We start from the raw sequence: 144,179 nt of genomic DNA, 5'->3' as shown, positions 1-144,179 counted from the left end.
TTCACTACATACTACAGTTGAAGTTGGAAGTTTACATACACTTAGGTTGGAGTCATTAAAACTCGATTTTCAACCACTCCACAAATGACTTGTTCACAAACTATAGTTTTGGCAAGTCGGTTAGGACATCTACTTTGTACATGATACAATTCATTTTTCCAACAATTGTTTACAGACAGATTATTTCACTTATAATTCACTGTATTACAATTCCAGTGGGTCAGAAGTTTACATACACTAATTTGACTGTGCCTTTAAACAGCTTGGAAAATTCCAGAAAAGGATGTCATGGCTTTAGAAGCTTCTGATAGGCTAATTGACATCAATTGAGTAAATTGAGGTGTACCTGTGGATGTATTTCAAGGCCTACCTTCAAACTCAGTGCATCTTTGCTTGACATCATGGGAAAATCAAAACAAATCAGCCGAGACCTCAGAAAATAAATTGTAGACCTCCACAAGTCTGGTTCAACCCTGGGAGCAATTTCCAAACATCTGAAGGTACAACGTTCATCTGTACAAACAATTGTATGCAAGTATAAACACCATGGGACCATGCAGCCATCATACTGCTCACGAAGGAGACGCATTCTGTCTCCTAGAGATGAACGTACTTTGGTGCGAAAAGTGCAAATCAATCCCAGAACAACAGCAAAGGACCTTGTGAAGATGCTGGAGGAAACACGTACAAAAGTATCTATATCGACAGTAAAACGAGTCCTATATTGACATAACCTGAAATGCTGCTCAGTAAGGAAGATGCCACTGCTCCTAAACCGTCATAAATAGCCAGATTGCGGTTTGCAACTGGACATGTGGACAAAGATTGTACTTTTTGGAGAAATATCCTCTGGTCTGATGAAACAAAAATATAACTGTTTGGCCAGAATGACCATCATTATGTTTGCGGGAAAAAGGGGGAGGCTTGCAAGCCGAAGAACACCATCCCGGCCGTGAGGCACGGGGGTGGCAGCATCATGTTGTGGGGGTGCTTTGCTGCAGGAGGGACTGGTGCACTTCACAAAATACATGGCATCACAAGGAAGGAGAATTATGTGGATATATTGAAGCAACATTTCAATTTCAAAAGTTAAATCTTGGTCGTAAATGTGTCTTCCAAATGGACAATGACCCCAAGCATACTTCCAAAGTTGTGGCAAAATGGCTTAAGGACAACAAAGTCAAGGTATTGGAGTGGCCAACACAAAGTCCGGACCTCAACCTCATAGAAAATGTGTTGTCAGAACTGAAAAAGCATGTGCGAGCAAGGAGGCCTACAAACATGACTCAATTACACAAGCTCTGTCAGGAGGAATGGGCCAAAATTCACCCAAGTTGTTATGGGAAGCTTTTAGAAGGCTACCTGAAACGTTTGACCCAAGTTAAACAATTTAAAAGCAATGTTACCAAATACTCATTGGGTCTATGTAAACTTCTGACCCACTGGGAATGGGATGAAGGAAATAAAAGCTGAAATAAATCATTCTCTCTACTATTATTCTGACATTTCACATTCTTAAAATAAAGTGGTGATCCTAACTGACCTAAGACAGGGCATTTTTACTAGGATTAAATGTCAGGAATTGTGAAACACTGAGTTTAAATGTATTTGGCTAAGGTGTATGTAAACGTCCGACTTCAACTGTAAATCTACAGTACCAGTCAGAAGTTTGGTCAAACCTACTCAATAAAGGGTATTTATTTATTTTACTATTTTCTACATTGTTAAATAGTAGTGAAGACATCTAAAATGTGAAATAACACATAAGGAATCATGTGGTAACCAAAAAAGTGTCACACAAATCAAAATATATTTTATAGTTTAGATTCTTCAAAGTAGCCACCATTTGCCTTGATGAATGCTATGTACACTCTTGGCATTTTCTCAACCAGCTTCAACTGGAATAATTTTCCAACAGTCTTGAAGGAGTTCCCACATATGTTGAGCACTTCTTGGCTGCTTTTCCTTCACTCTGCGGTCCAACTCATCCCCCCACAAAGCACAAATCAGATGGGATGGCTGGTTGAGTATCCCTTGAATTCTAAATAAATCATAGACAGTGTCCCCAGCAAAGCACCCCCACACCATCACACCTCCTCCTCCATGCTTCATGGTGGGAACTACACAAGCAGAGATCATCCGTTCACCTACTCTGCGTCTCACAAAGACGTGGCGATTGGAACCAAAAATCTCAAATTTGGACTCATCAGACCAAAGGACAGATTTCCAACGACTAATGTCCATTGCTCTTGTTTCTTGGCACAAGCAAGTCTCTTATTCTGTTGGTGTCCTTCAGTAGTGATTTATTTACAGACATTTGACCATGAAGGCCGGATTCACTCAGTCTCTTCTGAACAGTTGATATTGAGATGTGTCTGCTACTTTAACTCTGTGAAGCATTTTTGGGGGGCTGCAATTTCTGAGGATGGTAACACTAATGAACTTCTGCTTTGCAGCAGAGGTAACTCTGGGTCTTCATTTCTTGTGGCGATCCACATGTGAGCCAGATTCATCATTGTGCTTCATGGTTTTTGTGACTGCACTTGAAGAAACGTTCAAAGTTCTTGACATTTTCTGCATTGACAGACCTTCATGTCTTAAAGTAATGATGGACTGTCATTAATCTTTGCTTATTTGAGCTGTTCTTGCCATAATATGGTCATGGTATTTTACCAAATAAGGCTGTCTTCTGTGTACCACCCCTACCTTGTCACAACACAACTGATTGGCTCAAAGAAATTCCACAAATTAACTTTAACAAGGTACACCTGTTATTTGAAACACATTCCTGGTGACTACCTAATGAAGATGGTTGAGAGAATGCCAAGAATGTGCAAAGCTGTCATCAAGGCAAAGGGTGGCTACTTTGAAGAATCTCAAATATTAAATTTAAAAAAAAAATGTAACACTTTTTTGGTTACTACATGATTCCATATGTGTTATTTCATAGTTTTGGTGTCTTCACTATTATTCTACAATGAAATTAAGAAAAACCCTTGAACGAGTAGCTGTGTCAATTTTTGACTGGTACTGTATGTATAGATAGATAGATATTATATTACCAAGTCTATATATACATACATACATACAGTTGAAGTCGGAAGTTGACATACACCGTAGCCAAATACATTTAAACATCAGTTTATCACCACATTATTTTAGGAACGTGAAATGTCAGAATAATAGTAAAGAGAATTATTTATTTCAGCTATTATTTCTCCTCTGAACAGTTGATGTTCAGATGTGTCTGTTATTTGAACTCTGTGAATAATTTATTTGGGCTGCAATCTGAGGCTGGTAACTCTAATAAAGTTATCCTCTGCAGCAGAGGTATGTCAGGGTCTGTAGAAAGCTCCACACTGATCTGGTCCTGGTACTTCCTGTATATAGCTACACATTGATCTGGTACTAACTGTATATAGCTCCTCACTGATCTGGTACTGGTACTCCCTGTATATAGCTACACATTGATCTGGTACTAACTGTATATAGCTCCTCACTGATCTGGTACTGGTACTTCCTGTATATAGCTCCACACTGATCTGGTACTTCCTGTATATAGATCCACACTGATCTGGTACTTCCTGTATATAGCTCCACACTGATCTGGTACTGGTACTTCCTGTATATAGATCCACACTGATCTGGTTCTTCCTGTATATAGCTCCACACTGATCTGGTACTGGTACTTCCTGTATATAGCTCAACACTGATCTGGTACTCCCTGTATATAGCTCCACATTGATCTGGTACTGGTACTTGCTGTATATAGCTCCACACTGATCTGGTACTGGTACTCCCTGTATATAGCTCCACACTGATCTGGTACTTCCTGTATATAGCTCCACACTGATCTGGTACTGGTACTTCCTGTATATAGCTCCACATTGATCTGGTACTCCCGGTATATAGCTCCACACTGATCTGGTACTGGTACTTCCTGTATATAGCTCCACACTGATCTTGTAACGGCTTTCTTCCTGGGGTGAAAGAGAGGACCAAAATGCAGCGTAGCCAGTGCTCAACATGTTTAATATAATAACAAGTGAACACTACAAACAACAAACAAAATAACAAACCGTGAAAACCGAGACAGTCCTATCTGGTGCAGAACAAACACAGAGACAGGAAACAAACACCCACAAAATCCCAACACAAAACAAGCCTCCTATATATGAGTCTCAATCAGAGACAACGACTACCATCTGTCTCTGATTGAGAACCCACACTAGGCTGACATAGAAACAGACAAACTAGACACACAACATAGAATTCCCACCCAGCTCACGTCCTGACCAACTAAACACATACAAAACAACAGAAAACAGGTCAGGAACGTGACAGAACCCCCCCCTCAAGGTGCGAACTCCGGGCGCACCCCTAAAACTCAAGGGGAGGGTCTGGGTGGGCATCTGTCCGCGGTGGCGGCTCCGGCGGTGGACGAGGGCACCACTCCACCATTGTCTTTGTCCACCTCCTTAGTGTCCCTTGAGTGGCGACCCTCGCCCCCGACCATGGTCCAGGAACCTTCACCAACTCCCCTCTACAATAGAGGAGACAACTCAGGACAGAGAGGTAGTTCAGGACAAAGAGGTAGCCCAGGACAGAGAGGTAGCTCAGGCCAGAGGGACAACTCCGGACTAGTGGCAGCTCCGGACTGAGTGGCAGCTCCGGACTGAGTGGCAGCTCATGACTGAGTGGCAGCTCATGACTTGAGGGCAGCTCATGACTGGAGGGCAGCTCATGACTGGAGGGCAGCTCATGACTGGAGGGCAGCTCATGACTGAAGGGCAGCTCATGACTGAAGGGCAGCTCATGACTGAAGGGCGTCTCTGGCAGCTCCTGACTGGCTGGCGTCTCTGGCAGCTCCTGACTGGCTGGCGTCTCTGGCAGCTCCTGACTGGCTGGCGTCTCTGGCAGCTCCTGACTGGCTGGCGTCTCTGGCAGCTCCTGACTGGCTGGCGTCTCTGGCAGCTCCTGACTGGCTGGCGTCTCTGGCAGCTCCTGACTGACGGACGGCTCTAATGGCTCGGGACAGACGGGCGGCTCAGATGGCGCTGGGCAGACAGATGGCTCAGACGGCGCTGGGCAGACGGATGGCTCAGACGGCGCTGGGCAGACGGATGGCTCAGACGGCGCTGGGCAGACGGACGGCTCAGACGGCGCTGGGCAGACGGACGGCTCAGACGGCGCTGGGCAGACGGACAGTTCAGACGGCGTTGGGCAGACGGACAGTTCAGGCGCCACTGGGCAGACGGGCAGTTCAGGCACCGCTGGGCAGACGGCAGACTCTGGCCGGCTGAGACGCACTATAGGCCTGATGCGTGGTGCCGGAACTGGAGGTACCGGGCTGAGGGCACGCACCTCAGGGCGAGTGCGGGGAGGAGGAACAGGGCTCTGGCGATGCACTGGAAGCCTGGTGTGTGGTATAGGCACTGGTGGTACTGGGCTGGGGCGGGAAGGTGGCGCCGGATATACCGGACCGTGAAGGAGGACACGCGCTCTTGAGCACCGAGCCTCTCCAACCTTACCAGGTTGAATGGTCCCCGTAGCCCTGCCAGTGCGGCGAGGTGGAACAACCCGCACTGGGCTATGCAGGCGAACCGGGGACACCACCTGTAAGGCTGGTGCCATGTACGCCGGCCCGAGGAGACGTACTGGAGGCCAGATACGTTGGGCCGGCTTCATGACATCCAGCTCGATGCCCAACCTAGCCCTCCCAGTGCGGCAAGGTGGAATAGCCTGCACTGGGCTAAGCACGCGTACTGGGGACACCGTGCGCTTTACCGCATAACACGGTGTCTGACCAGTACGACGCCCTCTCACTCCACGGTAAGCCCGGGGAGTTGGCTCAGGTATCCAACCCGGCTTCGCCAAACGCCCCTTTAGCCCCCCCCCCCCAATACATTTTTGGGTGAGCCTCTCGGGCTTCCAGCCTCTCTTACGTGCTGCCTCCTCAATCCACCGCTCCTGGGCTGTGGCTGCCTCCTTCTCCTCCCAAGAGTGGCGATTCTCTCCCACCTTTGCCCAGGGTCCTTTTCCGTTTATGATTTCCTCCCATGACCATTCCTCCTGGCACCGCTGCTGCTGTTGCTGCTGCCCGTTGCCACGCTGCTTGGTCCGGGATTGGTGGGTGTTTCTGTAACGGCTTTCTTCCTGGGGTGAAAGAGAGGACCAAAATGCAGCGTAGCCAGTGCTCAACATGTTTAATATAATAACAAGTGAACACTACAAACAACAAACAAAATAACAAACCGTGAAAACCGAGACAGTCCTATCTGGTGCAGAACAAACACAGAGACAGGAAACAAACACCCACAAAATCCCAACACAAAACAAGCCTCCTATATATGAGTCTCAATCAGAGACAACGACTACCATATGTCTCTGATTGAGAACCCACACTAGGCTGACATAGAAACAGACAAACTAGACACACAACATAGAATTCCCACCCAGCTCATGTCCTGACCAACTAAACACATACAAAACAACAGAAAACAGGTCAGGAACGTGACAGATCTGGTACTGGTACTTCCTGTATATAGCTCCACACTGATCTGGTACTGGTACTTCCTGTATATAGCTCCACACTGATCTGGTACTAACTGTATATAGCTCCACACTGATCTGGTACTGGTACTCCCTGTATATAGCTCCACATTGATCTGGTACTTCCTGTATATAGATCCATTCTTGTGTATTGTATTTTAATCCTCCTGTTTTATTTGTTTTATTATGTTTTAACTGTGGATCATTGGGAAGGGCTCGTAAGCATAAAGTCAACACCTGTTGAATTCAGAATATGTGACAAATAAAATGTAAATTAGATTTTGCTTCTCCTTTTACTCCTCCTCCTCTTCCATATCCTCCTCCTCCTCATTCCTCTCCTCTACCTCCATCTCCTCCTCCTCTTCCTCCTCCTCCATATCCTCCTTCTCTACCTCCATATCCTCCTCCTCTTCCTCCTCCTCCATATCCTCCTTCTCTACCTCCATCTCCTCCTCCTCATCCATATCCTCCTCCTCATTCTTCTCCTCTACCTCCATCTCCTCTTCCTCCTCCTCCTCCTCCTGGCTCCATATCCTCCTCCTCATTCTTCTCCTCTATCTCCATCTCCTCTTCCTCCTCCTCCTCCTCCTCCATATCCTCCTCCATATTCTTCTCTTCTACCTCCAACTCCTCATCCTCCTCCTCCTCCTCCATATCCTCCTCCTCATTCTTCTCCTCTACCTCCATCACCTCCTCCTCTTCCTTCTCCTCCTCCTCCTCCTGCCTACAGAACCTGTCCTCCATCCAGCCCTCTGCAGCCGTGCGTCAGTACCTCCAGAGCTTCCATGACATTGTGAATGAGGAGCCCATCTACTGGCTGGTGTCTCTGCTGCCCAGAGCCCTGCTCAGACCTTACCTGGCAAAGAACCTGCCCCTGGATGAGAGGACCAGACCAGGCCCCAGCCCCTGCCTCTACCCCTGGCTAAACCTCTTCCCCTGCCCCTGCTACCAGTGGGGGGGAGAGGACATGCAGTCAGACCAGAGGAACCAGAAGGATGAGTCAGGGACATCTTACAGGTATATTGATGATATTGATTGCCTATGGAGGTTTATAGTGTCTCAAGTCCAAATTGTTGTGTTTAATCCTGTCAAGTGTGGTGATATTGTGGAGTGACTCTTTTCTAACCTGTCTCTCTCTCCAGGCATCTACTGGAGAAGTACCAGGATGTGATAGACGTCTATAAGGCTATCAACATCTTCAGAGTCCAGATGATCAACGAGAAGGCTCTCTTCACCTCCAGGTGCAGTTAGGTCTACAATTAGCCTGACTTAGGTCCACAGTTAGCCTGACTTAGGTCTACAGTTAGCCTGACTTAGGTCTACAGTTAGCCTGGTCCTGCTATCTAATTCTACAGTTAGCCTGGTCCTGCTATCTAATTCTACAGTTAGCCTGGTCCTGCTATCTAATTCTACAGTTAGCCTGGTCCTGCTATCTAATTATACAGTTAGCCTGGTCCTGCTATCTAATTATACAGTTAGCCTGGTCCTGCTATCTAATTATACAGTTAGCCTGGTCCTGCTATCTAATTATACAGTTAGCCAGGTCCTGCTATCTAATTATACAGTTAGCCTGGTCCTGCTATATAATTCTACAGTTAGCCTGGCCCTGTTATCTAATTCTACAGTTAGCCTGGTCCTGCTATCTAATTATACAGTTAGCCTGGCCCTGTTATCTAATTCTACAGTTAGCCTGGTCCTGCTATCTAATTCTACAGTTAGCCTGGCCCTGCCATCTAATTCTACAGTTAGCCTGGCCCTGCATTCTAATTCTACAATTAGCCTGGTCCTGCTATCTAATTCTACAGTTAGCCTGGTCCTGCTATCTAATTCTACAGTTAGCCTGGCCCTGCTATCTAATGCTACAGTTAGCCTGGTCCTGCTATCTAATTCTACAGTTAGCCTGGTCCTGCTATCTAATTCTACAGTTAGCCTGCTCCTGCTATCTAATTCTACAGTTAGCCAGGTCTTGCTATCTAATTATACAGTTAGCCTGGTCCTGCTATCTAATTCTACAGTTAGCCTGGTCCTGTTATCTAATTCTACAGTTAGCCAGGTCCTGCTTTCTAATTCTACAGTTAGCCTGGTCCTGCTATCTAATTCTACAGTTACTCTGGTCCTGCAAACTAAGTTTACTGTTAGTCTGGGGTTGCTAACTAAGTTTACTGTTAGCCTGGTCCTGCTAACTAAGTTTACTGTTAGCCTGGTCCTGCTAACTAAGTCTACAGTTAGCCTGGTCCTGCTATCTAAGTTTACTGTTAGCCTGGTCCTGCTAACTAAGTCTACAGTTAGCCTGGTCCTGCTAAACAAGTCTTGCCAGTTATCCCTCGCAAAACAGGCTCTCAACCCTATGGATCTCCATAGCCTGGGTAACAGTCTATTTTGTGATAACATTCTACTCCTTGTCAACATAATTTGGCATATGACATGGAGTACAGGAAGTGGAATCCCAACTAGCAAATTTGGTTTGTTGAAAGTTGTGGGAACGTACATTTTTGGTTTACCATTGGTTCTGGGAAAACTTAGCCTTATCTGGGAACCTTAAGTTTAAGGTAGCAGGGAGGTTCTGAGAACGTCTTACTATGGTTCCAGGGAGGTTCTGAGAACGTCTTACTATGGTTCCAGGGAGGTTCTGAGAACGTCTAACTATGGTTCCAGGGAGGTTCTGAGAACGTCTTACTATGGTTCCAGGAGGTTATGAGAACGCCTTACTATGGTTCCCTGAAAGTTTTCCTGGGAGGTTTTATTAACGCTGAGAGAAACGGAATTATAGGTGATTTTTTTTTACTTCTTTAAAACGTTCACTGAATGTTTCAATGATTATATTATTGAAATTGTTCGTTTTTTTGGGCTTAACTCTGATCTCTGTATTAATGTTTAATGTCTCTGTGATATTCATCTCTGGCAGCATATTATCACTGTGGTCATATGGGGCGGCAGGGTAACCTAGTGGTTAGAGCGTTGGACTAGTAACCGAAAGGTTGCAAGTTCGAATCCCCGAGCTGACAAGGTCCAAATCTGTCGTTCTGCCCCTGAACAAGGCAGTTAACCCACTTTTCCTAGGATTTGTTCTTAACTGACTTGCCTAGTTAAATAAAGGTAAAAAAAAATGTAATGTTGTCTCCGGCTGGAGATAATAGTTGAAATATCAAATACATATCAAATAAATTCATTAAATCAATGAATATCTGATGTAATCCAATCCGCCTGTGTAATATTATCCTAGTTGGTTTCCCACTGGTGATGAGGAGGAAGTGGAGGACCAACTCAACCTGTGGTCTGTGGAGTCTGGACCTGATGTTAGGGTGAGTGATGTGTATTTATGACATGTTTATCTTGTATTGAAATCAGTCGAGAATTGTGCACATTTAGTAATTTTTTATTTCATCTTTCACCTATTTCACCTTTGTTTAACCTGGTAGGCTAGCTGAGAACAAGTTCTCATTTACAACTGTGACCTGGCCAAGATAAAGCAAAGCAGTTCGACACATACAACAACACAGAGTTACACATGGAATAAACAAACATACAGTCAATAATGCAGTAGAAAAGTCTATATACAGTGTGTGCAAATGAGGTAGGATAAGAGAGGTAAGGCAATAAATAGGCCATGGTGGCGAAGTAATTACAATATAGCAATTAAACACTGGAGTGATAGATTGGCAAAAGATGAATGTGCAAGTGGAGATACTGGGGTTGAAGGATCAAGATAAATACATAAATACAGTATGGGGATGAGGTAGTTGGATGGGCTATTTACAGAGGGGCTATGTACAGGTGCAGTGATCTGTGATGATTGATAATGTGACTGTTTTTCTTTTTAACAATTACATGTATTTTCTAACACACTGCCCCCCCCCCTCCCCAAACAGTTATTCTTTGCAAAACTCCCAATTTAGACCAGACCACTGGGCTTAAAGATGGACCGGCCCATCTGGCCCCAAACTGTCTTATGGCCAGTCAGTTTCTGGTTTATAGTGGCTCTATTGGGACAGCTATGTCAGGAGAGTCTTACAGATAAGATGTGTTATCGTTCATTGGTCTTGTTTGTCCCTTAAATGTGTTTGTTTCTGTCGCCCCTCTCTAGGTGAAGCTGTAGCATTGCAGCTGTAGAATACAGGGAGCTGTGTGTGTTGGCTTTCACACTGGGCAGGACTGTTCCTCTTGTCAGACATATTCCAATATTCCACTTTTATGTTTGAAACTTCCTCCCCAACAACTACTGTTTAAACTGTTTTAATGCAATAACACAATGAATGTACACATCTAGTAATTGTCAACAAAGGATCTTTAGCTGCGTGTGTACTGGCTGTGTGTGTACTGGCTGTGTGTGTATGGCTGTGTGTGTATGGCTGTGTGTGTACGGCTGTGTGTGTACGGCTGTGTGTGTACGGCTGTGTGTGTACGGCTGTGTGTGTACGTCTGTGTGTGTACGGCTGTGTGTGTACGGCTGTGTGTGTACGGCTGTGTGTGTACGGCTGTGTGTGTACGGCTGTGTGTGTATGGCTGTGTGTGTACGGCTGTGTGTGTGTACGGCTGTGTGTGTACGGCTGTGTGTGTATGGCTGTGTGTGTGTGTGTGTATGGCTGTGTGTGTACGGCTGTGTGTGTATGGCTGTGTGTGTGTATGGCTGTGTGTGTATGGCTGTGTGTGTACTGGCTGTGTGTGTATGGCTGTGTGTGTGTGTGTGTATGGCTGTGTGTGTACGGCTGTGTGTGTATGGCTGTGTGTGTATGGCTGTGTGTGTATGGCTGTGTGTGTGTGTATGGCTGTGTGTGTACGGCTGTGTGTGTACGGCTGTGTGTGTATGGCTGTGTGTGTGTGTGTGTATGGCTGTGTGTGTACGGCTGTGTGTGTATGGCTGTGTGTGTATGGCTGTGTGTGTATGGCTGTGTGTGTGTACGGCTGTGTGTGTACGGCTGTGTGTGTATGGCTGTGTGTGTGTGTACTGGCTGTGTGTGTATGGCTGTGTGTGTATGGCTGTGTGTGTGGGTTTTCACACGGGGCAGGACTTTTCCTCTTGTCAGACATATTCAACTTTTATGTTGGGAACTTCTCCAAAATAACTACTATTCAGACTGTATTAATGCAATAACATAATGAATGTAAAAATCTAATAATTGTCAACAAAGGGGCTACAATAAAATAAAAACATTTAGGTAATAAAATCAAAGAATAAAACTGTAAAACTGTGTTTTCTTATTGGTGTTGCAATACGAATATTACACAGCCAATGTCACGTTCTGACCATAGTTCTTGTGTGTTTTACTTGTTTTAGTGTTGGTCAGGACGTGAGCTGGGTGGGCATTCTATGTTGTGTGTCTAGTTTGTCTGTTTCTATGTTTGGCCTAATATGGTTCTCAATCAGAGGCAGGTGTTTTGTGTCGTCTCTGATTGGGAATCATATTTAGGTGGCTTGTTTTGTGTTGGGGTTTGTGGGTGGTTGTTTCCTGTCTTTGTGTTTTCTCTGCACCAGATAGGGCTGTATCGGTTTGCCACATTTGTTATTTTTGTATTTTGTAAGTGTTCACGTTATCGTCTTTTTGTCATTAAATCATGTTGAGCACAAACTACGCTGCGTCTTGGTCCGATCCCTGCTACACCTCCTCTTCAGACGAAGAGGAGGAAGGCTGCCGTTTCAGCCAATCACATTGCTGTGCTCTACCACAATCAGAATAATTGCTCTGGCTAGCCAATAAACAGATGGTATTGCTTCCAAGAATTGACCAATCAGAAATAGTTAAGGTTGCCCCACTAGCAGTGGGCCAGTATTTAAATGCTCCATTGTATAAACTGCTGTATTTTTCCTGCATGTTTTATATTTATGTTGGATCCACTGATTTCAAACCATTAGAGAATAGTTGTCCTGATCACATCTTCCTCAAATTCTGTCTTTAATTATTTCCTGGATGTACAATCAAAACAACTTGGCTAACATTATGGTTGAGATGTAAACCTGTTGAATAGATGAAATCCTTTCTCTTTGGGAAGTACCAAACGTAACTCCTGTTAACACTTTTACTTCTGGGTGGAACGTTGTGAAGTTCCAATCCTGACGAGTGGATTGACAAAAATAGAGGACATTATATCAGAATTGACAGATGTACATGTTGAGGAGCGAGGATAGTTAGAAACCTGATGTTTCCTCCTGTCAGATTTACATGTTGAGGAGCGAGGATAGATAGAAACCTGATGTTTTCTCCTGTCAGATTTAAATGTTGAGGATAGTTAGAAACCTGATGTTTTCTCCTGTCAGATTTACATGTTGAGGATAGTTAGAAACCTGATGTTTTCTCCTGTCAGATTTACATGTTGAGGAGCGAGGATAGTTAGAAACCTGATGTTTCCTCCTGTCAGATTTACATGTTGAGGAGCGAGGATAGATAGAAACCTGATGTTTTCTCCTGTCAGATTTACATGTTGAGGAGCGAGGATAGTTAGAAACCTGATGTTTTCTCCTGTCAGATTTACATGTTGAGGAGCGAGGATAGATAGAAACCTGAGGTTTCCTCCTGTCACATTTACATGTTGAGGAGCGAGGATAGATAGAAACCTGATGTTTTCTCCTGTCAGATTTACATGTTGAGGATAGTTAGAAACCTGATGTTTCCTCCTGTCAGATTTACATGTTGAGGATAGTTAGAAACCTGATGTTTTCTCCTGTCAGATTTACATGTTGAGGATAGTTAGAAACCTGATGTTTTCTCCTGTCAGATTTACATGTTGAGGATAGTTAGAAACCTGATGTTTTCTCCTGTCAGATTTACATGTTGAGGATAGTTAGAAACCTGATGTTTTCTCCTGTCAGATTTACATGTTGAGGATAGTTAGAAACCTGATGTTTCCTCCTGTCAGATTTACATGTTGAGGATAGTTAGAAACCTGATGTTTTCTCCTGTCAGATTTACATGTTGAGGATAGTTAGAAACCTGATGTTTTCTCCTGTCAGATTTACATGTTGAGGAGCGAGGATAGTTAGAAACCTGATGTTTCCTCCTGTCAGATTTACATGTTGAGGAGCGAGGATAGTTAGAAACCTGATGTTTTCTCCTGTCAGATTTACATGTTGAGGAGCGAGGATAGATAGAAACCTGATGTTTCCTCCTGTCACATTTACATGTTGAGGAGCGAGGATAGATAGAAACCTGATGTTTCCTCCTGTCAGATTTACATGTTGAGGATAGTTAGAAACCTGATGTTTCCTCCTGTCAGATTTACATGTTGAGGAGCGAGGATAGATAGAAACCTGATGTTTTCTCCTGTCAGATTTACATGTTGAGGATAGTTAGAAACCTGATGTTTCCTCCTGTCAGATTTACATGTTGAGGAGCGAGGATAGATAGAAACCTGATGTTTTCTCCTGTCAGATTTAAATGTTGAGGATAGTTAGAAACCTGATGTTTTCTCCTGTCAGATTTACATGTTGAGGATAGTTAGAAACCTGATGTTTTCTCCTGTCAGATTTACATGTTGAGGAGCGAGGATAGTTAGAAACCTGATGTTTTCTCCTGTCAGATTTACATGTTGAGGAGCGAGGATAGTTAGAAACGTGATGTTTTCTCCTGTCAGATTTACATGTTGAGGATAGTTAGAAACCTGATGTTTTCTCCTGTCAGATTTACATGTTGAGGAGCGAGGATAGATAGAAACCTGATGTTTTCTCCTGTCAGATTTACATGTTGAGGAGCGAGGATAGTTAGAAACCTGATGTTTTCTCCTGTCAGATTTACATGTTGAGGAGCGAGGATAGTTAGAAACCTGATGTTTCCTCCTGTCAGATTTACATGTTGAGGAGCGAGGATAGTTAGAAACCTGATGTTTCCTCCTGTCAGATTTACATGTTGAGGATAGTTAGAAACCTGATGTTTCCTCCTGTCAGATTTACATGTTGAGGAGCGAGGATAGTTAGAAACCTGATGTTTCCTCCTGTCAGATTTACATGTTGAGGATAGTTAGAAACCTGATGTTTCCTCCTGTCAGATTTACATGTTGAGGATAGTTAGAAACCTGATGTTTTCTCCAGTCAGATTTACATGTTGAGGAGCGAGGATAGTTAGAAACCTGATGTTTTCTCCTGTCAGATTTACATGTTGAGGAGCGAGGATAGTTAGAAACCTGATGTTTTCTCCTGTCAGATTTACATGTTGAGGAGCGAGGATAGATAGAAACCTGATGTTTCCTCCTGTCAGATTTACATGTTGAGGATAGATAGAAACCTGATGTTTCCTCCTGTCAGATTTACATGTTGAGGATAGATAGAAACCTGATGTTTCCTCCTGTCAGATTTACATGTTGAGGATAGTTAGAAACCTGATGTTTTCTCCTGTCAGATTTACATGTTGAGGAGCGAGGATAGTTAGAAACCTGATGTTTCCTCCTGTCAGATTTACATGTTGAGGAGCGAGGATAGATAGAAACCTGATGTTTCCTCCTGTCAGATTTACATGTTGAGGAGCGAGGATAGTTAGAAACCTGATGTTTTCTCCTGACAGATTTACATGTTGAGGAGCGAGGATAGATAGAAACCTCATGTTTCCTCCTGTCAGATTTACATGTTGAGGAGCGAGGATAGATAGAAACCTGATGTTTTCTCCTGTCAGATTTACATGTTGAGGATAGTTAGAAACCTGATGTTTCCTCCTGTCAGATTTACATGTTGAGGATAAATAGAAACCTGATGTTTCCTCCTGTCAGATTTACATGTTGAGGATAGATAGAAACCTGAAGGTTCCTCCTGTCAGATTTACATGTTGAGGATAGTTAGAAACCTGATGTTTCCTCCTGTCAGATTTACATGTTGAGGATAGTTAGAAACCTGATGTTTTCTCCTGTCAGATTTACATGTTGAGGAGCGAGGATAGATAGAAACCTGATGTTTTCTCCTGTCAGATTTACATGTTGAGGAGCGAGGATAGTTAGAAACCTGATGTTTCCTCCTGTCAGATTTACATGTTGAGGAGCGAGGATAGTTAGAAACCTGATGTTTTCTCCTGTCAGATTTACATGTTGAGGAGCGAGGATAGTTAGAAACCTGATGTTTTCTCCTGTCAGATTTACATGTTGAGGAGCGAGGATAGATAGAAACCTGATGTTTCCTCCTGTCAGATTTACATGTTGAGGATAGTTAGAAACCTGATGTTTTCTCCTGTCAGATTTACATGTTGAGGAGCGAGGATAGATAGAAACCTGATGTTTTCTCCTGTCAGATTTACATGTTGAGGAGCGAGGATAGTTAGAAACCTGATGTTTTCTCCTGTCAGATTTACATGTTGAGGAGCGAGGATAGATAGAAACCTGATGTTTTCTCCTGTCAGATTTACATGTTGAGGATAGTTAGAAACCTGATGTTTTCTCCTGTCAGATTTACATGTTGAGGATAGTTAGAAACCTGATGTTTCCTCCTGTCAGATTTACATGTTGAGGATAGTTAGAAACCTGATGTTTCCTCCTGTCAGATTTACATGTTGAGGATAGTTAGAAACCTGATGTTTTCTCCTGTCAGATTTACATGTTGAGCAGCGAGGATAGATAGAAACCTGATGTTTTCTCCTGTCAGATTTACATGTTGAGGATAGTTAGAAACCTGATGTTTTCTCCTGTCAGATTTACATGTTGAGGATAGTTAGAAACCTGATGTTTTCTCCTGTCAGATTTACATGTTGAGGATAGTTAGAAACCTGATGTTTTCTCCTGTCAGATTTACATGTTGAGGATAGTTAGAAACCTGATGTTTTCTCCTGTCAGATTTACATGTTGAGGAGCGAGGATAGATAGAAACCTGATGTTTTCTCCTGTCAGATTTACATGTTGAGGAGCGAAGATAGATAGAAACCTGATGATTCCTCCTGTCAGATTTACATGTTGAGGAGCGAGGATAGTTAGAAACCTGATGTTTCCTCCTGTCAGATTTACATGTTGAGGAGCGAGGATAGTTAGAAACCTGATGTTTCCTCCTGTCAGATCTACATGTTGAGGATAGTTAGAAACCTGATGTTTTCTCCTGACAGATTTACATGTTGAGGAGCGAGGATAGATAGAAACCTGATGTTTTCTCCTGTCAGATTTACATGTTGAGGAGCGAGGATAGTTAGAAACCTGATGTTTCCTCCTGTCAGATTTACATGTTGAGGAGCGAGGATAGATAGAAACCTGATGATTCCTCCTGTCAGATTTACATGTTGAGGAGCGAGGATAGTTAGAAACCTGATGTTTCCTCCTGTCAGATTTACATGTTGAGGATAGTTAGAAACCTGATGTTTTCTCCTGTCAGATTTACATGTTGAGGAGCGAGGATAGTTAGAAACCTGATGTTTCCTCCTGTCAGATTTACATGTTGAGGAGCGAGGATAGTTAGAAACCTGATGTTTCCTCCTGTCAGATTTACATGTTGAGGATAGTTAGAAACCTGATGTTTCCTCCTGTCAGATTTACATGTTGAGGAGCTAGGATCGATAGAAACCTGATGTTTTCTCCTGTCAGATTTACATGTTGAGGAGCGAGGATAGATAGAAACCTGATGTTTCCTCCTGTCAGATTTACATGTTGAGGAGAGAGGATAGTTAGAAACCTGATGTTTCCTCCTGTCAGATTTACATGTTGAGGATAGATAGAAACCTGATGTTTCCTCCTGTCAGATTTACATGTTGAGGATAGATAGAAACCTGATGTTTCCTCCTGTCAGACTTACATGTTGAGGATAGATAGAAACCTGATGTTTCCTCCTGTCAGATTTACATGTTGAGGAGAGAGGATAGTTAGAAACCTGATGTTTCCTCCTGTCAGATTTACATGTTGAGGAGCGAGGATAGTTAGAAACCTGATGTTTCCTCCTGTCAGATTTACATGTTGAGGATAGATAGAAACCTGATGGTTCCTCCTGTCAGATTTACATGTTGAGGATAGTTAGAAACCTGATGTTTCCTCCTGTCAGATTTACATGTTGAGGATAGTTAGAAACCTGATGTTTTCTCCTGTCAGATTTACATGTTGAGGAGCGAGGATAGATAGAAACCTGATGTTTTCTCCTGTCAGATTTACATGTTGAGGAGCGAGGATAGTTAGAAACCTGATGTTTCCTCCTGTCAGATTTACATGTTGAGGATAGATAGAAACCTGATGTTTCCTCCTGTCAGATTTACATGTTGAGGAGCGAGGATAGTTAGAAACCTAATGTTTCCTCCTGTCAGATTTACATGTTGAGGAGCGAGGATAGATAGAAACCTGATGTTTCCTCCTGTCAGATTTACATGTTGAGGAGCGAGGATAGTTAGAAACCTGATGTTTTCTCCTGTCAGATTTACATGTTGAGGATAGATATAAACCTGATGTTTCCTCCTGTCAGATTTACATGTTGAGGATAGATAGAAACCTGATGTTTCCTCCTGTCAGATTTACATGTTGAGGAGCGAGGATAGATAGAAACCTGATGTTTCCTCCTGTCAGATTTACATGTTGAGGAGCGAGGATAGTTAGAAACCTGATGTTTTCTCCTGTCAGATTTACATGTTGAGGATAGTTAGAAACCTGATGTTTCCTCCTGTCAGATCTACATGTTGAGGATAGTTAGAAACCTGATGTTTTCTCCTGACAGATTTACATGTTGAGGAGCGAGGATAGATAGAAACCTGATGTTTTCTCCTGTCAGATTTACATGTTGAGGAGCGAGGATAGTTAGAAACCTGATGTTTCCTCCTGTCAGATTTACATGTTGAGGAGCGAGGATAGTTAGAAACCTGATGTCTCCTCCTGTCAGATTTACATGTTGAGGAGCGAGGATAGTTAGAAACCTGATGTTTTCTCCTGTCAGATTTACATGTTGAGGATAGTTAGAAACCTGATGTTTCCTCCTGTCAGATCTACATGTTGAGGATAGTTAGAAACCTGATGTTTTCTCCTGACAGATTTACATGTTGAGGAGCGAGGATAGATAGAAACCTGATGTTTTCTCCTGTCAGATTTACATGTTGAGGAGCGAGGATAGTTAGAAACCTGATGTTTCCTCCTGTCAGATTTACATGTTGAGGAGCGAGGATAGTTAGAAACCTGATGTCTCCTCCTGTCAGATTTACATGTTGAGGAGCGAGGATAGTTAGAAACCTGATGTTTTCTCCTGTCAGATTTACATGTTGAGGATAGTTAGAAACCCGATGTTTCCTCCTGTCAGATTTACATGTTGAGGATAGTTAGAAACCTGATGTTTCCTCCTGTCAGATTTACATGTTGAGGATAGTTAGAAACCTGATGTTTCCTCCTGTCAGATTTACATGTTGAGGAGCGAGGATAGATAGAAACCTGATGTTTCCTCCTGTCAGATTTACATGTTGAGGAGCGAGGATAGTTAGAAACCTGATGTTTTCTCCTGTCAGATTTACATGTTGAGGAGCTAGGATAGATAGAAACCTGATGTTTTCTCCTGACAGATTTACATGTTGAGGATAGATAGAAACGTGATGTTTTCTCCTGTCAGATTTACATGTTGAGGAGCGAGGATAGTTAGAAACCTGATGTTTCCTCCTGGCAGATTTACATGTTGAGGAGCGAGGATAGTTAGAAACCTGATGTTTTCTCCTGTCAGATTTACATGTTGAGGAGCGAGGATAGTTAGAAACCTGATGTTTCCTCCTGTCAGATTTACATGTTGAGGATAGTTAGAAACCTGATGTTTTCTCCTGTCAGATTTACATGTTGAGGATAGTTAGAAACCTGATGTTTTCTCCTGTCAGATTTACATGTTGAGGAGCGAGGATAGTTAGAAACCTGATGTTTTCTCCTGTCAGATTCACATGTTGAGGAGCGAGGATAGTTAGAAACCTGATGTTTTCTCCTGTCAGATTTACATGTTGAGGATAGATAGAAACCTGATGTTTCCTCCTGTCAGATTTACATGTTGAGGATAGTTAGAAACCTGATGTTTTCTCCTGTCAGATTTACATGTTGAGGAGCGAGGATAGTTAGAAACCTGATGTTTTCTCCTGTCAGATTTACATGTTGAGGAGCGAGGATAGATAGAAACCTGATGTTTCCTCCTGTCACATTTACATGTTGAGGAGCGAGGATAGATAGAAACCTGATGTTTTCTCCTGTCAGATTTACATGTTGAGGAGCGAGGATAGATAGAAACCTGATGTTTTCTCCTGTCAGATTTACATGTTGAGGAGCGAGGATAGTTAGAAACCTGATGTTTCCTCCTGTCAGATTTACATGTTGAGGAGCGAGGATAGATAGAAACCTGATGTTTCCTCCTGTCACATTTACATGTTGAGGAGCGAGGATAGATAGAAACCTGATGTTTTCTCCTGTCAGATTTAAATGTTGAGGATAGTTAGAAACCTGATGTTTTCTCCTGTCAGATTTACATGTTGAGGATAGTTAGAAACCTGATGTTTTCTCCTGTCAGATTTACATGTTGAGGAGCGAGGATAGTTAGAAACCTGATGTTTCCTCCTGTCAGATTTACATGTTGAGGAGCGAGGATAGTTAGAAACCTGATGTTTTCTCCTGTCAGATTTACATGTTGAGGAGCGAGGATAGATAGAAACCTGATGTTTTCTCCTGTCAGATTTACAAGTTGAGGAGCGAGGATAGATAGAAACCTGATGTTTCCTCCTGTCAGATTTACATGTTGAGGAGAGAGGATAGATAGAAACCTGATGTTTTCTCCTGTCAGATTTACATGTTGAGGATAGTTAGAAACCTGATGTTTCCTCCTGTCAGATTTACATGTTGAGGATAGTTAGAAACCTGATGTTTCCTCCTGTCAGATTTACATGTTGAGGAGAGAGGATAGATAGAAACCTGATGTTTTCTCCTGTCAGATTTACATGTTGAGGATAGTTAGAAACCTGATGTTTCCTCCTGTCACATTTACATGTTGAGGAGCGAGGATAGATAGAAACCTGATGTTTTCTCCTGTCAGATTTACAAGTTGAGGAGCGAGGATAGATAGAAACCTGATGTTTCCTCCTGTCAGATTTACATGTTGAGGAGAGAGGATAGATAGAAACCTGATGTTTTCTCCTGTCAGATTTACATGTTGAGGATAGTTAGAAACCTGATGTTTCCTCCTGTCAGATTTACATGTTGAGGATAGTTAGAAACCTGATGTTTCCTCCTGTCAGATTTACATGTTGAGGATAGTTAGAAACCTGATGTTTCCTCCTGTCAGATTTACATGTTGAGGAGAGAGGATAGATAGAAACCTGATGTTTTCTCCTGTCAGATTTACATGTTGAGGATAGTTAGAAACCTGATGTTTCCTCCTGTCAGATTTACATGTTGAGGAGCGAGGATAGATAGAAACCTGATGTTTTCTCCTGTCAGATTTAAATGTTGAGGATAGTTAGAAACCTGATGTTTTCTCCTGTCAGATTTACATGTTGAGGATAGTTAGAAACCTGATGTTTTCTCCTGTCAGATTTACATGTTGAGGAGCGAGGATAGTTAGAAACCTGATGTTTCCTCCTGTCAGATTTACATGTTGAGGAGCGAGGATAGTTAGAAACCTGATGTTTTCTCCTGTCAGATTTACATGTTGAGGAGCGAGGATAGATAGAAACCTGATGTTTCCTCCTGTCAGATTTACATGTTGAGGATAGTTAGAAACCTGATGTTTCCTCCTGTCAGATTTACATGTTGAGGAGCGAGGATAGTTAGAAACCTGATGTTTTCTCCTGTCAGATTTACATGTTGAGGAGCGAGGATAGTTAGAAACCTGATGTTTCCTCCTGTCAGATTTACATGTTGAGGATAGTTAGAAACCTGATGTTTCCTCCTGTCAGATTTACATGTTGAGGAGCGAGGATAGATAGAAACCTGATGTTTCCTCCTGTCAGATTTACATGTTGAGGAGCGAGGATAGATAGAAACCTGATGTTTCCTCCTGTCAGATTTACATGTTGAGGAGCGAGGATAGATAGAAACCTGATGTTTTCTCCTGTCAGATTTACATGTTGAGGATAGTTAGAAACCTGATGTTTCCTCCTGTCAGATTTACATGTTGAGGAGAGAGGATAGATAGAAACCTGATGTTTCCTCCTGTCAGATTTACATGTTGAGGAGCGAGGATAGATAGAAACCTGATGTTTCCTCCTGTCAGATTTACATGTTGAGGAGCGAGGATAGATAGAAACCTGATGTTTTCTCCTGTCAGATTTACATGTTGAGGAGCGAGGATAGTTAGAAACCTGATGTTTCCTCCTGTCAGATTTACATGTTGAGGATAGTTAGAAACCTGATGTTTTCTCCTGTCAGATTTACATGTTGAGGAGCGAGGATAGATAGAAACCTGATGTTTCCTCCTGTCAGATTTACATGTTGAGGAGCGAGGATAGATAGAAACCTGATGTTTCCTCCTGTCAGATTTACATGTTGAGGAGCGAGGATAGATAGAAACCTGATGTTTCCTCCTGTCAGATTTACATGTTGAGGAGCGAGGATAGATAGAAACCTGATGTTTTCTCCTGTCAGATTTACATGTTGAGGATAGTTAGAAACCTGATGTTTCCTCCTGTCAGATTTACATGTTGAGGATAGTTAGAAACCTGATGTTTCCTCCTGTCAGATTTACATGTTGAGGATAGATAGAAACCTGAAGGTTCCTCCTGTCAGATTTACATGTTGAGGAGCGAGGATAGTTAGAAACCTGATGTTTCCTCCTGTCAGATTTACATGTTGAGGAGCGAGGATAGTTAGAAACCTGATGTTTTCTCCTGTCAGATTTACATGTTGAGGAGCGAGGATAGATAGAAACCGGATGTTTTCTCCTGTCAGATTTACAAGTTGAGGAGCGAGGATAGATAGAAACCTGATGTTTCCTCCTGTCAGATTTACATGTTGAGGAGAGAGGATAGATAGAAACCTGATGTTTTCTCCTGTCAGATTTACATGTTGAGGATAGTTAGAAACCTGATGTTTCCTCCTGTCAGATTTACATGTTGAGGATAGTTAGAAACCTGATGTTTCCTCCTGTCAGATTTACATGTTGAGGAGAGAGGATAGATAGAAACCTGATGTTTTCTCCTGTCAGATTTACATGTTGAGGATAGTTAGAAACCTGATGTTTCCTCCTGTCACATTTACATGTTGAGGAGCGAGGATAGATAGAAACCTGATGTTTTCTCCTGTCAGATTTACAAGTTGAGGAGCGAGGATAGATAGAAACCTGATGTTTCCTCCTGTCAGATTTACATGTTGAGGAGAGAGGATAGATAGAAACCTGATGTTTTCTCCTGTCAGATTTACATGTTGAGGATAGTTAGAAACCTGATGTTTCCTCCTGTCAGATTTACATGTTGAGGATAGTTAGAAACCTGATGTTTCCTCCTGTCAGATTTACATGTTGAGGATAGTTAGAAACCTGATGTTTCCTCCTGTCAGATTTACATGTTGAGGAGAGAGGATAGATAGAAACCTGATGTTTTCTCCTGTCAGATTTACATGTTGAGGATAGTTAGAAACCTGATGTTTCCTCCTGTCAGATTTACATGTTGAGGAGCGAGGATAGATAGAAACCTGATGTTTTCTCCTGTCAGATTTAAATGTTGAGGATAGTTAGAAACCTGATGTTTTCTCCTGTCAGATTTACATGTTGAGGATAGTTAGAAACCTGATGTTTTCTCCTGTCAGATTTACATGTTGAGGAGCGAGGATAGTTAGAAACCTGATGTTTCCTCCTGTCAGATTTACATGTTGAGGAGCGAGGATAGTTAGAAACCTGATGTTTTCTCCTGTCAGATTTACATGTTGAGGAGCGAGGATAGATAGAAACCTGATGTTTCCTCCTGTCAGATTTACATGTTGAGGATAGTTAGAAACCTGATGTTTCCTCCTGTCAGATTTACATGTTGAGGAGCGAGGATAGTTAGAAACCTGATGTTTTCTCCTGTCAGATTTACATGTTGAGGAGCGAGGATAGTTAGAAACCTGATGTTTCCTCCTGTCAGATTTACATGTTGAGGATAGTTAGAAACCTGATGTTTCCTCCTGTCAGATTTACATGTTGAGGAGCGAGGATAGATAGAAACCTGATGTTTCCTCCTGTCAGATTTACATGTTGAGGAGCGAGGATAGATAGAAACCTGATGTTTCCTCCTGTCAGATTTACATGTTGAGGAGCGAGGATAGATAGAAACCTGATGTTTTCTCCTGTCAGATTTACATGTTGAGGATAGTTAGAAACCTGATGTTTCCTCCTGTCAGATTTACATGTTGAGGAGCGAGGATAGATAGAAACCTGATGTTTCCTCCTGTCAGATTTACATGTTGAGGAGCGAGGATAGATAGAAACCTGATGTTTCCTCCTGTCAGATTTACATGTTGAGGAGCGAGGATAGATAGAAACCTGATGTTTTCTCCTGTCAGATTTACATGTTGAGGAGCGAGGATAGTTAGAAACCTGATGTTTCCTCCTGTCAGATTTACATGTTGAGGATAGTTAGAAACCTGATGTTTTCTCCTGTCAGATTTACATGTTGAGGAGCGAGGATAGATAGAAACCTGATGTTTCCTCCTGTCAGATTTACATGTTGAGGAGCGAGGATAGATAGAAACCTGATGTTTCCTCCTGTCAGATTTACATGTTGAGGAGCGAGGATAGATAGAAACCTGATGTTTCCTCCTGTCAGATTTACATGTTGAGGAGCGAGGATAGATAGAAACCTGATGTTTTCTCCTGTCAGATTTACATGTTGAGGATAGTTAGAAACCTGATGTTTCCTCCTGTCAGATTTACATGTTGAGGATAGTTAGAAACCTGATGTTTCCTCCTGTCAGATTTACATGTTGAGGATAGATAGAAACCTGAAGGTTCCTCCTGTCAGATTTACATGTTGAGGATAGTTAGAAACCTGATGTTTCCTCCTGTCAGATTAGATGTTGAGGATAGTTAGAAACCTGATGTTTTCTCTTGTCAGATTTACATGTTGAGGAGCGAGGATAGATAGAAACCTGATGTTTCCTCCTGTCAGATTTACATGTTGAGGAGCGAGGATAGATAGAAACCTGATGTTTTCTCCTGTCAGATTTACATGTTGAGGATAGTTAGAAACCTGATGTTTTCTCCTGTCAGATTTACATGTTGAGGAGCGAGGATAGTTAGAAACCTGATGTTTCCTCCTGTCAGATTTACATGTTGAGGAGCGAGGATAGATAGAAACCTGATGTTTCCTCCTGTCAGATTTACATGTTGAGGAGCGAGGATAGTTAGAAACCTGATGTTTTCTCCTGACAGATTTACATGTTGAGGAGCGAGGATAGATAGAAACCTCATGTTTCCTCCTGTCAGATTTACATGTTGAGGAGCGAGGATAGATAGAAACCTGATGTTTCCTCCTGTCAGATTTACATGTTGAGGAGCGAGGATAGTTAGAAACCTGATGTTTTCTCCTGTCAGATTTACATGTTGAGGAGCGAGGATAGATAGAAACCTGATGTTTCCTCCTGTCAGATTTACATGTTGAGGATAGTTAGAAACCTGATGTTTCCTCCTGTCAGATTTACATGTTGAGGATAGTTAGAAACCTGATGTTTCCTCCTGTCAGATTTACATGTTGAGGATAGTTAGAAACCTGATGTTTCCTCCTGTCAGATTTACATGTTGAGGAGCGAGGATAGTTAGAAACCTGATGTTTTCTCCTGTCAGATTTACATGTTGAGGATAGTTAGAAACCTGATGTTTCCTCCTGTCAGATTTACATGTTGAGGAGCGAGGATAGATAGAAACCTGATGTTTTCTCCTGTCAGATTTACATGTTGAGGAGCGAGGATAGTTAGAAACCTGATGTTTTCTCCTGTCAGATTTACATGTTGAGGAGCGAGGATCGATAGAAACCTGATGTTTTCTCCTGTCAGATTTACATGTTGAGGAGCGAGGATAGATAGAAACCTGATGATTCCTCCTGTCAGATTTACATGTTGAGGAGCGAGGATAGTTAGAAACCTGATGTTTCCTCCTGTCAGATTTACATGTTGAGGAGCGAGGATAGATAGAAACCTGATGTTTTCTCCTGTCAGATTTACATGTTGAGGAGCGAGGATAGATAGAAACCTGATGTTTTCTCCTGTCAGATTTACATGTTGAGGAGCGAGGATAGATAGAAACCTGATGATTCCTCCTGTCAGATTTACATGTTGAGGAGCGAGGATAGTTAGAAACCTGATGTTTCCTCCTGTCAGATTTACATGTTGAGGAGCGAGGATAGTTAGAAACCTGATGTTTCCTCCTGTCAGATCTACATGTTGAGGATAGATAGAAACCTGATGTTTTCTCCTGTCAGATTTACATGTTTAGGAGCGAGGATAGTTAGAAACCTGATGTTTCCTCCTGTCAGATTTACATGTTGAGGAGCGAGGATAGATAGAAACCTGATGTTTCCTCCTGTCAGATTTACATGTTGAGGAGCGAGGATAGATAGAAACCTGATGATTCCTCCTGTCAGATTTACATGTTGAGGAGCGAGGATAGATAGAAACCTGATGTTTTCTCCTGTCAGATTTACATGTTGAGGATAGTTAGAAACCTGATGTTTCCTCCTGTCAGATTTACATGTTGAGGATAGATAGAAACCTGATGTTTCCTCCTGTCAGATTTACATGTTGAGGAGCGAGGATAGTTAGAAACCTGATGTTTCCTCCTGTCAGATTTACATGTTGAGGAGCGAGGATAGTTAGAAACCTGATGTTTCCTCCTGTCAGATTTACATGTTGAGGAGCGAGGATAGTTAGAAACCTGATGTTTCCTCCTGTCAGATTTACATGTTGAGGATAGTTAGAAACCTGATGTTTCCTCCTGTCAGATTTACATGTTGAGGATAGATAGAAACCTGATGGTTCCTCCTGTCAGATTTACATGTTGAGGATAGTTAGAAACCTGATGTTTCCTCCTGTCAGATTTACATGTTGAGGAGCGAGGATAGTTAGAAACCTGATGTTTTCTCCTGTCAGATTTACATGTTGAGGAGCGAGGATAGTTAGAAACCTGATGTTTTCTCCTGTCAGATTTACATGTTGAGGAGCGAGGATAGATAGAAACCTGATGTTTCCTCCTGTCAGATTTACATGTTGAGGATAGTTAGAAACCTGATGTTTTCTCCTGTCAGATTTACATGTTGAGGATAGTTAGAAACCTGATGTTTTCTCCTGTCAGATTTACATGTTGAGGAGCGAGGATAGTTAGAAACCTGATGTTTCCTCCTGTCAGATTTACATGTTGAGGAGCGAGGTTAGATAGAAACCTGATGTTTCTCCTGTCAGATTTACATGTTGAGGAGCGAGGATAGTTAGAAACCTGATGTTTTCTCCTGTCAGATTTACATGTTGAGGAGCGAGGATAGATAGAAACCTGATGTTTTCTCCTGTCAGATTTACATGTTGAGGATAGTTAGAAACCTGATGTTTCCACCTGTCAGATTTACATGTTGAGGATAGTTAGAAACCTGATGTTTCCTCCTGTCAGATTTACATGTTGAGGATAGTTAGAAACCTGATGTTTCCTCCTGTCAGATTTACATGTTGAGGAGCGAGGATAGATAGAAACCTGATGTTTTCTCCTGTCAGATTTACATGTTGAGGAGCGAGGATAGTTAGAAACCTGATGTTTTCTCCTGTCAGATTTACATGTTGAGGATAGTTAGAAACCTGATGTTTCCTCCTGTCAGATTTACATGTTGAGGATAGTTAGAAACCTGATGTTTCCTCCTGTCAGATTTACATGTTGAGGATAGTTAGAAACCTGATGTTTCCTCCTGTCAGATTTACATGTTGAGGAGCGAGGATAGATAGAAACCTGATGTTTCCTCCTGTCAGATTTACATGTTGAGGATAGTTAGAAACCTGATGTTTCCTCCTGTCAGATTTACATGTTGAGGATAGTTAGAAACCTGATGTTTCCTCCTGTCAGATTTACATGTTGAGGAGCGAGGATAGTTAGAAACCTGATGTTTTCTCCTGTCAGATTTACATGTTGAGGATAGTTAGAAACCTGATGTTTCCTCCTGTCAGATTTACATGTTGAGGAGCGAGGATAGATAGAAACCTGATGTTTTCTCCTGTCAGATTTACATGTTGAGGAGCGAGGATAGTTAGAAACCTGATGTTTTCTCCTGTCAGATTTACATGTTGAGGAGCGAGGATCGATAGAAACCTGATGTTTTCTCCTGTCAGATTTACATGTTGAGGAGCGAGGATAGATAGAAACCTGATGATTCCTCCTGTCAGATTTACATGTTGAGGAGCGAGGATAGTTAGAAACCTGATGTTTCCTCCTGTCAGATTTACATGTTGAGGAGCGAGGATAGATAGAAACCTGATGTTTTCTCCTGTCAGATTTACATGTTGAGGAGCGAGGATAGATAGAAACCTGATGTTTTCTCCTGTCAGATTTACATGTTGAGGAGCGAGGATAGATAGAAACCTGATGATTCCTCCTGTCAGATTTACATGTTGAGGAGCGAGGATAGTTAGAAACCTGATGTTTCCTCCTGTCAGATTTACATGTTGAGGAGCGAGGATAGTTAGAAACCTGATGTTTCCTCCTGTCAGATCTACATGTTGAGGATAGATAGAAACCTGATGTTTTCTCCTGTCAGATTTACATGTTTAGGAGCGAGGATAGTTAGAAACCTGATGTTTCCTCCTGTCAGATTTACATGTTGAGGAGCGAGGATAGATAGAAACCTGATGTTTCCTCCTGTCAGATTTACATGTTGAGGAGCGAGGATAGATAGAAACCTGATGATTCCTCCTGTCAGATTTACATGTTGAGGAGCGAGGATAGATAGAAACCTGATGTTTTCTCCTGTCAGATTTACATGTTGAGGATAGTTAGAAACCTGATGTTTCCTCCTGTCAGATTTACATGTTGAGGATAGATAGAAACCTGATGTTTTCTCCTGTCAGATTTACATGTTGAGGAGCGAGGATAGTTAGAAACCTGATGTTTCCTCCTGTCAGATTTACATGTTGAGGAGCGAGGATAGTTAGAAACCTGATGTTTCCTCCTGTCAGATTTACATGTTGAGGATAGTTAGAAACCTGATGTTTCCTCCTGTCAGATTTACATGTTGAGGATAGATAGAAACCTGATGGTTCCTCCTGTCAGATTTACATGTTGAGGATAGTTAGAAACCTGATGTTTCCTCCTGTCAGATTTACATGTTGAGGAGCGAGGATAGTTAGAAACCTGATGTTTTCTCCTGTCAGATTTACATGTTGAGGAGCGAGGATAGTTAGAAACCTGATGTTTTCTCCTGTCAGATTTACATGTTGAGGAGCGAGGATAGATAGAAACCTGATGTTTCCTCCTGTCAGATTTACATGTTGAGGATAGTTAGAAACCTGATGTTTTCTCCTGTCAGATTTACATGTTGAGGATAGTTAGAAACCTGATGTTTTCTCCTGTCAGATTTACATGTTGAGGAGCGAGGATAGTTAGAAACCTGATGTTTCCTCCTGTCAGATTTACATGTTGAGGAGCGAGGTTAGATAGAAACCTGATGTTTCTCCTGTCAGATTTACATGTTGAGGAGCGAGGATAGTTAGAAACCTGATGTTTTCTCCTGTCAGATTTACATGTTGAGGAGCGAGGATAGATAGAAACCTGATGTTTTCTCCTGTCAGATTTACATGTTGAGGATAGTTAGAAACCTGATGTTTCCACCTGTCAGATTTACATGTTGAGGATAGTTAGAAACCTGATGTTTCCTCCTGTCAGATTTACATGTTGAGGATAGTTAGAAACCTGATGTTTCCTCCTGTCAGATTTACATGTTGAGGAGCGAGGATAGATAGAAACCTGATGTTTTCTCCTGTCAGATTTACATGTTGAGGAGCGAGGATAGTTAGAAACCTGATGTTTTCTCCTGTCAGATTTACATGTTGAGGATAGTTAGAAACCTGATGTTTCCTCCTGTCAGATTTACATGTTGAGGATAGTTAGAAACCTGATGTTTCCTCCTGTCAGATTTACATGTTGAGGATAGTTAGAAACCTGATGTTTCCTCCTGTCAGATTTACATGTTGAGGAGCGAGGATAGATAGAAACCTGATGTTTTCTCCTGTCAGATTTACATGTTGAGGAGCGAGGATAGTTAGAAACCTGATGTTTTCTCCTGTCAGATTTACATGTTGAGGATAGTTAGAAACCTGATGTTTTCTCCTGTCAGATTTACATGTTGAGGATAGTTAGAAACCTGATGTTTCCTCCTGTCAGATTTACATGTTGAGGAGCGAGGATAGATAGAAACCTGATGTTTTCTCCTGTCAGATTTACATGTTGAGGAGCGAGGATAGATAGAAACCTGATGATTCCTCCTGTCAGATTTACATGTTGAGGAGCGAGGATAGTTAGAAACCTGATGTTTCCTCCTGTCAGATTTACATGTTGAGGAGCGAGGATAGTTAGAAACCTGATGTTTCCTCCTGTCAGATCTACATGTTGAGGATAGTTAGAAACCTGATGTTTTCTCCTGACAGATTTACATGTTGAGGAGCGAGGATAGATAGAAACCTGATGTTTTCTCCTGTCAGATTTACATGTTGAGGAGCGAGGATAGATAGAAACCTGATGTTTCCTCCTGTCAGATTTACATGTTGAGGAGCGAGGATAGATAGAAACCTGATGATTCCTCCTGTCAGATTTACATGTTGAGGAGCGAGGATAGATAGAAACCTGATGTTTTCTCCTGTCAGATTTACATGTTGAGGATAGTTAGAAACCTGATGTTTCCTCCTGTCAGATTTACATGTTGAGGATAGATAGAAACCTGATGTTTTCTCCTGTCAGATTTACATGTTGAGGAGCGAGGATAGTTAGAAACCTGATGTTTCCTCCTGTCAGATTTACATGTTGAGGAGCGAGGATAGTTAGAAACCTGATGTTTCCTCCTGTCAGATTTACATGTTGAGGATAGTTAGAAACCTGATGTTTCCTCCTGTCAGATTTACATGTTGAGGATAGATAGAAACCTGATGGTTCCTCCTGTCAGATTTACATGTTGAGGATAGTTAGAAACCTGATGTTTCCTCCTGTCAGATTTACATGTTGAGGATAGTTAGAAACCTGATGTTTCCTCCTGTCAGATTTACATGTTGAGGAGCGAGGATAGATAGAAACCTGATGTTTTCTCCTGTCAGATTTACATGTTGAGGAGCGAGGATAGATAGAAACCTGATGTTTCCTCCTGTCAGATTTACATGTTGAGGAGCGAGGATAGATAGAAACCTGATGTTTCCTCCTGTCAGATTTACATGTTGAGGAGCGAGGATAGATAGAAACCTGATGTTTCCTCCTGTCAGATTTACATGTTGAGGAGCGAGGATAGTTAGAAACCTGATGTTTCCTCCTGTCAGATTTACATGTTGAGGATAGTTAGAAACCTGATGTTTCCTCCTGTCAGATTTACATGTTGAGGAGCGAGGATAGATAGAAACCTGATGTTTCCTCCTGTCAGATTTACATGTTGAGGAGCGAGGATAGATAGAAACCTGATGTTTTCTCCTGTCAGATTTACATGTTGAGGAGCGAGGATAGATAGAAACCTGATGTTTTCTCCTGTCAGATTTACATGTTGAGGAGCGAGGATAGATAGAAACCTGATGATTCCTCCTGTCAGATTTACATGTTGAGGAGCGAGGATAGTTAGAAACCTGATGTTTCCTCCTGTCAGATTTACATCTTGAGGAGCGAGGATAGTTAGAAACCTGATGTTTCCTCCTGTCAGATCTACATGTTGAGGATAGTTAGAAACCTGATGTTTTCTCCTGACAGATTTACATGTTGAGGAGCGAGGATAGTTAGAAACCTGATGTTTTCTCCTGACAGATTTACATGTTGAGGAGCGAGGATAGATAGAAACCTGATGTTTTCTCCTGTCAGATTTACATGTTGAGGAGCGAGGATAGTTAGAAACCTGATGATTCCTCCTGTCAGATTTACATGTTGAGGAGCGAGGATAGATAGAAACCTGATGTTTTCTCCTGTCAGATTTACATGTTGAGGATAGTTAGAAACCTGATGTTTCCTCCTGTCAGATTTACATGTTGAGGATAGATAGAAACCTGATGTTTTCTCCTGTCAGATTTACATGTTGAGGAGCGAGGATAGATAGAAACCTGATGTTTCCTCCTGTCAGATTTACATGTTGAGGAGCGAGGATAGATAGAAACCTGATGTTTTCTCCTGTCAGATTTACATGTTGAGGAGCGAGGATAGTTAGAAACCTGATGTTTCCTCCTGTCAGATTTACATGTTGAGGAGCGAGGATAGTTAGAAACCTGATGTTTCCTCCTGTCAGATTTACATGTTGAGGATAGTTAGAAACCTGATGTTTCCTCCTGTCAGATTTACATGTTGAGGATAGTTAGAAACCTGATGTTTCCTCCTGTCAGATTTACATGTTGAGGATAGTTAGAAACCTGATGTTTTCTCCTGTCAGATTTACATGTTGAGGAGCGAGGATAGTTAGAAACCTGAGGTTTCCTCCTGTCACATTTACATGTTGAGGAGCTAGGATCGATAGAAACCTGATGTTTTCTCCTGTCAGATTTACATGTTGAGGATAGTTAGAAACCTGATGTTTCCTCCTGTCAGATTTACATGTTGAGGATAGATAGAAACCTGATGGTTCCTCCTGTCAGATTTACATGTTGAGGATAGTTAGAAACCTGATGTTTCCTCCTGTCAGATTTACATGTTGAGGATAGTTAGAAACCTGATGTTTTCTCCTGTCAGATTTACATGTTGAGGAGCGAGGATAGTTAGAAACCTGATGTTTCCTCCTGTCAGATTTACATGTTGAGGATAGATAGAAACCTGATGTTTCCTCCTGTCAGATTTACATGTTTAGGAGCGAGGATAGTTAGAAACCTGATGTTTTCTCCTGTCAGATTTACATGTTGAGGAGCGAGGATAGTTAGAAACCTGATGTTTTCTCCTGTCAGATTTACATGTTGAGGATAGATAGAAACCTGATGTTTCCTCCTGTCAGATTTACATGTTGAGGAGCGAGGATAGATATAAACCTGATGTTTCCTCCTGTCAGATTTACATGTTGAGGATAGATAGAAACCTGATGTTTCCTCCTGTCAGATTTACATGTTGAGGATAGATAGAAACCTGATGTTTCCTCCTGTCAGATTTACATGTTGAGGAGCGAGGATAGTTAGAAACCTGATGTTTTCTCCTGTCAGATTTACATGTTGAGGATAGTTAGAAACCTGATGTTTCCTCCTGTCAGATCTACATGTTGAGGATAGTTAGAAACCTGATGTTTCCTCCTGTCAGATTTACATGTTGAGGAGCGAGGATAGTTAGAAACCTGATGTTTCCTCCTGTCAGATTTACATGTTGAGGAGCGAGGATAGTTAGAAACCTGATGTCTCCTCCTGTCAGATTTACATGTTGAGGAGAGAGGATAGTTAGAAACCTGATGTTTTCTCCTGTCAGATTTACATGTTGAGGAGCGAGGATAGTTAGAAACCTGATGTTTCCTCCTGTCAGATTTACATGTTGAGGAGCGAGGATAGTTAGAAACCTGATGTCTCCTCCTGTCAGATTTACATGTTGAGGAGCAAGGATAGTTAGAAACCTGATGTTTTCTCCTGTCAGATTTACATGTTGAGGATAGTTAGAAACCCGATGTTTCCTCCTGTCAGATTTACATGTTGAGGATAGTTAGAAACCTGATGTTTCCTCCTGTCAGATTTACATGTTGAGGATAGTTAGAAACCTGATGTTTCCTCCTGTCAGATTTACATGTTGAGGAGCGAGGATAGTTAGAAACCTGATGTTTTCTCCTGTCAGATTTACATGTTGAGGAGCGAGGATAGATAGAAACCTGATGTTTTCTCCTGACAGATTTACATGTTGAGGATAGATAGAAACGTGATGGTTCCTCCTGTCAGATTTACATGTTGAGGATAGTTAGAAACCTGATGTTTCCTCCTGTCAGATCTACATGTTGAGGATAGTTAGAAACCTGATGTTTTCTCCTGACAGATTTACATGTTGAGGAGCGAGGATAGATAGAAACCTGATGTTTTCTCCTGTCAGATTTACATGTTGAGGATAGTTAGAAACCTGATGTTTCCTCCTGTCAGATTTACATGTTGAGGAGCGAGGATAGTTAGAAACCTGATGTTTTCTCCTGTCAGATTTACATGTTGAGGAGCGAGGATAGTTAGAAACCTGATGTTTTCTCCTGTCAGATTTACATGTTGAGGATAGTTAGAAACCTGATGTTTCCTCCTGTCAGATTTACATGTTGAGGATAGTTAGAAACCTGATGTTTCCTCCTGTCAGATTTACATGTTGAGGATAGATAGAAACCTGATGGTTCCTCCTGTCAGATTTACATGTTGAGGATAGTTAGAAACCTGATGTTTCCTCCTGTCAGATTTACATGTTGAGGATAGTTAGAAACCTGATGTTTTCTCCTGTCAGATTTACATGTTGAGGAGCGAGGATAGATAGAAACCTGATGTTTCCTCCTGTCAGATTTACATGTTGAGGAGCGAGGATAGTTAGAAACCTGATGTTTTCTCCTGTCAGATTTACATGTTGAGGATAGATAGAAACCTGATGTTTCCTCCTGTCAGATTTACATGTTGAGGATAGATAGAAACCTGATGTTTTCTCCTGTCAGATTTACATGTTGAGGAGCGAGGATAGTTAGAAACCTGATGTTTTCTCCTGTCAGATTTACATGTTGAGGAGCGAGGATAGATAGAAACCTGATGTTTTCTCCTGTCAGATTTACATGTTGAGGATAGATAGAAACCTGATGTTTTCTCCTGTCAGATTTACATGTTGAGGAGAGAGGATAGTTAGAAACCTGATGTTTTCTCCTGTCAGATTTACATGTTGAGGAGCGAGGATAGTTAGAAACCTGATGTTTTCTCCTGTCAGATTTACATGTTGAGGAGCGAGGATAGATAGAAACCTGATGTCTCCTCCTGTCAGATTTACATGTTGAGGAGCGAGGATAGTTAGAAACCTGATGTTTTCTCCTGTCAGATTTACATGTTGAGGATAGTTAGAAACCTGATGTTTCCTCCTGTCAGATTTACATGTTGAGGATAGTTAGAAACCTGATGTTTCCTCCTGTCAGATTTACATGTTGAGGATAGTTAGAAACCTGATGTTTCCTCCTGTCAGATTTACATGTTGAGGAGCGAGGATAGATAGAAACCTGATGTTTTCTCCTGTCAGATTTACATGTTGAGGAGCGAGGATAGTTAGAAACCTGATGTTTCCTCCTGTCAGATTTACATGTTGAGGAGCGAGGATAGATAGAAACCTGATGTTTTCTCCTGTCAGATTTACATGTTGAGGAGCGAGGATAGATAGAAACCTGATGATTCCTCCTGTCAGATTTACATGTTGAGGAGCGAGGATAGTTAGAAACCTGATGTTTCCTCCTGTCAGATTTACATGTTGAGGAGCGAGGATAGTTAGAAACCTGATGTTTCCTCCTGTCAGATCTACATGTTGAGGATAGTTAGAAACCTGATGTTTTCTCCTGACAGATTTACATGTTGAGGAGCGAGGATAGATAGAAACCTGATGTTTTCTCCTGTCAGATTTACATGTTGAGGAGCGAGGATAGTTAGAAACCTGATGTTTCCTCCTGTCAGATTTACATGTTGAGGAGCGAGGATAGATAGAAACCTGATGTTTCCTCCTGTCAGATTTACATGTTGAGGAGCGAGGATAGATAGAAACCTGATGATTCCTCCTGTCAGATTTACATGTTGAGGAGCGAGGATAGATAGAAACCTGATGTTTTCTCCTGTCAGATTTACATGTTGAGGATAGTTAGAAACCTGATGTTTCCTCCTGTCAGATTTACATGTTGAGGATAGATAGAAACCTGATGTTTCCTCCTGTCAGATTTACATGTTGAGGAGCGAGGATAGTTAGAAACCTGATGTTTCCTCCTGTCAGATTTACATGTTGAGGATAGTTAGAAACCTGATGTTTCCTCCTGTCAGATTTACATGTTGAGGAGCTAGGATCGATAGAAACCTGATGTTTTCTCCTGTCAGATTTACATGTTGAGGATAGTTAGAAACCTGATGTTTCCTCCTGTCAGATTTACATGTTGAGGATAGATAGAAACCTGATGGTTCCTCCTGTCAGATTTACATGTTGAGGATAGTTAGAAACCTGATGTTTCCTCCTGTCAGATTTACATGTTGAGGAGCGAGGATAGTTAGAAACCTGATGTTTTCTCCTGTCAGATTTACATGTTGAGGAGCGAGGATAGTTAGAAACCTGATGTTTTCTCCTGTCAGATTTACATGTTGAGGAGCGAGGATAGTTAGAAACCTGATGTTTCCTCCTGTCAGATTTACATGTTGAGGAGCGAGGTTAGATAGAAACCTGATGTTTCTCCTGTCAGATTTACATGTTGAGGAGCGAGGATAGTTAGAAACCTGATGTTTTCTCCTGTCAGATTTACATGTTGAGGATAGTTAGAAACCTGATGTTTCCTCCTGTCAGATTTACATGTTGAGGAGCGAGGTTAGATAGAAACCTGATGTTTCTCCTGTCAGATTTACATGTTGAGGAGCGAGGTTAGATAGAAACCTGATGTTTCTCCTGTCAGATTTACATGTTGAGGAGCGAGGATAGATAGAAACCTGATGTTTTCTCCTGTCAGATTTACATGTTGAGGATAGTTAGAAACCTGATGTTTCCTCCTGTCAGATTTACATGTTGAGGATAGTTAGAAACCTGATGTTTCCTCCTGTCAGATTTACATGTTGAGGATAGTTAGAAACCTGATGTTTCCTCCTGTCAGATTTACATGTTGAGGAGCGAGGATAGATAGAAACCTGATGTTTTCTCCTGTCAGATTTACATGTTGAGGATAGTTAGAAACCTGATGTTTCCTTCTGTCAGATTTACATGTTGAGGATAGATAGAAACCTGATGTTTTCTCCTGTCAGATTTACATGTTGAGGAGCGAGGATAGTTAGAAACCTGATGTTTCCTCCTGTCAGATTTACATGTTGAGGAGCGAGGTTAGATAGAAACCTGATGTTTCTCCTGTCAGATTTACATGTTGAGGAGCGAGGATAGTTAGAAACCTGATGTTTCCTCCTGTCAGATTTACATGTTGAGGAGCGAGGTTAGATAGAAACCTGATGTTTCTCCTGTCAGATTTACATGTTGAGGAACGAGGATAGTTAGAAACCTGATGTTTTCTCCTGTCAGATTTACATGTTGAGGATAGTTAGAAACCTGATGTTTCCTCCTGTCAGATTTACATGTTGAGGAGCGAGGTTAGATAGAAACCTGATGTTTCTCCTGTCAGATTTACATGTTGAGGAGCGAGGTTAGATAGAAACCTGATGTTTCTCCTGTCAGATTTACATGTTGAGGAGCGAGGATAGATAGAAACCTGATGTTTTCTCCTGTCAGATTTACATGTTGAGGATAGTTAGAAACCTGATGTTTCCTCCTGTCAGATTTACATGTTGAGGATAGTTAGAAACCTGATGTTTCCTCCTGTCAGATTTACATGTTGAGGATAGTTAGAAACCTGATGTTTCCTCCTGTCAGATTTACATGTTGAGGAGCGAGGATAGATAGAAACCTGATGTTTTCTCCTGTCAGATTTACATGTTGAGGATAGTTAGAAACCTGATGTTTCCTCCTGTCAGATTTACATGTTGAGGATAGTTAGAAACCTGATGTTTCCTCCTGTCAGATTTACATGTTGAGGAGCGAGGATAGTTAGAAACCTGATGTTTTCTCCTGTCAGATTTACATGTTGAGGATAGTTAGAAACCTGATGTTTTCTCCTGTCAGATTTACATGTTGAGGAGCGAGGATAGATAGAAACCTGATGTTTTCTCCTGTCAGATTTACATGTTGAGGAGCGAGGATAGATAGAAACCTGATGTTTTCTCCTGTCAGATTTACATGTTGAGGAGCGAGGATAGATAGAAACCTGATGTTTCCTCCTGTCAGATTTACATGTTGAGGAGCGAGGATAGATAGAAACCTGATGTTTTCTCCTGTCAGATTTACATGTTGAGGATAGTTAGAAACCTGATGATTCCTCCTGTCAGATTTACATGTTGAGGAGCGAGGATAGTTAGAAACCTGATGTTTCCTCCTGTCAGATTTACATGTTGAGGAGCGAGGATAGTTAGAAACCTGATGTTTCCTCCTGTCAGATCTACATGTTGAGGATAGTTAGAAACCTGATGTTTTCTCCTGACAGATTTACATGTTGAGGAGCGAGGATAGATAGAAACCTGATGTTTTCTCCTGTCAGATTTACATGTTGAGGAGCGAGGATAGTTAGAAACCTGATGTTTCCTCCTGTCAGATTTACATGTTGAGGAGCGAGGATAGATAGAAACCTGATGTTTCCTCCTGTCAGATTTACATGTTGAGGAGCGAGGATAGATAGAAACCTGATGTTTTCTTCTGTCAGATTTACATGTTGAGGATAGTTAGAAACCTGATGTTTCCTCCTGTCAGATTTACATGTTGAGGATAGATAGAAACCTGATGTTTTCTCCTGTCAGATTTACATGTTGAGGAGCGAGGATAGTTAGAAACCTGATGTTTCCTCCTGTCAGATTTACATGTTGAGGAGCGAGGATAGTTAGAAACCTGATGTTTCCTCCTGTCAGATTTACATGTTGAGGATAGTTAGAAACCTGATGTTTCCTCCTGTCAGATTTACATGTTGAGGAGCTAGGATCGATAGAAACCTGATGTTTCCTCCTGTCAGATTTACATGTTGAGGAGCGAGGATAGTTAGAAACCTGATGTTTCCTCCTGTCAGATTTACATGTTGAGGAGCGAGGTTAGATAGAAACCTGATGTTTCTCCTGTCAGATTTACATGTTGAGGAGCGAGGATAGTTAGAAACCTGATGTTTCCTCCTGTCAGATTTACATGTTGAGGAGCGAGGTTAGATAGAAACCTGATGTTTCTCCTGTCAGATTTACATGTTGAGGAGCGAGGATAGTTAGAAACCTGATGTTTTCTCCTGTCAGATTTACATGTTGAGGATAGTTAGAAACCTGATGTTTCCTCCTGTCAGATTTACATGTTGAGGAGCGAGGTTAGATAGAAACCTGATGTTTCTCCTGTCAGATTTACATGTTGAGGAGCGAGGTTAGATAGAAACCTGATGTTTCTCCTGTCAGATTTACATGTTGAGGAGCGAGGATAGATAGAAACCTGATGTTTTCTCCTGTCAGATTTACATGTTGAGGATAGTTAGAAACCTGATGTTTCCTCCTGTCAGATTTACATGTTGAGGATAGTTAGAAACCTGATGTTTCCTCCTGTCAGATTTACATGTTGAGGATAGTTAGAAACCTGATGTTTCCTCCTGTCAGATTTACATGTTGAGGAGCGAGGATAGATAGAAACCTGATGTTTTCTCCTGTCAGATTTACATGTTGAGGATAGTTAGAAACCTGATGTTTCCTCCTGTCAGATTTACATGTTGAGGATAGTTAGAAACCTGATGTTTCCTCCTGTCAGATTTACATGTTGAGGATAGTTAGAAACCTGATGTTTCCTCCTGTCAGATTTACATGTTGAGGAGCGAGGATAGATAGAAACCTGATGTTTTCTCCTGTCAGATTTACATGTTGAGGAGCGAGGATAGTTAGAAACCTGATGTTTTCTCCTGTCAGATTTACATGTTGAGGATAGTTAGAAACCTGATGTTTTCTCCTGTCAGATTTACATGTTGAGGAGCGAGGATAGATAGAAACCTGATGTTTTCTCCTGTCAGATTTACATGTTGAGGAGCGAGGATAGATAGAAACCTGATGTTTTCTCCTGTCAGATTTACATGTTGAGGAGCGAGGATAGATAGAAACCTGATGTTTCCTCCTGTCAGATTTACATGTTGAGGAGCGAGGATAGATAGAAACCTGATGTTTTCTCCTGTCAGATTTACATGTTGAGGATAGTTAGAAACCTGATGATTCCTCCTGTCAGATTTACATGTTGAGGAGCGAGGATAGTTAGAAACCTGATGTTTCCTCCTGTCAGATTTACATGTTGAGGAGCGAGGATAGTTAGAAACCTGATGTTTCCTCCTGTCAGATCTACATGTTGAGGATAGTTAGAAACCTGATGTTTTCTCCTGACAGATTTACATGTTGAGGAGCGAGGATAGATAGAAACCTGATGTTTTCTCCTGTCAGATTTACATGTTGAGGAGCGAGGATAGTTAGAAACCTGATGTTTCCTCCTGTCAGATTTACATGTTGAGGAGCGAGGATAGATAGAAACCTGATGTTTCCTCCTGTCAGATTTACATGTTGAGGAGCGAGGATAGATAGAAACCTGATGATTCCTCCTGTCAGATTTACATGTTGAGGAGCGAGGATAGATAGAAACCTGATGTTTTCTTCTGTCAGATTTACATGTTGAGGATAGTTAGAAACCTGATGTTTCCTCCTGTCAGATTTACATGTTGAGGATAGATAGAAACCTGATGTTTTCTCCTGTCAGATTTACATGTTGAGGAGCGAGGATAGTTAGAAACCTGATGTTTCCTCCTGTCAGATTTACATGTTGAGGAGCGAGGATAGTTAGAAACCTGATGTTTCCTCCTGTCAGATTTACATGTTGAGGATAGTTAGAAACCTGATGTTTCCTCCTGTCAGATTTACATGTTGAGGAGCTAGGATCGATAGAAACCTGATGTTTTCTCCTGTCAGATTTACATGTTGAGGATAGTTAGAAACCTGATGTTTCCTCCTGTCAGATTTACATGTTGAGGATAGATAGAAACCTGATGGTTCCTCCTGTCAGATTTACATGTTGAGGATAGTTAGAAACCTGATGTTTCCTCCTGTCAGATTTACATGTTGAGGATAGTTAGAAACCTGATGTTTCCTCCTGTCAGATTTACATGTTGAGGAGCGAGGATAGATAGAAACCTGATGTTTTCTCCTGTCAGATTTACATGTTGAGGAGCGAGGATAGATAGAAACCTGATGTTTTCTCCTGTCAGATTTACATGTTGAGGAGCGAGGATAGATAGAAACCTGATGATTCCTCCTGTCAGATTTACATGTTGAGGAGCGAGGATAGTTAGAAACCTGATGTTTCCTCCTGTCAGATTTACATGTTGAGGAGCGAGGATAGTTAGAAACCTGATGTTTCCTCCTGTCAGATCTACATGTTGAGGATAGTTAGAAACCTGATGTTTTCTCCTGACAGATTTACATGTTGAGGAGCGAGGATAGTTAGAAACCTGATGTTTTCTCCTGACAGATTTACATGTTGAGGAGCGAGGATAGATAGAAACCTGATGTTTTCTCCTGTCAGATTTACATGTTGAGGAGCGAGGATAGTTAGAAACCTGATGTTTCCTCCTGTCAGATTTACATGTTGAGGAGCGAGGATAGATAGAAACCTGATGATTCCTCCTGTCAGATTTACATGTTGAGGAGCGAGGATAGATAGAAACCTGATGTTTTCTCCTGTCAGATTTACATGTTGAGGATAGTTAGAAACCTGATGTTTCCTCCTGTCAGATTTACATGTTGAGGATAGATAGAAACCTGATGTTTTCTCCTGTCAGATTTACATGTTGAGGAGCGAGGATAGTTAGAAACCTGATGTTTCCTCCTGTCAGATTTACATGTTGAGGAGCGAGGATAGTTAGAAACCTGATGTTTCCTCCTGTCAGATTTACATGTTGAGGATAGTTAGAAACCTGATGTTTCCTCCTGTCAGATTTACATGTTGAGGAGCTAGGATCGATAGAAACCTGATGTTTTCTCCTGTCAGATTTACATGTTGAGGATAGTTAGAAACCTGATGTTTCCTCCTGTCAGATTTACATGTTGAGGATAGATAGAAACCTGATGGTTCCTCCTGTCAGATTTACATGTTGAGGATAGTTAGAAACCTGATGTTTCCTCCTGTCAGATTTACATGTTGAGGATAGTTAGAAACCTGATGTTTTCTCCTGTCAGATTTACATGTTGAGGAGCGAGGATAGTTAGAAACCTGATGTTTCCTCCTGTCAGATTTACATGTTGAGGATAGATAGAAACCTGATGTTTCCTCCTGTCAGATTTACATGTTTAGGAGCGAGGATAGTTAGAAACCTGATGTTTTCTCCTGTCAGATTTACATGTTGAGGAGCGAGGATAGATAGAAACCTGATGTTTCCTCCTGTCAGATTTACATGTTGAGGAGCGAGGATAGTTAGAAACCTGATGTTTTCTCCTGTCAGATTTACATGTTGAGGATAGATAGAAACCTGATGATTTCTCCTGTCAGATTTACATGTTGAGGATAGATAGAAACCTGATGTTTCCTCCTGTCAGATTTACATGTTGAGGATAGATAGAAACCTGATGGTTCCTCCTGTCAGATTTACATGTTGAGGATAGTTAGAAACCTGATGTTTCCTCCTGTCAGATTTACATGTTGAGGATAGTTAGAAACCTGATGTTTCCTCCTGTCAGATTTACATGTTGAGGAGCGAGGATAGATAGAAACCTGATGTTTCCTCCTGTCAGATTTACATGTTGAGGAGCGAGGATAGATAGAAACCTGATGATTCCTCCTGTCAGATTTACATGTTGAGGAGCGAGGATAGATAGAAACCTGATGTTTTCTCCTGTCAGATTTACATGTTGAGGATAGTTAGAAACCTGATGTTTCCTCCTGTCAGATTTACATGTTGAGGATAGATAGAAACCTGATGTTTCCTCCTGTCAGATTTACATGTTGAGGAGCGAGGATAGTTAGAAACCTGATGTTTCCTCCTGTCAGATTTACATGTTGAGGATAGTTAGAAACCTGATGTTTCCTCCTGTCAGATTTACATGTTGAGGAGCTAGGATCGATAGAAACCTGATGTTTTCTCCTGTCAGATTTACATGTTGAGGATAGATAGAAACCTGATGATTTCTCCTGTCAGATTTACATGTTGAGGATAGATAGAAACCTGATGTTTCCTCCTGTCAGATTTACATGTTGAGGATAGATAGAAACCTGATGGTTCCTCCTGTCAGATTTACATGTTGAGGATAGTTAGAAACCTGATGTTTCCTCCTGTCAGATTTACATGTTGAGGATAGTTAGAAACCTGATGTTTCCTCCTGTCAGATTTACATGTTGAGGAGCGAGGATAGATAGAAACCTGATGTTTCCTCCTGTCAGATTTACATGTTGAGGAGCGAGGATAGATAGAAACCTGATGATTCCTCCTGTCAGATTTACATGTTGAGGATAGATAGAAACCTGATGTTTCCTCCTGTCAGATTTACATGTTAGGAGCGAGGATAGTTAGAAACCTGATGTTTTCTCCTGTCAGATTTACATGTTGAGGAGCGAGGATAGATAGAAACCTGATGTTTCCTCCTGTCAGATTTACATGTTGAGGAGCGAGGATAGATAGAAACCTGATGATTCCTCCTGTCAGATTTACATGTTGAGGATAGATAGAAACCTGATGTTTCCTCCTGTCAGATTTACATGTTTAGGAGCGAGGATAGTTAGAAACCTGATGTTTTCTCCTGTCAGATTTACATGTTGAGGAGCGAGGATAGATAGAAACCTGATGTTTCCTCCTGTCAGATTTACATGTTGAGGAGCGAGGATAGTTAGAAACCTGATGTTTTCTCCTGTCAGATTTACATGTTGAGGATAGATAGAAACCTGATGATTTCTCCTGTCAGATTTACATGTTGAGGATAGATAGAAACCTGATGTTTCCTCCTGTCAGATTTACATGTTGAGGATAGATAGAAACCTGATGGTTCCTCCTGTCAGATTTACATGTTGAGGATAGTTAGAAACCTGATGTTTCCTCCTGTCAGATTTACATGTTGAGGAGCGAGGATAGATAGAAACCTGATGTTTTCTCCTGTCAGATTTACATGTTGAGGATAGTTAGAAACCTGATGTTTCCTCCTGTCAGATTTACATGTTGAGGAGCGAGGATAGATAGAAACCTGATGTTTCCTCCTGTCAGATTTACATGTTGAGGAGCGAGGATAGATAGAAACCTGATGTTTTCTCCTGTCAGATTTACATGTTGAGGATAGTTAGAAACCTGATGTTTCCTCCTGTCAGATTTACATGTTGAGGAGCGAGGATAGATAGAAACCTGATGTTTCCTCCTGTCAGATTTACATGTTGAGGAGCGAGGATAGATAGAAACCTGATGTTTTCTCCTGTCAGATTTACATGTTGAGGATAGTTAGAAACCTGATGTTTCCTCCTGTCAGATTTACATGTTGAGGATAGATAGAAACCTGATGTTTCCTCCTGTCAGATTTACATGTTGAGGAGCGAGGATAGTTAGAAACCTGATGTTTCCTCCTGTCAGATTTACATGTTGAGGATAGTTAGAAACCTGATGTTTCCTCCTGTCAGATTTACATGTTGAGGAGCTAGGATCGATAGAAACCTGATGTTTTCTCCTGTCAGATTTACATGTTGAGGATAGTTAGAAACCTGATGTTTCCTCCTGTCAGATTTACATGTTGAGGATAGATAGAAACCTGATGGTTCCTCCTGTCAGATTTACATGTTGAGGATAGTTAGAAACCTGATGTTTCCTCCTGTCAGATTTACATGTTGAGGAGCGAGGATAGTTAGAAACCTGATGTTTTCTCCTGTCAGATTTACATGTTGAGGAGCGAGGATAGTTAGAAACCTGATGTTTTCTCCTGTCAGATTTACATGTTGAGGAGCGAGGATAGATAGAAACCTGATGTTTCCTCCTGTCAGATTTACATGTTGAGGATAGTTAGAAACCTGATGTTTTCTCCTGTCAGATTTACATGTTGAGGAGCGAGGATAGATAGAAACCTGATGTTTTCTCCTGTCAGATTTACATGTTGAGGAGCGAGGATAGTTAGAAACCTGATGTTTCCTCCTGTCAGATTTACATGTTGAGGAGCAAGGTTAGATAGAAACCTGATGTTTCTCCTGTCAGATTTACATGTTGAGGAGCGAGGATAGTTAGAAACCTGATGTTTTCTCCTGTCAGATTTACATGTTGAGGATAGTTAGAAACCTGATGTTTCCTCCTGTCAGATTTACATGTTGAGGAGCGAGGTTAGATAGAAACCTGATGTTTCTCCTGTCAGATTTACATGTTGAGGAGCGAGGTTAGATAGAAACCTGATGTTTCTCCTGTCAGATTTACATGTTGAGGAGCGAGGATAGATAGAAACCTGATGTTTTCTCCTGTCAGATTTACATGTTGAGGATAGTTAGAAACCTGATGTTTCCTCCTGTCAGATTTACATGTTGAGGATAGTTAGAAACCTGATGTTTCCTCCTGTCAGATTTACATGTTGAGGATAGTTAGAAACCTGATGTTTCCTCCTGTCAGATTTACATGTTGAGGAGCGAGGATAGATAGAAACCTGATGTTTTCTCCTGTCAGATTTACATGTTGAGGAGCGAGGATAGTTAGAAACCTGATGTTTTCTCCTGTCAGATTTACATGTTGAGGATAGTTAGAAACCTGATGTTTCCTCCTGTCAGATTTACATGTTGAGGATAATTAGAAACCTGATGTTTCCTCCTGTCAGATTTACATGTTGAGGATAGTTAGAAACCTGATGTTTCCTCCTGTCAGATTTACATGTTGAGGAGCGAGGATAGATAGAAACCTGATGTTTTCTCCTGTCAGATTTACATGTTGAGGAGCGAGGATAGTTAGAAACCTGATGTTTTCTCCTGTCAGATTTACATGTTGAGGATAGTTAGAAACCTGATGTTTTCTCCTGTCAGATTTACATGTTGAGGAGCGAGGATAGATAGAAACCTGATGTTTTCTCCTGTCAGATTTACATGTTGAGGAGCGAGGATAGTTAGAAACCTGATGTTTCCTCCTGTCAGATCTACATGTTGAGGATAGTTAGAAACCTGATGTTTTCTCCTGACAGATTTACATGTTGAGGAGCGAGGATAGATAGAAACCTGATGTTTTCTCCTGTCAGATTTACATGTTGAGGAGCGAGGATAGTTAGAAACCTGATGTTTCCTCCTGTCAGATTTACATGTTGAGGAGCGAGGATAGATAGAAACCTGATGTTTCCTCCTGTCAGATTTACATGTTGAGGAGCGAGGATAGATAGAAACCTGATGATTCCTCCTGTCAGATTTACATGTTGAGGAGCGAGGATAGATAGAAACCTGATGTTTTCTTCTGTCAGATTTACATGTTGAGGATAGTTAGAAACCTGATGTTTCCTCCTGTCAGATTTACATGTTGAGGATAGATAGAAACCTGATGTTTTCTCCTGTCAGATTTACATGTTGAGGAGCGAGGATAGTTAGAAACCTGATGTTTCCTCCTGTCAGATTTACATGTTGAGGAGCGAGGATAGTTAGAAACCTGATGTTTCCTCCTGTCAGATTTACATGTTTGAGGATAGTTAGAAACCTGATGTTTCCTCCTGTCAGATTTACATGTTGAGGAGCTAGGATCGATAGAAACCTGATGTTTTCTCCTGTCAGATTTACATGTTGAGGAGCGAGGATAGTTAGAAACCTGATGTTTCCTCCTGTCAGATTTACATGTTGAGGATAGATAGAAACCTGATGGTTCCTCCTGTCAGATTTACATGTTGAGGATAGTTAGAAACCTGATGTTTCCTCCTGTCAGATTTACATGTTGAGGATAGTTAGAAACCTGATGTTTCCTCCTGTCAGATTTACATGTTGAGGATAGTTAGAAACCTGATGTTTTCTCCTGTCAGATTTACATGTTGAGGAGCGAGGATAGATAGAAACCTGATGTTTTCTCCTGTCAGATTTACATGTTGAGGAGCGAGGATAGATAGAAACCTGATGATTCCTCCTGTCAGATTTACATGTTGAGGAGCGAGGATAGTTAGAAACCTGATGTTTCCTCCTGTCAGATTTACATGTTGAGGAGCGAGGATAGTTAGAAACCTGATGTTTCCTCCTGTCAGATCTACATGTTGAGGATAGTTAGAAACCTGATGTTTTCTCCTGACAGATTTACATGTTGAGGAGCGAGGATAGTTAGAAACCTGATGTTTTCTCCTGACAGATTTACATGTTGAGGAGCGAGGATAGATAGAAACCTGATGTTTTCTCCTGTCAGATTTACATGTTGAGGAGCGAGGATAGTTAGAAACCTGATGTTTCCTCCTGTCAGATTTACATGTTGAGGAGCGAGGATAGATAGAAACCTGATGATTCCTCCTGTCAGATTTACATGTTGAGGAGCGAGGATAGATAGAAACCTGATGTTTTCTCCTGTCAGATTTACATGTTGAGGATAGTTAGAAACCTGATGTTTCCTCCTGTCAGATTTACATGTTGAGGATAGATAGAAACCTGATGTTTTCTCCTGTCAGATTTACATGTTGAGGAGCGAGGATAGTTAGAAACCTGATGTTTCCTCCTGTCAGATTTATATGTTGAGGAGCGAGGATAGTTAGAAACCTGATGTTTCCTCCTGTCAGATTTACATGTTGAGGATAGTTAGAAACCTGATGTTTCCTCCTGTCAGATTTACATGTTGAGGAGCTAGGATCGATAGAAACCTGATGTTTTCTCCTGTCAGATTTACATGTTGAGGATAGTTAGACACCTGATGTTTCCTCCTGTCAGATTTACATGTTGAGGATAGATAGAAACCTGATGGTTCCTCCTGTCAGATTTACATGTTGAGGATAGTTAGAAACCTGATGTTTCCTCCTGTCAGATTTACATGTTGAGGATAGTTAGAAACCTGATGTTTTCTCCTGTCAGATTTACATGTTGAGGAGCGAGGATAGTTAGAAACCTGATGTTTCCTCTTGTCAGATTTACATGTTGAGGATAGATAGAAACCTGATGTTTCCTCCTGTCAGATTTACATGTTTAGGAGCGAGGATAGTTAGAAACCTGATGTTTTCTCCTGTCAGATTTACATGTTGAGGAACGAGGATAGATAGAAACCTGATGTTTCCTCCTGTCAGATTTACATGTTGAGGAGCGAGGATAGTTAGAAACCTGATGTTTTCTCCTGTCAGATTTACATGTTGAGGATAGATAGAAACCTGATGTTTTCTCCTGTCAGATTTACATGTTGAGGAGCGAGGATAGTTAGAAACCTGATGTTTCCTCCTGTCAGATTTACATGTTGAGGAGCGAGGATAGATAGAAACCTGATGTTTCCTCCTGTCAGATTTACATGTTGAGGAGCGAGGATAGATAGAAACCTGATGATTCCTCCTGTCAGATTTACATGTTGAGGAGCGAGGATAGATAGAAACCTGATGTTTTCTCCTGTCAGATTTACATGTTGAGGATAGTTAGAAACCTGATGTTTCCTCCTGTCAGATTTACATGTTGAGGATAGATAGAAACCTGATGTTTCCTCCTGTCAGATTTACATGTTGAGGAGCGAGGATAGTTAGAAACCTGATGTTTCCTCCTGTCAGATTTACATGTTGAGGATAGTTAGAAACCTGATGTTTCCTCCTGTCAGATTTACATGTTGAGGAGCTAGGATCGATAGAAACCTGATGTTTTCTCCTGTCAGATTTACATGTTGAGGATAGTTAGAAACCTGATGTTTCCTCCTGTCAGATTTACATGTTGAGGATAGATAGAAACCTGATGGTTCCTCCTGTCAGATTTACATGTTGAGGATAGTTAGAAACCTGATGTTTCCTCCTGTCAGATTTACATGTTGAGGAGCGAGGATAGTTAGAAACCTGATGTTTTCTCCTGTCAGATTTACATGTTGAGGAGCGAGGATAGTTAGAAACCTGATGTTTTCTCCTGTCAGATTTACATGTTGAGGAGCGAGGATAGATAGAAACCTGATGTTTCCTCCTGTCAGATTTACATGTTGAGGATAGTTAGAAACCTGATGTTTTCTCCTGTCAGATTTACATGTTGAGGAGCGAGGATAGATAGAAACCTGATGTTTTCTCCTGTCAGATTTACATGTTGAGGATAGTTAGAAACCTGATGTTTCCTCCTGTCAGATTTACATGTTGAGGAGCGAGGATAGTTAGAAACCTGATGTTTCCTCCTGTCAGATTTACATGTTGAGGAGCGAGGATAGATAGAAACCTGATGTTTCCTCCTGTCAGATTTACATGTTGAGGAGCGAGGATAGATAGAAACCTGATGTTTCCTCCTGTCAGATTTACATGTTGAGGAGCGAGGATAGTTAGAAACCCAATGTTTCTCCTGTCAGATTTACATGTTGAGGAGCGAGGATAGATAGAAACCTGATGTTTCCTCCTGTCAGATTTACAGTGGGGCAAAAACGTATTTAGTCAGCCACCAATTGTGCAATTCTTCCACCTAAAAAGATTAGAGAGGCCTGTAATTTTCATCATAGGTACACTTCAACTATGACAGACAAAATGGAGAAAAAAGATTCCAGAAAATCACAATTGCAAATTATGGTGGAAAATAAGTATTTGGTCAATAACAAAAAGTTTATCTCAATACTTTGTTATATACCCTTTGTTGGCAATGACAGAGGTCAAACGTTTTCTGTAAGTCTTCACAAGGTTTTCACACACAAACATCAGACCAGAGGACATTACTCAAAAAAGTACGATCTTTGTCTCCATGTGCTGTTGCAAACCATTGTCTGGCTTTTTTATGGCGGTTTTGGAGCAGTGGCTTCTTCCTTGCTGAGCAGCATTTCAGGTTATGTCGATATAGGACTCGTTTTACTGTGGATATAGATACTTTGTACCCGTTTCCTCCAGCATCTTCATAAGGTTGATTGATTTGCACTTTTCGCACCAAAGTACGTTCATCTCTAAGAGACAGAACGCTTCTCCTTCCTGAGCGGTATGGCGGCTGCATGGTCCCATGGTGTTTATACTTGCGTACTATCGTTCGTACAGATGAACGTGGCAACTTCAGGCATTTGGAAATTGCTCCCAGGGATGAATCAGACTTGTGGAGGTCTACAATTGTTTATCTGGGGTCTTGGCTGATTTCTTTTGATTTTCCCATGATGTCAAGCAAAGAGGCACTGAGTTTGAAGGTAGGCCTTGAAATACATCCACAGGTACACCTCCAATTGACTCAAATGATGTCAATTAGCCTATCAGATGCTTCTAAAGCCATGACATAATTTTCTGGAATTTTCCAAGCTGTTTTAATGCAGTCAACTTAGTGTATGTAAACTTCTGACCCACTGGAATTGTGATACAGTGAATTATAAGTGAAATAATCTGTCTGTAAACAATTGTTGAAAAAAAGGAATTGTGTCATGCACAAAGTAGATGTCCCAACTGACTTGCCAAAACTATAGTTTGTTGACAAGAAATTTGTGGAGTGGTTGAAAAACGAGTTTTAATGACTCCAACTTAGGTGTATGTAAACTTCCGACTTTAACTGTCTAAAAAAATGTTATGTCCTTGTCTATAACTGTTCTGTACTTTGTCATGTATTTGTGTGTTTTATGTGGACCCCAGGAAGAGTAAAGTCCCTTGTAAAAGTATCCATCCCTCTTGGCCCATTTTCCTATTTTGTTGCATTACAACCTGTAATTTAAATGGATTTTTATTTGGATTTCATGTAATGGACATACACAAAATAGTCCAACCTGCTGAGGTGAAATTACTTGTTTAAAAAAATTCTTTAAAAAAAAAAAAACGGAAAAGTGGTGATTGCATGTATTCACCCCCTTTGCTATGAAGCCCCTAAATAAGATCTGGTGCAACCAATTAGTTTCAGAAATCACATAATTAGTTAAATAAAGTCCACCTGTTTGCAATCTAAGTGTCACATGATCTCAGTATATATATATACAGACATCTTCCGAAAGGCCCCAGAGTCTGCAACACCACTAAGCAAGGGGCACCACCAAGCATGCGGCACCCTGAAGACCAAGGACAATGTTGTGGAGAGGTACAGATCAGGGTTGGGTTATAAAAAAATATTCAAAACTTTGAACATCCCACGGAACACCATTAAATCGATTATTAAAAAATGAAAAGAATATGGCACCACAACAAACCTGCCAAGAGAGGGCCGCCCACCAAAAGTCACAGACCAGGCAAGGAGGGCATTAACCAGAGAGTCAACAAAGACACCAAAGATAACCCTGAAGGAGCTGCAAAGCTCCACAGCGGAGATTGGAGTAGCTGTCCATAGGACCACTTTAAGCCGTACACTCCACAGAGCTGGGCTTTACGGAAAAGTGGACAGAAAAAAGCCATTGCTTAAAGAAAAAAATAAGCAAACACGTTTGGTATTTGCCAAAAGGCATGTGGGAGACTCCCCAAACATATGGAAGAAGGTACTCTGGTCAGATGAGACTAAAATTGAGCTTTTTGGCAATCAAGGAAAACACTCTGTCTGTCGCAAACCCAACACCTCTCATCACCCCAAGAACATCATCATGGTGAAGCATGGTGGTGGCAGCATCATGCTGTGGGGATGTTTTTCATCGCCAGGGACTGGGAAACTGGTCAGAATTGAAGGAATGATGGATGGTGCTAAATACAGAGAAATTCTTGAGGGAACCCCGTTTCAGTCTCCAGAGATTTGAGACTGTGACGGAAGTTCACCTTTCAGCAGGACAATGACCCTAAGTATACTGCTAATGTAACACTCGAGTGGTTTAAGGTGAAATATTTAAATGTCTTGGAATGGCCTAGTCAAAGCCCAGACCTCAATCCAATTGAGAATATGTGGCATGACTTAAATATTGCTGTACACCAGCGGAACCCATCCAACTTGAAGGAGCTGGAGCAGTTTTGCCTTGAAGAATGGGCAAAATCCCAGTGGCTAGACGTGCCAAGATTATAGAGACATACCCCAAGAGACTTGTATCTGTAATTGCTGCAATAGGAGGCTCTACAAAGTTTTGACTTTTTGGGGGGGGGGTTGAATAGTTATGCACGCTCAAGTTTTCAGTTTTTTTGTCTTATTTATTTTTTGTTTCACAATAAAAAATATTTTGCATCTTCAAAGTGGTAGGCATGTTGTGTAAATCAAATGATACAAACTTTTAATTCTAGGTTGTAAGGCAACAAAATAGGAGAAATGCAAAGGGGGTGAATACTTTTGCAAGCCACTACAGCTGCTGCATATGCTGTCGTTAATGGATCCCAGGAAGAGTAGCTGCTGCATGTTCAGTAGTTAATGGACCCCAGGAAGAGTAGCTGCTGCATGTTCAGTAGTTAATGGACCCCAGGAAGAGTAGCTGCTGCATGTTCAGTAGTTAATGGACCCCATGAAGAGTAGCTGCTGCATGTTCAGTAGTTAATGGACCCCAGAAAGAGTAGCTGCTGCATGTTCAGTAGTTAATGGACCCCAGGAAGAGTAGCTGCTGCATGTTCAGTAGTTAATGGACCCCAGGAAGAGTAGCTGCTGCATGTTCAGTAGTTAATGGACCCCAGGAAGAGTAGCTGCTGCATGTTCAGTAGTTAATGGACCCCAGGAGAGTAGCTGCTGCATGTTCAGTAGTTAATGGACCCCATGAAGAGTAGCTGCTGCATGTTCAGTAGTTAATGGACCCCAGGAAGAGTAGCTGCTGCCAGTTCATTAGGTAATGGACCCCATGAAGAGTAGCTGCTGCATGTTCAGTAGTTAATGGACCCCAGGAAGAGTAGCTGCTGCCAGTTCAGTAGTTAATGGACCCCATGAAGAGTAGCTGCTGCATGTTCAGTAGTTAATGGACCCCAGGAAGAGTAGCTGCTGCATGTTCAGTAGTTAATGGACCCCATGAAGAGTAGCTGCTGCATGTTCAGTAGTTAATGGACCCCATGAAGAGTAGCTGCTGCATGTTCAGTAGTTAATGGACCCCAGGAAGAGTAGCTGCTGCCAGTTCATTAGGTAATGGACCAGAGAAAGAGTAGCTGCTGCATGTTCAGTAGTTAATGGACCACAGAAAGAGTAGCTGCTGCATGTTCAGTAGTTATTGGACCCCAGGAAGAGTAGCTGCTGCATGTTCAGTAGGTAATGGACCACAGGAAGAGTAGCTGCTGCATGTTCAGTAGGTAATGGACCCCAGGAAGAGTAGCTGCTGCATGTTCAGTAGTTAATGGACCCCAGGAAGAGTAGCTGCTGCATGTTCAGTAGTTAATGGACCCCAGGAAGAGTAGCTGCTGCCAGTTCAGTAGTTAATGGACCCCATGAAGAGTAGCTGCTGCATGTTCAGTAGTTAATGGACCCCAGGAAGAGTAGCTGCTGCATGTTCAGTAGTTAATGGACCCCAGGAGAGTAGCTGCTGCATGTTCAGTAGTTAATGGACCCCATGAAGAGTAGCTGCTGCATGTTCAGTAGTTAATGGACCCCAGGAAGAGTAGCTGCTGCCAGTTCATTAGGTAATGGACCCCATGAAGAGTAGCTGCTGCATGTTCAGTAGTTAATGGACCCCAGGAAGAGTAGCTGCTGCCAGTTCAGTAGTTAATGGACCCCATGAAGAGTAGCTGCTGCATGTTCAGTAGTTAATGGACCCCAGGAAGAGTAGCTGCTGCATGTTCAGTAGTTAATGGACCCCATGAAGAGTAGCTGCTGCATGTTCAGTAGGTAATGGACCCCAGGAAGAGTAGCTGCTGCATGTTCAGTAGTTAATGGACCCCAGGAAGAGTAGCTGCTGCATGTTCAGTAGTTAATGGACCCCAGGAAGAGTAGCTGCTGCCAGTTCAGTAGTTAATGGACCCCATGAAGAGTAGCTGCTGCATGTTCAGTAGTTAATGGACCCCAGGAAGAGTAGCTGCTGCATGTTCAGTAGTTAATGGACCCCATGAAGAGTAGCTGCTGCATGTTCAGTAGTTAATGGACCCCATGAAGAGTAGCTGCTGCATGTTCAGTAGTTAATGGACCCCAGGAAGAGTAGCTGCTGCCAGTTCATTAGGTAATGGACCAGAGAAAGAGTAGCTGCTGCATGTTCAGTAGTTAATGGACCACAGAAAGAGTAGCTGCTGCATGTTCAGTAGTTATTGGACCCCAGGAAGAGTAGCTGCTGCATGTTCAGTAGGTAATGGAACACAGGAAGAGTAGCTGCTGCATGTTCAGTAGGTAATGGACCACAGGAAGAGTAGCTGCTGCATATTCAGTAGTTAATGGACCCCAGGAAGAGTAGCTGCTGCATGTTCAGTAGTTATTGGACCCCAGGAGACTAGCTGCTGCATGTTCCGTAGTTAATGGACCCCAGGAAGAGTAGCTGCTGCATGTTCAGTAGTTAATGGACCCCAGGAAGAGTAGCTGCTGCATGTTCAGTAGTTAATGGACCCCAGAAAGAGTAGCTGCTGCATGTTCAGTAGTTAATGGACCCCAGGAAGAGTAGCTGCTGCATGTTCAGTAGTTAATGGACCCCAGGAAGAGTAGCTGCTGCATGTTCAGTAGGTAATGGGCCCCAGAAAGAGTAGCTGCTGCATGTTCAGTAGGTAATGGACCACAGGAAGAGTAGCTGCTGCATGTTCAGTAGGTAATGGACCACAGGAAGAGTAGCTGCTGCATGTTCAGTAGGTAATGGACCCCAGGAAGAGTAGCAGCTGCAGTTTTCAGTAGGTAATGGACCACAAGAAGAGTAGCTGCTGCATGTTCAGTAGTTAATGGACCCCAGGAAGAGTAGCTGCTGCATGTTCAGTAGGTAATGGACCCCAGGAAGAGTAGGTGCTGCATGTTCAGTAGTTAATGGACCCCAGGAAGAGTAGCTGCTGCATGTTCAGTAGGTAATGGACCCCAGGAAGAGTAGCTGCTGCAGTTTTCAGTAGGTAATGGACCACAGGAAGAGTAGCTGCTGCACGTTCAGTAGTTAATGGACCCCAGGAAGAGTAGCTGCTGCATGTTCAGTAGTTAATGGACCCCAGGAAGAGTAGCTGCTGCATGTTCAGTAGTTAATGGACCCCAGGAAGAGTAGCTGCTGCATGTTTAGTAGGTAATGGACCCCAGGAAGAGTAGCTGCTGAATGTTCAGTAGGTAATGGACCCCAGGAAGAGTAGCTGCTGCATGTTCAGTACTTAATGAACCCCAGGAAGAGTAGCTGCTGCATGTTCAGTAGTTAATGAACCCCAGGAAGAGTAGCTGCTGCATGTTCAGTAGGTAATGGACCCCAGAAAGAGTAGCTGCTGCATGTTCAGTAGGTAATGGACCACAGGAAGAGTAGCTGCTGCATGTTCAGTAGGTAATGGACCACAGGAAGAGTAGCTGCTGCATGTTCAGTAGGTAATGGACCCCAGGAAGTGTAGCTGCTGCAGTTTTCAGTAGGTAATGGACCACAAGAAGAGTAGCTGCTGCATGTTCAGTAGTTAATGGACCCCAGGAAGAGTAGCTGCTGCATGTTCAGTAGGTAATGGACCCCAGGAAGAGTAGCTGCTGCATGTTCAGTAGTTAATGGACCCCAGGAAGAGTAGCTGCTGCATGTTCAGTAGGTAATGGACCCCAGGAAGAGTAGCTGCTGCAGTTTTCAGTAGGTAATGGACCACAGGAAGAGTAGCTGCTGCACGTTCAGTAGTTAATGGACCCCAGGAAGAGTAGCTGCTGCATGTTCAGTAGTTAATGGACCCCAGGAAGAGTAGCTGCTGCATGTCCAGTAGTTAATGGACCCCAGGAAGAGTAGCTGCTGCATGTTTAGTAGGTAATGGACCCCAGGAAGAGTAGCTGCTGAATGTTCAGTAGGTAATGGACCCCAGGAAGAGTAGCTGCTGCATGTTCAGTACTTAATGAACCCCAGGAAGAGTAGCTGCTGCATGTTCAGTAGTTAATGAACCCCAGGAAGAGTAGCTGCTGCATGTTCAGTACTTAATGGACCCCAGGAAGAGTAGCTGCTGCATGTTCAGTAGTTAATGGACCCCAGGAAGAGTAGCAGCTGCATGTTTAGTACTTAATGGACCCCAGGAAGAGTAGCTGCTGCATGTTCAGTACTTAATGGACCCCAGGAAGAGTAGCTGCTGCATTTTCATTAGTGAATGAGGATCCTAACGAACTAAACTAAACAATCCTATCAACATTAAATATTTGTTAAGTTAGTACACCAAATCAGTTTATGGGTATATATTGTACATGGCCAATTCTCTCCGTATTAATAAAACATGACTTTTTACAGTCAAAATGACTGATTTAACCACACGTAAAGGATAATGGATAATGGTAAAATCATTATCCATTAATAATGGATTGGGCGGACGTGACACCAGCATCGTCCTCCTGAATCCTCCTCACGATGGCTGCAGAAGCTGGGGTCCTTGGGATATGTTGCCTCCTCTGGATTTGAGGTCTTACCAATGCCTTGCCCAACTCCTTGAGAAAGAGTTGTCTCCTCTGGAGCTTCCCTCTGTTCCAGTCTGGGTTGAACGCCATCCAGATGACAAACGCGTTGTACGCCGAGATGTCCAAGATGTTGAAGAATATCACAAGTGGCCAGCGTAGGGTTCTTCTTTTGCAGCTGTAGCCAGTCACCAACTTGTCCAAATTTTCCACCCCTCCTTTTGTGGCATTGTAATCCATTATGATTTCTGTTTTTTGATGTTTCTGGCCACAAAATCTGTCGTTCTGCCCCTGAACAAGGCAGTTAACCCACTGTTCCCCGGTAGGCCATCATTGTAAATAAGAATTTGTTCTTAAATAAAGGTTAAATACATTTTTTTAATTTTTTATTCTCCCATCCCTATGCAGCATGCTCACGAGTACCACATTTTTGCCTTTCTTTGGCACGTAGAACACTAGGGACGTGTCGGCCGTGAACACAATCTTAGAGAAATTGATAGGCCTGTTCCATTTATTCAACAGCTGAGGTGGGAGCTCTGGCTTTTTAATCGTACTGTTCCTACCATCGTCAGCTTCCTCTTGAGGAAGCTCCTGTCCCAGCTTTTGCGAAATAAAGAAGTTATTGCATGTGATGTTGTGTCCCTGTGTCCCTGTGTCACGTCCAGGACAACCTTCATCCTGTGTCACATCCAGGACAACCTTCATCCTGTGTCACGTCCAGGACAACCTTCATCCTGTGTCACGTCCAGGACAACCTTCATCCTGTGTCACGTCCAGGACAACCTTCATCCTGTGTCACGTCCAGGACAACCTGCATCCTGTGTCACGTCCAGGACAACCTTCATCCTGTGTCACGTCCAGGACAACCTTCATCCTGTGTCACGTCCAGGACAACCTTCATCCTGTGTCACGTCCAGGACAACCTGCATCCTGTGTCACGTCCAGGACAACCTTCATCCTGTGTCACGTCCAGGACAACCTTCATCCTGTGTCACGTCCAGGACAACCTTCATCCTGTGTCACGTCCAGGACAACCTTCATCCTGTGTCACGTCCAGGACAACCTTCATCCTGTGTCACGTCCAGGACAACCTGCATCCTGTGTCACGTCCAGGACAACCTTCATCCTGTGTCACGTCCAGGACAACCTTCATCCTGTGTCACGTCCAGGACAACCTTCATCCTGTGTCACGTCCAGGACAACCTGCATCCTGTGTCACGTCCAGGACAACCTTCATCCTGTGTCACGTCCAGGACAACCTTCATCCTGTGTCACGTCCAGGACAACCTTCATCCTGTGTCACGTCCAGGACAACCTTCATCCTGTGTCACGTCCAGGACAACCTTCATCCTGTGTCACGTCCAGGACAACCTTCATCCTGTGTCACGTCCAGGACAACCTTCATCCTGTGTCACGTCCAGGACAACCTTCATCCTGTGTCACGTCCAGGACAACCTTCATCCTGTGTCACGTCCAGGACAACCTTCATCCTGTGTCACGTCCAGGACAACCTTCATCCTGTGTCACGTCCAGGACAACCTTCATCCTGTGTCACGTCCAGGACAACCTTCATCCTGTGTCACGTCCAGGACAACCTTCATCCTGTGTCACGTCCAGGACAACCTGCATCCTGTGTCACGTCCAGGACAACCTGCATCCTGTGTCACGTCCAGGACAACCTTCATCCTGTGTCACGTCCAGGACAACCTGCATCCTGTGTCACGTCCAGGACAACCTTCATCCTGTGTCACGTCCAGGACAACCTTCATCCTGTGTCACGTCCAGGACAACCTTCATCCTGTGTCACATCCAGGACAACCCGCATCCCTTGGTTCTTCTCAGGGGCTCCTCCATCTGGCTTCTCTGTATACACTTGCAAGTTCCAAGCATATGATAAAGCAGCATCACAGACAGCCCAGATCTTGATTCCATATTTTGCGCGTTTAGACGGTATGAACTGCCTGAAGGGTCAGCAGCCTCTAAATGGCATCAGCTGCTCATCAACAGTAACGTTAGGCCCAGGGTTGTAAAACAGGGGAAGGCGGTCCACCCACTTGTTCCACACTGACCTGATTGCAGCTAGCTTGTCTCTCTGCCATCGAGCTGGTCTGGTGTCTCTCTGCCATCGAGCTGGTCTGGTGTCTCTCTGCCATCGAGCTGGTCTGGTGTCTCTCTGCCGTCGAGCTGGTCTGGTGTCTCTCTGCCGTTGAGCTGGTCTGGTGTCTCTCTGCCGTCGAGCTGGTCTGGTGTCTCTCTGCCGTCGAGCTGGTCTGGTGTCTCAGTTATCGAAGGGGATAATCCTGGAAATAAAGGATAAATAATGTGGAAATGTCTCTGAAATAAAGTTTTCCAGAGACATTGTTGCACAGAAAAGTTCTCTGTCAGTTTCTGCATCCCACAGGGATTCTGTGGATTCCAAATTATATCTGAAAACACCTGCTAGTATAAGAACCCCAAAGTATGCATGTAAATGAGTTTGGTCCATCTCCTTCCATCTGTCTCCAAAAACATCGCCTTCCCTCCAAATTCATGCAGTCCAGAATGTTTTCTGGATGGTGTCTGGGTTGAACAGTTCAAAAGAAGACTGTATGTCCTGCACATGAGTAACCTCCATCCGCGTCGGCCCTGGTTGCATCCTTATCACATTGGCAACCATTCTGGGTGTCTCATGCCTTGAAGACCAATCAATTTCACAATTTTTTGACATTCATATTTCTCCTGCCGCAGGTTGCTGATGAGCTGGTTGCTGACGGGCTGGTCCTGGGCTGGCTGCTGACGGGCTGGTCCTGGGCTGGCTGCTGACGGGCTGGTCCTGGGGCTGGTTGCTGATGGGCTGGTCCTGGGGCTGGCTGCTGACGGGCTGGTCCTTGGGCTGGCTGGTGAAGGGCTGGTCCTGGGGCTGGTTGCTGACGGGCTGGTCCTGGGCTGGCTGCTGACGGGCTGGTCCTGGTGCTGGTTGCTGACGGGCTGGTCCTGAGACTGGCTGCTGACGGGCTGGTCCTGGGGCTGGCTGCTGACGGGCTGGTCCTGAGGCTGGCTGCTGAAGGGCTGGTCCTGGGGCTGGCTGCTGACGGGCTGGTCCTGAGGCTGGCTGCTGAAGGGCTGGTCCTGGGGCTGGCTGCTGACGGGCTGGTCCTGGGGCTGGCTGCTGACGGGCTGGTCCTGGGGCTGGTTGCTGATGGGCTGGTCCTGGGGCTGGCTGCTGATAGGCTGGTCCTGGGGCTGGTTGCTGATGAGCTGGTCCTGGGGCTGGTTGCTGATGAGCTGGTCCTGGGGCTGGCTGCTGACGGGCTGGTCCTGAGGCTGGCTGCTGAAGGGCTGGTCCTGGGGCTGGCTGCTGACGGGCTGGTCCTGGGGCTGACTGCTGACGGGCTGGTCCTGGGGCTGGTTGCTGATGGGCTGGTCCTGGGGCTGGCTGCTGACGGGCTGGTCCTTGGGCTGGCTGGTGAAGGGCTGGTCCTGGGGCTGGTTGCTGACGGGCTGGTCCTGGGCTGGCTGCTGACGGGCTGGTCCTGGTGCTGGTTGCTGACGGGCTGGTCCTGAGGCTGGCTGCTGACGGGCTGGTCCTGGGGCTGGCTGCTGAAGGGCTGGTCCTGAGGCTGGCTGCTGATGGGCTGGTCCTGGGGCTGGCTGCTGACGGGCTGGTCCTGAGGCTGGCTGCTGAAGGGCTGGTCCTGGGGCTGGCTGCTGACGGGCTGGTCCTGGGGCTGGCTGCTGAAGGGCTGGTCCTGGGGCTGGCTGCTGAAGGGCTGGTCCTGGGGCTGGCTGCTGAAGGGCTGGTCCTGGGGCTGGCTGCTGAAGGGCTGGTCCTGGGGCTGGCTGCTGACGGGCTGGTCCTGAGGCTGGCTGCTGAAGGGCTGGTCCTGGGGCTGGCTGCTGACGGGCTGGTCCTGGGGCTGGCTGCTGAAGGGCTGGTCCTGGGGCTGGCTGCTGAAGGGCTGGTCCTGGGGCTGGCTGCTGAAGGGCTGGTCCTGGGGCTGGCTGCTGACGAGCTGGTCCTGGGGCTGGCTGCTGACGGGCTGGTCCTGGGGCTGGCTGCTGAAGGGCTGGCTCTGGGGCTGGCTGCTGAAGGGCTGGTTCTGGGGCTGGCTGCTGAAGGGCTGGTCCTGGGCTGGCTGCTGACGGGCTGGTCCTGGGGCTGGCTGCTGAAGGGCTAGTCCTGGGGCTGGTTGCTGATGGGCTGGTCCTGGGGCTGGCTGCTGATAGGCTGGTCCTGGGGCTGGTTGCTGATGAGCTGGTCCTGGGGCTGGTTGCTGATGAGCTGGTCCTGGGGCTGGCTGCTGACGGGCTGGTCCTGAGGCTGGCTGCTGAAGGGCTGGTCCTGGGGCTGGCTGCTGACGGGCTGGTCCTGGGGCTGACTGCTGACGGGCTGGTCCTGGGGCTGGTTGCTGATGGGCTGGTCCTGGGGCTGGCTGCTGACGGGCTGGTCCTTGGGCTGGCTGGTGAAGGGCTGGTCCTGGGGCTGGTTGCTGACGGGCTGGTCCTGGGCTGGCTGCTGACGGGCTGGTCCTGGTGCTGGTTGCTGACGGGCTGGTCCTGAGGCTGGCTGCTGACGGGCTGGTCCTGGGGCTGGCTGCTGAAGGGCTGGTCCTGAGGCTGGCTGCTGATGGGCTGGTCCTGGGGCTGGCTGCTGACGGGCTGGTCCTGAGGCTGGCTGCTGAAGGGCTGGTCCTGGGGCTGGCTGCTGACGGGCTGGTCCTGGGGCTGGCTGCTGAAGGGCTGGTCCTGGGGCTGGCTGCTGAAGGGCTGGTCCTGGGGCTGGCTGCTGAAGGGCTGGTCCTGGGGCTGGCTGCTGAAGGGCTGGTCCTGGGGCTGGCTGCTGACGGGCTGGTCCTGAGGCTGGCTGCTGAAGGGCTGGTCCTGGGGCTGGCTGCTGACGGGCTGGTCCTGGGGCTGGCTGCTGAAGGGCTGGTCCTGGGGCTGGCTGCTGAAGGGCTGGTCCTGGGGCTGGCTGCTGAAGGGCTGGTCCTGGGGCTGGCTGCTGACGAGCTGGTCCTGGGGCTGGCTGCTGACGGGCTGGTCCTGGGGCTGGCTGCTGAAGGGCTGGCTCTGGGGCTGGCTGCTGAAGGGCTGGTTCTGGGGCTGGCTGCTGAAGGGCTGGTCCTGGGCTGGCTGCTGACGGGCTGGTCCTGGGGCTGGCTGCTGAAGGGCTAGTCCTGGGGCTGGCTGCTGAAGGGCTGGTCCTGGGGCTGGCTGCTGAAGGGCTGGTCCTGGAGCTAGCTGAGGGTCAATCTCATCCTCTTCTTCCACTGTCAGACTCCGAATTGACAGAGACATAATCATCATGTTCGTAAAATTGTTAATCTTGCAAAGTGGAAGACGCTCCTTCCACACTAGCTTCTCTATCTGCAAAAATTACTTCTAAGGCCTTCTGAGCAGAGATAATTTTTGCCATACTGATTGATTGTGGTAAGGAGCCACACATGCAAAGCTTATTATTTGTTGTGTCCCTCCTCCAATTTGCACCTGGCCGGGGTAGAGTGTTTTACAATGTATTGGAATAATGTATTGAAGTAATGTATTGTAATAACATTGAAAAGGTTCCTGCAAGACATTGTGTAGTTTCACACGCTACAAAGGGTAAAGAGTCTGAGAGAAACGAGAGACAGGCAGACAAGGCAGGGAGACAAATCAAATCAAAGTGTATTTGTCACGTGCGCCGAATACAACAGGTGTAGACCTTACAGTGAAATGCTTACTTACATGCTCTAACCAGTGGTGTGACAAACCGGTTGTTGGTGCTATGTTGAAACAGCAGGCCCAGGGAAGAGGAAGACAGAGTGTCACAGCAAACATTTGTTTAATTTTTTATTGTTTTCACCAACACACACACACACACACACACACACACACACACACACACACACACACACACACACACACACACACACACACACACACACACACACACACACACACACACACACACACACACACACACACACACACACACACACACACGCCTTAGCCTAGCATGGTGCAACGTACTTCTATGTCTTTTCATACGATTATAATTGAGATGTAAAGGCCTGGGAGGGGTGTTCAACTTGTCAAGAAGATAAAAGCCTGTGGGCAACACCCTATCATGCAGTGGCATGCAAATATAACACTGGCTTGCCAACTTCTACATATCAACTCCAACCTGAAGAGAAGCAGAGGATCACCGGGTTAGTTATGGTACTTTAAACACTGTTTCCTGTTATTCATGATATCATGTTACAGCGATGACATTATATTACAGAGATGTTACTAGTGGGCACCAATATTGATCCTTCTGTAACAGATGGATATTTGTTGATATCGATATGAACAAGGTACACTGGGGACCGGAATTACAGGATCCCTTGATAAAGATGAACAAAAAAAACTGTATAAAATAAATACTACCAATATTGCTCTATATTCTCTGCTCCAATTGTATTTTTATACTAATACATTTGCTCTGAGAAATATATTTTGTTCAACAAGAAATAAAGACGAATCTAATAAAGGTAGGGGTCATGATGATTGTTACCCCTTGGTTTCAATAGGTACAGGGCTATTTGCTGCGTATGAATCCTTCTTTTGAGGCCAAACCCACCACTGGTGTGTGTGGTCAAAGAGCTCTATTTTCCTCTCATCTGTCCATAGTGTAACGGATGTGAAATGGCTAGCTAGTTAGCGGTGGTGCGCGCTAATAGCCTTTCAATCGGTGACGTCACTTGCTCTGAGACCTTGAAGTAGTGGTTCCCCTTGCTCTGCAAGGGCCGCGGCCTTTGTGGAGCGATGGGTAACGATGCTTCGTGGGTGACTGTTGTTGATGTGTGCAGAGGGTCCCTGGTTCGCGCCTGGGTCGGGGTGAGGGACTAAAGTAATACTGTTACAATAGCACCTGGTTCCAATCCAAGTGCCAATGATGTTTATCAAACTCCTGGCCTTTACATGTGTTGGATAATCTCAATAAAGGCCATTTTTTCACCTGGCAACACTTCCAAATAGCCTATTGGCATGGAGGTGGCGTCCAATTGGAGATTTGTAGACTTGATAACTCTAAGATACCGTGACCTTAGGTCCTCTACCAGGCAAGTTTACCATTGTTCCAGTGGGGATTAAACTGCTTTCATTGTTGCCCTAATAGTGGTTAGTGTTTGATTCAGTAGTTTTTCTGTACTCAGTCAACAGCCATTTGTCTCCTTCCATGTGTTGTTTGTCTTTCACAGACTAAAGCTGAAGAACCTAAGCACATCCTGGTTCTTCCCGCAGGTACTGGAGTTGTAGGTGACCTCGTGGAAAACAGGAAGGAAAACGCCACACACTGCCGCTCCTGCTCCCAGGTGATATTTATTTACAACCGTTTCGACCCTGTAGGTCTTCATCAGGCATCCGTATGCCAGGTGGGGGTGGAAGGTCCTATATATAGGAGCAGTACTCAGTGACAACACTTCCTGAAACAGGAGGTAGAAATGTATAACGTAGTTTCACAATATTAACATTCAATGTATCAAAATAATATGATCATACACAGAGAATGTGATCAATATACACACAAAATAGTCGATCAGGATACAAAAACACAATTTAGAATTATTGGAACTATAAGAATGGTTTCTTTGTCTTTCCCCATGGTGATGGATCACTAATGGATTTTACATGTGTGTTACCTCATTTTTATACCCCAGTGAAACAGGAAGCCATGAAAGGCCACAATACAGTTCCTTAACCTTTACTTAACACCCATCCCAGATCCGGGAGCATCCTCATCAGTAAAAGCTGACTAGCATAGCCTAGCATAGCGCCACAAGTAAATAATAGCATATAAATATCATGAAATCACAAGTCCAATACAGCAAATGAAAGATAAACATCTTGTGAATCCAGCCATCATTTCCGATTTTTAAAATATTTTACAGCGAAAACACAATATGTATTTCTATTAGCTAACCACAATAGCCAAAGACTCAACCGCATATTTTCACCATGTTTCTACCGCATAGGTAGCTATCACAAAACCGACCAAATATAGATATAATTAGTCACTAACCAAGAAACAACTTCATCAGATGACAGTCTTATAACATGTTATACAATAAATGTATGTTTTGTTCGAAAATGTGCATATTTGAGGTATAAATCATAGTTTTACATTGCAGCTACCATAAAAAATATCACCAAAGCAGCCAGAATAATTACAGAGAGCAACGTGAAATACCTAAATACTCATCATAAAACATTTATGAAAAATACATGGTGTACAGCAAATGAAAGATAAACATCTTGTGAATCCAGCCAATATTTCCGATTTCTTAAGTGTTTTACAGCGAAAACACAATATAGCATTATATTAGCTTACCACAATAGCCAAACACACAACCGCATTTATTCACCGCGTAGATAGCATTCGCAAAATCCAGCAAAAGATATAAAATTAATCACTAACCTTGACCAACTTCATCAGATGACAGTCTTATAACATCAGGTTATACAATACACTTATGTTTTGTTCGAAAATGTGCATATTTAGAGCTGCAAACCGTGGTTATACATTGTGAATATGTAGCATCGATTCACCAGAATGTCCGGAGCTATTTTGGACACTCACCTAATCTGACCAAAGAACTCATCATAAACTTTACATAAAAATACTTGTTGTATGACAAATGAAAGATACACTGGTTCTTAATGCAACCGCCGTGTTAGATTTTTAAAAATAACTTTACCATAACAAACAGCTTGCGTTATTGCGAGACAGCGCCCGCCAAAACGGCAGAGAATAGGAATCAACATTTTCCACAGAAATACGAAATAATATCATAAATTGTTCTTACTTTTGTTGAGCTTCCATCAGAATCTTGTACAAGGAGTCCTAGGTCGAGAATAAATCGTTGTTTGGTTTTAGAATGTCCTTTTCTCCTGTCGAATTCGTGCCACAATGCTAGCCAATGTTGATGACGTTCCCAGTTTCTCTCGACGCAAAGACCGGAAAACTCCAAAAGTCCAAATAAACGTTGAATAAACTGATAGAACTCGGTTGAAAAAACCTGCTTTACGATGTTATTATCGCATGTATCAAATAAAACCAGAGCCGGAGATATTAGCCGTGTATACCGAACGCTTATCATAAGACAATATGGAGGTGCTTCCCGCGCCTTGGTAGACAAAGGAAATTCTGGACACGTCATTCCAAGAGCTCTTGTCATTCCACCTTCCACTGCCTGTTGACATCTAGTGGAAGGCGTATGAAGTGCATGCATATCGATAAATATTAGGCAATTGAATAGGCAGGCCCTGAAACAGAGCCTCGTTTTCAGATTTTTCACTTCCTGCCTGGAAGTTTGCTGCAAAATGAGTTCTGTTTTACTCACAGATATAATTCAAACAGTTTTAGAAACTTGAAAGTGTTTTCTATCCAAAAGTAATAATAATATGCATATTGTACGATCTAGAATGGAGTACGAGGCAGTTTTAATTTGGGTACGATTTTTTCCAAAGTGAAAACAGCGCCCCCCTATTGACAAGAATTAAACTGAGATTAAAAGTAAAATGTTAATGCAGATAACATTTTGTTGGATTTAACCTCTAACGAGCCTCTACCCCGGGTCCGGGATCACCCCCCACCCCCCCCACACACTGATTAGCATAGATAGCATAGCTTCACAAGTAGATAGTAGCATCTAAATATCATTAAATCACAAGTCCAAGACACCAGATGAAAGATACAGATCTTGTGAATAAAGCCACCATTTCAGATTTTTAAAATGTTTTACAGGGAAGACAAAATATGTAAATATATTAGGTAAACACGTTAGCAAAATACACCACTTTTCTAACTCCATCAGTTTCTTACTACTTCAGGTGCTATCACCAATTCGGCTAAACTAAGATATTGATAGCCACTAACCAAGAAAAAACCTCTTCAGATGACAGTCTGATAACATATTTATGGTATAGGATAGGTTTTGTTAGAAAAAAGTGCATATTTCAGGTAGAAATCACAGTTTACAATTGCACCGACCATCACAAGACGACTAGAATTACTATAGAGAGCAACGTGTATGACCAATTTACTCTTAATAAAACATTTCATAAGAATAGACAAAGCATAGCAATGGAAAGACCCAGATCTTGTGATTCCAGACAATATTTCAGATTTTCTAAGCGTTTTACAGCGAAAACACAATAAATCGATAAGTTAGCATACCACATGTGAAAACGTTACCAGAGCATCGATTCCAGCCAAAGAGCGCTATAACGTAATCACCGCCAAAATATATTAATTTTTTCACTAACCTTCTCAGAATTCTTCCGATGACACTCCTGTAACATCATTTTACAACATACATATACAGTTTGTTCGAAAATGTGCATATTTAGCCATACAAAACCGTGGTTATACAATGAAAATAGTAGCAACTCAAGCATCAAAATGAGGGACGTCAGCTTTCAGAGTGATCTAGTTTAATCGAAAGCTAATCATATACTTGACTAAAAAATACAGGGTTGACAGGAATCGAAAGACAAATTAGTTCTTAATGCAACCGCTGACTTACATTTTTTAAATTATCCTTACTTTTCAATACAGGGTTCGCCAAGTGACGCGATAACAAACAAAATGGCGAAATATGCGTTTAAAATATTTCGACAGAACAACGATTTATCATATTAAATATTGCTTACTTTGAGCTGTTCTTCCATCAGATTCTTGGGCAATGTATCCTTTCTATGTTGTAATCTTCTTTTGGTCGATAGATGTCCTCTGTCCTTCGAAATGTCCACTAACAACGACCGAGACCCCGAAACGTTCCCAAAGCTAGAAAGTGCACGACAAAGAAATTCCTCAGAATCGCACTAAACGGATATAAATTGCTATAAAACGGTTCAAATTAACTACATTATGATGTTTTTAACAACTATAACGAGTAAAAACATGACCAGAGAAATATTGCTGGCTAAACAACGATTTGGAATGAGGCAAGTCCGATGTCCTTCACGCTTCAGGCGCGCGACGAGAAAGGGAGGTACCTCCACGTTTTTTTTATTTTATAGTGGCTGTGATTGTGCAATCGACTCCATTCAAAACGTGATGACGTACAGACACCCAGAGGAAGACGTAGGCAGTGTCGGTTTCTTCATAGCATTCACTGTCACCTTAAAAACAGACTCCAGATCAGGGGTAAACATTTCTGAAATCTGACCCCTGTCATGAAAAGTGCTGTAGATATAGTTCTGTACCACTCAGAGACAAAATTCCAACGGCTATAGAAACTAGAAAGTGTTTTCTATCCAATAATAACAATAATATGCATATTGTACGATCAAGAATTTAGCACGAGGCAGTTTAATTTGGAGACCAAAATATGCTAATGCGGAACAGCACCCCCTATAGTTCCAAGAAGTTAATTTATAAGAATTGTTAGGAGTGCCAATATTTTCAGATCTGACTGTATTTTAATGAGGTCCCAGCTAGCACATTTGGTTCCGTGTAAGTTGTGGGAACGTTTGTTTTTGTTTTTATATTGGTTGTGAGAACGAAGCCATACGTTTCCTGACTGGAAAAACAGAACGTGTTTAAACGTTCTGAGAACAGAAGTGAACATTTCACCTGTTCTGGGAACGTTTATTTTTAGGATGCAGGGAGGTTCTGCAAACGTCTTACTATGGTTCCAGGGAGGTTCTGAGAATGTCTTACTATGGTTCCAGGGAGGTTCTGAGAACGTCTTACTATGGTTCCAGGGAGGTTCTGAGAATGTTTTACTATGGTTCCAGGGAGGTTCTGAGAATGTTTTACTATGTTTCCAGGGAAGGTTCTGAGAACGTCTTACTATGGTTCCAGGGAGGTTCTGAGAATGTTTTACTATGGTTCCAGGGAGGTTCTGAGAACGTCTTACTATGGTTCCAAGGAGGTTCTGAGAACGTCTTACTATGGTTCGAGGGAGGTTCGAGAAAGTCTTACTATGGTTCCAGGGAGGTTCGAGAACGTCTTACTATGGTTCCAGGGAGGTTCTGAGAACGTCTTACTATGGTTCCTTGAAAGTTTTGATGGCAGGTTTTATTAACGCTCAGAGAGTACACTTTTTTGATCATTTGGAGGTTTTTGAGTGTCCCCACAATAGCTAGTTTTTCGCGTGCTGCCAACTGGTAAGACGATTTAGGAGAGCGGTCACATGTTCTACCAAGGCAGAGGCTCTCGCCAAGCAAGCAGCGTGACATCCTTAAGGGCTGAGACACAACATTGTTGTTGGAATGCAATGGGAGTTTACCATTCCCTTGTTATTCAACATCTGTTTCCTCATTTCGTTACTATTATTACTGAGACAGAAAGGCCTGGGGGGGTGCAACTTTGCAAGAAGATAAAAGCCTGTGGGCAACACCCTCTCATGCAATGCCATGCAAATATAACACTGGCTTACCAACTTCTACATGTCAAATTCAAACTGAAGAGGAGCAGAGGACCACCAGGTTAGTTGACAAAGTCATGGTACTTTAAACACTGTTTCCTGTTATTCATGATATCATGTTACAGCGATGACATTATATTACAGAGATGTTACTAGTGAGCACCAATACAGATTCTTCTGTATGATATGAATATCGTTTGATATCGATAGGAACAAGGCATATCGTCATGTCTGCTTATCCTTGCTGTTCACCTACACTGTTATGAAAAAGAGCAAACACGACTGTTCCTGCAGGTTATATCATATGTATTCTGGCATGTACTGACAGCATGGGTAAGCGATTATTGAAAACATGATCATATTTGATTTAACCGTTGGTACTGTTCTCCATAGGCACTGGGTGGATGTAAACTTACATCATATTGGATTTAGCCGTTGGTTCTCCATAGGCGCTGGGTGGACGTAAACTTACATCATATTGGATTTAGCCGTTGGTTCTCCATAGGCGCTGGGTGGATGTAAACTTACATCATATTGGATTTAGCCGTTGGTTCTCCATAGGCACTGGGTGGATGAAAATTACATCATATTGGATTTAGCTGTTGGTTCTCCATAGGCACTGGGTGGATGTAAATTTACATCATATTGGATTTAGCCGTTGGTTCTCCATAGGCGCTGGGTGGATGTAAACTTACATCATATTGGATTTAGCCGTTGGTTCTCCATAGGCGCTGCGTGGATGTAAACTTACATCATATTGGATTTAGCCGTTGGTTCTCCATAGGCACTGGGTGGATGTAAACTTACATCATATTGGATTTAGCCGTTGGTTCTCCATAGGCACTGGGTGGATGTAAACTTACATCATATTGGATTTAGCCGTTGGTTCTCCATAGGCACTGGGTGGATGTAAACTTACATCATATTGGATTTAGCCGTTGGTTCTCCATAGGCACTGGGTGGATGTAAACTTACATCATATTGGATTTAGCCGTTGGTTCTCCATAGGCACTGGGTGGATGTAAACTTAAATCATATTGGATTTAGCCGTTGGTTCTCCATAGGCACTGGGTGGATGTAAACTTACATCATATTTGATTTAGCCGTTGGTTCTCCATAGGCGCTGGGTGGATGTAAACTTACATCATATTGGATTTAGCCGTTGGTTCTCCATAGGCACTGGGTGGACGTAAACTTACATAATATTGGATTTAGCCGTTGGTTCTCCATAGGCACTGGGTGGATGTAAACTTACATCATATTGGATTTAGCCGTTGGTTCTCCATAGGCACTGGGTGGATGTAAACTTACATCATATTGGATTTAGCCGTTGGTTCTCCATAGGCACTGGGTGGATGTAAACTAACATCATATTGGATTTAGCCGTTGGTTCTCCATAGGCACTGGGTGGATGTAAACTTACATCATATTGGATTTAGCCGTTGGTTCTCCATAGGCACTGGGTGGACGTAAACTTACATAATATTGGATTTAGCCGTTGGTTCTCCATAGGCGCTGGGTGGATGTAAACTTACATCATATTGGATTTAGCCGTTGGTTCTCCATAGGCACTGGGTGGATGTAAACTTACATCATATTGGATTTAACCGTTGGTACTGTTCTCCGTAGGCACTGCGTGGATGTAAACTTACATCATATTGGATTTAGCCGTTGGTTCTCCATAGGCGCTGCGTGGATGTAAACTTACATCATATTGGATTTAGCCGTTGGTTCTCCATAGGCACTGGGTGGATGTAAACTTACATCATATTGGATTTAGCCGTTGGTTCTCCATAGGCACTGGGTGGATGTAAACTTACATCATATTGGATTTAGCCGTTGGTTCTCCATAGGCGCTGGGTGGATGTAAACTTACATCATATTGGATTTAGCCGTTGGTTCTCCATAGGCACTGGGTGGATGTAAACTTACATCATATTGGATTTAGCCGTTGGTTCTCCATAGGCACTGGGTGGATGTAAACTTACATCATATTGGATTTAGCCGTTGGTTCTCCATAGGCACTGGGTGGACGTAAACTCACATCATATTGGATTTAGCCGTTGGTTCTCCATAGGCACTGGGTGGATGTAAACTTACATCATATTGGATTTAGCAGTTGGTTCTCCATAGGCACTGGGTGGATGTAAACTTACATCATATTGGATTTAGCTGTTGGTTCTCCATAGGCACTGGGTGGATGTAAACTAACATCATATTGGATTTAGCCGTTGGTTCTCCATAGGCACTGGGTGGATGTAAACTTACATCATATTGGATTTAACCGTTGGTACTGTTCTCCATAGGCACTGGGTGGACGTAAACTTACACCATATTTGATTTAGCAGTTGGTTTTCCATAGGCACTGGGTGGATGTAAACTTACACCATATTGGATTTAGCTGTTGGTTCTCCATAGGCACTGGGTGGATGTAAACTTACATCATATTGGATTTAGCTGTTGGTTCTCCATAGCCCCTGGGTGGATGTAAACTTACATAATATTGGATTTAGCCGTTGGTTCTCCATAGGCACTGGGTGGATGTAAACTTACATCATATTTGATGCTGATTCTTCAAGGACCTTAATAAACAACCTAATCGGAATCAGTTTAGTAAATGTAGTAACATTCATTCTCTCAAGAATGTCCCAACTGTCCTCCTTTCATTGATTCATATCTGTTCTACCAACCAGCCTAAACTGGTGCTTCATGGTGAGTCGAGGAACATTATGGGGCAGTATGTGTCCCAAATGGCACCCTATTACCTATGGACCCTGGTCAAAGGTCGTGGACTGCACTATTTAGGGAATAGGGTGCCATTTGGAACGCAGAGGGAGTCCCCTGACCACCCACTCACTGCTCTTTCTCTCAATCAGCATTTTTACCAGCTAGGAGAGAGTGTCTATGAGGAGCTGAGGCAGGCAGGGGTGAATTAATGCAGTCCAACTGCTATTATCGACGTTTCTTTATATTTGGCGCCCTCATGTGGTAGTCAGGGTGCATTTCAGGTATAAATATTAATGATAGATCTTTGTGATTTGGACAGTTCTAATCTTACCGTCATCGAGGATAGAGGAAAACACACATTATAACTTTAAATGGAGGGGATATATTGTATAACATAAATCAAATGTAACTTCAATATCCTTGTTGTAGGAAGTACATGACTTTGGGAGAGGGAATACTGCACAACAATATGTAAAGTACACCGTCGAACAGTGCATTCGGAAAGTATTCAGACCACTTGACTTTTTACACATTTTGTTACATTACAGCCTTATTCTAAAATGGATGAAATTAATGTTTTCCTCATCAATCTACACACAATACCCCATAATGACATCACTATACCCCATAATGACATCACTATACCCCATAATGACATCACTATACCCCATAATGACATCACAATACCCCATAATGACAAATGGAAAACAGGTTTTTAGAAATGTTTGCAAATGTAAAATATATATATATATGTACTTACATACAGTTCCAGTCAAAAGTGTTGGACACACATACTCATTCAAGCGTATTTCTTTATTTGTACTATTTTCTACATTGTAGAATATTAGTGAAGACGTCAAAACTATGAAATAACGCATATAGAATCATGTAGGAACCAAACAAGTGTTAAACAAATCAAAATATATTTAATATTTGAGATTATTCTAAGTAGCCACCCTTTGCCTTAATGACAGCTTTGATCAGTCTTGCTATTTTCTTAACCAGCTTCACCTGTTCACTTTTCCAACAGTCTTGAAGGAGTTCCCACATATGCTGATAACTTGTTGGCTGATTTTACTTAAATCTGCCTTTGAACTAATCCTAAACAATCTGAATTGGGTTGAGGTCAGGTGATTGTGGAGGCCAGGTCATCTGATGCAGCACTCCATCACTCTTCTTCTTGGTCAAATAGCCCTTACAGAGCCTGGAGGTGTGTTGGGTCATTGTCCTGTTGAAAAACGAATTATAGACCCACTAAGCACAAACCAGATGGGATGGCGTATCGCTGCAGAATGTTGTGATAGCCATGCTGGTTAAGTGTGCCTTGAATTCTAAATAAATCACCAACAGTGTCCCCAGCAAAGCACACACACACCATCACACCTCCTCCTCCATGCTTCACGGTGGGAACCACTCATCAGAGATCATCCGTTCACCTACTCTACGTCTCACAAAGACACGCCGTTTGCAACCAAAAGGACAGATTTCCACTGATTCCATTGATCATGTTTCTTGGCCTAGACCAAAGGACAGATTTCCACCGGTTTAATGTCCATTGCTCGTGTTTCTTGGCCCAAGCAAGTCTCTTCTTATTATTGGTGTCCTTCAGTTAAATAAAGGTTCATTAAATAAATAAAAAATGTAATTGATGTCCTTTAGTAGTGGTTTCTTTGCAGCAATTCGACCATGAAGTGGCCTGATTCACGCAGTCTCCTCTGAACAGTTAATGTTGAGATGTGTCTGTTACTAGAATGTGAAGCATTTATTTGGGCTGCAATTTCTGAGGATGGTAACTCTAATGAACTTATTCTCTGCAGCAGAGGTACCTCTGGGTCTTCCTTTCCTCTGGCGGTCCTCATGAGACAGTTTCATCATAGCGCTTGATGGTTTTTGCGACTGCACTTTCAACGTTTTTGAAATTGTCCAGATTGACTGACCTTAATTTCTTAAAGTAACAATGGACTGTCATTTCTCTTTGCTTATTTGAGCTGTTCTTGCCATAATATGGACTTGGTCTTTTACCAAATAGGGCTATCTTCTGTATACCCTCCTATCTTGTCACAATACAACTGATTGGCTAAAAAGCATTCATTATTGGTAGCACAACCTCAACCTCTAAGTGTGTGTGTGTGTGTGTGTGTGTGTGTGTGTGTGTGTGTGTGTGTGTGTGTGTGTGTGTGTGTGTGTGTGTGTGTGTGTGTGTGTGTGTGTGTGTGTGTGTGTGTGTGTGTGTGTGTGTAAGCATGTAAGGTTTATGTTTGAATTTGTGTGTGTCTATACCAGTGTCTTCTTACCTTAGCGCTGCTCTGCTCCTGTATTACTGAGTGATAGACAGTTCTCTCTGTTCCCCTCTCTCCAAGACTGGTGATAGTTTTGATATAAACAAATATACAGTTGAAGTCGGAAGTTTACATACACTTAGTTTGAAGTCATTAAAACTCGTTTTTCAACCACTCCACAAATTTCTTGTCAGCAAACTATAGTTTTGGCAAGTCGGTTAGAACATCTACTTCGTGTACGACACAAGTCATTTTTTCAACAATTGTTTACAAACAGATTATTTAATTTATAACTCACTGTATCACTTTAAACAGCTTGAAAAATCCAGAAAATTATGTCATTGCTTTAGAATCTTCTATAAGGCTAATGGACATCATTTGAGTCAAATGGAGGTGAACCTGTGGATGTATTTCAAGGACTATATTAAAATGCAGTGCCTCTTTTCTTGACATCATGGGAAAATCAAAATAAATCAGCCAAGACCTCGGAAAAACTATTGTAGACCTCCCCAATCTGGTTCATCCTTGGGAGCAATTTCCAAACGCCTGAAGTTACCACGTTCAACTGTACAAACAATAGTACGCAAGTATAAACACCATGGGACGACGCAGCCGCCATACCACTCAGGAAGGAGAAGCGTTCTGTCTCCTAGAGATGAATGTACTTTGGTGCAAAAAGTGCAAATCAATCCCAGAACAACAGCAAAGGACCTTGTGAAGATGCTGGAGGAAACAGGTACAAAAGTATCTATATCCACAGTAAAACGAGTCCTATATCGACATAACCTGAAAGGCTGCTCAGCAAGGGAGAAGCCACTGCTCCAAAACCGCCATAAGAAAGCCAGAATACGGTTTGCAACTGCACATGGGGACAAAGATCATACTTTTTTGGAGAAATGTCCTCTGGTCTGATGAAACAAAAATAGAACTGTTTGGCAATAATGACCATATTATGTTTAGAGGAAAAAGGGGGAGGCTTGCAAGCCGAAGAACATCATCCCAACCGTGAAGCACGGGGGTGGCAGCATCATGTTGTGGGGGTGCTTTGCTGCAGGAGGGACTGGTGCACTTCAGAAAATACATGGCATCATGAGAAAGGAGAATTATGTGGATATATTGAAGCAACCTCTCAAAATTTCAGTCAGGAAGTTGAAGCTTGGTCGTAAATGGGTCTTCCAAATGGACAATGACCCCAAGCATACTTCCAAAGTAGTGGCAAAATGGCTTAAGGACAACAAAGTCAAGGTATTGGAGTGGCCATCACAAAGCACTGACCTCAATCCCATAGAAAATTTGTGGGCAGAACTGAAAAAACGTGTGCGAGCAAGGAGGCCTACAAACCTGACTCAGTCACACCAGCTCTGTCCGGAGGAAGAGGCCAAAATTCACCCAACTTATTGTGTGAAGCTTGTGGAAGGCTACCTGAAATGTTTGACCCAAGTTAAAGAATTTAAAGGCAATGTTACCAAATACTAATTGAGTGTATGTAATCTTCTGACCCACTGGGAATGTGATGAAAGAAATAAAAGCTGAAATAAATCATTCTCTCTATTATTCTGACATTTCACATTCTTAAAGTGGTGATCCTAAGTGACCTTAGACAGGGAATTTTTATTAGGATTAAATGTCAGGAATTGTGAAAAACTGAGTTTAAATGTATTTGGCTAAGATGTATGTAAACTTCCGACTTCATCTGTATGTATGTATGGATGTATGTATGTATGTATGGATGTACGTATGTACTATACACATATATATACAGTGGGGAGAACAAGTATTTGATACACTGCCGATTTTGCAGATTTTCCTACTTAAAAAGCATGTAGAGGTCTGTAATTTTTATCATAGGTACACGTCAACTGTGAGAGACGGAATCTAAAACAAAAATCCCGAAAATCACATTGTATGATTTTTAAGTAATTAATTAGCATTTTATTGCATGACATAAGTATTTGATACATCAGAAAAGCAGAACTTAATATTTGGTACAGAATCGTTTGTTTGCAATTACAGAGATCATACGTTTCCTGTAGTTCTTGACCAGGTTTGCACACACTGCAGCAGGGATTTTGGCCCACTCCTCCATACAGACCTTCTCCAGATCCTTCAGGTTTCGGGGCTGTCGCTGGGCAATACGGACTTTCAGCTCCCTCCAAAGATTTTCTATTGGGTTCATGTCTGGAGACTGGCTAGGCCACTCCAGGACCTTGAGATACTTCTTACGGAGCCACTCCTTAGTTGCCCTGGCTGTGTGTTTCGGGTCGTTGTCATACTGGAAGACCCAGCCACGACCCATCATCAATGCTCTTACTGAGGGAAGGAGGTTGTTGGCTAAGATCTCGCAATACATGGCCCCATCCATCCTCCCCTCAATACGGTGCAGTCGTCCTGTCCCCTTTGCAGAAAAGCATCCCCAAAGAATGATGTTTCCACCTCCATGCTTCACGGTTGGGATGGTGTTCTTGGGGTTGTACTCATCCTTCTTCTTCCTCCAAACACGGCAAGTGGAGTTTAGACCAAAAAGCTCTATTTTTGAATCATCAGACCACATGACCTTCTCCCATTCCTCCTCTGGATCATCCAGATGGTCATTGGCAAACTTCAGACGGGCCTGGACATGCGCCTGCTTGAGCAGGGGGACCTTGTGTGCGCTGCAGGATTTTAATCCATGACGGCGTAGTGTGTTACTAATGGTTTTCTTTGAGACTGTGGTCCCAGCTCTCTTCAGGTCATTGACCAGGTCCTGCCGTGTAGTTCTGGGCTGATCCCTCACCTTCCTCATGATCATTGATGCCCCACGAGGTGAGATCTTGCATGGAGCCCCAGACCGAGGGTGATTGACCATCATCTTGAACTTCTTCTATTTTCTTCTATTTTCTAATAATTGCGCCAACAGTTGTTGCCTTCTCACCAAGCTGCTTGCCTATTGTCCTGTAGCCCATCCCAGCCTTGTGCAGGTCTACAATTTTATCCCTGATGTCCTTACACAGCTCTCTGGTCTTGGCCATTGTGGAGAGGTTGGAGTCTGTTTGATTGAGTGTGTGGACAGGTGTCTTTTATACAGGTAACGAGTTCAAACAGGTGCAGTTAATACAGGTAATGAGTGGAGAACAGGAGGGCTTCTTAAAGAAAAACTAACAGGTCTGTGAGAGCCGGAATTCTTACTGGTTGGTAGGTGATCAAATACTTATGTCATGCAATAAAATGCAAATGAATTACTTAAAAATCATACAATGTGATTTTCTGGATTTTTGTTTTAGATTACGTCTCTCACAGTTGAAGTGTACCTATGATAAAAATTACAGACCTCTACATGCTTTGTAAGTAGGAAAACCTGCAAAATCGGCAGTGTATCAAATACTTGTTCTCCCCACTGTATATATACATACAGTGCCAGTCAAAATTTGACACACCTACTCGTTCAAGGGTTTTTCTTTATTTGTACTATTTTCTACATTGTAGAATAACAGTGAAGACATCAAGACTTTGAAATAACACATATGGAATCATGTAGTAACCAAAGAAGTGTTAAACAAATCAAAATTAAAATTATATTTGAGATTCTTCCAAGTAGCCAACCTTAGCCATGATGACAGCTTGAGACAATTGAGACATGGATTGTGTATGTGTGCCATTCAGAGGGTGAATGGGCAAGACCACATTTTTAAGTGCCTTTGAACTGGGTGTGATAGAAGGTACCAGGTGCACCAGTTTGTGTCTAGAACTGCAACGCTGCTGGGTTTTTCATGCTCAACAGTTTCCCGTGTGTATCAAGAATGGTCCACGACCCAAAGAACATCCAGCCAACTTGACACAACTGTGGGAAGCACTGGACTCAACATGGGCCTGCATCCCTTTGGATCGCTTTTGATACCTTGGAGAGTCCACGCACCGACGAATGTAGGCTGTTCTGATGGCAAAAGGGGGTGCAACTCAACATTAGTAAGGTGTTCCTAATGTTTTGTACAGTCAATGTATGATGTGGTGGAAGGATGAAATAAATGAATTTACTCATTAAAACTTCTTCAGGCTAGGCGTCCCACTAGTGGACAACTTCCGGTGAAACTGGAGGGCGCGCAATTCAAATAAATAATCATAAAAATGACGAATATTAACATTTAGGAACATACAAGTGTCTTATATCGGCTGAAAGCTTAAATTCTTGTTAATCTAACTCCACTGTCCGATTTACAGTAGCTATTACAGCGAAAGCATGCCATGCGATTGTTTTGAGGACGGCGCCCAACGTCAAAATATTTTTCCACCAGCAAAGGTTTCATAAATTCACAAATAGAGATTAAATATTCACTTACTTTTTGAAAATGTTCCTCTGATTTGTCATCCAAAGGGTCCCAGCTACAACATGTAGTGTCGTTTTGTTAGATAAAATCCCTCTTTATATCCCAAAAAGTCAGTTTAGTTGGCGGCATCATTTGAGTAATCCACTATTTCAACATGCAGAGAAGGGAATCCAAAAAGCTACCGCTAAACTTTGTTAAAACAAGTCAAAATACATTTCAATTTAATCCTCCGATACCCTAAAATGTAATTAAACTATAATATTTCATACGGAAAGAAGTATGTTCAATAGGAAAGCGATATTAGCAGGTGTGCGTCCTCTTCGTCGCATGCGCATACATGATTTTCCAAGTCTGTATCCCAGTACTAAAACTCAAAATTCTTCCTCGTTTTGGAAGAAACAAGCCTGAAACCTTGAACAAAGACTGTTGACATCTAGTGGAAGCCATAGGAATTGCAATCTGGGAACTGGATTTGGATATGCCCCTATACTTTCCATTGCAAGGGCATAGGCTCTCTCAAAAAAAAATCTGGGATGGTTTTTCTTTGGATTTTCTCCTACCATATCTATTATGTTGTAGTCTCATACATTATTTAAAAATGTCTACAAACTTCAAAGTGTTTTCTATCCAATGGTTCCAATTATATGCATTTCCTGGCTTCTGGGCCTGAGTAACAGGCAGTTTACTTTGGGCACGTCAGTCAGGTGGAAATTGAGAAGAAAGGACCCTTGCCTGAAATTAACATGATTTGATTTTTTTTTAATTGTATCCAACTATCACCAGTCTTGGAGAGAGAGAGAGAGATAGGGAAACAGAGAGGAATGTCCATCTACCAATCAGTAAAACAGGAGAAGGTAAGAAGACACTGGTATAGCCACACACACGCACAAATTGAAACATACACCTTACATGCTTACGAACGTGCACACACACACGTTTGGAGGTAGTGGTTGCGGAACCAATAATTAATAATTGGAGCGAATTCGGGGCTCATGTTCTACCAACAATGACTCACAGACGCCGACCCGGTATGGAATGCTGACATCAGCTGCTGTATTCACTCTAGAATCATTGATTTTATGCTTCTTTTTTCTTACCATGTAAATCTGACAGGAGGAAACATCAGGTTTCTAACTATCCTCGCTCCTCAACATGTAAATCTGACAGGAGAAAACATCAGGTTTCTATCTATCCTCGCTCCTCAACATGTAAATCTGACAGGAGGAAACATCAGGTTTCTATCTATCCTCGCTCCTCAACATGTAAATCTGACAGGAGGAAACATCAGGTTTCTACTACTATCCTCAACATGTAAATCTGACAGGAGAAAACATCAGGTTTCTAACTATCCTCAACATGTAAATCTGACAGCAGGAAACATCAGGTTTCTATCTATCCTCGCTCCTCAACATGTAAATCTGACAGGAGAAAACATCAGGTTTCTAACTATCCTCGCTCCTCAACATGTAAATCTGACAGCAGGAAACATCAGGTTTCTATCTATCCTCGCTCCTCAACATGTAAATCTGACAGGAGGAAACATCAGGTTTCTAACTATCCTCGCTCCTCAACATGTAAATCTGACAGCAGGAAACATCAGGTTTCTATCTATCCTCGCTCCTCAACATGTAAATCTGACAGGAGAAAACATCAGGTTTCTAACTATCCTCGCTCCTCAACATGTAAATCTGACAGGAGAAAACATCAGGTTTCTATCTATCCTCAACATGTAAATCTGACAGGAGGAAACATCAGGTTTCTAACTATCCTCAACATGTACATCTGACAGGAGAAAACATCAGGTTTCTATCTATCCTCAACATGTAAATCTGACAGGAGGAAACATCAGGTTTCTAACTATCCTCAACATGTAAATCTGACAGGAGGAAACATCAGGTTTCTATCTATCCTCGCTCCTCAACCTGTAAATCTGTCAATTCTGATATAAAGTCCTCTATTTCTGTCAATCCACTCGTCAGGATTGGAACTTCACAACGTTCCACCCAGAAGGGTGAAAGTGTTAACAGGAGTTACGTTTGGTACGTCCCAAAGAGAAAGGGTTTGATCTATTCAACAGGTTTACATCTCAACCATAATGTTAGCCAAGTTGTTTTGATTGTACATCCAGGAAATAATTAAAGACAGAATTTGAGGAAGATGTGATCAGGACAACTATTCTCTAATGGTTTGAAATCAGTGGATCCAGCATGAATATAAAACACAGGAAAAATACAACAGTTTAAACAATGGAGCATTTAAATACTGGCCCACTGCTAGTGGGGCAACCTTAACTATTTCTGATTGGTCAATTCTTGGAAGCAATACCATCTGTTTATTGGCTAGCCAGAGCAATTATTCTGATTGTGGTAGAGCACAGCAATGTGATTGGCTGTAACGGCAGCCTTCGTCCTCTTCGTCTGAAGAGGTGTAGCAGGGATCGGACCAAGACGCAGCGTAGTTTGTGCTCAACATGATTTAATGACAAAAAGACGATAACGTGAACACTTACAAAATACAAAAATAACAAACGTGGCAAACTGAAACAATCCTCTCTGGTGAAATGAACACAAAGACAGGAAACAACCACCCACAAACCTCAACACAAAACAAGCCACCTATATATGATTCCCAGTCAGAGACAACACAAAACACCTGCCTCTGATTGAGAACCATATTAGGCCAAACATAGAAACAGACAAACTAGACACACAACATAGAATGCCCACCCAGCTCACGTCCTGACCAACACTAAAACAAGTAAAACACACAAGAACTATGGTCAGAACGTGACAGTACCCCCCTCCTGAGGTGCGGACTCCGAACGCACCACCTAAAACTCTAGGGGAGGGTCTGGGTGGGCATCTGTCCGCGGTGGCGGCTCCGGCGCTGGACGAGGATCCCACTCCACCATTGTCTTTGTCCCACTCCTTAGCGTCCTTTGAGTGGCGACCCTCGCCGCCGACCTTGGCCTAGGAACCTTCACCAAGGTCCCCACTATACTGAGGAAACTCCTCCGGACTGAGGGACAGCTCATGACAGAGAGGTAGCTTATGACAGAGAGGTAGCTCCGGACTGAAGGGCAGCTCCGGACAAATGGCAGCTCCGGACAAATGGCAGCTCCGGACTCAATGGCAGCTCCGGACTGAAAGGCAGCTCCGGACTGAAAGGCAGCTCCGGACTGGAGGGCAGCTCATGACTGGAGGGCAGCTCATGACTGGCGGGCGGTTCTATCAGCTCCTGACTGGCGGGCGGCTCTATCAGCTCCTGACTGGCGGGCGGCTCTATCAGCTCCTGACTGGCGGGCGGCTCTGATGGCTCCTGACTGGCGGGCGGCTCTGGCGGCTCCTGACTGACGGACGGCTCTAGCGGCTCCTGACTGACGGACGGCTCTAGCGGCTCCTGACTGACGGATGGCTCTAATGGCTCGGGACAGACGGGCGGCTCAGATGGCGCTGGGCAGGCAGGCAGCTCAGATGGCGCTGGGCAGGCAGGCAGCTCAGATGGCGCTGGGCAGGCAGGCAGCTCAGATGGCGCTGGGCAGGCAGGCAGCTCAGATGGCGCTGGGCAGGCAGGCAGCTCAGATGGCGCTGGGCAGGCAGGCAGCTCAGGTGGCGCTGGGCAGGCAGGCAGCTCAGATGGCGCTTGGCAGACGGGCAGCTCAGATGGTGCTGGGCAGACGGGCAGCTCAGACGGCGCTGGGCAGACAGGCAGCTCAGATGGCGCTGGTTAGGCAGGCAGCACAGATGGCGCTGGGCAGACAGCCGACTCTGACCTGCTGAGGCGCACAGTAGGCCTGGTGCGTGGTGCCGGAACTGGTGGTACCGGACTGGAGTCACGCACCACTAGGCTAGTGCGGGGAGCAGGAACAGGGCACACTGGACTCTCAAGGCGCACTATAGGCCTGGTGCGTGGTGCCGGAACTGGTGGTACCGGGCTGTAGCCACGTAACTCAAGGCTAGTGCGGGGAGAAACAACAATGCGTACAGGGCTCTGGATACGCACAGTAGGCTTGGTGCGTGGTGCCGGAGCTGGTGGTACCGGGCTGGAGACGCGCACCACAGGGAGTGTGTGGAGGAGTAACGGATTTCTGGAGACGCACAGGAAGCCTGGTGCGTGGTGTTGGCACTGGTGGTACTGGACTGGAGCGAGGAGGTGGCACCGGATATACCGGACCGTGAAGGCGTACTGGCTCCCTTGAGCACCGAGCCTGCCCAACCTTACCTGGTTGAATGCGTAAGGCTGGTGCCATGTACACCGGCCCGAGGAGACGCACTGGAGACCAGATGCGTTGAGCCGGCTTCATGGCACCTGGTTCAATGACCAACCTAGCCCGGCCGATATGAGGAGCTGGGATGTACCGCACCGGGCTATGCACACGTACAGGAGACACCGTGCACTCTTCCGCATAACACGGTGTCTGCCCGTACTCTCGCTCTCCACGGTAAGCACAGGAAGTGGGCGCAGGTCTCCTACCTGACTTCGCTACACTCTCCTTTAGCCCCCCCCCCCCCCCCCAAGACATTTTTGGGGTTTCTTCTCGGGCGTCATACCGCGCCGTCGTGCTAACCTCATTCGCCGGTATCCCTCCGCACATTGCTCCATAGAATCTCAGGCGGGCTCCGGCACTCTCCCTGGGTCGACCGACCACCTGTCTATTTCCTCCCAAGTGGTATAACCCAGACCCTGCTCACGCTGCCGAGCTAGCTCCTCAAAACGCCGCCTCTCCGCTTTTGCTGCCTCCAGCTCTGCTTTGGGGCGGCGATATTCCTCTGGCTCTGCCCAGGGTCCTTTACTGTCCAGCTCGTCCTCCCATGTCCATTCCTGAACTCGCTGCTGCTGCTGCCCGTAGCCCCGCTGCTTGGTCCGAGATTGGTGGGTGGTTCTGTAACGGCAGCCTTCCTCCTCTTCGTCTGAAGAGGAGGTGTAGCAGGGATCGGACCAAGACGCAGCGTAGTTTGTGCTCAACATGATTTAATGACAAAAAGACGATAACGTGAACACTTACAAAATACAAAAATAACAAATGTGGCAAACCGATACAGCCCTATCTGGTGCAGAGAAAACACAAAGACAGGAAACAACCACCCACAAACCCCAACACAAAACAAGCCACCTAAATATGATTCCCAATCAGAGACAACACAAAACACCTGCCTCTGATTGAGAACCATATTAGGCCAAACATAGAAACAGACAAACTAGACACACAACATAGAATGCCCAACCAGCTCACTTCCTGACCAACACTAAAACAAGTAAAACACACAAGAACTATGGTCAGAACGTGACATTGGCTGTGTAATATTCGTATTGCAACACCAATAAGAAAACACAGTTTTACAGTTTTATTCTTTGATTTTATTACCTAAATGTTTTTATTTTATTGTAGCCCCTTTGTTGACAATTATTAGATTTTTACATTCATTATGTTATTGCATTAATACAGTCTGAATAGTAGTTATTTTGGAGAAGTTTCCAACATAAAAGTTGAATATGTCTGACAAGAGGAAAAGTCCTGCCCCGTGTGAAAACCCACACACACAACCATACACACACACACAGCCGTACACACACAGCCGTACACACACAGCCGTACACACACAGCCAGTACACACACAGCTAAAGATCCTTTGTTGACAATTACTAGATGTGTACATTCATTGTGTTATTGCATTAAAACAGTTTAAACAGTAGTTGTTGGGGAGGAAGATTCAAACATAAAAGTGGAATATTGGAATATGTCTGACAAGAGGAACAGTCCTGCCCAGTGTGAAAGCCAACACACACAGCTCCCTGTATTCTACAGCTGCACTGCTACAGATTCACCTAGAGAGGGGCGACAGAAACAAATAGATTTAAGGGACAAACAAGACCAATGAACGATAACACATCTTATCTGTAAGACTCTCCTGACATAGCTGTCCCAATAGAGTCACTATGAACCAGAAACTGACTGGCCATAGGACAGTTTGGGGCCAGATGGGCCGGTCCATCTCTAAGCCCAGTGGGCTGGTCTAAATTGGGGGTTTTACAAAGAACAACCGTTTTGGGAGAGTTTGTAGTGTGAAAATAAATGTAAATGTTGAAAAGACAAACATTCTCATTATCAGTCGTACACAATTCTCAACTGATTTCAATACAAGATAAACATGTCATAAATAAATAATCACTCACCCTAACGTCAGGTCCAGACTCCTCAGACCACAGGTTGAGTTGGTCCTCCACTTCCTCCTCGTCACCAGTGGGAAACCAACTAGGATAATATTACACAGATGGATTAGATTACATCAGATATTCATTGATTTATTGATTTGATATTAAAAAGTATTAGGACGCTGCAGCCGGAGACAACATTACATATGACCTCAGTTATAATATGCTGCCAGCTAGTAATACAGAGATGGACATCACAGAGACATTAAACATTAATACAGAGATGAACATCACAGAGACATTAAACAGTAATACAGAGATGAACATCACAGAGACATTAAACATTAATACAGAGATGAACATCACAGAGACATTAAACATTAATACAGAGATGAACATCAGAGACATTAAACATTAATACAGAGATGAACATCACAGAGACATTAAACATTAATACAGAGATGAATATCACAGAGACATTAATACAGAGATGAACATCACAGAGACATTAACATTAATACAGAGATGGACATCAGAGACATTAAACATTAATACAGAGATGAACATCACAGAGACATTAGACATTACACATTAATACAGAGATGAACATCAGAGACATTAATACAGAGATGAACATCACAGAGACATTAAACATTAATACAGAGATGGACATCAGAGAGACATTAAACATTAATACAGAGATGAATATCACAGAGACATTAATACAGAGATGAACATCAGAGACATTAACATTAATACAGAGATGGACATCACAGAGACATTAAACATTAATACAGAGATGAACATCACAGAGACATTACACATTAATACAGAGATGAACATCACAGAGACATTAAACATTAATACAGAGATGAACATCACAGAGACATTACACATTAATACAGAGATGAACATCACAGAGACATTAAACATTAATACAGAGATGAACATCACAGAGACATTAAACATTAATACAGAGATGAACATCAGAGACATTAAACATTAATACAGAGATGAACATCACAGAGACATTAAACATTAATACAGAGATGAACATCACAGAGACATTACACATTAATACAGAGATGAACATCACAGAGACATTAATACAGAGATGAACATCACAGAGACATTACACATTAATACAGAGATGAACATCACAGAGACATTAAACATTAATACAGAGATGAACATCACAGAGACATTAAACATTAATACAGAGATGAACATCAGAGACATTAAACATTAATACAGAGATGAACATCACAGAGACATTAAACATTAATACAGAGATGAACATCAGAGACCTTACACATGAATACAGAGATGAACATCACAGAGACATTAAACATGAATACAGAGATGAACATCACAGAGACATTAAACATTAATACAGAGATGAACATCACAGAGACATTAAACATTAATACAGAGATGAACATCACAGAGACATTAAACATGAATACAGAGATGAACATCACAGAGACATTAAACATTAATACAGAGATGAACATCACAGAGACATTAAACATTAATACAGAGATGAACATCACAGAGACATTAAACAGTAATACAGAGATGAACATCACAGAGACATTAAACATTAATACAGAGATGAACATCACAGAGACATTAGTACAGAGATGAACATCACAGAGACATTAAACATGAATACAGAGATGATCAGAGACATTAAACATTAATACAGAGATGAACATCACAGAGACATTAAACATTAATACAGAGATGAACATCACAGAGACATTACACATTAATACAGAGATGAACATCACAGAGACATTACACATTAATACAGAGATGAACATCACAGAGACATTAAACATGAATACAGAGATGAACATCACAGAGACATTAAACATGAATACAGAGATGAACATCACAGAGACATTACACATTAATACAGAGATGAACATCACAGAGACATTAAACATTAATACAGAGATGAACATCACAGAGACATTAAACATTAATACAGAGATGAACATCACAGAGACATTAAACAGTAATACAGAGATGAACATCACAGAGACATTAAACATTAATACAGAGATGAACATCACAGAGACATTAAACATTAATACAGAGACATTAAACATTAATACAGAGATGAACATCACAGAGACATTAAACATTAATACAGAGATGAACATCACAGAGACATTAAACATTAATACAGAGATGAACATCAGAGAGACATTAATACAGAGATGAACATCACAGAGACATTAATACAGAGATGAACATCACAGAGACATTAAACATTAATACAGAGATGGACATCACAGAGACATTACACATTAATACAGAGATGAATATTATAGAGACATTAATACAGAGATGAACATCACAGAGACATTAAACATTAATACAGAGATGGACATCACAGAGACATTAGACATTAATACAGAGATAAACATCACAGACATTAAACATTAATACAGAGATGAACATCACAGAGACATTAAACATTAATACAGAGATGAACATCACAGAGACATTAATACAGAGATGAACATCACAGAGACATTAATACAGAGATGAACATCACAGAGACATTAAACATTAATACAGAGATGGACATCACAGAGACATTAGACATTAATACAGAGATAAACATCACAGACATTAAACATTAATACAGAGATGAACATCACAGAGACATTAAACATTAATACAGAGATGAACATCACCGAGACATTAAACATTAATACAGAGATGAACATCACAGAGACATTAAACATTAATACAGAGATGAACATCAGAGACATTAAACATTAATACAGAGATGAACATCACAGAGACATTACACATTAATACAGAGATGAACATCAGAGACATTACACATTAATACAGAGATGAACATCACAGAGACATTAGACATTAATACAGAGATGAATATCACAGAGACATTAGACATTAATACAGAGATGAACATCACAGAGACATTAAACATTAATACAGAGATGAACATCACAGAGACATTAAACATTAATACAGAGATGAACATCACAGAGACATTAAACATTAATACAGAGATGAACATCACAGAGACATTAAACATTAATACAGAGATGAACATCAGAGACATTAAACATTAATACAGAGATGAACATCACAGAGACATTAAACATTAATACAGAGATGAATATCACAGAGACATTAATACAGAGATGAACATCACAGAGACATTAACATTAATACAGAGATGGACATCAGAGACATTAAACATTAATACAGAGATGAACATCACAGAGACATTAGACATTACACATTAATACAGAGATGAACATCAGAGACATTAATACAGAGATGAACATCACAGAGACATTAAACATTAATACAGAGATGGACATCAGAGAGACATTAAACATTAATACAGAGATGAATATCACAGAGACATTAATACAGAGATGAACATCAGAGACATTAACATTAATACAGAGATGGACATCACAGAGACATTAAACATTAATACAGAGATGAACATCACAGAGACATTACACATTAATACAGAGATGGACATCACAGAGACATTAAACATTAATACAGAGATGAACATCACAGAGACATTACACATTAATACAGAGATGAACATCACAGAGACATTAAACATTAATACAGAGATGAACATCACAGAGACATTAAACATTAATACAGAGATGAACATCAGAGACATTAAACATTAATACAGAGATGAACATCACAGAGACATTAAACATTAATACAGAGATGAACATCACAGAGACATTACACATTAATACAGAGATGAACATCACAGAGACATTAATACAGAGATGAACATCACAGAGACATTACACATTAATACAGAGATGAATATCACAGAGACATTAAACATTAATACAGAGATGAACATCACAGAGACATTAAACATTAATACAGAGATGAACATCACAGAGACATTAAACATTAATACAGAGATGAACATCAGAGACATTAAACATTAATACAGAGATGAACATCACAGAGACATTAAACATTAATACAGAGATGAACATCAGAGACCTTACACATGAATACAGAGATGAACATCACAGAGACATTAAACATGAATACAGAGATGAACATCACAGAGACATTAAACATTAATACAGAGATGAACATCACAGAGACATTAAACATTAATACAGAGATGAACATCACAGAGACATTAAACATGAATACAGAGATGAACATCACAGAGACATTAAACATTAATACAGAGATGAACATCACAGAGACATTAAACATTAATACAGAGATGAACATCACAGAGACATTAAACAGTAATACAGAGATGAACATCACAGAGACATTAAACATTAATACAGAGATGAACATCACAGAGACATTAGTACAGAGATGAACATCACAGAGACATTAAACATGAATACAGAGATGATCAGAGACATTAAACATTAATACAGAGATGAACATCACAGAGACATTAAACATTAATACAGAGATGAACATCACAGAGACATTACACATTAATACAGAGATGAACATCACAGAGACATTAAACATTAGTACAGAGATGAACATCACAGAGACATTAAACATGAATACAGAGATGATCAGAGACATTAAACATTAATACAGAGATGAACATCACAGAGACATTAAACATTAATACAGAGATGAACATCACAGAGACATTACACATTAATACAGAGATGAACATCACAGAGACATTAAACATTAATACAGAGATGAACATCACAGAGACATTAAACATGAATACAGAGATGAACATCACAGAGACATTAAACATGAATACAGAGATGAACATCACAGAGACATTACACATTAATACAGAGATGAACATCACAGAGACATTAAACATTAATACAGAGATGAACATCACAGAGACATTAAACATTAATACAGAGATGAACATCACAGAGACATTAAACAGTAATACAGAGATGAACATCACAGAGACATTAAACATTAATACAGAGATGAACATCACAGAGACATTAAACATTAATACAGAGACATTAAACATTAATACAGAGATGAACATCACAGAGACATTAAACATTAATACAGAGATGAACATCACAGAGACATTAAACATTAATACAGAGATGAACATCAGAGAGACATTAATACAGAGATGAACATCACAGAGACATTAATACAGAGATGAACATCACAGAGACATTAAACATTAATACAGAGATGGACATCACAGAGACATTACACATTAATACAGAGATGAATATTATAGAGACATTAATACAGAGATGAACATCACAGAGACATTAAACATTAATACAGAGATGGACATCACAGAGACATTAGACATTAATACAGAGATAAACATCACAGACATTAAACATTAATACAGAGATGAACATCACAGAGACATTAAACATTAATACAGAGATGAACATCACAGAGACATTAATACAGAGATGAACATCACAGAGACATTAATACAGAGATGAACATCACAGAGACATTAAACATTAATACAGAGATGGACATCACAGAGACATTAGACATTAATACAGAGATAAACATCACAGACATTAAACATTAATACAGAGATGAACATCACAGAGACATTAAACATTAATACAGAGATGAACATCACCGAGACATTAAACATTAATACAGAGATGAAACTCACAGAGACATTAAACATTAATACAGAGATGAACATCAGAGACATTAAACATTAATACAGAGATGAACATCACAGAGACATTACACATTAATACAGAGATGAACATCAGAGACATTACACATTAATACAGAGATGAACATCACAGAGACATTAGACATTAATACAGAGATGAATATCACAGAGACATTAGACATTAATACAGAGATGAACATCACAGAGACATTAAACATTAATACAGAGATGAACATCACAGAGACATTAAACATTAATACAGAGATGAACATCACAGAGACATTAAACATTAATACAGAGATGAACATCACAGAGACATTAAACATTAATACAGAGATGAACATCACAGAGACATTAAACATTAATACAGAGATGAACATCACAGAGACATTACACATTAATACAGAGATGAACATCACAGAGACATTAGACATTAATACAGAGATAAACATCACAGACATTAAACATTAATACAGAGATGAACATCACAGAGACATTAAACATTAATACAGAGATGAACATCACAGAGACATTAAACATTAATACAGAGATGAACATCACAGAGACATTAAACATTAATACAGAGATGAACATCACAGAGACATTACACATTAATACAGAGATGAACATCACAGAGACATTAGACATTAATACAGAGATAAACATCACAGACATTAAACATTAATACAGAGATGAACATCACAGAGACATTAAACATTAATACAGAGATGAACATCACAGAGACATTAAACATTAATACAGAGATGAACATCACAGAGACATTAAACATTAATACAGAGATGAACATCACAGAGATTAAACATTAATATAGAGATGAACATCACAGAGACATTAATACAGAGATCACCTGGTTAATGTGATACACATGTTCTACTGTAGTGTTTCACTGAGAGCCTGAAATCCAGACCTGTTTTGTGCTAACATCCCAGCTAGAGCATAAAGTTGCGCCCCTGGTCATATTTGTCCTTGGACTTCAAAAAAGTAAACCCAAAATATGCTAACACTGTTATTAAAAGTTGTATTGAAACATTCAGTGAACGTTTTAAGGAAGTAAAAAAAAAAAAAAATCTAAATCACCTGTAATTCCGTTTCTCTGAGCGTTAATAAAACCTCCCAGAAAAACTTTCAGGGAACCATAGTAAGACGTTCTCAGAACCTCCCTGGAACCACAGTAAGACGTTCTCAGAACCTCCCTGGAACCATAGTAAGACGTTCTCAGAACCTCCCTGGAACCATAGTAAGACGTTCTCAGAACCTCCCTGGAACCATAGTAAGACGTTCTCAGAACCTCCCTGGAACCATAGTAAGACGTTCTCAGAACCTCCCTGGAACCATAGTAAGACCTTCTCAGAACCTCCCTGGAACCATAGTAAGATGTTCTCAGAACCTCCCTGGAACCATAGTAAGACGTTCTCAGAACCTCCCTGGAACCACAGTAAGACGTTCTCAGAACCTCCCTGCAACCTAAAACCTAAAAGTTCCCAGAACAGGCTAAGTTTTCACTTCCGTTTTCAGAACGTTTAAAAAACGCTCCGTTTTAACAGTCAGTAAAGTTATGGCTTCCTCCCCAGAACCAATGGTAAAGCAAACTTGTATATTCCCACAACTTTCAGCAAATCAAATGCGCTAGTTGGGATTCCACTTCCTGTACTCCATGTCATATGCCAAATTATGTTGACAAGGCGTAGAATGTTATCACAAAATAGACTGGTACCCAGGCTAAGGAGATCCGTAGGGTTGAGGGCCTGTTTTGAGAGGGAGACCTGACAAGACTTGTTTAGCAGGACCAGGCTAACTGTAAACGCAGTTAGCAGAACCAGGCTAACAGTAAACTTAGTTAGCAGAACCAGGCTAACAGTAAACTTAGTTAGCAGAACCAGGCTAACAGTAAACTTAGTTAGCAGGACCAGGCTAACTGTAAACTTAGTTAGCAGGACCAGGCTAACTGTAAACTTAGTAAGCAGGACCAGACTAACTGTATAATTATATAGCAGGCTAACTGACCATCTTACTTGGTTAGACTAACTGTAGACCTACCTGCACCTGGAGGTGAAGAGAGCCTTCTCGTTGATCATCTGGACTCTGAAGATGTTGATAGCCTTATAGACGTCCATCACATCCTGGTACTTCTCCAGTAGATGCCTGGAGAGAGAGACAGGTTAGAAGAGAGTCACTCCACAATATCAGCACACTTGACAAGATTAAACACAACAATGTGGACTTGAGACACTATAAACCTCCATAGGCAATCAATATCATCAATATACCTGTAAGATGTCCCTGACTCATCCTTCTGGGTCCTCTGGTCTGACTGCATGTCCTCTCCCCCCCACTGGTAGCAGGGGCAGGGGAAGAGGTTTAGCCAGGGGTGGAGGCAGGGGCTGGGGCCTGGTCTGGTCCTCTCTCCCAGGGGCAGGTTCTGTGCCAGGTAAGGTCTGAGCAGGGCTCTGGGCAGCAGAGACACCAGCCAGTAGATGGGCTCCTCATTCACAATGGCATGGAAGCTCTGGAGGTACTGACGCACGGCTGCAGAGGGCTGGATGGAGGACAGGTTCTGTAGGCAGGAGGAGGAGGAAGAGGAGGACATGGAGGAGGTAGAGGAGGACGAGGAGGAGATGGAGGTAGAGGAGAAGAATGAGGAGGAGGAGGAAGAGGAGGAGTAAAAATCTAATTTATATTTTATTTGTCACATACTCTGAATTCAACAGGTGTTGACTTTATGCTTACGAGCCCTTCCCAATGATCCACAGTTAAAACATAATAACACAAATAAAACAGGAGGATTAAAATACAATACACAAGAATGGATCTATATACCAGGAGTACCAGTACCAGATCAGTGTGGAGCTATATACAGGAAGTACCAGATCAGTGAGGAGCTATATACAGACCCAGATATACCTCTGCTGCAGAGCATAACTTTATTAGAGTTACCAGCCTCAGATTGCAGCCCAAATAAATTATTCACAGAGTTCAAATAACAGACACATCAGAATATCAACTGTTCAGAGGAGAAATAAAAGCTGAAATAAATCATTCTCTTGACTATTATTCTGACATTTCACATTCTTAAAATAAAGTGGTGATCCTAACTGACCTAAGACAGGGAATTGTTATTAGGATTAAATGTCAGGAATTGTGAAAAACTGAGTTTAAATGTATTTGGCTAAGGTGTATGTAAACTTCCGACTTCAACTGTATGTATGTATGTATGTATGTATGTATGTATTAATGTATGTATATATATATGTATATATATCTATACATACAGTACCAGTCAAAAGTTGACACACCTACGCGTTCAAGGGTTTTTCTTTATTTGTACTATTTTCTACATTGTAGAATAATAGTGAAGACATCAAAACTATGAAAAAACACATATGGAATCATGTAGAAACCAATAAAAGTGTAAAACAAATCAAAAAATATTTTATATTTGAGATTCTTTAAAAGTTGCCACCCTTTGCCTTGATGACAGCTTTGCACATTCTTGGCATTTTCTTTTTCAGTTTCTCCAATATCCGGTAAATTAAAATATTCCCTGTCATGTTGTCTGGCACCAAATTGTCTTAAAGGAATCTCTGAAATGGCATATTGATTATATGAAGATGTTTTAATATTCCCATGAAAATCTGTCACCAATTGGCTGGAAACCAGCTATAAACACACTAAAAACCAATATAGGGAAACATAATTGTAATGCTAAAAGACTATGAACTGAACTGAATGAACTAAAGGGAGTCAAAAAGGGAAAAGATAGAAGATATTATTGATTAACCTTTTTTGGGGGGGGTGTCTAAATACACGAAAACTTGGGTAACCGAAATTGAATTTGAATTTAACCAAAACAAAAAAAGGTTAAAAGGTTAAAGGTTAAAAAAGGTTGAAAAAGGTTGAAAAAGGTTCAAGGTTAAAAAAGGGTAATTGAAAAGGTTTATGGAAGGTTTATTGAATTGATAAATCACCTACTACGTTCCAGTTGCTTTTTCTTGCTATAAGTCCTCTTAAATTGTATATTAAGATATATAATCTTAAATTTTATTTAAATATATATTATCTTAAATTGTATATTAAGATATATTATATATATTATCTTAAATTATATAATATATATTATCTGAAATTATATATTAATATATTATTTTAAATTGTATGATTAGATATTATTTTAAATTGTATATTAAGATATATTATCTTACATTGTATATTAAGGGTGATTGTTATAACAGCTTCTTACCAGGTGTGGTGTAGTTTGGTTCTGAGCCTCCTTCAGAGACTCCTGGTAGCGTTGATGTGTTCTCTGGAGAAACAGCATGATGTCTGGAGGACCCTGGACTGTTCTGATCAGCACCTGGCTCATACACACATGTACATTGTTATACAGAGCAACTTATCTTAAGATAGCTAGGCACGACAACCACATATCACAGTCATAGTAAGTAAAACTTTACGGTATTCGTTTTATTTAATGTATTTTCTTTTCACCTGCAGCATGGTGATGACTCTGTCCAGGTACAGCACCTCCTGGTGGCAGAAGTCAGCGTAGCAGTGGCCAGGCAGACGTCTGGAATACATTCCTCTGAGGAAGGCTGAGTAGAGGATCTCATCTGCTACTCTCTTACCAGTCTCCCACAGGACGTCATAAATACTCACCTCTTCAACCAGCTCTGGGGGAGGGAGGGAGGGAGGTTTAAAAAAAATATCGCTTTGGTGCATTGTTCACAACTATGTGGTACATTTTAGCTTTGTACAAAACCCAAAACAGATCATCAAAAAATCAGTTGTTTCAACACTGAGCACATTTTCTATTGACTATTACAACACAAAATCGTATAGTCACTTTTTCACCAAACCTACTCAGTGTTTCATCTATAAATACATGTTTCACATTTCAATACGTGTTCATATAAAGTAAATGCTTTTCACAATGCAACCCTCACTTTACTTTAGCTATGATTCTCTTCTCATTTGTTAAAATACATTTTACTATCACTCTAATGTATGCCAATTATGTAGCAGGGGCTTTAATCCAAAGTTTTGGTATGTGACCCCAGTGTGAAACAAAACCCACAACTCTTGTGTTGCTAGTGCCATGCTCATACCAATTGAGCCACACAAGACACTACAATAAAATACTGTAAAATAGATGTAATGATTCCAATACAGGTGGAAGATGTAAGATGGCCATGGAGCATACCGCCGTCCCCCAGGCCAAGGATGAGACATGCACTGACATCAATCCAGAACTACAGTACCAGTACCATTTATTTTTACTCTTTTATACATTGTAGAATAATAGTGAAGACATCAAAACTAAGAAATAACGCATATTGAATCATGTAGTAACCAAAAAAAGTGTTAAACAAATCAAAATATATTTTATATTTGAGATTCTTCAAAGAACCCACCCTTTGTCTCGATGACAGTTTTGCACACTCTTGGCATTCAGCTTCATGAGGTAGTCACCGGGAATGCATTTCAATTAACAGGTGTGCCCTTTGAGCATTTGAGCCAATCAGTTGTGTTGTGACAAGGTAGGGGTGGTATACAGAAGATAGGCCTGTTTGGTAAAATACCAAGTCCATATTATGACAAGAACAGCTCAAATAAGCAAAGAGAAATGACAGTCAGTCATAACTTTCAGACATGAAGGTCAGTCAATGTGGAACATTTCAAGAACTTTGAAAGTTTCTTCAAGTGCAGTCGCAAAAACCATCAAGCGCTATGATGAAACTGGCTCTCATGAGGACCGCCACAGGAAAGGAAGACCCAGAGTTACCTCTGCTGCAGAGGATAAGTTCATTAGAGTTACCAGCCTCAGAAATTGCAGCCCAAATAAATGCTTTACAGAGTTCAAGTAACAGACACATCTCAACATCAACTGTTCAGAGGAGACTGCGTGAATCAGGCCTCCATGGTCGAATTGCTGCAAAGAAACCACTACTAAAGGACACCAATAAGAAGAGACTTGCCTGGAAACACGAGCAATGGACAATAGACCGTTGGAAATCTGTCCTTTGGTCTGATGAGTCCAAATATGAGATTTTTAGTTCCAACCGCCGTGTATCTGTGAGACGCAGAGTAGGTGAATGGATGATCTCTGCATGTGTGGTTCCCACCGTGAAGCATGGAGGAGGAGGTGTGATGTGTGGGAGTGCTTTGCTGGTAACACTGTCAGTGATTTATTTTGAATTCAAGGCTCAGTTAACCTGCATGGTTACCACATCATTCTGCAGCGATACGCCATCCCTGGTTTGCACTTAGAGGGACTATAATGACCCAACACACCTCCAGGCTGTGTGAGGGCTATTTGACCAAGAAAGAGAGTGATGGAGTGCTGCATCAGATGACCTGGCCTCCACAATCACCTGACCTCAACCCAATGGAGATGGTTTGGGATGAGTTGGACCTTGCTTCAGGGCCTGAGCTACAGGCAGTTAGATTTGTATGTCATTACAGGTGAAATTGAAAAACAGGATCCTTATTAAAGAGGATGAGGTTTTCTAGCAGGACAAAAAGCTTAATTCCAGACCGGTCAACATGTTTTAAATTTTGAAATGGCATAGCGTTCGCAAGTGCCACCAACATCAGACAGCTGTCATCTTCTAAACGTCAGAGAGACATTTAACAAGGAGTTGCACCTGTAACATTAACTTATTGTCCAGCCGAGGCAATGAGCCAAGACATTCCTACCTCTCTCGCGTGTTTGCTTCTGACTTGGCATTACTGCTAAACCAGATCTACAAGAAAATGGAAAAAAATACATGAATGTAATTAAGTGTTAATATGGTCTCTGTATAAACATGTCCAGACACAAGACAGTGTTAGCCTGCTACCTGGTCTCCATAGAACACACATAGAACCTCAGATCTCCACAAGACACGTCATTCCAGCCCTGCCCACCTGTTGTCAAGGCAACAACAAATCACACTGCAGTTATTTCAATGTCCTCAGAGTGTGTGTGAGTGTGTGAGTGTGTGTGTGTGAGTGTGTGTGAGTGTGTGTGAGTGTGTGTGAGTGTGTGAGTGTGTGTGAGTGTGTGTGAGTGTGTGTGAGTGTGTGTGAGTGTGTGTGAGTGTGTGTGAGTGTGTGTGTGAGTGTGTGTGTGAGTGAGTGTGTGTGTGAGTGTGTGTGTGAGTGTACCTCCAGTGTGTAGCTCCATACAGTTCTCCCCCTGTCCAGAGTTACTGGGCTCCTCCTCCTCCTAGTAAAAACCATCAACAGCTGACCCGTCACTCCACAGCCACATCCCCTCCTTTTCACAGAAACACATTGATTGATGGATTGAAACCACTTCATTGTTTTTAAACAGAAAGTACGTTGAGCTTTTGCCTCTGTAACCTGTAGACATTTGACAGACTGACTGACTGATGAATTATTGACCCAGTTTACCTGAGCTGCGTCGTAGCCTCCTATCCAGACCGGCTGGTCTGTGTGTCTCCTCACCAGATCCTGGACAAACACCTGTTGACCCGGGCTGTGAACCGACACCAGGTTCCCTCTGTGCTGGGAGCAGTACAACTGGAGGGACAGCCAGAGAACACTGTGTTAGCCCGCTGAGCTAAAGCCCGGGCAGTACCTCATGGAGCAAAGATCAATGCTAGCTAGAAATGGACATTTCCTGAAGTAAATGTCTGCTTGCTAGTCTTGAAGTATCAATGGTTGTGAAATAGTAGTAGTAATTAGAAATTAGTCTCTCCCAATTACAAGTGTTACCTCTGCAGTGGCCCAGGTGGCCCAGACGGGGTAGAAGGAGAAGCAGCGATGCTCATTCTGATGCCAACCGGCTGGGCATGGTGACTGGGAGTCCACCCCTTCCACCTCCTCCTCTGTAGCGTTCACCACCCCCGAGGCAGCATCCAGCCCTGGAACAACACACAGACAGTATGTACTGTTCAAGAGCTGTGCTTGACTTAGTTTACCTGGTACATTGGAAGCAATTCATGGAATAATCCCAAAAGTGGAAACGAAGCTGGATCAAGTAGCACCTCAAAAACTTTATAGCATTTTGAGTTGTGTTTGAGCAGATACAATGCAATTTTACAGTAAACAAATTAACGACAGACTTTCAGTACGCTTATAGGGAAGGACATTCAACAAGCACGGCGCTTCACAAATGGTTGATGATTGGCTGAGTGAAATTCATGATAAAAAGATTGTGGGAGCTGTTTTGTTAGACTTGACATTATCAATCAAAGTCTGATGCTGGAAAAACCTATGTGTTATGGCTTTACACCACCTGTGTAAGGACTGGGTGCCGGAGTGCGAAGTCAGGCGCAGGAAGACAGAGGATACAATGATCACGTTCATTTAATGAACCACTGACAAACGGGCACCCCACTTGACACTGGGTGCTCCCAATAAACTGCCCCAGACACGGGGAACGAAAACAGTTCAGAAAATGCACACTAACACGTAACGATCAGACTAACAAACACCAAGCTTACAATAAAACAATCCCGCACAAAGAAACGGGCGGGCCGGCTGACAGATAAAGCCCAACTAATTACGAGAAAACACAAAACAGGTGTAACCAATCAACACATAAGGAGGAGGAAAAGATCAGTGACAGCTGATAGGCCGGTGACGACGACTGCCGAGCGCCACCCGAACGGGAAGGAGAGCCTGCCTCGGTCGGAGTCGTGACAACCTGCTATATTGTGGATAAAGAGTTACCTGTCCTGCCTAGTTAAATTAAGATTACTTTATTTTATTTTATTACAGAACACAGAGGGTGTTCTTTATCATTGAATTAAACTATTTACACACACACACACACTTTAATTTCAAGTTTTATATTTACCTGTTGCGAGGTGCAGAGCAATCACTGCCCAACAAAGCAGCAGAGACATTCTGCCAACCGATCAACGGAGGAAACAATGATATTACATTACATAACTTCACATTTAATAACCTTTAATAGTGTTAAAGGGATCATGGATACCATTTTAATGTCTCTGTGCTCATTATAAAGGAAGGTAGTGGTTGTTTCACGAGCAAATGCTATCTAGCATTAGCACAATGACTGGAAGTCTACAGGTACGGTAGCATTGCTAATGTACCTGTGGACTTCCAGTCATTGTGCTAGAATCGTACATTATCCCTTTAACATAACTTAATTTAAAATGACATTGCGTAACATAACATGAAAAACATAACACAAGTTAAGTGACATAAGTTAACATGACATAACATGACATAACATGACATAACGTTACATAAGAGAGCAGCTCCATCTGTAACGTAGTACATTACCTGTACGTGAATCAGAGAATGTTGACAGTACCTGAGCTAGCTAGTAACACAGTGACAGTAGTAGCAGTAGCTTGGTCTTGGTAGAATAGCTCAGAACGTCTGCTCTTTTCTACCTGCTTCTGGATTGTAATAGTCACTGTTGAGGAGGAAGAGGAGTGAATTCAGATGATGTGAGGGGAAGAGATGAGGAAATGATAAGGTACTGCACAACAGCAACCAGGCATGTCCTCCGCTCTACACTAGTGGGTGTGTCCTAAAGGCCTCAGTCCTGCCCACTCTCATTATCAGTCAAATGAGAGTCACATCAACTACCTGCTAGTTCTAACAACACATCTGCTGTTCTGACAGACTAGAATCACATCAACAACACATCTCCTGTTCTGACAGACTAGAATCACATCAACAACACATCTCCTGTTCTGACAGACTAGAATCACATCAACAACACATCTCCTGTTCTGACAGACTAGAATCACATCAACAACACATCTCCTGTTCTGACAGACTAGAATCACATCAACAACACATCTCCTGCTCTGACAGACTAGAATCACATCAACAACACATCTCCTGTTCTGACAGACTAGAATCACATCAACAACACATCTCCTGTTCTGACAGACTAGAATCACATCAACAACACATCTCCTGCTCTGACAGACTAGAATCACATCAACAACACATCTCCTGTTCTGACAGACTAGAATCACATCAACAACACATCTCCTGGGGCCTGTTGCACAAAAGTAGAATTAAGACATCCGGGATAAATGACTCAGCTGAGCTCAATGAAGCCAAAACATGTGCGTCCAGGCTTAATTGGTTGCACAAAGACCAAGCCAGGATGAGCAGACACGGATTCATTAAGCCAGGTGAAACCAATCCTGGATAGGTGCGCGCTCACGGCTCACTCAAATAGACCCCGCCACAGATCACAGATTAACTGATTTACCATGGCAACTAGAGCCGCGTACTTTTCCCCGTCGGAAGCACAAATCCTCATGGAGGCATACGAGGAGGTAAAATATATAATTAAGAAGAAAGGCAACACCGCCACAGTGATAAAGCAAAGAGAAAAACCGTGGCAAAGTATTGCAGACCGCCTGAATGCGTAAGTAGTGCACAATTACACACTCACCGCTCCGCTGAAACATCACAATTACAATTCAAATATTTAATTCACATCTCCAAAAATGCAGTTGTACTGTAATTATGAAACGGTTAAATTTTTAATTGAAATGCACTGCAGATATGAGTGAAATTGTGTAAATTAACTCCATCACACTGTATAAAGCTATGATAAATGTTTTTATATTTTTACTGAAAACAAGACAAAAATACCAAGTAATTTTTTGCAGTGTGACTCCATTAAATGTGTGTGTGTGTGTGTGTGTGTGTAGATTAAACATGAACGGGCCAAAACGGACATGGCAGCAGGTCAAAATCAAATACAAGAACATTCTGCAGAATGGTATGGTCCCTGACTAATATTTAACAAAGCACAAGCATATATTGTACCCAGAAGGTGCCTGCTCACACATTGTCTGTACTGTTTTAGCAGTGAAAAAGAATACCCACAGACAAGGCACGGGTGGTGGGTCACCAAAGGCTGACCTTACCCCAGCAGAGGACATGGCCTTGGAGCTAAATAAAGGCAGGCCCGTCTTAGAGGGGATCCCTGGGGGGAAAGAGACGAGCATAGGTTCCTCCCAAGATGCCACCCGCTTCATTCAAGGTATGTCCTTCCATCTCTACATGGGATACAACCACATTCATATTGAATCAATTTGGACTGTCTGACTTTGGTTTACCTATTGCCTTGCAGTGTCTGGCAGCACTGTGTTCCTGTTAGAGCCACCAGCACAAGCACCAGACGATGCTGATCCAGTGAGTACTCCATCAAAGGCATACTGTAGGCCTGGCATGTCTTGTCTACTAGCTTCAATATGAATCCGATTAAATGTGATAGGGTGAAGGCCCCAGTGCAGCAGCAACAGCACATGATGGAGACGATGATGAGGAGGAGACCATCTCTCTGGATTCCAGAAGGCATGAGGTATCATGTTAAGACTGTGAAAGTACTATTTACTCTACAATGGTGAGGAGTCCTCATCAAAATCAAAAAATCTAATTTCTTTTACAGGACCCAGATGCTATACAGTGGGAAAACCAGCCTGGCAACATAGTGCGTATTAATAAAAGGACACCACATCCTGCCAAATTCCAGCTGCGCTAATTGTATTGTGTTCACAGAGCTCACAAGCTATCAGAAAGTTGTATGGCAACCACCTCCGGCGCCAAATAGAACTGGCAGACATAGACATTCAGTACAAGAAGAAAAAGATGGAAAATCTTGCACTGGAGTCCGAAATAAAAAAGAGGACAATTAGGAAACTGGACCTTGAAATAAAAAAACTTGAGAGGGAGGTGAGATATGCCTTCAATGTACACTGTATGCTAACTGTAACACAAATGTATTAATCATTATTTTTCTTTCCTCCCCCAGCTCCAAGAAGATGACACAGCTCAAAATAAAAATTAGGTATATTCTCGTAAAGTCAAGTGAGCCATGACATATGAGCTCTTATTGTGAGCACACAGGACGGTGGCATCTTTCTAAGGTTTTTTTTATTTTCCCAGCAATCAGTACAACCAAGTCATCGTTATAAGGCATCGCCCTCTTTTGCCCACCCCCCCAGCACCAGGTGTGGCCACTAGCCTATATGAAGGCCCAAAATTGTGTGTTCCTTTCTGCTCTGACAATGGCATGCCCATTCGTGCGAGATGTGGTGGATGAAGAAGCACTTGTGCTGAGGAGAGCCTTCAGGCGAGAAAGGGTCTTCAGGGACCGGTTGGACCCACTGGCCTTCCCTGATGACCATCTATATGAAAGATACAGGTTTTCTGCAGATGGCATCAGGTATCTATGCAGACTACTGGGTCCCAGGATTAAGCACCGCACTGCACGGAGCCATGCACTGAGTGTGGAGCAAATGGTTTGTGTGGCCTTGCGCTTTTTTGCTAGTGGAGCCTTCCTGTACTCAGTGGGGGATGCAGAACAGCTGAACAAGGCCACAATTTGCCGCACAATAAGGAGTGTGTGTCTGGCTATCAAAGCATTAGCAGATGTCTTCATCTCCTTCCCTGGCCACAGAAGACTCTGTGACATCAAAGAGGAGTTCTATAGGATTGCAGGTAAGAGGATCTACAAATTACAGGACAACTGTTAACACATAGTAGGATACTCATTACTTTGTGTGACAGGTTTCCCCAATGTCATTGGTGCAGTGGACTGCACACACATAAGGATAAAAGCCCCCTCAGGTGCCCACGAGGCCGATTTTGTGAATAGGAAATCCTTTCACAGCATTAATGTTCAGGTGAACATAACTTTTTGATATTGTCCATTGACGAACACTCTGCATTGCCAGTGATGTGCATTGATTGGTGTAATATTCCTCATCTTATGATTTCAGATGGTCTGCAATGCTGACTGTGTGATCAGCAATGTTGTGGCAAAATGGCCTGGCTCAGTCCATGACTCCAGAATCTTTCGGGCCTCTGAAATCTATCAGTGCCTATCACAAGGTAAGCCACACAACCCCTATTTATAACCATCATGGCTGTGTCAAGAATATCACTGTGTTTATGAGGTAGTAATGATGAGATTTTGTGTTGACAGGTGAATTCTCTGGTGTGTTGCTGGGAGACAGGGGGTATGGCTGCCAGCCTTTTCTCCTGACACCTTTCACAGACCCCCAGGAAGCACAGCAGGCCTACAACCATGCCCATGCCAGGACCAGGGCCAGAGTTGAAATGACCTTTGGCCTCCTGAAGGCACGCTTTCACTGCCTTCACAAATTAAGGGTCAGCCCTGTTAGGGCATGTGATATTACTGTGGCTTGTGCTGTCCTCCACAATGTGGCCTGCCTGAGGAAGGAGAGGGCCCCCAGAGTGCCACCAGCCATGGACTGGGACAATCCGGCAATCTTCCCTGATGACGACAGTGGTCGGCTGCTGAGGGACCAATATGTGTTGAATTATTTTAGTTAGTATGTGTGCTTTCAATTTTGGTTAAATATGTCCTGCGGTGGCAGAGGAATTTGGTTTTTTTTGGGTTCGTTTTTTGACGAATTTGGCCTCTTATGATGTTTGTGCGGTATACTGTGTGTAATACAAGGCTGCAGGGAGGCTACTGCATCCATTCATTTGTCTGTTCAGTTGATGTGTACGGATTTGTCCTGCATTTATTTTAGTGTGCAGACATGCAGGGTGTGTTATATACAGACCTTTGAATGTGTATGTATCATTTTGTATAATATGCTTGGATTCTGTGCTTTCCATCTTGTAGAGTCACTGTGACTTCAGTTTTGAAAGGAGCTGATGGTTTACCTGCTTTGTTTTGTCCTTATTCAATAAAGGAACATAATGTTACACATTGTGTTTTTATATTCATATGGAATGTGTATTTGTTTATATGACAGAGTACTAGGGCCACACTGAAGAAAAAGGATAAAGTCATAAATTTATGAGGCTGGTTCTTTCTGCAGAAAAGCTACATATTGTTTTTACAGTTTTGATACTTATGACAATGTGATACTTAATATTCTGGCACATCAGCATGTCTTTGTTTATGAAACCATACTGAAGTACAATTTCACGAAATGCCCCACATCTGTCATTTTAACAACTGTCCTCCTTTAAAACAACTGGTTACAATATTATGACTTGTGTTTTTTTCCCCTCTGTGGCCCTAATATTCTATCATTTTATATATAGCCTTATAGTCTATGGGAAACTGTAAATTATCTAATGATAGCAACATCATCTAAAAATCATTTTTTATCCAAAATCATTGAAATTAATGATCACAAACGTTTAAATAATAACAGTGGGTCTAGTTATATGTGATAACAATGTATAGTGAGCAGTGAAATAACTATTGGTTTCCATTTGTGGTGACTGCTGACTGACATTAGGGATGAGATTAAATAGATCCTGGAATTTAGCCTGGTCTGGAGCAGGCTAGCTCCACAGAATAAATCTCCATGGTAATTTATACCATAACATATCCTCCTGCCCCCTATCCATCTTTAGTGCAACCGGATTACGGATCAATTGAGCCAGGATCACCAAGATATCCTGGCTTAATCCCTTATCCTAGTTTTGTGCAACAGGCCCCTGCTCTGACAGACTAGAATCACATCAACAACACATCTCCTGCTCTGACAGACTAGAATCACATCAACAACACATCTCCTGTTCTGACAGACTAGAATCACATCAACAACACATCTCCTGCTCTGACAGACTAGAATCACATCAACAACACATCTCCTGCTCTGACAGACTAGAATCACATCAACAACACATCTCCTGCTCTGACAGAAGACACAGAGCATACCCCTCAGTTTCTTGCCAATTTCTCGCATGGAACAGCCTTCATTTCTCAGAACAAGAATAGACTGACGAGTTTCAGAAGAAAGTTCTTTGTTTCTGGCCATTTTGAGCCTGTAATCCATCCCACAAATGCTGATGCCCCAGATACTCAACTAGTCTAAAGAAGGCCAGTTTTATTTCTTCTTTAATCAAAACGACAGTTTTTCAGTTGTGCTAACATAATTGCAAAATGGTTTTCTAATGGTAATTAGCCTTTTAAAATTATAAACTTGGATTAGCTAACACAACGTGCCATCACAGGAGTGATGGTTGCAGATAATAGGCCTCAGTTCGCCTATGTAGATATTCCATTAAAAATAACATGTTTCCAGCTACAATAGTCATTTACAACATTAACAATGTCTACACTGTATTTCTGATCAATTTCATGTTATTGTAATGGACAAAACATTTGCTTTTCTTCCAAAAACAAGGACATTTTTTAAGTGACACCAAACTTTTGAATGGTAGTGTATATGAAAATAAAGGTAAATACATATTTCAATGTCCAGATGTAGAAAGTTATGATTTACCAATAATTTACCAATAATTCATTAACTTAGTAACACCATCCTCCTAATTTATACTATTAAAGATATTCAGGCACCATAAACCTATGTAAGCTGCCTATCAATAGGCTACTGATGCTCTACTGATGCTCTACTGGCAGATTTTGCATTGCAATTGTCCAGTAATGCAACAACACCAATGAATAACAGATTCCTCCAAGATTGTTGAGTGTTTTTAGCTGAAAGACAGAGCTAACAGATTCTTATTTTGTTCCAGATACTGTGTGAGGGCTTGGCTCCTCTAGTGCCTCACAGAGGTAGACCCAAATAGGGTGTAGTTCTCCCTGAGGCAGGAGAGTTTCAGGGGAGTGGTGAACCGGTTCAAGCTGCCGCAGCTGAGCTAGCATCCCGAGAATCTCCTCCCGAAATTTAGGGCAGATTATTTACCGGGTCATCGATCAATTTCACCCTTTCTCCCTCCTCTTGCGTGTAAATCATCTTGCACCTATCGTATTCAGGCCCAACTAGGAGGTGAGGACACTCAGAGTGTGGTGTCAGGAAAACAAGCTCTCACTCAACATCAACAAATCAAAGGAGATGATCGTGGACTTCGGGAAACAGCAGAGGGAGCACCCTCCTATCCAAATTGATGGGACAGCAGTGGAGAAGGTGGAAAGTTTTTAAGTTCCTCGGCGTACACATCACGGATGAACTGAAATGGTCCACCCACACGGACAGTGTGGTGAAGAAGGCGCAACTGCGCCTCTTCAACCTCAGAAGGCTGAAGAGAGGAATGGAGTTGTGTACCAAACCAAATCAAAACCGTTCCTACACTAGGGAGTTTTAAAAGCCTTTAAATGGTTTAAAATGGTTCATATACTAAATGTTTTAAACAGAACAGGCTAAGAGAAAGAGTAATATACTGAACAATAATAGAAACACAACATGTAAAGTCAAAGATCCCAGAAATGTTCCATACACACAAAAAGCTTATTTCTCTCAACATGTTGTACACATATTTGTTTACATCCCTGTTAGTGAGCATTTCCCCTTTGACAAGATAATCCATCCACCTGACAGGTGTGGCATATCAAGAAGCTGATTAAACAGCATGATCATTACACAGGTGCACCTTGTGCTGGGGGTCAATAAAAGGCCACTCTAAAATGTGCATATTTGTCACACAGCATAAAGCCACAGATGTCTTAATTTTTGAGGGAGCATGCAGTTGGCACGGTGACTGCAGGAATGTCCCCCAGAGCTGTTGCCAAATAATTGTATGTTAATTTCTCTACCATAAGCTGCCTCCAATGTCGTTTTAGAGAATTTGGCAGTACATCCACAGCCTCACAACCGTAGACCAAGTGTGACCACACCAGCACAGGAGCTCCACATCCGACTTGTTCACCTAATGGATCATCTGAGACCAGCCACCCGGACAGCTGATGAAACTGTGGGTTTGCACAACCAGAGAATTTGTGCTCAAACTGTCAGAAGCCGTCTCAGGGGAGCTCACCTGCGTGCTTGTCGTCTCCACACCCTGGAGGAGTGTGCTCTTCATGGATGAATCCCGGTTTCAACTGTACCGGGCAGACGGCAGACAGCGGGTATGGCGTCATGTGGTCAAGCGGTTTGCTGACGTCAACGTTGTGAACAGAGTTCCTCATGGTGGCGGTGGGGTTATGGTATGGGGCACAAACTACGGACAACAAGCACAATCTAATTTTATCGATGGTAATTTGAATGCACAGAGATATCGTGACGAGATCCTGAGGCCCATTGTTATGCCATTCATCCTCCTCCATCACCTCATGTTTCAGCATGATAATGCACAGCCCTGAAGGATCTGTACACAATTTCTGGAAACTAAATGTCCCAGTTCTTTCATGGCCTGCACAATCACCAGATATGTCACTCATTGAGCATTTTTTGGAAGCTCTGGATCAACAGCAAATTGCAAAATTGTAATTATTTCACCACTCTGGCCTATTTATTGCCTTACCTCCCTAATCTTACTTCATTTTCACACACTGTATTTCTATTGTGTTATAGAATGTACGTTTGTTTATGTGTAACTCTGTGTTGTTTTTTCGCACTGCTTTTCTTTATCTTGGCCAGGTCACAGTTGTAAATGAGAACTTGTTCTCAACTGGCCTACCTGGTTAAATAAAGGTGAAATAAAATACAAATTAAAAAAATCAAAATAAATCCGCAGGACACAATCAACAGCCTGATCAACTCTAGGAGATGTGTGAGGAAAATGATGGTCACACCAGATACTGACTAGTTGTCTGGTCGACGCCCCTCTACCTTTTTAAAGTTTTATTTGACCAACAGATGCATATCTGTACTTCAAGTCATGTTGAATCCATAGATTAGTGCCTGATGAATTTATTTATATTGACTGATTCCCTGATATGAACTGTAACTCAGTAAAATCTTTTAAATTGTATGTTGAGTTGATATTTTTTGTTCAGTGTCGTATTAATGAAACTATTTGTTTTCATATTATAATCTTGTGTATACATTTCGTTTTCTTGTATTTTCAATTTTAACGTATCATCTTCAATAATTTTGTGTTTGTGTTTTGAAATGGTCAAATCTAATCCCCTAGTGGGTCATGGAACACACCTTCCATGTCGTTCCTTATTTTCCATAGATCCCATAGCCCCTCATTGATTATCTCTTACATAACATTGATTATCTCTTACATAACATTGATTATCTCTTACATAACATTGATTATCCCTTACGTAATATTGATTATCTCTTACATAACATGGATTATCCCTTACATAACATTGATTATCCCTTACATAACATTGATTATCTCTTACATAACATTGATTATCCCTTACATAACATTGATTATCCCTTACATAATATTGATTATCCCTTACATAATATTGATTATCTCTTACATAACATTGATTATCTCTTACATAACATTGATTATCCCCTACATAATATTGATTATCCCTTACATAACATTGATTATCCCTTACATAACATTGATTATCTCTTACATAACATTGATTATCCCTTACATAATATTGATTATCCCTTACATAATATTGATTATCTCTTACATACCATTGATTATCCCTTACATAATATTGATTATCTCTTACATAACATTGATTATCCCTGACATAATATTGATTATCCCTTACATAATATTGATTATCTCTTACATAACATTGATTATCTCTTACATAACATTGATTATCCCTTACATAATATTGTTTATCCCTTACATAACATTGATTATCCCTTACATACCATTGGTTATCCCTTACATAACACTGATTATCCCTTACATAACATTGATTATCCCTTACATAATATTGGTTATCCCTTACATAACATTGATTATCCCTTACATAATATTGATTATCCCTTACATAACATTGATTATCCCTTACATAAAATTGATTATATCTTACATAACATTGATTATCTCTTACATGTCATTGATTATCTCTTACATAACATTGATTATATCTTACATAACATATATTATCTCTTACATACCATTGATTATCTCTTACATAACATTGATTATCTCTTACATAACATTGATTATCTCTTACATAACATTGGTTATCCCTTACATAACATTGATTATCCCTTACATAATATTGATTATCTCTTACATACCATTGATTATCTCTTACATAACATTGATTATCTCTTACATACCATTGATTATCCCTTACATAATATTGATTATCCCTTACATAACATTGATTATCCCTTAAATACCATTGATTATCTCTTACATAACATTGATTATCCCTTAAATACCATTGATTATCTCTTACATAACATTGATTATCCCTTACGTAACATTGATTATCCCTTACATAACATTGATTATCCCTTACATACCATTGATTATCCCTTACATAATATTGATTATCCCTTACATAACATTGATTATCCCTTAAATACCATTGATTATCTCTTACATAACATTGATTATCCCTTAAATACCATTGATTATCTCTTACATAACATTGATTATCCCTTACGTAACATTGATTATCCCTTACATAACATTGATTATCCCTTACATAATATTGATTATCCCTTACATACCATTGAGTATCTCTTACATAACATTGATTATCTCTTACATACCATTGATTATCCCTTACATAACATTGATTATCCCTTACATAATATTGATTATCCCTTACACAACATTGATTATATCTTACATAACATTGATTATCTCTTACATATCATTGATTATCTCTTACATAACATTGATTATCCCTTACATAACATATATTATCTCTTACATACCATTGATTATCTCTTACATAACATTGATTATCGCTTACATAACATTGATTATCTCTTACATAACATTGATTATCCCTTACATAACATTGATTATCCCTTACATAATATTGATTATCCCTTACATACCATTGATTATCTCTTACATAACATTGATTATCTCTTACATAACATTGATTATCGCTTACATAACATTGATTATCTCTTACATAACATTGATTATCCCTTACATAATATTGATTATCCCTTACACAACATTGATTATATCTTACATAACATTGATTATCTCTTACATATCATTGATTATCTCTTACATAACATTGATTATCCCTTACATAACATATATTATCTCTTACATACCATTGATTATCTCTTACATAACATTGATTATCGCTTACATAACATATATTATCTCTTACATACCATTGATTATCTCTTACATAACATTGATTATCCCTTACATAACATATATTATCTCTTACATACCATTGATTATCCCTTACATAACATTGATTATCCCTTACATAACATTGATTATCCCTTACATAATATTGATTATCCCTTACATACCATTGATTATCTCTTACATAACATTGATTATCTCTTACATAACATTGATTATCCCTTACATAATATTGATTATCCCTTACACAACATTGATTATATCTTACATAACATTGATTATCTCTTACATATCATTGATTATCTCTTACATAACATTGATTATCCCTTACATAACATATATTATCTCTTACATACCATTGATTATCTCTTACATAACATTGATTATCGCTTACATAACATTGATTATCTCTTACATAACATTGATTATCCCTTACATAACATGGATTATCCCTTACATAACATTGATTATCTCTTACATAACATTGATTATCCCTTACATAACATTGATTATATCTTACATAACATTGATGGTACAACTTGAATTGAAGGATTTCCCCTTTTGCCTTGACATTGGCAGGATGCTTTTACACAAGGAAGTGAATCCTCCATAATACCTTTTTAAAGGGGTATTTTTCTTTGTTTTCATGTTTGTTTTCATGTTTGTTTTCATGTTTGTTTTCATACTGTTTACAGTATATGTCTAGTGGTCAGAGGTTGTTTCTGGACTGGAATGCCAGCTCCACGTAGACCTTCTGCCAATGTTTTTGTTAACGGAAATTCAATCCACCACTGTGTCTTGTCTGATCTGATCTACACATCTATAGATGGAACCGGTGCAATATTAAATATTAAATATTTATTTCAAGAAAAATACACATAATCATAATATTTTATTAGACATATTTATTGAGATGTTTCACAGTAATCAACATACAGTAGATTGGCTACAGAATACAGGATGAATAAGGTTATGAAACAATTATAATTTCCTATAAGTGAACAATGTTATTATCCCCAAACTACAACAGTGACTGATATACAGTACATTAAAAAAAAATGTTTTATGTCAGTGTATATATTTCACCAACAGAAAATGAATGGCGCCGGACAGCTGTATACCCAATGTGACATTTTATGCCTTTCCCTAACCTAAACCCAAACCTCAGTGAAGCTGTACCCGAACTTAACCTAACCATAACCAATTAAGTTTTTCTTCTGCCGGTCGAATATTCAATTCCTCGTCTTATACATTGGGACGAATTTCAGCATAGTTTTTAATGACAGTAGAGAAGCGAATGACTTTGACCTCTTTGGTTTTGGTCTTCGTGTCGTCCCACTGGTACTCTGGAGACAACAGCTTGTTGGGCTTGTTGTAAAGCAGGTACCTGTTGAGGTGACTCTCCTCCTGCCAGGCAGCCTCGATGGAATTCCTCGCGTCCTCTTCAAGCTGGTTACGACATACCTTTGTTAGTGTGTACACATCCTCCACGAACCCTCCGAACACAGCCCCGGCGTAGTAGTAGTCTCCCTCATCCATGGGGATGTAGGCTGTCGAGGCTGGACGCCGTTCGTATGTGAAGTGGTCACGGGTCTCCTGGTAAAACCATGGGTGAATCACAGCAACCAGCCTGCCCAGAGACTCGGCCCCCCAGCGAGCGTGGAACTTGCTGTCCACATCCAGACAGAAGATGTAGTCAGCCTCCCTGCTGATCTGACGTTCGATGGCTGTCTGGATGATCTCCATCCTCCGGGCTGATATCTCCTGCCAGCGGTTTGAACCTGGGACCTGGATCACACTCAAATGTCTCCCCTGGGACATGTTGACTGATGGAACATCGTCGGGACGATCAGTAAAAACGTAGTAGCGCACGTTGAAGTCGACCATGAAGTGCTTCTCTGCTGTCTCCAGGAAATCTCGGAGAAAGCGGACGTATCTGTCAGAATTTAACCTTTCACGAGCCTCTACCCCGGGTCCGGGATCCCCCCCCATCCCCCCACACACTGATTAGCATAGCTAGCATAGCTTCACAAGTAGATAGTAGCATCTAAATATCATTAAATCACAAGTCCAAGACACCAGATGAAAGATACAGATCTTGTGAATAAAGCCACCATTTCAGATTTTTAAAATGTTTTACAGGGAAGACAAAATATGTAAATCTATTAGCTAAACACGTTAGCAAAATACACAATTTCTTTGTCCACCATTTTTTCTCTCCACCAGTAGCTATCACCAATTCGGCTAAACTAAGATATTGATAGCCAATAACCTATAAAAAACCTCTTCAGATGACAGTCTGATAACATATTTATGGTATAGGATAGGTTTTGTTAGAAAAAAGTGCATATTTCAGGTAGAAATCACAGTTTACAATTGCACCTACCATCACAAGACGACTAGAATTACTATAGAGAGCAACGTGTATGACCAATTTACTCTTAATAAAACATTTCATAAGAATAGACAAAGCATAGCAATGGAAAGACCCAGATCTTGTGATTCCAGACAATATTTCAGATTTTCTAAGCGTTTTACAGCGAAAACACAATAAATCGATAAGTTAGCATACCACATGTGAAAACGTTACCAGAGCATCGATTCCAGCCAAAGAGCGCTATAACGTAATCACCGCCAAAATATATTAATTTTTTCACTAACCTTCTCAGAATTCTTCCGATGACACTCCTGTAACATCATTTTACAACATACATATACAGTTTGTTCGAAAAGGTGCATATTTAGCCATACAAAACCGTGGTTACACAATAAAAATACTAGGAAATCAAGCCTCAATATGTCTGACGTCATCTATCAGAGTGATCTAGTTTAATTGAAAGCTAATCATATACTTGACTAAAAAATACAGGGTTGACAGGAATCGAAAGACAAATTAGTTCTTAATGCAACCGCTGACTTACATTTTTAAAATTATCCTTACTTTTCAATACAGGGTTCGCCAAGTGACGCGATAACAAACAAAATGGCGAAATATGCGTTTAAAATATTTCGACAGAACAACGATTTATCATATTAAATATTGCTTACTTTGAGCTGTTCTTCCATCAGATTCTTGGGCAATGTATCCTTTCTATGTTGTAATCTTCTTTTGGTCGATAGATGTCCTCTGTCCATCGAAATATCCACTAACGATCGAACGGGACCACAAAACGTGTCCAAAGTTTCAGAGTGCACGACAAATAAATTCCTCAGAATCGCACTAAACGGATATAAATTGCTATAAAACGGTTCAAATTAACTACATTATGATGTTTTTAACAACTATAACGACTGAAAACATGACCGGAGAAATATTGCTGGTTAGACAACGATTTGGAATGAGGCAAGTCCGATGTCCTTCACGCTTCAGGCGCGCGATGAGAAAGGGAGGTTCCTATACGTTTTGTTCTTTTATAATGGCTGTGATTGTGCAATCGATTCCATTCAAAACGTGATGACGTACAGACACCCAGAGGAAGACGTAGGCAGTGTCGGTTTCTTCATAGCATTCACTGTCGCCTTAAAAACAGACTCCAGATCAGGGGTAAAAATTTCTGAAATCTGACCCCTGTCATGAAAAGTGCTGTAGATATTATTCTGTACCACTCAGAGACAAAATTCCAACTTCTATAGAAACTAGAAAGTGTTTTCTATCCAATAATAACAATAATATGCATATTGTACGATCAAGAATTTAGCACGAGGCAGTTTAATTTGGAGACCCAAATATGCTAATGCGGAACAGCACCCCCTATAGTTCCAAGAAGTTAAAACAAACAGGTAACTGCCACAATATAGGAAATAGAGAGATGGGCCACCACGAGCCACCTTGGGCCACCACGAGCCACCTTGGGCCACCACGAGCCACCTTGGGCCACCACGAGTCACCTTGGGCCACCACGAGTCACCTTGGGCCACCACGAGTCACCTTGGGCCACCACGAGCCACCTTGGGCCACCACGAGCCACCTTGGGCCACCACGAGCCACCTTGGGCCACCACGAGTCACCTTGGGCCACCACGAGTCACCTTGGGCCACCACGAGCCACCTTGGGCCACCACGAGTCACCTTGGGCCACCACGAGTCACCTTGGGCCACCACGAGTCACCTTGGGCCACCACGAGTCACCTTGGGCCACCACGAGTCACCTTGGGCCACCACGAGTCACCTTGGGCCACCACGAGCCACCTTGGGCCACCACGAGCCACCTTGGGCCACCACGAGCCACCTTGGGCCACCATCAGCCACAGCTCTAATGCACCTTGGCAAAGATTCTACAAGTGTCTGAAACTCTATCGGAGGGACAATTTGGTGTTTTGTTGATGGTGGTAGATAACGCTCTCTCAGACACCGCCTCATTTGGATTGAGATCTAGTGACTGTCATATGGTTTACATCGTTTTCATGCTCATCAAACCATTTATTGACCACTTGTGCCCTTTAAATGGGGGCATTGTTGTTCTGGGGGCAGAGCCATGGTAGCTAAAAGAATGACCAAAATAATGGCCATCCCAGCCTTTTTATACATGACCGTAAGCATAATGGGATGCTAATTGCTTAATTAACTCAGGAACCACACCTGTGTGGAAGCACCTGCATTCAATATACTTTGTAACCCTCATTTACTAGTGTTTTCCATTATTTTTTCAGTTACCTGTACATAACATAAGGGTTTAAGATGCCTTGCTCAAGGGCACAACGGCAGTATCAGGCACCTGAGTTTCTGATGCCAGCAACCCTCTGTAACTGTATGGTCATTCTCATAGGACTGTATAGGACATATTGCAGTTCTTGACACAACCTGTTCTGGGCGCCTACTACCATACCCTGTTCAAGCAGTATCAGGCACCTGAGATTCTGATGCCAGCAACCCTCTGTAACTGTATGGTCATTCTCATAGGACTGTATAGGACATATTGCAGTTCTTGACACAACCTGTTCTGGGCGCCTACTACCATACCCTGTTCAAAGAAACTTAAATATTTAGTCTTGCCCATTCACCATCGGAATGGCACACATACGCAATCCATGTCTTAAATGTGTCGAGGCTTAACAATCCTTCTTTAACCTGTCTCCTCCTCTTTGTCTACAACTGATTGAAGTGGATTTAACAAGTGACATCAATAAGGGATCATAGCTTTCACCTGTATTCACCTGGTCGGTCTGTTATGGAGAAAGCAGGTGTTCATAATGTTTTGTCCACTCAGTGTAGTTTCAATGTTGTAAAAATATTGATAGTTTAACTTCCCTTTTGAACATTTGGGAAAAGTTGTAGGCTACTCACTTTCCAACGGCAAACACTGTGGTTGCTATGGTGAGGTTCATGGACTTGTAGATTATGTCGACGAGGTCAGGGTCAAAGGTTCCTTGCCAGACAATGGGTGCCAACCATGGGGTGACTGCCATCACATCAGTACGACTAAAGAAACAAAACAAGATCAAGCCTGACTGTATTGTACTGATTATTACCTCAATGTTTACAGATATACAGATCAAGCCTGACCGTGTTGTACTGATTATTACCTGAATGTTTACAGATATACAGATCAAGCCTGACTGTATTGTACTGATTATTACCTCAATGTTTACAGATATACAGATCAAGCCTGACTGTATTGTACTGATTATTACCTCAATGTTTACAAATATACAGATCAAGTCTGACTGTATTGTACTGATTATTACCTCAATGTTTACAGATATACAGATCAAGCCGGACTGTATTGTACTGATTATTATTTCAATGTTTACAGATATACAGATCAAGCCTGACTGTATTGTACTGATTATTACCTCAATGTTTACAGATATACAGATCAAGCCTGACTGTGTTGTACTGATTATTACCTCAATGTTTACAGATATACAGATCAAGCCTGACTGTATTGTACTGATTATTACCTCAATGTTTACAGATATACAGATCAAGCCTGACTGTATTGTACTGATTATTATCTCAATAGTTTTGCAATTTAAGGTCCATGAAAAGATGTGTGGTATACTAGGCTACACGCTGATGTGGAAGATAACAATGATATGTAACTAACATAAGATAACAACACTACTCACCCCACCAAGACACTGGGCTGCTTGTACAATAGCCTGGGAGAACAAAACGTAATTCATTAGTTAATGAAGATATGGGCTGATGTTGTTATTGCTCTCTCAAAAAAAGGTGCTAGTACCAAAAAGGTTTTAAAACCTTTTCACTGTGGGGGAAACCTTTTTTGGGCTGTGGAGAACCTTTTCAAATCTGTTCTTTGGATAATAATTCATAAAAAATTGAATAATAGGATAGTAGTCAATCTTGCTTTTAAAAACATGTGTAAGGGTGGTTGTGTTGGGGTAATAAATACAATTTGTATAATTTCCATGTAGTTTTTTAATCCACATGGTTTAACCCATGGATGTAAACATGAGGTTGGTGGAGAACTGATTTGGGGGGGTTGGTAATTAGGTAGGGGTGTGTTCTCCAGTGGCTGTGGGATTTAATTATGTTAAGATTCTTGAGGTTTGTGTGTGGGTGATAGTTTTTTTTAAACAATGTTAAATGATGAAATGTCAGGTAGTGATGTTACGTTTGATACCGGAGTTCCGAGTTGATTTTGAAGCAGTGTGCCGATGTTTGTATCGCTTTATTGTGAAAACGTGTTCAATGACGTCCTAAACTTTGAAAACAACCACCTGATATGTTTGGTTTTGGTTTCGGTAGATGACAAAAAGTCTACACTACGGCGTGTGCAACGTCATCTATAATCATTTGATGATTAAACGAGGAAATTTTGTGGAAGACTGATTTGGGGTTGGTAACTTTTGACTGGTAATTCATTTGATTGATATTACTGTGTTTTCTATTCCACGAAAAATGAAAGGATGGAATGGAAAATATGGCGCTGTACAACGTGACGGTCGGCAGAACAGTACTGGGCTATTTAGCTAAAGAATCCCTGTGTTGTGCGGACAGGAGACCGGGGTTCAATTCCCCAACGGGGAGGAAGGAGTAGGAGTCACTCCCTGGCCTTAGTTATCTTTGTTCTCTTTATTATTTTGGTTAGGTCAGGGTGTGACGAGGGTGGTTTGTATGTTTTTGTCTCGTCTAGGGTGTTTGTACTGCCTAGGGGTTTGTTGTAGATTTATGGGGTTGTGTTCATTATAGGTGTTTATGTAAGTCTATGGTTGCCTAGATTGGTTCTCAATTAGAGGCAGGTGTTTATCGTTGTCTCTGATTGGGAACCATATTTAGGCAGCCATGTTCTTTGGGTATTTTGTGGGTGATTGTTTCCTGTGTCGGTGTTTGTGCCACATGGGACTGTTTCGGTTTGTTCACGTTTATTGTTTTTGTATTTGTGTTCATGTTCAGTTTTCCCTATTAAAACATGGACACCTACCACGCTGCGTATTGGTCCGATCCTTGCTACACCTCTTCATAGGAAGAAGAGAACGACAGCCGTTACAGTAGGCTGTCCTTGTAAATAAGAATTTGTTCTTAACTGATTCCATATCTGTTATTTCATAGTTGTGATGTCTAGTAAAAATAAAGAAAAATCCTAGAATGATTAGGTGTGTCCAAACTGGTACTCTATGTAACTCAACAGTTTGATTATGTATCTCGACAGAATAGACAGATCAGCGCAAACGGCCGTCACACTATCTAATGTCACGTAAGACAATTTTTTATATTTTTTATTTAACCTTTATTTTACTAGGCAAATCAGTTAAGAACAAATTCTTATTTACAAAAACAGCCTAGGAACAGTGGGTTAACTGCCTTGTTCAGGGGCAGATTGACTAAACTTTACATTGTCAGCTCAGGGATTCGATCTAGCAACATTTTCGGTTACTGGCCCAACGCTCTAACCACTAGGCTACCTGCCACCACGAAATGTGTGTATCTTTCCAAGATTGAAGAAGTGTAACATGAAAAAGGAATTTGAAGTAAATGGCAACCAAAGTAAAAATCTAATAACCATTGTTGAAAAAGAGGAACTGAACAATGACCCCCCAGGCTCTTCCACATCAGGAAACACATAAATACTGGCATCAGAATCCCTTTATTTGACAAGTACATTTGCACATAGGCCTTACCTGTAATGTAACTTAATGAATAGGTGTTGGTAGCAATAGACAATGTACAAACAGAATACAGACACAAAGTCAACACATAAAACTCTGGAGTAAAGCTTTTCGACAGTGAGGATATTTATAGACGGGAAATACCTGCAGAATGAAACTCAACTGGTAGAACTGGTCAACTGTTGAACAGCACACTTTCAACCTGACAAAGTACTATGTGAAACAGTCTAGTTACCTCGTTGCAGAAGAAGCTGTGACGAGGCAAAGATATAGGTTAAGATTCTTACATTGAGTTTTGATGTATATACTCATGATTTTGAGTTTTAATATTACATTTATTTTGTGTTTCTTTACATTATCATGACATTTTCAATCCTTTCTGATAGCCGTATCTAGTCATGTGTTAAAGCTACATTAAAATATTTTCATTTGACAAGTTCATTAATTTGACTCATTTATTTGTCCAGTATTTCTTTATTAAAATAAAAAAAAATGTATTGTCTCTTTTGGACAGTAATGTCATGTTGTTGTAGTTGTGGTCTACTGTGTTTTGGACTGTATGTATAGCTTACGTACTGGTTTAGGCCTATGTAACTGTGTCCTGTTGGTGCAATATTTTTTAAGTAGTTTTCAACTGGGAAGCGATCCCTCTTGTGGCTCCTTTGTCTCTGTGTCCCATTGTTAGCAGTGTGTGTGTGCGTGTGTGCGTGTGCGTTTGTGCGCGTGTGTGTGTGTGTGCGTACGTATGTGTGTGTGTGTGTGCGTATGTGTGTGTGTGTGTGTGTGTGTGTGTGTGTGTGTGTGTGTGTGTGTGTGTGTGTGTGTGTGTGTGTGTGTGTGTGTGTGTGTGTGTGTGTGTGTGTGTGTGTGTGTGTGTGTGTGTGTGTGTGGTTGTGTGTGTGTGTGTGTGTGTGTGTGCGTGTGTGTGTGTGCGCGTGTGCGTACGTGTGCGTACGTGTGCGTGTGTGTGTGTGTGTGTGGTTGTGTGTGTGTGTGTGTGTGCGTGTGCGTGTGCGTGTGCGTACGTGTGCGTGTGCGTACGTGTGCGTGTGTGTGTGTGTGTGTGTGTGGGTGTGGTTGTGTGTGTGTGTGTGCGTGCGTGCGTGTGTGTGTGTTTGTTTTTCACACCTCTGTGTGAGGCACTGTCCAGACATTGTCCCAATAATCTTCTTCATTATGATGGAAAACTGCTCCTAGATCAGCAGTCCTAATCAGAGATGTGGACAGAGTTCATCTTGCTGCTGCTCTCTCTCAACGGGCCACTTGTGAAGGGCCAGTTTACAATGCCCTTGACCTGCTACGTTCAGTATGGGAAGGGAGCCTACTGAAGAAGTTATGACATTTACACAGTTTGTCTCTGAGAGAGGGCTGTTAGATGATGTGCTAAATGTCACCAGCAGGGAATTTGTAACAAAGTGTTATTTTTTGGTGTATTTATTTTACGTTACAGTAATGGAGTAAAATGTGTCAACTGTAATGATCTTACAGCAATATTGATCTCTTTATATTCATTTATGTTATTCCCCACAGAGAAGATGAGGATCCCCCCCCCCCCCCACTGCTGTCTCTAATGCTGCCTCTACTGAAGGTTCAACCTCCACAAAGGCCCCAGTCCTCTTCCACTACCCCCCCCCCCCCCGCAGGCCCTGGCTCCACTCCACTCTCAGCCAGTTCATCTTGACCCTCAGTTTCCTGTCATCTACGATCACTTCCTGTGTCTTGCTGATGTTGAGGGAGAGGTTTCACCACACTGCCAGGTCTCTTAGCTGTCTCATCGTCGTCGGTGATCACCGCCGTGTCATTGGCAAACTTAATGATGGTGTTGGAGTCATGTGCAGCCACGCAGTACTGGGTGAACACGGAGTACAGGAGAGGGCTAAGCACACACCCCTGAGGGGCTCTCGTGTTGAGGGTCAGCATGTGGATTTGTTTTTGCCAAACCTCACAACCTAGGGGCGGCCCTTCAGGAAGTCCAGTATTCGATTGCAGAGGGAGGTGTTTATTCCCAGGCTCCTTAGCTTAGTGATGAGCTTGGAGGGCACTATGGTGTTAAACACTGAGCTGTAGTCATTGAACAGCATTCTCACATAGGTGTTCCCTTGTCCAAGAGGGAAAGGGCAGTGTGGAGTGCAAAAGAGATTGCGTCATCTGTGGATCTGTTGGGGTGGTATGCGAATTTGAGTGGGTCCAGCGTGTCTGGGATGATGGTGTTGATATGAGCCATGATCAGACTTTCAAACGATTTCATGGATACAAATGTGAGTGCTACGGTGCAATAGTCATTTAGTAGGAAAGTTGGTTGGTGGTACAACTGAATGCATTCAACTGAAATGTGTCTTCCGCATGTAACCCAACCCCTCTGAATCAGAGCGGTGCGGGGGCTGCCTTAATCAACATCCACATCATCGGCACCTGGGGAACTGCCTTGCTCAGGTGCAGAACGACAGACAGGTTAACTTGGCGTTCTAGGGTATGGTGGTCTGCTTGAGACATCTGGATATTACAGAGAGAGAGGTTGAAGAGAGAGGTTGAAACTGTCAGTGACGATACTTGCTAGCTGGTCAGCGCATGCTCCGAGTACACGTCGTGGTAATCCTTCCGGGCCCTGCAGCCTTGTGAATGTTAACCTGTTTAACTTCTTTGATATAGGGGGCAGCATTTTCACTTTTGGATGAATTGCGTGCCCATAGTGAACTGCCTCCTATTGTAAAGTGGTTGTTCCACTGGATATCATAAGGTGAATGCACCAATTTGTAAGTCGCTCTGGATAAGAGCGTCTGCTAAATGACTTAAATGTAAATGTTAAATGTACTCTGTCCCAGATACTAATACATGCATATTATTATTACTATTGGATATAAGACACTCTGACGTTTCTAAAACTGTTTGAATGATGTCTGTGAGTATAACAGAACTCATATGGCAGGCAAAAACCTGAGAAAAAATCCAAACAGGAAGTGAGAATTCTGAGACTAGTCATTGTTAAACTCATCGCCTATTCAATTCCCTGTAATATATGGATCTGCTTGCACTTCCTACGCCTTCCACTAGATGTCAACAGTCTGTAGAACGCTGAATGAAGCCTATACTGTGATGTGGGACCGGATGGGAGGTGTTTGAGTCAGTGGTCTGGCAGATTGCCAGTTCTTGGTCACGCGCGTTCCTCATTATATCGTCTTGCGTTCCATTACTTATAGAGACTGAAAAGAATTCTCCGGTTGGAACCTTATTGGATATAAATGATAACAACATCCTGAAGATTGATTCTCTACTAAGTTTGACCAGTTTATTCGACTTGTAATATAACTTTTTTAAGTTAGGTCAGCAACTAGTCACAGAAAGCATACAGCCATTTTCCAACCAAAGAGAGGAGTCACAAAAAGCAGAAATATTGATAAAATTAATCACTAACCTTTGATATTCTTCATCAGATGACACTCCCGGGACAACATGTTACACAATACATGTATGTTTTGTTTGATAATGTGCATATTTATATCCAAAAACCCCAGTTTACATTTGGCAAATCTCGTGAATTTGCACAGAGCAACATCAAATCACAGAAATACTCATAATAAACATTGATAAAAGATACAAGTGTTATTCGCAGATTTAAAGATATACTTCTCCTTAATGCAACCGCTGTGTCAGATTTAAAAAAAAAACTTTACGAAAAAAGCAAACCATGCAATAATCTGAGTACGGCGCTCAGAGACCAACACAACCCAAGACGATATCCGCCATGTTGGAGTCAACATAAGTCAGAAATAGCATTATAAGTATTCACTTACCTTTGATGATCTTCATCAGAATGCACTCCCAGGAATCCCATTTCCACAATAAATGTTTGATTTGTTCCATAAAGTCCATCATTTATGTCCAAATTCCTCCTTGTTGTTCGCGCGTTCAGTACACAATCTAAACTCACGACGCGCGGGCAGGTCCAGGCAAAAGTTCAGACGAAAAGTCATATTACAGTCCGTAGAAACATGTCAAACTAAGTATAGAATCAATCTTTAGGATGTTTTTAATATAAATCTTCAATAATGTTCCAACCGGAGAATTCCTTTGTCTTCAGAAATGTGATGGAACAGAGCTCGCTCTCACGTGAACGCGCATGGTCAGCGCATGTTCAGCTCATGGCAGACCTTACTCAATCCCCTCTAATTCGGCCCCACTTCACAGTAGAAGCATCAAACAAGGTTCTAAAGACTCTTGACATCAGGTGGAAGCCTTAGGTAGTGCAAAATGACCCCATAGACACTGTGTATTCGATAGGCCAAGAGTTGAAAACCTACAAACCTCAGATTTCCCACTTCCTGGTTTTCTTAAGTTTTCACCTGCCATATGAGTTCTGTTATACTCACAGACATCATTCAAACAGTATTAGAAACTTCTGAGTGTTTTCTATCCAAATCTACTAATAATATGCATATATTAGCAACTGGGACTGAGTAGCAGGCAGTTTACTCTGGGCACGCTTTTCATCCAAACGTGAAAATGCTTCCCCCTATCCATAAGAGTCCTGTATTGATGCTCTGTCTGTTTGATGGTTCGTTGGAGGGCTTTGTGAGACTTCTTATAGGTGTCTGCATTTGTGTTCCGCTCCTTGAAAGCGGCAGTTTTAGCCTTTAGCTCAGTGAAGATGTTACCTGTAATTCATGGCTTTCGTTTAGGATATGTACGTACGGTCACTGTGGGGACTACGTCGTTGGTGCATATTCCAATCGGTGCTAGCAAAACAGTCCTGAAACTTAGTGTCTGCTTCATCGTCACACTTCCGTATTGAGCGCATCGCTGGTACTTCCTGTTTTGAGTTTTTGCTTGTAAACAGAAATAAAAAAGATGGCGTTATGGCCAGATTTGCCCAATGTAGGGTGATGGAGAGCTTTGTATGTGTCTCGGAATGTAGAATAGAGGTGATCTAGAGTTTTTTTGCATGTTGTCTGTTGATAAATGGATTTTGTCTGCTTGAGATTGGAGTCTGCGGTTTGATGGCTGGTCTGGTGGAATAGTTAACTGTTTGTCTGTGTCCTTGTGTTGGGGAAGGGGTCTGGGCTGGCTGTTGTTGAGTGGAGGTGGTGTTTGTAGTTGGTCTGTGTCCTTGTGTTGGGGGAGAGGTGGGATCTACTGTACCAAATGAGATAAAATACATTTCCAATAAGTATGTAACACCCCCTACAGAAATCACCCCCTAATCACAGATTTGACTCCTGTGTAATGTTTAACCTGACATTACATAATCTGTTGTAAACAGACATCAATCACAGACAACATCTAATTTAGTCTTAATTAACATAACTAAAGCCCACAGGCACTGGAGGACACACCCCTACCTAATTACCACCACCCCCCAAATCAGTTCTCCACAAACCTCATGTTTACATCCATGGGTGAAACGACATGGATTAAAAACTACATTGAAATTCCACTAATTATTTTGTTCTAGAAATTGTTGCTGATGTACTCAGAGACAGATTCATTGCGGTGAAGAAACAAACGTCCATGGGCGTGGCGTAGAGTTTGGCCAGGAGCATGGAGTTTGGGTAGCCAGCCAAATGGTGAATGATGGTACGGTAAAATACAGATACCCACCTTTCTGGAGAGATGATGTTCTGTACTCTGCTCCTGAATATGGGCTTAGGCTGTATGAATAGAAAGACGTGGTACAATGATTAATAACAACTATGGCTGTACAGTATACATAATACACAAACTGTATCTGTGTAACTATTAGTGAGGGGCACCGATATGGAAACTCTATAGCGATGTCAGTTGCATTGTTACAAACTGATATCAATATCATATTGATCTTATGAATAACCTGAGGGTGTGCTAGCGAATCGGATGCCTCTTCCATAGAGCTAAAACCATAGATGTTACAGATGCTGTGAGAGACTAAAGCTGATTTGTCCAAATGTTTAATGTTTTATTCCAAGTTGTTTTAAATTTCCAAGTAGAATAGTAGCCTTTATGAGAATTATAATAGTAATAACATTGAATCTAATACTTATAAAAACTAAATTCATACTAAACACTTAGCTAACTCGCCCAACTTCACACACACACACAGGATGGGGAAGCGGCAGCAGAGGGAGAGAATATATTATGAAGTAGAGAATCCCAAACACGTCCAGAAGTTTCATTGGTTTTGCCGCCAGGAAGAGGAGTCTGATGTTTTCGGCAACTCAGCCAATCCGTTGGGAACAACATTGCAAATGTGTCAATGACTCGTTGTCTGTTCACTTCCAAGGCTTTGTGAAGTCCAGACAACTGCATGCTGATTTCCCATTGGACCAACTGGGAACTTTCTGTTGGCATAATTCTTATTATTATTATTTTTTATTATTATTTTTTTGTTGTGAATTTTACCCCCTTTTTCTCCCCAATCTCGTGGTATCCAATTGTTAATAGTTACTATCTTGTCTCATCGCTACAACTCCCGTACGGGCTCGGGAGAGATGAAGGTCGAAAGCCATGCGTCCTCCGAAACACAACCCAACCAAGCCGCACTGCTTCTTAACACAGCGCATCCAACCCCGAAGCCAGCCGCACCAATGTGTCGGAGGAAACACCGTGCACCTGGCGACCTTGGTTAGCGCGCACTGCGCCCGGCCCGCCGCAGGAGTCGCTGGTGCGCGATGAGACAAGGATATCCCTACCGGTCAAACCCTCCCTAACCCGGACGACGCTAGGCCAATTGTGCGTCACCCAACGGACCTCCCGGTCGCGGCCGGCTGCGATGGGCGCGAACCCAGAATCTCTGGTGGAACAGCTAGCGCTGCGATGCAGTGCCCTTGACCACTGCGCCACCCGGGAGGCCGACATAACTTTTTTTAACAAACATAATTGTTCATGGATAGTTTATGGATAGTTCATGGATAGTTCATGTATAGCCTTCTCACATGCACAATGAGAAAACCAATACATGTTGGTTTATAACCTCCTATAACATGGATAGCCTACTGGTTTATAACCTCCTATAACATGGATAGCCTACTGGTTTATAACCTCCTATAACATGGATAGCCAACTGGTTTATAACCTCCTATAACATGGATAGCCTACTGGTTTATAACCTCCTATAACATGGATAGCCTACTGGTTTATATCCTCCTACAACATGGGTAGCCTACTGATTTATAACCTCCTATAACATGGATAGCCTACTGGTTTATAACCTCCTATAACATGGATAGCCTACTGGTTTATATCCTCCTACAACATGGATAGCCTACTGATTTATAACCTCCTATAACATGGATAGCCTACTGGTTTATAACCTCCTATAACATGGATAGCCTACTGGTTTATAACCTCCTATAACATGGATAGCCTACTGGTTTATAACCTCCTATAACATGGATAGCCTACTGGTTTATAACCTCCTATAACATGGATAGCCTACTGGTTTATAACCTCCTATAACATGGATAGCCTACTGGTTTATAACCTCCTATAACATGGATAGCCTACTGGTTTATGACCTCCTATAACATGGATAGCCTACTGGTTTATAACCTCCTATAACATGGATAGCCTACTGGTTTATAACCTCCTATAACATGGATAGCCTACTGATTTATAACCTCCTATAACATGGATAGGCTACTGGTTTATAACCTCCTATAACATGGATAGCCTACTGGTTTATAACCTCCTATAACATGGATAGTCTACTGGTTTATAACCTCCTATAATATGGATAGCCTACTGGTTTATAACCTCCTATAACCTGGATAGCCTACTGGTTTATAACCTCCTATAATATGGATAGCCTACTGGTTTATAACCTCCTATAACATGGATAGCCTACTGGTTTATAACCTCCTATAATATGGATAGCCTACTGGTTTATAACCTCCTATAACATGGATAGCCTCCTGGTTTATAACCTCCTATAATATGGATAGCCTACTGGTTTATAACCTCCTATAATATGGATAGCCTACTGGTTTATAACCTCCTATAACATGGATAGCCTACTGGTTTATAACCTCCTATAACATGGATAGCCTACTGGTTTATAACCTCCTATAACATGGATAAGCTACTGGTTTATAACCTCCTATAACATGGATAGCCTACTGGTTTATAACCTCCTATAACATGGATAGCCTACTGGTTTATATCCTCCTACAACATGGATAGCCTACTGATTTATAACCTCCTATAACATGGATAGCCTACTGGTTTATATCCTCCTACAACATGGATAGCCTACTGATTTATATCCTCCTACAACATGGATAGCCTACTGATTTATAACCTCCTATAACATGGATAGCCTACTGGTTTATAACCTCCTATAACATGGACAGCCTACTGGTTTATAACCTCCTATAACATGGATAGCCTACTGGTTTTGAACCTTCTATAACATGGATAGCCTACTGGTTTTATAACCTTCTATAACCTGGATAGTCTACTGGTTTATTACCTCCTATAACATGGATAGCCTACTGGTTTATAACCTCCTATAACATGGATAACCTACTGGTTTTGAACCTTCTATAACATGGATAGCCTACTGGTTTTATAACCTTCTATAACCTGGATAGTCTACTGGTTTATTACCTCCTATAACATGGATAGCCTACTGGTTTATAACCTCCTATAACATGGATAGCCTACTGGTTTATTACATCCTATAACATGGATAGCCTACTGGTTTATAACCTCCTATAACATGGATAGTCTATTGGTTTATAACCTCCTATAACATGGATAGTCTATTGGTTTATAACCTCCTATAACATGGATAGCCTACTGGTTTATAACCTCCTATAACATGGATAGCCTACTGGTTTATAACCTCCTATAACATGGATAGCCTACTGGTTTATAACCTCCTATAACATGGATAGACTACTGGTTTATAACCTCCTATAACATGGATAGCCTACTGGTTTATAACCTCCTATAACATGGATAGCCTACTGGTTTATAACCTCCTATAATATGGATAGCCTACTGGTTTATAACCTCCTATAACCTGGATAGCCTACTGGTTTATAACCTCCTATAATATGGATAGCCTACTGGTTTATAACCTCCTATAACATGGATAGCCTACTGGTTTATAACCTCCTATAACATGGATAGCCTACTGGTTTATAACCTCCTATAACATGGATAGCCTACTGGTTTATAACCTCCTATAACATGGATAGGCTACTGGTTTATAACCTCCTATAACATGGATAGCCTACTGGTTTATATCCTCCTACAACATGGGTAGCCTACTGATTTATAACCTCCTATAACATGGATAGCCTACTGGTTTATAACCTCCTATAACATGGATAGCCTACTGGTTTATATCCTCCTACAACATGGATAGCCTACTGGTTTATAACCTCCTATAACATGGATAGCCTACTGGTTTATAACCTCCTATAACATGGATAGCCTACTGGTTTATAACCTCCTATAACATGGATAGCCTACTGGTTTATAACCTCCTATAACATGGATAGCCTACTGGTTTATAACCTCCTATAACATGGATAGCCTACTGGTTTATAACCTCCTATAACATGGATAGCCTACTGGTTTATAACCTCCTATAACATGGATAGCCTACTGGTTTATAACCTCCTATAACATGGATAGCCTACTGGTTTATAACCTCCTATAACATGGATAGCCTACTGGTTTATAACCTCCTATAACATGGATAGCCTACTGATTTATAACCTCCTATAACATGGATAGGCTACTGGTTTATAACCTCCTATAACATGGATAGCCTACTGGTTTATAACCTCCTATAACATGGATAGATTACTGGTTTATAACCTCCTATAATATGGATAGCCTACTGGTTTATAACCTCCTATAACATGGATAGCCTCCTGGTTTATAACCTCCTATAATATGGATAGCCTACTGGTTTATAACCTCCTATAATATGGATAGCCTACTGGTTTATAACCTCCTATAACATGGATAGCCTACTGGTTTATAACCTCCTATAACATGGATAGCCTACTGGTTTATAACCTCCTATAACATGGATAAGCTACTGGTTTATAACCTCCTATAACATGGATAGCCTACTGGTTTATAACCTCCTATAACATGGATAGCCTACTGGTTTATATCCTCCTACAACATGGATAGCCTACTGATTTATAACCTCCTATAACATGGATAGCCTACTGGTTTATATCCTCCTACAACATGGATAGCCTACTGATTTATAACCTCCTATAACATGGATAGCCTACTGGTTTATAACCTCCTATAACATGGATAGCCTACTGGTTTATAACCTCCTATAACATGGATAGCCTACTGGTTTATAACCTCCTATAACATGGATAGCCTACTGGTTTATAACCTCCTATAACATGGATAGCCTACTGGTTTATAACCTCCTATAACATGGATAGCCTACTGGTTTATAACCTCCTATAACATGGATAGCCTACTGGTTTATAACCTCCTATAACATGGATAGCCTACTGGTTTATAACCTCCTATAACATGGATAGTCTACTGGTTTATAACCTCCTATAACATGGATAGCCTACTGGTTTATAACCTCCTATAACATGGATAGCCTACTGGTTTATAACCTCCTATAACATGGATAGCCTACTGGTTTATAACCTCCTATAACATGGATAGCCTACTGGTTTATAACCTCCTATAACATGGATAGCCTACTGGTTTATAACCTCCTATAACATGGATAGCCTACTGGTTTATAACCTCCTATAACATGGGTAGCCTACTGGTTTATAACCTCCTATAACATGGATAGCCTACTGGTTTATAACCTCCTATAATATGGATAGCCTACTGGTTTATATCCTCCTACAACATGGATAGCCTACTGATTTATAACCTCCTATAACATGGATAGCCTACTGGTTTATAACCTCCTATAACATGGACAGCCTACTGGTTTATAACCTCCTATAACATGGATAGCCTACTGGTTTTGAACCTTCTATAACATGGATAGCCTACTTGTTTTATAACCTTCTATAACCTGGATAGTCTACTGATTTATTACCTCCTATAACATGGATAGCCTACTGGTTTATAACCTCCTATAACATGGATAACCTACTGGTTTTGAACCTTCTATAACATGGATAGCCTACTGGTTTTATAACCTTCTATAACCTGGATAGTCTACTGGTTTATTACCTCCTATAACATGGATAGCCTACTGGTTTATAACCTCCTATAACATGGATAGCCTACTGGTTTATTACATCCTATAACATGGATAGCCTACTGGTTTATAACCTCCTATAACATGGATAGTCTATTGGTTTATAACCTCCTATAACATGGATAGTCTATTGGTTTATAACCTCATATAACATGGATAGGCTACTGGTTTATAACCTCCTATAACATGGATAGCCTACTGGTTTATAACCTCCTATAACATGGATAGGCTACTGGTTTATAACCTCCTATAACATGGATAGCCTACTGGTTTATAACCTCCTATAACATGGATAGCCTACTGGTTTATAACCTCCAATAACATGGATAGCCTACTGGTTTATAACCTCCTATAACATGGACAGCCTACTGGTTTATAACCTCCTATAACATGGATAGCCTACTGGTTTATAACCTCCTATAACATGGATAGCCTACTGGTTTATATCCTCCTACAACATGGATAGCCTACTGGTTTATAACCTCCTATAACATGGATAGCCTACTGGTTTATAACCTCCTATAACATGGATAGCCTACTGGTTTATAACCTCCTATAACATGGATAGCCTACTGGTTTATAACCTCCGATAACATGGATAGCCTACTGGTTTTTAACCTCCTATAACATGGATAGCCTACTGGTTTATAACCTCCTATAACATGGATAGCCTACTGGTTTATAACCTCCTATAACATGGACAGCCTACTGGTTTATAACCTCCTATAACATGGATAGCCTACTGGTTTATAACCTCCTATAACATGGACAGCCTACTGGTTATAACCTCCTATAACATGGATAGCCTACTGGTTTTATAACCTTCTATAACCTGGATAGCCTACTGGTTTATAACCTCCTATAACATGGACAGCCTACTGGTTTATAACCTCCTATAACATGGACAGCCTACTGGTTTATAACCTCCTATAACATGGACAGCCTACTGGTTTATTACCTCCTATAACATGGATAGCCTACTGGTTTATAACCTCCTATAACATGGACAGCCTACTGGTTTATAACCTCCTATAACATGGACAGCCTACTGGTTTATTACCTCCTATAACATGGATAGCCTACTGGTTTGTAACCTCCTATAACATGGACAGCCTACTGGTTTATAACCTCCTATAACATGGACAGCCTACTCCCATACACAATGAGAATAACAAGACATGTTGGTTTATAACCTTCTATAACCTGGATAGCCTACTGGTTTATAACCTCCTATAACATGGATAGTCTACTGGTTTATAACCTCCTATAACATGGATAGCCTACTGGTTTATAACCTCCTATAACATGGACAGCCTACTGGTTTATTACCTCCTATAACATGGATAGCCTACTGGTTTATAACCTCCTATAACATGGACAGCCTACTGGTTTATAACCTCGTATAACATGGACAGCCTACTCCCATACACAATGAGAATAACAAGACATGTTGGTTTTATAACCTCCTATAACATGGACAGCCTACTGATTTATAACCTCCTATAACATGGATAGCCTACTGGTTTATAACCTCCTATAACATGGACAGCCTACTGGTTTATTACCTCCTATAACATGGATAGCCTACTGGTTTATAACCTCCTATAACATGGACAGCCTACTGGTTTATAACCTCCTATAACATGGACAGCCTACTGGTTTATAACCTCCTATAACATGGACAGCCTACTGGTTTATAACCTCCTATAACATGGACAGCCTACTGATTTATAACCTCCTATAACATGGATAGCCTACTGGTTTATTACCTCCTATAACATGGACAGCCTACTGGTTTATAACCTCCTATAACATGGACAGCCTACTGGTTTATAACCTCCTATAACATGGACAGCCTACTGGTTTATTACCTCCTATAACATGGACAGCCTACTGGTTATAACCTCCTATAACATGGACAGCCTACTGGTTTATAACCTCCTATAACATGGACAGCCTACTGGTTTATAACCTCCTATAACATGGACAGCCTACTGGTTTATAACCTCCTATAACATGGACAGCCTACTGGTTTATAACCTCCTATAACATGGACAGCCTACTGGTTTATTACCTCCTATAACATGGACAGCCTACTGGTTTATAACCTCCTATAACATGGACAGCCTACTGGTTTATAACCTCCTATAACATGGACAACCTACTGGTTTATAACCTCCTATAACATGGACAGCCTACTGGTTATAACCTCCTATAACATGGACAGCCTACTGGTTTATAACCTCCTATAACATGGACAGCCTGCTGGTTTATAACCTCCTATAACATGGACAGCCTACTGGTTTATTACCTCCTATAACATGGACAGCCTACTGGTTTATTACCTCCTATAACATGGATAGCCTACTGGTTTATAACCTCCTATAACATGGACAGCCTACTGGTTTATAACCTCCTATAACATGGACAGCCTACTGGTTTATTACCTCCTATAACATGGACAGCCTACTGGTTTATAACCTCCTATAACATGGATAGCCTACTGGTTTATAACCTCCTATAACATGGACAGCCTACTGGTTTATTACCTCCTATAACCTGGATAGTCTACTGGTTTATAACCTCCTATAACATGGACAGCCTACTGGTTTATAACCTCCTATAACATGGACAGCCTACTCCAATACACAATGAGATGTTGGTTTTATAACCTCCTGGCCATGACCATTGTCCCATGTCTCATGAGCTGAAATAAAAAATCTCTGAAATGTTATTTCTCTCAAATGTTGTGCACAAATTTGTTTACATCCCTGTTGGTGAGCATTTCTCCTTTGCCAAGATAATCCATCCACCTGACAGGTGTGTCATATCAAGAAGCTGATTAAAGAGCATGATCATTACACAGGTGCACCTTGTGCTGGGGACAATAAAAAGCCACTCAAAAATGTGTAGTTTTTTCACACAATACAATGCTACAGATGTCTCATGTTTTGAGGGAGCGTGCAATTGGCATGCTGACTGCATGACTGTCCACAAGAGCTATTGCCAGAGAATGTAATGTTCCTTTCTCTACCATAAGCTGCCTCCAACGTTGTTTTAAAGAATTTGGCAGTACGTCCAACAGGCTCCAAGTGTGAGCCAAATCAGGAGGAACTGGTACTCACTAAGCAAGCAGTGTGATGTCCGATACACACACATGGTTTTGATTAAAAGTACCAAGTACCATGACTTGTTGCGAGAATTTCTCAGTTTGTATCAACTAACCTGGTCTTCCTCTGGTCCTCATCAACTGGGATATCTCTGTTGGAAGCGTCAAACCAAACCCTGTGAATATGAATCAATCAGAAAATCCATATCACATTATAGCATCATTAGGGTGTAATAAATTAACAGAAACGTGAGCTTACCAGTTGAGCATTTCATGGAAGTTGTTGAAGTGCATATACCTTTAACAGGTTAACCTCTCTTGGGTAGTGGGCAGTATTTTGACGTCCGGATGAAAAGCGTGCCCAAAGTAAACTGCCTGTTACTCAGGATAGGAAACAATCTCAAGTTTCTAAAGCTGTTAAAATTATGTCTGTGAGTATAACATAACTTATATGGCAGGCGAAACACCGAGGACAAACCATCCAAAAATAATAATAATAATCCTACCCCTATTTTCAATGGCTATCACTTTAATTGTAAGGCCAAATCCTCCCAGATTGCAGTTCCTAGGGCTTCCACTAGATGTCAACTGTCTTTAGAAAGAGTGTCAGGCTGGTTTTTGGAAAAATGAGCCAGAAATTCTAGTTTTTCTATGTGGCTCCCATTTTGGCTGTAGTGTTTTCAAGCGCGTGAAGGAGAACGCCTTCTTTGGTATTTTTCTCTGGTAAAGACAATAACGATTCTCCGTGTTAACTTCTTTGGGATAGGGGGGCGCTATTTTCACTTTGGGAAAAAATTGTGCCCAATTTAAACGGCCTCATACTCTATTCTAGATCGTACAATATGCATATTAGTATTACTATTGGATAGAAAACACTCTCAAGTTTCTAAAACCGTTTGAATTATATCTGTGAGTAAAACAGAACTCATTTTGCAGCAAACTTCCTGTCAGGAAGTGAAAAATCTGAAATCGAGGCTCTGTTCCAGGGCCTTCCTATTCATTTGCTTGAAATCTATGGATATACATGCACTTCATACGCCTTCCACTAGATGTCAACAGTCAGTGAGAGGTGGAATGGGGTGTCTAGCTTGATCTGAGGTCGAACAAGAGCTCTTGGAATGACGTGACCCCAAATTTCCTTTGTTCAGCAAGGAGCGGGAAGGAACCCTGGATTGCCTTCTGAAAAGCTTTCGGTATAGACGGCTAATATCTCCGGCTTTGATTTTATTTGATACATGTGATAATATCATCGTAAAGTATGTTTTTTCAATATAGTTTTATCAGATTATTGAACGTTTATCGGGGGTTTGGGCGTTTTCCGTTCTCTGCGTTTGGTGAAGATGGACAACTTCGCGCCACTTGGCTAGCTTTGGTTGCTAATTCGACAGGAGAAGAGGACATTCTAACACCAAACAACGATTATTCTGGACAAAGGACTCCTTGTACAACATTCTGATGGAAGCTCAGCAAAAGTAGGAACCATATATGATGTTATTTCGTATTGCTGTGGAAAATGTTTAGTACTATTTTCCGCCCTCATTGCAGGCGCTGTCTCGCTATAACGTAAGCTGTATGTCGTACTAAAGTTATTTTTAGAATTCTAACACGGCGATTGCATTAAGAACTAGTGTATCTTTCATTTGCTGTACAACATGTATTTTTTAGTAAAGTTTATGATGAGTTCTTTGATTAGATTAGGTGAGTGTCAGAAATATATCCGGATAATTTTGTGCAGTTTGGCTAGTATTCACATTGTAAAACCACGATTTGTACCGCTAAATATGCACATTTTCGAACAAAACATATATGTATTGTGTAACATGATGTTATAGGACTGTCATCTGATGAAGAGGTTTGTCAAGGTTAGTGAATAATATTATATCTTTTGCTGTTTTTTTGCGATCGCTACCTTTGCGGTGAATGAATGCGGTTGTGTGGTTGGCTATTGTGGTACGCTAATATAATGCTATATTGTGTTTTCGCTGTAAAACACTTAAAAAATCTGAAATATTGGCTGGATTCAGATGTTTATCTTTCATTTGCTGTACACCATGTATTTTTCATAAATGTTTTATGATGAGTATTTAGGTATTTCACGTTGCTCTCTGTAGTTATTCTTGCTGCTTCGGTGCTATTTGTGATTGTAGCTGCAATGTAAAACTATGATTTATACCTGAAATATGCACATTTTTCGAACAAAACATAGATTTATTGTATAACATGTTATAAGACTGTCATCTGATGAAGTTGTTTCTTGGTTAGTGACTAATTCTGTCTATATTTGGGGGTTTTGTGCAAGCTACCTGTGCTGTGAAAGAAATGTCTGTGCTTTTTTGTATTTGGTGGTGAGCTAACATAAATATACGTGGTGTTTTCGCTGTAAAACATTTAAAAAATCGGACATGTTGGCTGGATTCACAATATGTTTATCTTTCATTTGCTGTATTGGACTTATTAATGTGTGAAAGTTAAATATTTCTAAAAAAAAAAATTTGAATTTCGCGCGCTGCCTTTTCAGTGGAATGTGGGGGGTGGTTCCGCTAGCGGAACCCCCGAAGCTAGGCAGGTTAAATTGTAGCATTTATTTACGTATTGGGGAACCTAAGGTTTGATTATAAACGTCGTTTGACTTGTTTGGAAAAGTTTATTAGTAACGTTTGGGATTCATTTTGTATGCATTTTGATGGAGGGAAACTGGGTGGATTATTGACTGAAGCGCGCCAGCTAAACTGAGTTTTTATGGATATATAGAAGGACATTATCGAACAAAAGGACCATTTGTGATGTATCTGGGACCTTTTGGAGTGCCAACAGAAGATCATCAAAGGTAAGGCATTTTTTATATTGCTATTTCTGACTTTCGTGTCGCACCTGCCTGGTTGAAATATGTTTTTCATGTGTTTGTATGCGGGGCGCTGTCCTCAGATAATCGCATGGTTTGCTTTCGCCGTAAAGCCTTTCTGTAATCTGACACGGAGGCTGGATTAACAAGAAGTTAATCTTTACCGTCCCACCTGCCCATAAGAAGTTAACAGAAACTTGATCTTACCTGTTTTGCCTTTCACTGAAGTGGTTGAAGACCACATACCTTTGGGGAGAGAGGTGAGAATCAGTTCAAGTATGTCATGAAAACATTTCAGCCCACTAAGCTATGAAACCACACACTATTACAGAGACTGATATTACCTGCTGCAATTGATATGGTGAAAACAATGTGTAGAAAGGAACAGAAACTCACATCAATACCGTTGTCAGATAACACTGTGAAACTAAGAATTGATCCTCTAGCTAGCAATCAAGAGGAACTCTGACTGAACCACTCAAACTCCCCACCTTATGCTGTTCAAATGGATGTTAGCTGTGAGGAACGAGATGTCCATGCATTGTCTATTGCTCACTACATGTCGGGGAATACTATTCATGAGGACATATTGTTCTGTCTCACAATTCCCGAGCATGAAACTGCAGAGGATGTTCAGTGTGCTGTGTGGCTATATTGATGAAAAACTGATTCCATGGGAACGAATGGTGAGTTTTTGCACAGATAGGGTTACATCTATCATGGGACGGCGGGCAGGCCTCTGCACTCTAGTTATGAATGTGTCTGCCTCTGCCATATGGATGCATTGTATGATACATACATGGTTATAACATCTACAGAAAAGACAGAAATGCCAATGGTGGAGGTGTTGCAGACTATATTCAGAACCACAATCCTGTAAAGATTAGAGAGGACCTCATGTTGAAAACTGTTGAAGTAATATGGCTACAGGTTCATCTGCCTCACCTAAAGCCCATTCTTGTGGGAAGCTGTTGTAGACCACCAAGTGCTAACAGTCAGTATCTGGATAATATCTGTGAAATTCTTGATAATGTGATATCAACAGAGAGGTATATTTCCTGGTGATTTCAATATTGACTGGCTTTCATCAAGCTGCCCACTCAAGAAAATGCTTCAATCTTGAAAACCAGTCAACCTAGCAGGGTAGCTACAAACAGCACAGGAATGAAATCATCAACATGTATTGATCACATCTTTACTAATGCTGCAGAATGTGTTTTAATACAGTATCCAAATCCATAGGATGTAGTGGTCACAATATAGTAGCCATATCTAGGAAAACCAAAGCTCCAAAGACTGGGCCTAATATAGTGTGGAAGAGGTCATACTTGAAGTTTTGTAGTGATTGTTATGTTGATGATGTAAAGAATATTTGTTGGTCTGTGGTGTGTAATGAGGAGCAACCAGACGCTGCACTTGACGCATTTATGACATTGCTTATTCCAGTTACTAATAACCATGCAGCCATTAAGAAAATGACTGTAAAAACTGTTAATCCACTTGGATTGATAAGGAATTGACAAATGGTATGGCAAATAAGTCTGGATATTGAGAAATTATGTGACTAAACTAAATAAAAAGAAGATGAAACTATACAAACATTTATAATATAAAGAATGACAGTAAAAAGCTTTGGAGAATCTTAAATGACTTTTTGGGCAAAAAGGCAAACTCAGCTCCATCATTCATTGAATCAGATGGCTCATTCATCACAAAACCCAAAGATATTGCCAACTACTTTAATGATTTTTTTCATTGGCAAGATTAGCAAATGTAGGCATGACATGCCAGCAGTGGTGGAAAAAGTACCCAATTGTTATATTTGAATAAAAGTAAAGATACCTTATTAGAAAATGTCTCTAGTAAAAAGTGAAAGTCCCCTAATAAAATAGTACTTGAGTAAAAGTGTAATAGTTTTTGGTTTTAAATATACTTTAAATATAGTATCAACAGTAAATGTAATTGCTCAAATATACCTAAGTGTCAAAAGTCAAATGAAAAGTAAAATATTTTTTAATTCCTTATATTAAGCAAACCAGACGGCACCATATTCTTGTTCGTTTTTATTTATGGATAGCCATGGGCACACTCCAAACTCAGACATAATTCCCAAATTAAGTATGTGTGTTTAGTTAGTCTGCCAGATCAGAGGCAGTAGGGATGACCAGGAATGTTCTCTTGATAAGTCAGTGAGTTTGACAATTTTCCTGTCCTGCTGAGCATTCAAAATGTAATGAATACTTTTGGGTGTCAGGGAAAATGTATGGAGTAAAAAGTACAATATTTTCATTAGGAATGTAGTGAAGTGAAAGGCAAAGTTGTCAAAATTATGAATAGTAAAATAAAGTACAGATAGCAAAAAAAACGACTTAAGTGGTATTATTTTTACTTAAGTACTTTACACCACTGCATGCCAGCAACAAATTCTGACACTACACATCCAAGTACATCTGAGCAAATTCTGAATTACGTAAAGTGAGTGTTGAAAAGGTGAAACAAATTATTGTTGTCTAAAAACAATGAAAAGCCACCAGGGTCTGACAACGTGGATGGAATATTACTGAGGATAATAGCAGACCATATTGCCACTACTATTTGTCATATCTTAAATTTAAGCCTACTATAAAGTGTCAGCCCTCAGGCCTTGAGTGAAGCAAAAGTCCTTCCACTACCCAAGAATGGTAAAGCCTCCTTTACTGACTCAAATAGCCGACCAATCAGCCTGTTCCCAACCCTTAGTAAACTTTTGAAAAAATGGTGTTTGACCAGATACTATGCTATTTTACAGTAAACAAATTGACAACAGACTTTCAGCACACGTATAGGGAAAGACATTCAACAAGCACAGCACATATACAAATGACTGATGATTGGCTGAGAGAAATGGATTATAAAAAGATTGTGGGGGCCGTTTTTTTAGACTTCAGTGCGGTTTTTATTTATTATCAATCATAGTCTGCTGCTGGAAAAACATATATTTTATGGCTTTACACCCCCTGCTATATTGTGGATAAAGAGTTTCCTGTCTAACAAAACACAGAGGGTGTTCTTTAATGGAAGCCTCCGCGACATAATCAAGGAAGAATCAGGAATTCCTCAAGGCAGCTGTCTAGGCCCCTTACTTTTTTCAATCTTGAATGAGAACTGGCTTTGAGTAAATCCAGGGTGTCTATGTACTGTACCAGTCAAAAGTTTTGAATACACCTACTCATTCAAAGGTGAAATCTTTATTTGTACTATTTTCAATATTGTAGAATAATAGTGAAGACATCAACACTATGAAATAACGCATATGGAATCATGTAGTATTTTTTTGTGATCCAATACATACTATAGTACACTTATCATAATTTGGTTTTAATCCAGAGACGTTAGCAAAAGTATCTAGATCCTCTATGAGGCTGTGGAGGGATTCTAATTGTTGTTCTAAATGAAAACATGAATCATCAGCGTACAATGAGACCTTCGTTTAAGGCTAGGCGTCACAACGGTGAAATTGGAGGGCGCGCAATTCAAATAAATAATCGTAATATTAAACATTTATGAATATACAAGTATCTTATATAGTTTAACAGCTTCAATTCTTGTTAATCTAACTGCATTGTCCGTTTTTCAATAGGCTTTACAGCGAAAGCATACCACACGATTGTTTGAGGATGGCACTCCACATCAACATATTTTTCAACCAGCACAGGCTTCATAAAATCACAAATAGCGATGAAATAAGTCACTTAATTTTGAAAATCTTCCTCTGTTTGCAATCCCAAGGGTCCCAGCTACAACATGAATGGTCGTTTTGTTGGATAAAATCCTCTAACGGCATAGACATAAATATGAGTCCTTTATCCATCTCTATGTGCTACAGTTGGAGGATGTTTGAGTTGAAAAAACAAATAACTTTAACATAACATTTACCACAACGTTTTGTATGTACTGTTGTCTCATGTGAACAATGCTAATGCATATTTTAGTTGTCTTTAAATAAATGGGTAGGGTGTTGTTAGATTGATTCTGCTGCTATGATTGGCTGGAATAGACTCAGCTGATGCTCTGTGCATGACAATTCTCCCTAGGCATTACCGTCCCGTGTTGGTGGGCAAGAATGGCCATGATTGAAAATTTAAACCCAACCCTAAAAATATCCAAGGATTTAGGAACATCATAGTTTCCCCTAAATATTGCAAATCTTTGTAAGATACTATCTTTATGACCAACATTATGCTATTTACACTTTGTAGTCAACTTTGCCCCTTGAATCTATGTTTGACTAATATTGATGCCACAGGATGATCTCAACCAGTGAAGTAGTTTTTCTGGTTCAGATCCTCTATGAGGTGGGTATTGCAAGTACACTTTTAGGTGTGTCAGTATAATAAAAGGTGGGACAAATTAGCACGCTGTAACGCTCTGCGAAGTGACTGATCCGATCCGATGGAGGACGGTGGTGTGGTGGAGAACCCGTTCCTCCATCGATGGGAGAGGGTTGGCTGCTGCTCCTGCTGACTCCATTTGGTGGTGCGGGATTCTGTAACGCTCTGAGTGTCGGGAGGTGCGAAGTCAGACGCAGGAACAGCAGAGCTTCAATATGTTGAGTCTTTTAATACTCAACTTGCAAACGCAATGTCCAACACGGACGTACTGGGTGTCACACACAACGGTCCAACGACACGATAAACAAACCCAGTCCACAATAATAACATCCACTCCCGAAATCCAAAAGCCACAATGAAACAATCCCGCACAAAGAAGCGTACGGGCTGGCTGACTAATAAAGCCACAATAATTAACAATTAACTGAACACAGGTGATACAAATAAACACATAAGGAGGGGGAGGAAAAAGAGTCAGTGGCAGCTAGTAGGCCGGTGACGACGACCGCCGAGCGCCACCCGAACGGGAAGGAGAGCCTGCCTCGGTTGAAGTCGTGACAGTACCCCCCCTCTGACGCGCGGCTCCCGCAGCGCGCCGACACCGGCCTCGAGGTCGACCCGGAGGACGAGGCGCGGGGCGATCCGGATGGAGGCGATGGAAATCCCTTAACATAGATGGATCCAAAATGTCCTCCACCGGTACCCAGCACCTCTCCTCCGGACCGTACCCCTCCCAGTCCACGAGGTACTGCAGGCCCCTCACCCGGCGTCTCGAGTCCAGAATGGCCCGTATCGTGTACGCCGGGGACCCCTCGATGTCCAGAGGGGGGGGAGGGACCTCCGGTACCTCACCGTCCTGCAGGGGACCAGCTACCACCGGCCTGAGGAGAGACACATGAAACGAGGGGTTAATACGATAATAGGAAGGGAGTTTTAATCGATAACACACCTCGTTTATTCTCCTCAGGACTTTGAAGGGCCCTACACACTGCGGCCTCAGCTTCCGGCAGGGCAAGCGGAGGGGTAGGTTTCGGGTCGAGAGCCAGACCCTTTCCCCCGGTACAAACACGGGAGCCTCACTGCGGTGGCGGTCAGCGCTCCTCTTCTGCCTCCTAGTAGCTTGTTGAAGGGACTCCTGGACGGCCCTCCAGGTCTCTTTGGAGCGCTGTACCCACTCCTCCACCGCAGGAGCCTCGGTCTGGCTCGGATGCCATGGTGCCAGGACCGGCTGGTACCCCAACACACACTGAAAGGGGGACACATTAGTAGAGGAGTGGCGTAGTGAGTTCTGGGCCATCTCGGCCCAGGGAATGTATCTCGCCCACTCCCCTGGCCGGTCCTGGCAATAGGACCGCAGAAACCTACCCACCTCCTGGTTCACTCTCTCCACCTGCCCATTACTCTCGGGGTGAAAACCGGAAGTCAAGCTGACCGTGACCCCCAGACGCTCCATGAACGCCCTCCATACTCGGGACGTGAACTGGGGGCCCCGATCAGAAACGATGTCCTCCGGCACCCCGTAGTGCCGGAAGACGTGAGTGAATAAGGCCTCCGCAGTCTGTAGGGCAGTAGGGATACCGGGCAACGGGAGGAGACGGCAGGACTTAGAAAACCGATCCACAATTACCAGAACCGTAGTGTTTCCCTGAGAAGGGGGAAGATCGGTCAGGAAGTCCACGGACAGATGAGACCATGGCCGTTGTGGAACGGGGAGGGGTTGCAACTTCCCTCTAGGAAGGTGCCTAGGAGCCTTACTCTGAGCGCATACCGAACAGGAGGAGACATAAACCCTAACGTCCCGAGCTAAGGTAGGCCACCAATACCTTCCCCGAAGGCTCCCCACTGTCCTCGTCACCCCAGGGTGACCCGAGGAGGGTAGGACATGAGCCCACCGAATCAGTCGGTCCCGAACACCAAGCGGTACGTACTTACGGCCCGCCGGGCACTGAGGAGGCGCGGGTTCCGCCCGTAACGCCCGCTCGATGTCCGAGTCCACCTCCCATACCACTGGCGCTATCAGCCTCGAGGCGGGGATGATGGGAGTGGGCTCGGTGGTCCTATCCTCCGTGTCGTAAAGGCGAGACAGTGCGTCAGCCTTTACGTTTTGGGAACCGGGTCTGTAGGACAACGTGAACCTAAACCGGGTTCTCCAGGGGTGGTCAGAGGAGTGTTCTGGAAGGTGTCTGGGAGTTTCCATTGGTGCCACGTCGGTGGAGAGTCCAGACCAGGGTTCCACGGTGCGCATTCCCCCCGAGTATGCCGATTTGGCAATCGCTTTCTGTAAAAAGAAAGCGACGAAATTACCACCACATCGACCGGGTAGGGATTGTGCGATAGATCTCCAGGTTAACGCTGCGCTTCCCAAGAGTCACGTGTACCCTTTGTCCCAAGAGGAGACGTTGGCTATGGAGACATATGTCGCGGAGTCTCTGGGACAGGGGTACATTCGGCCCTCCATCTCACCCGTCTCCTCGAGTTTCTTTTTTGTGAAGAAGAAGGCGGGGGTGGTCAAACACGGCACGAAAACGACGGGTAAACTCCGGGTAGTGCTCCTTCGCTGAGTCCGGGCCATTCCAGACTGCGTTGGCCCACTCCAGAGCACGACCCGTCAGGCAGGAGACGAGGACACTCACCCTCTCCGCTCCCGAGGGAGTGGGGCGAACAGTGGCCAGGTATAGCTCCAGCTGGAGTAAGAACCCCTGGCACCCTGCCGCCGCTCCATCATAATCCCTCGGGAGCGTAAGACGGAGCGCACTGGAGCCGGGGGATGGAGAGTCCTGAGGAAGGGGAGCCGAAGGTGGAGAGAGGAGCCCACTCCTCTCCCATCGCTCCATTCTCTCCATCATCTGGTCCATGGCTGATCCGATCCGATGGAGGACGGTGGTGTGGTGGAGAACCCGTTCCTCCATCGATGGGAGAGGGTTGGCTGCTGCTCCTGCTGACTCCATTTGGTGGTGCGGGATTCTGTAACGCTCTGAGTGTCGGGAGGTGCGAAGTCAGACGCAGGAACAGCAGAGCTTCAATATGTTGAGTCTTTTAATACTCAACTTGCAAACGCAATGTCCAACACGGACGTACTGGGTGTCACACACAACGGTCCAACGACACGATAAACAAACCCAGTCCACAATAATAACATTAACTCCCGAAATCCAAAAGCCACAATGAAACAATCCCGCACAAAGAAGCGTACGGGCTGGCTGACTAATAAAGCCACACTAATTAACAATTAACTGAACACAGGTGATACAAATAAACACATAAGGAGGGGGAGGAAAAAGAGTCAGTGGCAGCTAGTAGGCCGGTGACGACGACCGCCGAGCGCCACCCGAACGGGAAGGAGAGCCTGCCTCGGTTGAAGTCGTGACACACGCAAAGTACACTTAGTTGACATGAAATAGCACTAAAACACCACTTGAATTCAACTTTAAATGTAGTTGTCCCAAAGTAACACCATTTAAGTAAGATTAAATACATGCATAGTATATAAAAAATACAAAAATGAAAAGTATACTGAAAAAGTACACCAAAGCTAGATAAAGTGCACCTTTAGTGTACATGGGATATGCTAGTTACATTACTATTTGCAATTATCTTTCAGTGCCACTACAAGTACACTGAATGTGTATAGAGAACACTCAAATATAATCTGACAAGTACAGTTTAAGGTGGGTAGATAAGGTGGGTATTACAAACACTTGTAGGTGGGTCAGCATACTTTCCTTAGTACACTTAGTTGACATGAAATAGTACTATAACATCACTTTAATTCAACTTCAATTTATTTAATACAGATTTAGTTTCTCCAAAATAACACCATTTACATACACACATAGTACATGCATAGTAATTACATAAAATATAGAAACATACATACCCCAGAAGCAAGAAGATTCCAACAATGAGAAGGAGAACAAACGGCTTTACATTTGAACTGAAACGCATTGTTCCTCCAATAGTGTCAGCAAATATTTAGTTTATCCTACACTAGAAGCAATTTCCAATCAAATGAAGATCTCTCCAATGAAACCAGTGGATCTCTTCAGCAAGCATAGTCAAATGAGGAGGAGGAGCCTCAGCCCTTCGATGGACTTATACACACATCACCACGGTAACCCACACCCAAACCAGAAGTAACCTGAAAATACAATCCTTTACCAACCAACCCTAACCAGCTGTACATGTAGTGTCCATCCAAATTAGAAAGTAGAGTCAAATAAGGTCAAATATGACAGCCTCATATTTAGCATTAATTAGGATTCCTAATTAGCTACTCTTCTCGGGAACCAAACAGGAAATAACACAACAAATACATAATATAAATAAATATACTGTACATAGAACAACAATTACATTACAATTTAGTCATTCAGCAGACGCTCTTACATCAGCTGATGTCACAAAGTGCTGTACAGAAACCCAGCCTAAATCCCCAAACAGCAAGCAATACAGGTGCAGAAGCACGGTGGCTAGGAAAAACTCCCTAGAAAGGCCAAAACCTAGGAAGAAACCTAGAGAGGAACCAGGCTATGAGGGGTGGCCAGTCCTCTTCTGGCTGTGCCGGGTGGAGATTATACCAGAACATGGCCAAGATGTTCACATGTTCATAAATGACCAGCAAGGTCAAATAACAGTAATCACAGTGAACAGGTCAGGGTTCCATAGCCGCAGGCAGAACAGTTGAAACTGGAGCCGCAGCACGGCCAGGTGGACTGGGGACAACAAGGAGTCATCAAGGAGTCCTAGGGCTCGGGTCCTCTGAGAGAGAGAGAGAAAGAAAGAAAGAGAGAATTAGAGAGAGCATACTTAAATTCACACAGGACACTGGATAAGACAAGAGAAATACTCCAGATATAACAGACTGACCCTAGCCCCCTGACACATAAACTACTGCAGCATAAATACTGGAGGCTGAGACAGGAGGGGTCAGGAGACACTGTGGCACCGTCCGATGATACTCCCGGAAAGGGCCAAACAGGCAGGATATAACCCCACCCACTTTGCCAAAGCACAGCCCCCACACCACTAGAGGGATATCTTCAACCACCAACTTACCATCCTGAGACAAGGCCGAGTATAGCCAACAAAGATCTCCGCCACGGCACAACCCAAGGGGGGGCGCCAACCCAGACAGGAAGACCACGTCAGTGACTCAACCCACTCAAGTGACGCACCCCTCCTAGGGACGACATGGAAGAGCACCAGTAAGCCAGTGACTCCACTGTAATAGGGTTAGAGGCAGATAATCACAGTGGAGAGAGGGGATCCGGCTAGGCAGAGACAGCAAGGGTGGTTCGTTGTTCCAGTGCCTGTCCGTTCACCTTCACACTCCTGGGCCAGAGTACACTCAATCATAGGACCTACTGAAGAGATGAGTCTTCAATAAAGACTTAAAGATTGAGACAGAGTCTGCGTCTCTCACATGGGTA

At 41.8% G+C, this 144,179-nt stretch overlaps 7 protein-coding genes across 8 annotated transcripts in view; 3 read left to right on the top strand and 4 right to left on the bottom strand.

The window, feature by feature from the left end:
- Positions 1–7,970, top strand: part of LOC139533471 (uncharacterized) — a 182,005-nt gene extending 174,035 nt beyond the window's left edge. The window contains exon 12 of the mRNA XM_071331520.1: positions 7,848–7,970. The gene's annotated coding sequence lies outside the window, so the exon portion shown is untranslated. The remainder of the gene's footprint in view (positions 1–7,847) is intronic.
- Positions 1–12,122, top strand: part of LOC139533473 (uncharacterized) — a 19,671-nt gene extending 7,549 nt beyond the window's left edge. The window contains exons 10-13 of the mRNA XM_071331523.1: positions 7,283–7,569; positions 7,695–7,793; positions 9,776–9,854; positions 10,637–12,122. Coding sequence (XP_071187624.1) covers positions 7,283–7,569; positions 7,695–7,793; positions 9,776–9,854; positions 10,637–10,648 — 477 coding nt within the window. The 3' untranslated portion in view covers positions 10,649–12,122. The remainder of the gene's footprint in view (positions 1–7,282; positions 7,570–7,694; positions 7,794–9,775; positions 9,855–10,636) is intronic.
- A 46,314-nt stretch (positions 12,123–58,436) lies between these two features.
- Positions 58,437–71,167, bottom strand: LOC139534834 (uncharacterized). The gene is made up of 4 exons (XM_071334288.1): positions 71,162–71,167; positions 60,089–60,221; positions 59,092–59,241; positions 58,437–58,675 (listed from the first exon to the last, which is right to left on the bottom strand). Exons 1-4 carry the CDS (start codon positions 71,165–71,167, stop codon positions 58,437–58,439), a joined length of 528 nt encoding a protein of 175 aa, XP_071190389.1.
- An 11,574-nt stretch (positions 71,168–82,741) lies between these two features.
- LOC139533469 (uncharacterized) lies at positions 82,742–98,129 on the bottom strand. 2 transcript variants are annotated; one of them, XM_071331510.1, is made up of 12 exons: positions 98,056–98,129; positions 96,969–97,117; positions 96,645–96,773; positions 96,396–96,507; positions 96,089–96,155; positions 95,946–95,992; positions 93,738–93,919; positions 93,490–93,603; positions 91,520–91,806; positions 91,290–91,394; positions 83,585–83,663; positions 82,742–83,236 (listed from the first exon to the last, which is right to left on the bottom strand). In XM_071331510.1, the coding sequence occupies exons 4-12, from the start codon at positions 96,412–96,414 to the stop codon at positions 83,225–83,227; spliced, it is 912 nt and encodes a 303-aa protein (XP_071187611.1). In that variant the 5' UTR covers positions 96,415–96,507; positions 96,645–96,773; positions 96,969–97,117; positions 98,056–98,129; the 3' UTR covers positions 82,742–83,224. The 2 variants fall into 2 exon arrangements, with proteins under 2 accessions (XP_071187611.1, XP_071187612.1); XM_071331511.1 differs by having other exon boundaries at positions 91,296–91,394.
- Positions 96,457–98,104, bottom strand: LOC139534832 (ladderlectin-like). Its single transcript, XM_071334287.1, has 4 exons — positions 98,056–98,104; positions 96,969–97,117; positions 96,645–96,773; positions 96,457–96,507 (listed from the first exon to the last, which is right to left on the bottom strand). Exons 1-4 carry the CDS (start codon positions 98,102–98,104, stop codon positions 96,457–96,459), a joined length of 378 nt encoding a protein of 125 aa, XP_071190388.1.
- A 1,144-nt stretch (positions 98,130–99,273) lies between the features above and the next one.
- LOC139533468 (putative nuclease HARBI1) lies at positions 99,274–102,962 on the top strand. The gene is made up of 10 exons (XM_071331509.1): positions 99,274–99,978; positions 100,066–100,242; positions 100,333–100,394; positions 100,477–100,563; positions 100,651–100,934; positions 101,014–101,049; positions 101,148–101,702; positions 101,772–101,887; positions 101,984–102,095; positions 102,190–102,962. Exons 7-10 carry the CDS (start codon positions 101,231–101,233, stop codon positions 102,558–102,560), a joined length of 1,071 nt encoding a protein of 356 aa, XP_071187610.1. The 5' UTR covers positions 99,274–99,978; positions 100,066–100,242; positions 100,333–100,394; positions 100,477–100,563; positions 100,651–100,934; positions 101,014–101,049; positions 101,148–101,230; the 3' UTR covers positions 102,561–102,962.
- Positions 102,963–110,133: 7,171 nt separating this feature from the next.
- LOC139533467 (globoside alpha-1,3-N-acetylgalactosaminyltransferase 1-like) lies at positions 110,134–115,265 on the bottom strand. The gene is made up of 3 exons (XM_071331508.1): positions 115,235–115,265; positions 114,450–114,584; positions 110,134–111,102 (listed from the first exon to the last, which is right to left on the bottom strand). The coding sequence occupies exons 2-3, from the start codon at positions 114,569–114,571 to the stop codon at positions 110,412–110,414; spliced, it is 813 nt and encodes a 270-aa protein (XP_071187609.1). The 5' UTR covers positions 114,572–114,584; positions 115,235–115,265; the 3' UTR covers positions 110,134–110,411.
- Between the last annotated feature and the right edge of the window lie 28,914 nt (positions 115,266–144,179).

This window comes from Salvelinus alpinus, chromosome 11 (assembly GCF_045679555.1).
Source record: "Salvelinus alpinus chromosome 11, SLU_Salpinus.1, whole genome shotgun sequence".
Lineage (NCBI taxonomy): Eukaryota > Metazoa > Chordata > Actinopteri > Salmoniformes > Salmonidae > Salvelinus > Salvelinus alpinus.
This window is presented reverse-complemented; position numbering and strand designations above follow the sequence as displayed.

What these genes read in the sequence shown, in the direction of transcription:
- LOC139533468 (XM_071331509.1), top strand. Translation starts at nt 101,231, where the DNA reads ATGAAGGCCCAAAATTGTGTGTTCCTTTCTGCTCTGACAATGGCATGC. An exon ending in GGAGTTCTATAGGATTGCAG is followed by an intron (nt 101,703 to 101,771) that starts GTAAGAGGATCT and finishes TTTGTGTGACAG; the next exon opens with GTTTCCCCAATGTCATTGGT. An exon ending in CTATCAGTGCCTATCACAAG is followed by an intron (nt 102,096 to 102,189) that starts GTAAGCCACACA and finishes TTGTGTTGACAG; the next exon opens with GTGAATTCTCTGGTGTGTTG.
- LOC139533469 (XM_071331510.1), bottom strand. An exon ending in GAGTCAGGGACATCTTACAG is followed by an intron (nt 91,395 to 91,519) that starts GTATATTGATGA and finishes CTCTCTCTCCAG; the next exon opens with GCATCTACTGGAGAAGTACC. An exon ending in CTCTTCACCTCCAGGTGCAG is followed by an intron (nt 83,664 to 91,289) that starts GTAGGTCTACAG and finishes ATATTATCCTAG; the next exon opens with TTGGTTTCCCACTGGTGACG.
- LOC139534834 (XM_071334288.1), bottom strand. An exon ending in CCAGGACCAGCCCGTCAGCA is followed by an intron (nt 59,242 to 60,088) that starts GTCAGCCCCAGG and finishes AACCAGCACCAG; the next exon opens with GACCAGCCCGTCAGCAGCCA. An exon ending in CCAGGACCAGCCCGTCAGCA is followed by an intron (nt 58,676 to 59,091) that starts GTCAGCCCCAGG and finishes AACCAGCACCAG; the next exon opens with GACCAGCCCGTCAGCAGCCA.
- LOC139533467 (XM_071331508.1), bottom strand. Translation starts at nt 114,571, where the DNA reads ATGGCAGTCACCCCATGGTTGGCACCCATTGTCTGGCAAGGAACCTTT. An exon ending in ACAGTGTTTGCCGTTGGAAA is followed by an intron (nt 111,103 to 114,449) that starts GTGAGTAGCCTA and finishes AAATTCTGACAG; the next exon opens with ATACGTCCGCTTTCTCCGAG.
- LOC139534832 (XM_071334287.1), bottom strand. Translation starts at nt 98,104, where the DNA reads ATGTCTCTGCTGCTTTGTTGGGCAGTGATTGCTCTGCACCTCGCAACA. An exon ending in CCACCTGGGCCACTGCAGAG is followed by an intron (nt 96,774 to 96,968) that starts GTAACACTTGTA and finishes CTGTCCCTCCAG; the next exon opens with TTGTACTGCTCCCAGCACAG. An exon ending in GAGGCTACGACGCAGCTCAG is followed by an intron (nt 96,508 to 96,644) that starts GTAAACTGGGTC and finishes TTCTGTGAAAAG; the next exon opens with GAGGGGATGTGGCTGTGGAG.